The 144179-nt window shown below is 35.9% G+C and overlaps 5 protein-coding genes, 1 long non-coding RNA gene and 1 other non-coding gene across 12 annotated transcripts; 4 read left to right on the forward strand and 3 right to left on the reverse strand.

Moving 5' to 3' along the window:
• Window positions 1-12847: 12847 nt before the first annotated feature.
• On the forward strand, window positions 12848-14236 carry LOC140179361 (uncharacterized). Its single transcript, XM_072218218.1, has 2 exons — window positions 12848-13620; window positions 13747-14236. Exons 1-2 carry the CDS (start codon window positions 12848-12850, stop codon window positions 14234-14236), a joined length of 1263 nt encoding a protein of 420 aa, XP_072074319.1.
• Window positions 14237-42325: 28089 nt separating this feature from the next.
• LOC112750867 (putative 3,4-dihydroxy-2-butanone kinase) lies at window positions 42326-51033 on the reverse strand. 3 transcript variants are annotated; one of them, XM_025799764.3, is made up of 10 exons: window positions 50488-51033; window positions 45022-47193; window positions 44814-44878; window positions 43918-44061; window positions 43794-43834; window positions 43582-43665; window positions 43424-43497; window positions 43219-43331; window positions 43040-43135; window positions 42326-42703 (listed from the first exon to the last, which is right to left on the reverse strand). In XM_025799764.3, the coding sequence occupies exons 2-10, from the start codon at window positions 45134-45136 to the stop codon at window positions 42581-42583; spliced, it is 855 nt and encodes a 284-aa protein (XP_025655549.1). In that variant the 5' UTR covers window positions 45137-47193; window positions 50488-51033; the 3' UTR covers window positions 42326-42580. The 3 variants fall into 3 exon arrangements, with proteins under 3 accessions (XP_025655549.1, XP_025655550.1, XP_072073015.1); XM_025799765.3 differs by having other exon boundaries at window positions 43918-44055; window positions 50488-50959; XM_072216914.1 differs by lacking the exons at window positions 42326-42703; window positions 43040-43135; window positions 43219-43331; ... (3 more) ...; window positions 43918-44061; window positions 44814-44878 and having other exon boundaries at window positions 45123-47193; window positions 50488-50959.
• A 5623-nt stretch (window positions 51034-56656) lies between these two features.
• LOC112750869 (uncharacterized) lies at window positions 56657-58777 on the reverse strand. Its single transcript, XR_003176059.3, has 2 exons — window positions 58244-58777; window positions 56657-57276 (listed from the first exon to the last, which is right to left on the reverse strand). It is a non-coding gene; the product is annotated as an uncharacterized lncRNA (long non-coding RNA).
• A 10468-nt stretch (window positions 58778-69245) lies between these two features.
• On the forward strand, window positions 69246-69353 carry LOC112752552 (small nucleolar RNA R71). Its single transcript, XR_003176984.1, has one exon. It is a non-coding gene; the product is annotated as a small nucleolar RNA R71 (small nucleolar RNA).
• A 5153-nt stretch (window positions 69354-74506) lies between these two features.
• LOC112749025 (protein FAR1-RELATED SEQUENCE 5-like) lies at window positions 74507-75499 on the forward strand. Its single transcript, XM_025797283.1, has one exon. The coding sequence runs from the start codon at window positions 74507-74509 to the stop codon at window positions 75497-75499; it is 993 nt and encodes a 330-aa protein (XP_025653068.1).
• A 52879-nt stretch (window positions 75500-128378) lies between these two features.
• On the reverse strand, window positions 128379-135771 carry LOC112750870 (putative 3,4-dihydroxy-2-butanone kinase). 3 transcript variants are annotated; one of them, XM_025799769.3, is made up of 20 exons: window positions 135437-135771; window positions 134434-134507; window positions 134290-134353; window positions 133873-133985; window positions 133744-133791; window positions 133267-133338; window positions 133098-133187; window positions 132383-132556; window positions 132059-132142; window positions 131716-131771; window positions 131225-131355; window positions 131069-131161; window positions 130868-130932; window positions 129972-130115; window positions 129848-129888; window positions 129636-129719; window positions 129478-129551; window positions 129272-129384; window positions 129093-129188; window positions 128379-128756 (listed from the first exon to the last, which is right to left on the reverse strand). In XM_025799769.3, exons 1-20 carry the CDS (start codon window positions 135474-135476, stop codon window positions 128634-128636), a joined length of 1779 nt encoding a protein of 592 aa, XP_025655554.1. In that variant the 5' UTR covers window positions 135477-135771; the 3' UTR covers window positions 128379-128633. The 3 variants fall into 3 exon arrangements, with proteins under 3 accessions (XP_025655554.1, XP_025655556.1, XP_025655557.1); XM_025799771.3 differs by having other exon boundaries at window positions 129972-130109; window positions 135437-135757; XM_025799772.3 differs by having other exon boundaries at window positions 129259-129384; window positions 135437-135757.
• A 1204-nt stretch (window positions 135772-136975) lies between these two features.
• LOC112750871 (uncharacterized) lies at window positions 136976-141653 on the forward strand. Of its 2 annotated transcripts, none has more exons than XR_003814509.2 (9): window positions 136976-137551; window positions 137627-137729; window positions 138117-138196; window positions 139529-139858; window positions 140063-140139; window positions 140708-140738; window positions 140833-140901; window positions 141131-141221; window positions 141319-141653. XR_003814509.2 is itself a non-coding variant. In XM_025799773.3 (9 exons), exons 1-8 carry the CDS (start codon window positions 137462-137464, stop codon window positions 141178-141180), a joined length of 804 nt encoding a protein of 267 aa, XP_025655558.1. In that variant the 5' UTR covers window positions 136976-137461; the 3' UTR covers window positions 141181-141221; window positions 141319-141653. The 2 variants fall into 2 exon arrangements, 1 of the variants encoding a protein (XP_025655558.1); XM_025799773.3 differs by having other exon boundaries at window positions 141157-141221.
• The last annotated feature ends 2526 nt before the right edge of the window (window positions 141654-144179 follow it).

The raw sequence follows: 144179 nt of genomic DNA on the forward strand, positions 1-144179 counted from the left end.
TATATTTATCAGAATTTGTACACATAAATCAATACATTTTGTATCTATATTTATTAAAATTTATACATATAAATCAATAAAATTTATTTGTCGAAAATAATTTGATATTTATGTTGATTAATTGATGACCAAAATTGCTAAAATTTGCTGATTGCCAATATTTTCTATTTGGTTGGTAAGGTCGGATTGGATAGATATATTCGGGTAGAATTCAAATGTTGCATTTCTACACCTGCAGATAGAATAGGAACGAATTTAAAACCAATAAAATTATACGCATCAAGTTTAGATAGAGTTAAATCCTACTCATCTCTTTCCATTGATGACCATAACTTTCAAGGTTTTGTTAAACAATAAAACCAGAAATGAAGATAAAAAAGAACATTATTTTCGACACAAAATATTGAATACGAGAAATTATATCAAAAAATAAAAAACAAAAATCTAAACATTTGGTAGAGCACAATATTGGTGAAAGCGTACCTGACCTGGCATGTTGCTAGTGCTGACGTTTCTGCTCTTTCAATTTAGGACAAAGGTTACGAATGGACAAAGTACATGCATTTGAAATAATTGGCAACCAAATAATTGGTACATCACCACCTTTAATATTTATATATATATGCGCAACTTGCACTCACTTTGATCCGTATTCTCCATTAATTCATATATCCATAAGGTGATGGCTAGAAAAGAGTATCTAAATAGCATGTAGAGAAATATTGGGATCGGATCATTTTTAGTGAAGAAAAAATTAGATAGTGTTAATTGTTTAATCTTATTTTTTATTATTTTTTTTATATTTATTTTTAGTCTCACTTATAAAATTAATAGTAAAAGATTACACTTTATTTTTTCAAATGTAAAAAAAAATTGAAAGAATCTATTTTTAAAAATATTGGGTTAATGTTCAAATTAATAGTTAAAAGATTGATAGGTTTTTGAATTCGTCTTTAAAAAGATTTATTAATTAAGTTAATTTTTTAAAAATTATAAATTAATTATGTTTGTCATTGAGTCACTTTATTAACAGTTTCCACTAATGATTAATAATGTCAAATGCTAATTGAAAGTTAGCATATATGACACCTAATTGGACGTGTGCTAATTAGATGTATTTATAAAAATCTATTAATTTAGCTCTTAGGTTATAATGGAATCAGGGTTTATATAATTAAAAAAAAGACTAAATTGATAGATTTTCATAAATAATATATTTGATTGGCATTTAATTAATTAATAATTAAATTAATAACTACCAGCAGATTTAACCAATGATAAACTTAAATTTCAAATTTTTAAAAAACCCTAAATTAAAATAAAATTATTGAAACAAAATAAAAAATCAGAATTAAAAATCAAAATAATAAAGACAGAATTTGAAACACAATTATCAAAATAGAATTTAAAATCAGACTCAAACAAAATTTCAAACACAGAATCATCAAAATAGAATTAAAAAAAATCTTAAATCAAAACAAATTAAAAAAACCCTAAATTAAAACAGAATTAAAAAAAATCCTAATCAAACACTGTCTGTGCTTGCTGCTGCTATGCATAGAGGATGACGGCGACTGTTGGTGTGTGGAGGACGATGGCAGCTGCTAGTGTGTGGCGCCTTGGAGGAGGACGGAAAGATAAGCCCTTCAAGGATGGGGAGGGAAAGGAAAGAGTCGCACTGCCGCGGCACGCGAGTAGTCAGGATGTTGTAGAGTGGCGTCAACGACGGAGAAAGGGGAGGAGCTTCGTCGATGTGATAGGCTGAGAGAGTGAGAGGAGATTTAGTGCTGGGAGAGTGAGAGTGGGGAATTTTCGGTGTTGTGAAGAGTTAGACTAAAGAGGAGATTTTTTGGAGGCTGTTGGTGGTGCCAGTGCTGGGCAAAATTACCGTCAGATTTATCAGCAAAAAAATTCGACGTTAATATAATGCGCATGACCAAAACACAGCGTTAATGATTGTACCAACTAATCTTTTTTCCGTCCAAATATTACCAACGAATTTATCATCAGAAAATCAAATTTGACGATAAATTTTTTATCCGACAAATTTATTATCAAATTCTCTGATAAACCCAACACTAACATCTGACGCTAAATCCAATAATAGATTTAACAGTATTCAACATTTTTCTTTTAGTGATACTACAATAAATTTGTCTCAATGTCAATTTTTTTTGTTTAGTGATACTTTAAAATATGGCATGAGATTATTTATCACCTCACTTTTGTAATGATAGTATTTGTTCATAATTTTATTTACAACTTTGTGTTACATTTATAACAATATATAAATGGAATTAAGAAATTTGGTGTCCAATTCTTTTTTCTTATTTTATTCCTATGCACTATAATCTAAAATTCCGTGTAATTATTCCTATCATGGAGCAATTTCTATTATCACAGAGTCAGTTTGTATATATAATTATTGTTATTTCTATTATCCTATGTATATTGTTTGTACTCTCTTATATTATTATTATCATTTTTTTTTTGTATTTTTATTCTCACTCTTTTCTAATTTTTTTTTCTATTTATATTAAAATGAAAGTTCACTACAAAATTTTACATAAACATCAAATAGGATTGAGAAAATAAATAAATTTAATAATATTTATAAATAACTAATCTATAAATAATGTTAATAAATTTTTATCTTAATTTTGATACACATAACAACATAATTCTTTTTTTTAATCTTACTTTTTTAATTCAAATTTATTTATTTTATGCATTTTACCTGTTAAATAACTTAAAATATTTTATTTTTTATAATTTATTTTTTAATTATTAATATTAAATTTAAAATTTTAAAAATAAAAATATAAAATAATTTTTTAAATTTAATAGAAAAACGAATGAATAGATATGGTAGTGTCTGTTGAGCCGCGAATTTAAAATTAAAAAACGTGGCAATATAAAACAATGATGTATCGTCACGCTTTTTCTCTTTTTTTTTTTTTTCGGTTTTAAAAACGTGGCCAAAAAACATGGAAAACACAACACACAATCTATTCATGTAAAAATTAATACCGTTATTATTATTATTATATAAACTTTTGACTAAACTTGTAGTCGTCTAATATTTGTTTAGTTACAAATAATTAAATGAGTTTAGATTAGATGAATTAGGTTATGTATCCTCAGTAGCACGTGGTTGATTATATATAATATTTACATGTTAACTATCATTTTACCAATCACTAATAATGTGTTTAGAATCACATATATAAAATATATTCATAGAAGGAGTTGACTTGAGACAATGATACTTAAATAAGTATTTTTGTTTGGAAGGTTAAAAAGTAGATAAATTAAAAAAAAAAAACATACTACGAATGTAGATGTATTACTTTGTTAATTTTTATATAAATTTGTAATTAAATTTTTATATTTTTCATTTTTTAATTAGATTTTTACATATATTATTTTTAATTTTGTAATTAGATCGTTGCAAGTATAAAAATATTAGAGTTAACGAAATATTTTTTCCTAAATTAAAAGTATCCGCAATTAGAAATCTAATTAGATATGTGGCTATATATTTTATAGAGGAATATTCTGTTATTTTTAATGTTTTTGATATGGTGTAAAAATTCAATTAAGAAATAAATAAAAACCTATTTGTAAATGTGATAAAACTAGAAGAATCAACATAATAATTGTTCCTATCCTAGCCCAATACAATAACCAGGCCCAATCAAGTTAAAAAGGTCCAATCTAAAGGGTTGGCCTTCACTGATCATCCGAATTTTCCAAAAGAAGTCGGATTCAACATGAGTTGGCAGATGACATTTATTCAAATAAGTAACTGCCTCCTAAAATCTCTCATCCACTTCTAGAAAATATATATCAACAACTCTAAGATAAAGGGACGGTTATCCACCATCAGAAGTGGAACTACTCCAACGGTGGTTATTGGCTCACCATCTATAAATACACTGAAGCACTCAGGTAAAACTAGGTTCCAATACTCTAAACCTGCTTTCCCCCTTACTAACTTAGGCATCGGAGTGTCTTTGTAGGTACCACTCCCATCTCTTGGAACACACAACTACGGAGGCTCCCAGACATCAAACAAGTCGGAAACCACCCTCCTCTAGTGCTTGGGCCTTATAAACATGCCCAACCACCATTCGGTTCTAGGTAAGCCCGGGAACATTGGCGCCGTTGGCGAGGACCTGGAAGATCGACCAGTAATGGCAGACGACCAACAAGAAGATGGACACACCGCATTAGAGTCTGAGCAAGAGCATCAAGACGCGGTCAACAATGACAGAGCAATAATACCCCTACAAGGAATGGAGGGACAACATGGTGAAGGCCCCTCCAATACCCAGGGACCAAAAGGGATCTCCTCTAAAGTTCATCAGCTCGAAAAAGATGGACAGTCTTACTCTGCTGACCTAATGGGACTATTACATGGTCACTAAGGTCGATTAGAGCAGCTCGAACAAGAACTAGAACAACAGCGCGAAGCGGAACAAAGCTTAAGGAGAGAAATCGAGCGACGAAGAGAGCTTGAGAAAAATCTCTCAAGGCTGGAATCCAATCTCCGAAATAAGGATTCCTGCAGAGATCGAGAAGACACCCCGTTAGGGGAAGAGGACCCATTCATCGAAGATATCATGAGGGCTAAAGTTCCTAGAAACTTTAAGAGCCCCGACATTGACCTGTATGACAGGACGACTAACCCGAAGCACCACCTCAGTAATTTCAAGAATCGGATGTACTTAGCCGACGCATCGGACGCCACTCGCTGTAAGGCTTTTCCGACAACTCTAACAAAGGCGGCCATGAAGTGGTTTGATGGCCTCCCCCCAAGGTCGGTAACCAGCTTCGATAATCTCTTGCGCAAGTTCCTAGCACAATTTTCAATCCAAAAAGACAAGGTCAAGCACGCTTCTAGCCTGCTAAGAGTAAAACAGGAGGTCAGAGAACCCATAAGAGGCTACATGGAAAGGTTTAACAAAGTGTGCTTGGAAATCCAAGATTTTCCTACCAAAGCAGTAATAATGGGCCTTGTTAATGGACTCCGAGAAGGACCCTTCTCCCAGTCCATCTCAAAGAGACACCCGACTTCCTTAAGCGATGTGTAGGAACGAGTTGAAAAGTACATCAATATGGAAGAAAATGCCACGTTAAGAGAACCTAACTGGCGACTAGGGCATCCCAACCAACCAAAAGAAAAGGAGAGGGAGCCCAAGAAAAAGGAAGAAATCAGGTCCAAAAGGCCCAAAAGATATCATTCCTACACTCTCCTATGAGTTTCCCTGGTAGATGTTTACAGGGAAATCTATCATACTAAAAAGCTACCTCCTCCATGAACAATCAAGAACAAAAAGGGGGGAAGCCGCAATGAATACTGTGAGTATCATAAGTTGTATGGACACTCCACTAATGATTGCTACAACCTGAAAAATGTGATAGAAAAACTAGCCAAAGAAGGTCGGTTAGACAAATATCTCATGAAAAGGTCGGACAATCATGGGAAGAGAAAAAAAGAAGATGAAAGTCATGGACGAAGAAGTCTTCCCCCACAAACCCCCGAATGACATATACATATGATATCGGGAGGCTTTGCAGGAGGAGGGGTGACCAAATCATCTCGAAAAATGCACTTGAAAGAAGTTTACCAAGTCAGGAATAAAGGACTCGACCTTCCCACCATTTCCTTTACCAAAGAGGACGGACAGGGTATTGTACCTGGGCATGACGACCCAGTAGTAATCACCATGATTTTTGCCAACGCTCATCTACATAGAACTCTGGTGGACTAAGGGAGCTCGGCAGACATCCTGTTCAAACCAGCATTTGATAAGTTGGGATTGGACGAGAAAGAGTTAAGGGCCTACCCTGACACTCCCTGCACACCACTTTTGGAAAGGGACGAAGTCCAAAACTTTAAGCATCGACTTCATCATTGTCGATGTCGCTTCTACCTACAATGCTCTAATAGGAAGAACGACCCTAAATTGGCTTGGAGCAGTAGTTTCTACCCCCCCAATCTCCGCATGAAGTTCCCAACACTGGAATGGATCGCTATCATCAGAGGAGATCAAAAGTTGGCGAGAAAGTCTTACAATGTAAGCCTTAACCTGAGAGGTAAAGGCAAAGAAGTCAATACCATCGAGCTCGGAGGAGTCCAAGTTAAAGAAGAGCTACAACCACATCGGCAGGAAGGACTGAAGAGGCATAGATCGAGCAAGAGGTTGGAAAAAATACCAACATAGGAGCCAATTTAGCAATGGATCTGAAGCAGAAACTGGTACAATTCCTACAGGAAAATTCCGATCTTTTTGCCTCGAAAGCTTCCGACATGCCTGGAATAGATCCCGAGCTCATGTCACATAGACTGGCTGTTCATCTGGGATCCCGACCTGTTCAACAAAGAAGACGAAAGCTAGGACCTGAGCGGGCTCAAGTGGTCGAAGAGCAAGTACAAGCCCTATTGGAAGTAGGCTTTATTAGATAAGTCAAGTACCCAGCCTGGTTGGCAAACGTGGTGCTGGTCAAGAAACAAAATGGCAAATGGAGGACGTGTGTTGATTACACAGACCTTAACAAGGCATGTCCAAAAGACCCCTATCCTCCACCAAACATTGATACCCTAGTAGACTCCAGCTTGGGGTATCAATACTTGTCATTCATGGACGCTTACTCAGGGTATAACCAAATCTCGATGTATAAGCCAGACCAAGAAAAGACGTCATTCATTACGCCTAGAGCAAATTATTGCTACGTGGTCATGCCATTTGGATTAAAAAATACAAGAGCCACCTATCAAAGGCTGATGAATAAGGTGTTTGCACCCCACTTGGGAGAGTTAATGGAGGTGTATGTAGACGACATGCTGGTGAAAACTAAGGATGACAACAGCCTCCTGAACGACCTCTCAAAAGTCTTTGCCACCATAAGAGCACACGGGATGAGATTAAATCCCGATAAATGCACCTTCGTAGTGGAGGCTAAAAAATTTCTAGGATTTATGCTAATACAAAAGGGGATTGAAGCTAACCCCGATAAGTGTAGAGCGGTCCTAGAAATGAAGAGCCCAACCTACTTAAAGGAAGTCCAGCAATTGAATGGCCGACTTACAGCTTTATCCAGGTTCTTGGCAGGATCAGCATTAAGATCCTTGCCACTTTTTTCCCTACTAAGAAAAGGCTGCTAGTTTGAATGGACTCCTGAATGCGAAAAAGCATTCCTGGAGTTCAAAAGATACTTATGCCAACCTCCAATTCTTACCCGACCAAAAGCAGACGAAGAACTTGTATTATACTTAGCTGCCGCGAAGAAGACTGTGGCATCAGCTTTGATACGAGAAGATGAGGTCAGACAACATCCTGTCCATTTCACAACCAAGGTGCTACAAGGCCCCAAACTAAAATATCAAAATCTTGAAAATTTCGCATACGCCTTGATAGTAGCATCCAGAAGGCTTCAGCCTTATTTTCAATCTCATACCATAAAAGTTTGGATGAACCAGCCTATGAAGTAAATCTTTCAGAAAACAGATATGGTTTAATGGGCTATAGAGCTATCCGAGTTCGATTTGAGGTACGAAACGCGGACAACCATCAAAGCCCAATGCCTCACTGACTTCATGGCCGAATACACAGGAGATCAAGAGGAGATCCCCACAACCTGGGAATTGTACGTGGATGGTTCCTCCAACAAAGTCGGAAGTGGTGCAGGAGATCAAGAGGAGATCCCCACTCCTTCATTTTCACACAACCTAAACACTACTTCTCCCCCTTGGCCGAAACACAAAGCCCCCTCCATCTCCTCTATTTCTTCTTCTTCTATTCTCTTCTTTCTTCTTTTGCTCGAGGACGAGCAACCTTCTAAGTTTGGTATGGTAAAAGCTAAAGCTTTTTATTTTTCCATAACCATTTATGGCACCAAAGGCCGGAGAAACCTCTAGAAAGAGGAAAGGAAAGGCAAAAGCTTCCACCTCTGAGTCATGGGAAATGGAGAGATTCCTCTCAAAGGTGCATCAAGACCACTTCTATGAAGTTGTGGCCAAGAAGAAGGTGATCCCCGAGGTCCCTTTTAAGCTCAAAAAGGGCGAATATCCGAAGATCCGACATGAGATTCGAAGAAGAGGTTAGGAAGTTCTCACCAACCCCATTCAACAAGTCGGAATCTTAATGGTTCAAGAGTTCTATGCCAATGCATGGATCACCAAGAACCATGATCAAAGTGTGAACCCGGATCCTAAGAATTGGCTTACAATGGTCCGGGGGAAATACTTAGATTTTAGTCCAGAAAATGTAAGGTTGGCGTTCAACTTGCCAATGATGCAAGGAGATGCACACCCATACACTAGAAGGGTCAACTTTGATCAAAGGTTAGACCAAGTCCTCATGGACATATGTGAAGAGGGCGCTCAATGGAAGAGAGATTCAAGAGGGAAGCCGGTTCAACTAAGAAGGCATGACCTCAAGCCCGTGGCTAGGGGATGGTTGGAGTTCATCCAACGCTCAATCATTCCCACTAGCAACCGGTCTGAAGTTACTATAGACTGGGCTATCATGATTCATAGCATCATGATTAGAGAGGAAGTAGAAGTTCATGAGGTTATATCCCAAGAACTCTACAAGGTGGCGGACAAGTCCTCTACTATGGCAAGGTTAGCCTTCCCTCATCTCATTTGTCACCTCTGCAATTTAGCTGGAATTGACATAGAGGAAGACATCCTCATTGATGAGGACAAGCCCATCACTAAGAAAAGGATGGAGCAAGTGAGAGAACCTTACCAAGAGCATGAGGAAACTACTCATCATGAAATCCCTGAGATGCCTCAAGAGATGCATTTTCCTCCACAAAACTATTGGGAGCAAATCAACACCTCCCTAGGAGAATTAAGTTCCAACATGGGACAACTAAGGGTGGAGCACCAAGAGCATTCCATCCTCCTCCATGAAATTAGGGAAGACCAAAGAACCATGAGAGAGGAACAACAAAGGCAAGGAAGAGACATTGAGGAGCTCAAGCACTCCATAAGATCTTCAAGAGGAAGAACAAGCCGCCATCACTAAGGTGGACCCGTTCTTTAATTTCCTTGTTCTTTATTTTCTGTTTTTCGAAAATTATGCTTTATGTTTGTGTCTTTATTACATGATCATTAGTGTCTTAGTGTCTATGCCTTGAAGCTATAAAAATGAATCCATCACCTTTCTTAAATGAAAAATGTTTTTAATTGAAAAAAAAGAAGTGCATGAATTTCAAATTTTAAAACAGTTTAGTTATTTTGATGTGGTAGCAATACTATTGTTTTTCTGAATGAATGCTTGAACAGTGCATATTTTTGAATTTGTTGTTTAAAGAATGTTAAAATTGTTGGCTCTTGAAATAATTATGGGAAAAGGAGAAATGTTATCTGATGATCTGAAAAATCATAAAATTGATTATTGAAGCAAGAAAAAGCAGTGAAAAGCTTGCAGAAAAAAAAAAGAGAGAGAAAAAAAAAGCAAGCAGAAAAAGCCAATACCCCTTTAAACCAAAAGGCAAGGGTGATAAAAAGGGATCCAAGGCTTTGAGCATCAGTGGATAGGAGGGCCCACAGGAATAAAATCCTGGCCTAAGCGGCTAAACCAAGCCGTCCCTAACCATGTGCTTTTGGCGTGAAGGTGTCAAGTGAAAACTTGAGACTGAGCGGTTAAAGTCGTGGTCCAAAAGCAAAAAGAGTGTGCTTAAGAGCTCTGGACACCTCTAATTGGGGACTTTAGCAAAGCTGAGTCACAATCTGAAAAGGTTCACCCAGTTAGGTGTCTGTGGCATTTATGTATCCGGTGGTAATACTGGAAAACAAAATGCTTAGGGTCACGGCCAAGACTCATAAAGTAGCTGTGTTCAAGAATCAACATACTTAACTAGGAGAATCAATAACACTATCTGGATTCTGAGTTCCTATAGAAGCCAATCATTCTGAACTTCAAAGGATAAAGTGAGATGCCAAAACTGTTCAGAAGCAAAAAGCTAAAAGCCCCGCTCATCTAATTAATACTGATCTTCATAGATGTTTTTGGAGTTCATTGTATATTCTCTTCTTTTTATCCTATTTGATTTTCAGTTGCTTGGGGACAAGCAACAATTTAAGTTTGGTGTTGTGATGAGCGGATAATTTATACGCTTTTTGGCATTGTTTTTAGTATGTTTTTAGTATATTTTAGTTAGTTTTTATTATGTTTTTATTAGTTTTTAAATAAAAATCACTCTTCTGGACTTTACTATGAGTTTGTGTGTTTTTCTGTGATTTCAGGTATTTTCTGGCTGAAATTGAGGGACCTGAGCAAAAATCTAATTCAGAGGCTGAAAAAGGACTGCAGATGCTGTTGGATTCTGACCTCCCTGCACTCAAAGTGGATTTTCTGAAGTTACAGAAGCCCAATTGGCACGCTCTCAATTGCGTTGGAAAGTAGATATCCTGGGCTTTCCCGCAATATATAATAGTCCATACTTTGCCCAAGATTTGATGGCCCAAACAGGCGTTCCAAGTCAGCTCAAGAATTCTGGCGTTTAACTCCAAAACTGGCACAAAAGCTGGAGTTAAACGTCCAAACTGGCACAAAAACTGGCATTTAACTCCAAGAAAAGCCTCTACACATGGAAGCTTCAATGCTCAGCCCAAGCACACACCAAGTGGACCCGGAAGAAGATTTCTGCATTAATTACTCATTTCTGTAACCCTAGGCTACTAGTTTTCTATAAATAGGACCTTTTGCTATTGTATTTGCAGATCTTTGATAAGTCTTATGCTATCTTAGACACATTTGGAAGCTGGCCATTTGGCCATGCCTAGACCTTGTTCTTATGTATTTTCAACGGTGGAGTTTCTACACACCATAGATTAAGGTGTGGAGCTCTGCTGTTCTTCATGAATTAATACAAAGTACTATTGTTTTTCTATTCAACTCAAGTCTATTTCTTCTCCAAGATATTCATTCGCACCCAAGAACATGATGAATGTGATGATTATGTGACACTCATCACCATTCTCACCTATGAACGCGTGATTGACAACCACCTCCATTCTACATGCAAACAAGCTTGAATGCATATCTCTTGGATTTCTAATCTAAGATTGGAACCTTCGTGGTATAGGCTAGAATTATTGGTGATCATTCTTGAGATCCGAAAAGTCTAAACCTTGTCTGTGGTATTCCGAGTAGGATCTGGGAAGGGATGGCTGTGATGAGCTTCAAACTCGCTTCGGCGTGTGACAGACGCAAAAGGATCAATGGATCCTATTCCAACATGATCGAGAACCGACAGATGATTAGCCGTGCGGTGTCAGCGTGCGTAGAACATTTTCACTGAGAGGACGGGAAGTAGCCATTGACAACGGTGATGCCCAACATAAAGCTTGCCATGGAAAGGAGTATGAATGATTGGAAGAAGGCAATAGGAAAGCAGAGGTTCAGGAGGAACAAAGCATCTTCATACGCTTATCTGAAATTCCAACCAAAAAATTACATAAGTATCTCTATCTTTATTTTATGTTTTATTTATCTTTTAATTATTAATTCTCCATCACCATCTGAATTAGCCTGACTGAGATTTACAAGGTGACCATAGCTTGCTTCAAGCCGACAGTCTCCGTGGGATCGACCCTTACTCACGTAAGGTTTATTACTTGGACGACCCAGTGCACTTGCTGGTTAGTTGTGCGGAATTGTGACAAAGTGTGATTCACGTTTGAGAGCTCCAAGTCCTTTGTCGCCATTGTTGATGATCACAATTTCGTGCCCCACCCGGCAATCCGATGGTTCAACACCCTCCCACAAGGGTCCATCACAAATTTCGCAGACATAACCCAGAAGTTCCTAGCTCATTTCACGACACGCATAGCCAAAGCAAAGCACCCAATCAACCTATTAGGAGTTACCCAAAAACCCGGGGAGCCGACCAGGAAGTTCCTGGACAGATTTAACGACGAATTCCTGGAAATCGATGACCTCACGGACTCTGTTGCTAGCCTATGCCTAGCAAACGGCCTGCTGAATGAAGACTTTAGGAAACACCTCACAACAAAGCCTGTATGGACCATGCAGGAAATCCAAAGCATAGCCAAAGAATACATTAATGACGAAGAGGTTAGCCAGGTTGTGGCAGCCAACAAACGGCAGACTCCCAACTCGCCAATATGACAGACACATCAGGTCGAGAGGTACAAAGAAGCTCCCAGGGATGGCACCCCAAATAAACTGCCCAAGCAACCACGGGTAGGGAGATTCACGAACTACACGCCACTTACGGCGCCCATAGTGGAAGTATATCAGCAAATTACAGACAAAGGAATCATGTCCAGACCTAGACCCCTGAAGGAGAGAACGGGAGGCAACAAAAACCTTTACTGCGATTACCATAAGGGATTTGGTCACAAAACACAAGACTGCTTCGACCTCAAAGATGCCTTGGAATAGGCCATCAGAGAGGGGAAACTGAGCGAATTCTCCCGGCTCATCAGGGAGCCAAGGAGATGAGAAAGAGAACATTTCAAGGAAGACCAAAACTGAACTGTCAAGCCAAGACAAGAACCCCCAAGGGATGCCAATAACCCCCCGACCTTTGTGGTTAATATTGTAGTCGGACGAGATAGTCCCCCCAAATCTAAGTCGGCAGCAAGAAAGGACACCCGGGTGCTCTCCATCTCGACGGATGCCCCACCACCAGCAAAAGGCTCCCCACGATATCGTTTGGCCCAGAGGACAAATGGTTCAAAGACCTCCCCGAAAACCCTTCCATGGTAGTCACAGCAATGGTCGGGACAGGATTAGTTAAGCGCATCCTAGTCGACACGGGAGCCGACTCAAATATCCTATTCAGAAACGTGTTCGACGCCATGGGACTCAAGGAATCCGACCTCAAAAATCACCAACACGGAGTCATGGGACTTGGTGATAACTACATCAAGCCCGACGGGACGATCTCTCTCCCAATCAGCCTAGGAACTGGCGACGCCAGGAAATTGGTTATGGCAGATTTTGTAGTCCTTAGAGACTCCACTGCCTATAAACTCATCCTAGGGAGGAAAACTATCAATGAATTCTCAGCTGTAATATGCACCAAGTTCCTAACAATGAAGTTCATAACGGACAAGGGAACGGTTGGTTCCATAAGGGGGGACCTAGAAACGGCAGTCGCCTGCGACAGCGCCAGTCTCTCCTTAAGAAAAGAGTCTAGAAAAGCAGCTAGTGTGTTCCTAGCAGATCTGGACGTGAGGATGGAGGATAAACCAAGACCTGAACCAGAAGGGGACATGGAAAAATTCCAAATAGGTAAGTCGGCAGACCAATTCACCTTCATTAATAGGAACCTACCCCATGAACTCAAGGGCCCCCTCATAGAAATCGTCAGGGCGAACAGCGTCCTCTTTGCATGGACCCCATCGGACATGCCGGGGTTAGACCCCGAGGTCATGTCTCACCGGCTAGCCATAAAGCCAGAGGCCAAATCGGTAGCCCAGCGGCAAAGAAAGATGTCACAAGAAAGAGCTGAAAAAGTCGCCAAGCAAACAGCGAGGCTACTAGAAGCAGGGTTCATCAAGGAGCTCGAATATTCAACATGGCTATCCAATGTTGTCCTAGTCAAGAAGGCCAGTGGGAAATGGAGGATGTGCGTAGACTACTCTGACCTAAACAAAGCATGCCCAAAAGACTCCTTTTCCCTCCCCAACATTGACACCCTGGTGGACTCAGTAGCGGGATATCGTTTCCTCAGTTTCATGGATGCCTATTCCAGCTACAACCAAATCCCGATGCATCGACCTGATGAGGACAAGACAGCCTTCATAACACCAGGAGGCACCTATTGCTATAAGGTAATGCCCTTTGGACTAAAGAATGCAGGGGCCACCTACCAAAGATTGATGAGCAGAGTCTTCCATGACCTCATCGGCAAGACGGTAGAAGTATATGTCGATGATATCCTGGTAAAAACAGCAAAGCCAAGAAAGTTGATAGACGACCTCCAGACCGTCTTCGAGGCATTAAGAAAATTCAAAATGCGACTCAACCCACTTAAATGCGCATTCGCTATGGAAGCAGAAAAATTTCTAGGGTTCATGATAACACAAAAAGGGGTAGAAGCCAACCCGGACAAATGTGAAGCCGTTCTCAAAATGACAAGCCTTGGGTGCATCAAAGATGTACAACGGCTAACTGGAAGCTCACGGCTCTATCCCGGTTCCTCGGAGCTTCGGCTGAGAAGGCCATCCCATTCTTCAACCTAATGAAGAAAGGAATCACCTTTGAATGGACCCAGGAGTGTGAAGAAGCATTTAACCATTTTATGAGGATACTCTCGGAACCTCCTGTACTCAGCAAGCTCAAAGAAGGTGAGCCCATGTACTTATACTTAGCTGTGACCATGCAAGCAATGGGCAGTCCTAGTCAGGGAGGAGGACAAGACCCAGCACCCAATATACTTCATCAGCAAAATACTTCAAGGAGCAGAGACGAGGTACACCAAATTGGAAAAGCTAGCCTACGCCCTGCTAATTTCATCAAGAAGGCTAAAACAATACTTCCAAGGGCACACGATCATCCTAAGAACCGACTAAGCCATCTGAAAAGTCCTCCAAAAATCTGACCTGGCAGGAAGAATGATGGCATGGGCAGTAGAACTATCCCAATATGATTTGTAGTACGAGCCAAGGCAAGCAATCAAAGCCCAAGCAATGGCAGACTTCCTCGTAGAAGTCACAGGAGAAACTCCCGACATACCGAGCACACGGTGAAAGCTCCACGTTGACGGAACATCCAACCAAACATTCGGAGGAGCCGGAATTATCCTCGAAAACTCGGCAGGAGTAGCCTTCGAACAATCCATCAAGTTCGAATTCCCAGTTTCAAACAACCAAGTCGAGTATGAAGCCTTGATAGGAGGGCTAATGCTAGCCAAGGAAGTCGGAGCGTCAAGGGTGGAAGTTAGCAGTGACTCCCAAGTCGTCACCTCCCAAGTAAACAGCAGCTACCAAGCCAGGGACGCACTGTTACAAAAATACTTGGAAAAAGTAAGAGAGAAAAACAATAAAATGACACTAAACTTAAAAATTTTTAGATAAAAATGAAGAAAACAACTAAGAACAACTTGAAGGTCAAGATGAACACGAAGAACAACTTGAAGATCAAGATGAACACCAAGAACAATTTTTTTTTTGAAAAATTTTTAATAACAAAATAAAAACCAATAACCTCTTAATTTACGAAAAAGCAAAAATAAAAACAAAAATAAAAATAAATAAACAAGCAAAAAGCAAATATTTACAATAACCAATAATAAGGCACACGTTTGCAATTCTCCGGCAACGGCGCCATTTTGAAAAGAGCGGAAGATTGATGGTTTAGAGGTTATAGTAAACTCTCGTTGCAAGTATAGTTACTAAACCAAACAATCAACCTTTCTTACAAAAGTTGTGGTTGTCATAAGTAACAAACTCCTTTTTAAAATTGATTACCGAGTATTTAAACCTCGGGTCGTCTTCTCAAGGAATTGCAGGGAGGTATGTTCTTATTATTGGTTATGCAATGTATGTTTTGGGGTTTTGGATCAAGGTAAAAAGTTAGTTGAATGACAAGAAAGATAAAATAATAATAATAAAAATAAACTCTTAGCCAGGTATGAGAAATTGGAAGTCCAGTCTTAATTATCCTTATCAATGATGATGAAAATTGAATCTTAATTCCACTTTGTTAACCCTTACTTAAAGTAAAGAAAAGTCAAGTGACTAATTAGTCTGATCTTCAAATCCTATTTATTTCCTAAGAAAATATTGGGATTATTGAAGTTCAATTCAATTGGCAAGATAACAATTATCAATTATCCTGTTGAATTGGATAGCTCCTGAGTTACTGATTTCTTAACCAAAACCAAAAGGGAAAAATCCAAATTATTTATATAAATAAAAGAAAGCAATCATAAGTCTGAAATACCTCAAAATATATTAAATAGAAAATCAATCTACACATAGAGAGTCATAAACAAAATTGAGAAAAGAAATAAAAGAACATTGAACCTGGGATTGAGAGTCACTCCTAAAACTAAGAGAAGTCCTAAATCCTAATCCTAAGAGAGAGGAGAGAACCTCTCTCTCTAAAAACTATATCTACTCCTAAAATTGTGAATGTGAAAGCCTGATGATGAATGGATGCATTCTCCCACTTTATAGCCTCTAATATGTATTTTCTGGGCCGCAAACTGGGTCAGAAACAGCCCAGAATTCGCTGGTTGCGAATTCAAACACGCTGATTTTCGTCACTGCGACGTGGCCGCATGGAGTACGCGGTCGCGTCGCCTAGCGTCAAGGCAACTATGGCATATTATATATCAAATCGAAGCCCTGGACGTTAGCTTTCCAACGCAACTGGAACTGCGTCGTTTGGACTTCTTTAGCTAAAGTTATAGCCGTTTGAGTGCAGAGAGGTCAGGCTGGACAGCTTAGCAATTTCTCCAACTTCTTGTATTCCTTCCACTTTTGCATGCTTCCTTTCCATCCTCTGAGCCATTCCTGCCCTGTAATCTCTGAAAACACTTAACACACATATCAAGGTATCTAATGGTAATAAGGGAGGACTAATATTTGGTAATTTAAAGCCAAAGAAGCATGTTTTCAATCAAGGCACATAATTAGGAAGGCAAATGTAAAACCATGCAAATAGTATGAATAAGTGGGTAAAGAGTTGATAAAAACCACTCAAATGAGCACAAGATAAACCATGAAATAGATGTTTATCAGATTTCTAGAAGGGCTAAGGATCAAACAGAAGTTCTCCTCAGTTGAGCACCCCCAAACCAACGGCCAAGTCGAAGCAGCCAACAAGGTCATCCTAAAAGGGCTAAAAAACCGACTTGAAGGAAAGAAAGGTTCATGGGCAGACAAACTAGCCTCAGTCTTATGGTCATACAGAACTACCCCCCCAATCGTCTACCGGTGAAACTCCCTTCCGACTTACATACCGGGGTCGACGCAGTCATCCCAGTCGAAGTCGGGGAACCGAGCCCGAGATTACTCCTCGGAGGAGGGAGTGAAGCAATCGAGAAAGACCTGGCCGACGAGACGAGGCAAATGGCACACCTGGCAGAAGCAGCAATAAAGCAAAGAATAGCCCTCATATACAACGGCAAAGTGTTGAAAAGGAGCCTAGGAGAAGGAGACATGGTCTTACGACATAATGACATAGGCCCGCCAACCCCAGGGGAGGGCAAGCTAGCCGCAAATTGGGAAGGACCTTACAGAGTAAAAGAAGTCCTTGGCAAAGGAGGCTATAAGCTAGAGAAGCTAGATGGAACCGAGGTGACGAGAACATGGAACATGGAAAACCTCAGGAGGTTCTACTCATAAGAAGGGGTGACTACACGACCTCAACCCCCCCTAAGTCTCACCTTTACGTTCTCCTTTTTATGAGTCATGGAGTCGTATTCATTATCTTTTAATATTTGTATCTACTATCTCTCACTTGATTATATATGTTATATCATTTTCTCATCTAACAAAATGATAAGTCTACTTTTTGCAAGCATCATATCGAAATAAAAAGCGCGACAAAAAACGGTCGACCCAACGGGAACCCGGGACTGATCACCCCGGGAACCGTAAAGGGACCAAAAGAGAACAAATCGGCTCAGGCAATAAATACCACAATAAATGGTAAAATAAAAGGCCGCGACGGCCCGAACAGAGAAAAATTAGAACGAGGCCACGACGGCCCGAATAAAGTCAGCAATATCCAAAGCATAAGCAAAAAGTGTTCAATACAACCAAAGGGTGCCCCATAATAGGCCCCAGAATAAAAGACAATTTACAAAACAAAAAACAATAAAGGTCGGGAAATAACCAAGCGTTCAAAGAATATCAACAATCTTCCCACCCTCCACAGTCTTCATCACACCAATTTGGGAGAGGTCAAGATCGAGAGCCAGCACAGCCACCTGCAGCTTTATCCCCTCCTCAGTCAGCTTAACGGCCTTGCGAGCTCCCTTTGCAAGATCCTTGTTCCTTTTCTTCAAAGCAGCCATCTCCTGAGAAGTAGCCTCTGCTGAGCTCTCTGATAACTTCAGCTTCTCCTCTAACTCCTCGACTCTTTTCTTCATAGCAGCGGTCTCACCCCGGGAGGCATTCAAGTCCTTCATCAAAGCCATATCCCGATCTACCAACCTGTTAATCTCCTTGGCATCAGCCTCAGCCCTTTTCTCCTGCTCGGACAGCTTGGACTTCAAAGACTCCTCCTGAGATCGCGAATCCGTCAAATCCTTCTGGGAGTTCCGAAGCTTTACCTCCATGGCATGATAGTTGCCCAAGATCGGCTCTACCTTCTTGGCAATAGCAGCGGCACGAAGAAGACTGCGATAGATCCACCTGGCCTGCCCGGAAAGGTCGGCCTCATTAAAAAATTCCTCGGTACCAGGGAGCAGTTGAGACTCAATAAAATCCCAGCAACAAAATTTTTCTCCATAACGGAGAGGGCCTTCCCAGCATCCCACTTTCTTTTCTTAGGGTTACCCACAACCTTTAGCTCATCATCACCAAAATCCTCTTCAAAAATCTCCGACTCCACACCAGCAGACCCGACAACCTTCTCAGGAAAAACGACGCCTTCTGGATGAGCCTGGTCGGCCCCGTCCACCTAACCACTGGCCTCCCCGGCTTCCCCGGTTTCCCTTTGCTCCTGACTCGTTGTAGGAGTCGTTGGGGTGTCATCTTCACCCTCCTCGTTCCCTGATGAGCGGATAATTTATACGCTTTTTGGCATTGTTTTTAGTACGTTTTTAGTAGGATCTAGTTACTTTGAGGGATGTTTTCATTAGTTTTTATGTTAAATTCACATTTCTGGACTTTACTATGAGTTTGTGTGTTTTTCTGTGATTTCAGGTATTTTCTGGCTGAAATTGAGGGACTTGAGCAGAAATCAGATTCAGAGGTTGAAAAAGGACTGCTGATGCTGTTGGATTCTGACCTCCCTGCACTCAAAGTGGATTTTCTGGAGTTACAGAACTCAAAATGGCGCGCTCCCAATTGCGTTGGAAAGTAGACATCCAGGGCTTTCCAGAAATATATAATAGTCCATACTTTGGCCAAGAATTGACGACGTAAACTGGCGTTCAACGCCAGCCTTCTGCCCAAATCTGGCGTCCAGCGCCAGAAAAGGATCCAAAACCAGAGTTGAACGCCCAAACTGGCACAGAAACTGGCGTTCAACTCCACAAATGGCCTCTGCACGTACAACACTCAGGCTCAGCCCAAACACACACCAAGTGGGCCCCGGAAGTGGATTTATTCATCAATTACTTACTCATGTAAACCCTAGTGACTAGTTTATTATAAATAGGACCTTTTACTAGTCTTTTTGACAATCTTTGGTCTCAGTTTTATTCCATTGTTCATCTTAGGAGACTATTGATCACGCTTTAGGGGGCTGGCCATCTCGGCCATGCCTGGACCTTAACTTATGTATTTTCATACGGTAGAGTTTCTACACTCCATAGATTAAGGTGTGGAGCTCTACTGTTCCTCAAAGATTAATGCAAAGTACTTTTGTTTTCTATTCAATTCATCTTATTTCGCTTCTAAGATATCCATTCGCACCCAAGAACATGATGAAGGTGATGATTATGTGTGACGCTTATCATCCTTCTCCCTTATGAACGCGTGCCTGACAAACACTTCTGTTCTACATGAATTAAGCTAGAATGAGTATCTCTTAGATCTCCTAACCAGAATCTTCGTGGCGTAAGCTAGAATGATGGCGGCATTCAAGAGAATCCGGAAGGTCTAAACCTTGTCTGTGGTATTCTGAGTAGGATTCAATGATTGAATGACTGTGACGAGCTTCAAACTCGCGATTGTTGGGCGTTAGTGACAGACGCAAAAGGAGGGTGAATCCTATTCCAGCATGATCGAGAACCGACAGATGAATAGCCGTGCCGTGACAGGGTGCGTGAGCATATGATTCACTGAGAGGAGGGGATGTAGCCACTGACAACGGTGATGCCCTCGCATAAAGCCAGCCATGGAAAGGAGTAAGACTGATTGGATGAAGATAGCAGGAAAGCAGAGGTTCAGAGGAACGAAAAGCATCTCCATTCGCTTATCTGAAATTCCTACCAATGATTTACATAAGTATCTCTATCCCTATTCTATTATTAAATTTCGAAAACTCCATTATCACTTTATATCTGCCTGACTGAGATTTACAAGGTGACCATAGCTTGCTTCATACCAACAATCTCCGTGGGATTCGACCCTTACTCACGTAAGGTATTACTTGGACGACCCAGTGCACTTGCTGGTTAGTTGTATCGAAGTTGTGACAATTATGAATTAAGATCAGAGCACCAAGTTGCTCACGTTGCCGGGGATTGTTTGAGCCTGGACATCACAATTTCGTGCACCATTCCCCTTGATTAGATTCATTAAATCGGCCAAGGTTTTTTTCCCGCCAGCCATGGAAACTGCGAATAAAGGAAAAACGGAAGCATCAGTAATAGAAAATTAAGAAATGGAAAGAGCTCGAAGGAAAGAAAACCGGCCAACATATGCCCGACCGGCCTCCCGGTCTCCCATCAACAAACGAGGATTAAGGTTCTTCTCACCAAAAATAGCCAAAAGTATGTCAGCTATGTTACGATCCTCCGGGCGCAACCCATCATAGGATACCTTTATAAGATAATCGTACCCCGTACCAAAACTCCAGTAGGTCGGGATCCGCCTAGCACCTTCGACCGAAAGCCAAAAAGGCTGATGACCTTCGACCGGCCTAACCTTGAAAAAGGTAGACTTGAAACCATGAAAAGAATCTTCAAAGAGGCCAAAGATTATTCACCCATGTTGGGCCCGGAAAGACATGTAACCCTTCTTAGCCTTCCCCTGGCTGGAAGGGTTCGTAAGAAGAAAAAGATAAAGAAAGACACTCACTGAGATTGGCAGCTCCAGGTACTCGCAAACCATCTCAAAACATCGGACGGAAGCCCAACTATTTGGATGAAGCTGTGAAGGCGCAACATCACAGTGATTCAACAAACTCATAACAAAAGGAGAAAAAGGCAGACGAAGCCCCAAGGTCATGAACATGGGCTCGTAAACCCACAACCAGTCGGCAACCCGAGGAGAACACAGGTTCTTATGGCAGACGCGCTCCCGGCCAGCAGGGACATAGACTTGGTAGAGCGCCTCCTCGGGACCCCCCCACACAAAAGTCCCGACTGACGTAGCTTTTGGAGCCCCTCCCTGGTGATCCTAGAAGGAGTATCCTTCACGTCGGGGGATACCCAGGCATAATGATCAACAAAGTCGGCCAAAGGACACTGAGCCCGACTCGACGAAGCAAGACGATCGGCCATACCTACAGGGGAACCACTCAAATTAACACGGGAATCCGGGAACCCTCAAAGTAGGAAACATGAAAAGAAAACCATAAATCACCCTCTAACCCCCTCATACAAACCCAGAAACGCAAGAAAAACACAAAAACCCAGTGGGGAAGGACCATAGAAACTTACCAGAAGAAGCGGAATCTGCAAAGAGCAAATGGAAAGAAGATGAAGCAACCAGGAAGAACAGAAAAGCTTGAAACAGTAGCCAAGAGCAAAAGCAGGAGCAGAAGTAGCAGCAGTATAAGAGAGTAAAATAGCGAGGGAAAAGAAAAGTGAGAGGAAGAAGAGATAACGAAATAAAAGCAAGGAAGAAAAGCGTAACCGCCGAGGAAGAACGCCAAAAGGCAGGGGAACATTTGCCTTTTCACCCAAAAAATTTCAAATCAACGAAATGATGGGCATTTAATGCTCAGCGCCAAAACCAAGAAAATAGCGCGAAGGTCGAGGCGACCACGCGTGAGGGACACAAAACGCCAGCAACGGGTTCCCGAAAAAGAAGAAAAAAATGCGCCATCTCGGCAAGTGAAGCAAACGCGCCCAGCCACGAGTCCCAGATCTCAAGGCTGACGCGTTGAGGGCACTGTTACGGACTGCCATAGTCCGGTCCAAGAGGTCGTCGGGTCGGGGAACCACCCCACTCAGGCCCGAAACCTTCGACAAAGGATTCTTACGGGTCGATCACCTACACCCGACCCGGCGTCCAGCCAGCTTGCCACCTCTAGCACGTCATCCTACGGGTCAGTACCCTCTGGGTCGGGGCTGGGTCGGTGCCCGACACCCCAACCCGGAGTACAGACGACCCGCATGCATGGAAGGTGACAGCTCACTCTCCACCAATGGGCCTGACCATTAATGGGCCCACCCAACATAGTATATAAGGGAAGAGGACAGCTCTCCCCCTAAGGTACGTTATTCCCCTACCTAATTCTGCCACCTTCAGTACGGACTCTGACTTGATCGTTGGAGTGTCCTTGCAGGTGGGCACCCCCTGCTCCGTCCACCCTCCGACGTTGCCAGCACACGCCTCCTCTCGCTCCACGCCCGCTCGGGACCATCCCTCTCTCCTCTCATCACCTACCGACAACCCGAGAACCCCAGGTAACGAACATATGTCTAGGACGTAAATCAGTGGTGGCAAGGCACTACAACTTCTAAAACGAAATACGTAAATATATATATATGAAGAATAACTTAACTAGGAGTCCTGGAAGAAAAGTAAACGAAACACCAACAGACAAGCGCATCATTCTCGATCGAGTCAACATAGAAAGGTAAATAAGATTGAACAGAAAAGATTATATATATATATATATATATATATATATATATATATATATATATATAAAAGATCAGAGTTCCAAAAATATAAATAACAAGTTCCAGGGCTTGACCTACGAAGCTAAGGTCGGTCGAAGTATATAAATACATATATATACATCCCAAAAGTATCCTGAAACACAAGACAACAGCTGTTTTCTCCAAGTCAGCCTCTAAGAGGGATAAAGTAAAATATATACAAGGTAGAAAATCTATTTATAATATATAGAAACAAAATATAAACTATAAGTCCCAAAAAGAGTTATTCACTTCCAAAGAGTCTCCAGAATGTTCAATAAGGTGCCTCCTGATCTGCATTTGAAAATAGCAATATATGTATGAAATGAGAATCGGGGGTTCTCACCATGGTAAAAGTGCCCATATAGGTAATATATAAGGTCTCAAAAAAGCTAGAAGCATTCCTAGAATTCTGACACTCAGATTTAAACTTAAAGGAATAACTAAACCAAAAATTTGGTAACTGTCTAAGGTTCTCAAGTTCTGAATTTAATCCTAACTCTACAATTCACTTTTAGTCTCATTAAACTCTAGCCCTACAATTCACTTTCTGTCTCTTTCAACTCTCCGAAACACCGGTGGAACAACCCTCGTCGCACCTCCACCACACGAGGGATCTCTCAGTTGCAAACACATACAAAACAGACAAGGACAACACAAGTATAGATAGCAGTGATAGCAAGTAGAACAAGTAGCAGATAAGCAGAGATAAAGCAATTAAGCAAACCAAAATAATGCACACTCAAGTAAAACATATAAATGCACATGATGTATGCCTATCCTACTTGCCGTGAGCTCACGTATTGGTAACTTTGCCAGAACCCGACATACCTAGTAGCTAATCCGGATATCATCTCTTTAACATGCCTCCACACTCTTGGGATATAGTGTCGGTCACACTCTCGGGATATAGTGCCCGCCACACTCATGGGATATAGTGTCCGTCGTATTTTTTGAGATAAAATATTCCCACACTCTTGGGATATAGCGCCCGCCACACTCTTGGAATATAGTGCTCGATCGCCACAATCATGGGATATAGTTTCCGACACATTTTCCAGGATAAAGTGCTCCCACATTCTTGGGATATAGCACCCGCCATGCTCTTGGATATAGTGTCCGACACACTCATGGGGTATAGTGCCCGACACACTTTACAACAGAGAGAAAATGATGCAACAAAACAAAACAGTGCATACATTCGCACTTCACATTCATAATCATTGTCTTCATAATTGCTTTCAATCATTCTTCTTCCTCATTTCTTACTCGAAGCAAGTAGATAACACCACTACATCTTACCCGATCTCATATATCTCAATCAATCTCATCATATCTCATTCAAAGTTCATAGTTAACTCAGTTCTTCTTATTCTTCTTTCTCTTAACCAACCTCACCATCAAACACCTCTCGACTCAGCCATATTTTATTACTATTATCATTATCTTTATTATTTACTTCTTATTCAACATTACCAATGCCTCATTAATTCAATTAACACTTTACAAAACCCTCCCAAGTATCTCCTCAACTTATTTAACAGACTCATCCCCATTCTAAGACTTAAATACTCACTAACAGACCTTAAACAAGTGTAAAAGAGGTTTGAAAAGATAGAGGACTGACTTAACATTCAAAAATCTCATTTTTGGCCAAAACAGGGGGCTCGCGTATGCGAGACTATGTCCGCGTACGCAAAATTGCAAAACAGAAGGAAGTGCTCGCGTCGCGTGTGTACTCTCACGTACGCGAGTTTTCAAAATTGAGTTTCGCGTACGCAGGCCTTGCCCTGTGTACGCTAGATTACAAAACAGTGAGCATAGCTCGCGTCGTGCGTGAAAGTTGTGTACGCGACACTCCATTTTGCTCCAAAAGCTGTTAAGGCATTAAAAATCAGTTTTATACATCTAATTTTCGACGTTCATAACTTTCTCTACAAAACTTCAATTTTCACAAACTTTAAACTGTTTTGAAGCTCTTGAGATTATCTTTAATTTGAATCAAATTTCTTTCAAATTCAAAACTCGAGGCTCAAGTTATGATCTGTTGAAGTTCGTTAAAAATCTATTTTTATCAAAAGAGTTCAAAATCTCTATTTTCCAAACTTGCAATTTCAAAACCAAAGTTCACACCTTAAAACAACTTCAAATACACTCAAAACAATTCCCTTACCATTTTATTCCTTCCACAACTTTCCAAGCATCATCAAGACTCATGTCCAAGGTTGCGAGAACCGAACCGGTCTTTGAACTGTACAAGTGACTGGTTCAATGATTCAATGATCCAACCGGAGTCGAACCGTAGTTGAACTGGTTTAATTAAATATACATTGAAATTATATAAAATTCAATATATAATTTACCAAATTTTCCTTGTTCCCCCGGTCCTGTTCCTCCAAAGGCTTCCTTTTTACTAAATTAATTGGCTAAGCTACATGCACAACTAAAGTTTCATGTTTTATTTTAATTAAAGTTTTAAAATCAGATCAACAGATACTATGGTGAAAAGAAAACTACATATCTAATTGAAATAAAGTTCTCACGTTTCTACAGTAACTTGAAATCCAAAAAGAACAAGAATATATAACTGATAATACATTAGATCCAAATATGACATGCTTAATCAGAACTAGTTAAAATATCAACACTCTATAATAGCATGAGTTTGAGAAGTTTGAAAAAATTGCTGACTAAACTAATATAACAACCTTATTTATGATGTTTAAGTATTATGTTAATTTTCCAAAGATCCACTATGTGTTATGACATGTCTTTTTTATTTGTGAAATTTTAAACAGCATCTATGCTTTGTAGAAACATAACACCTATGATCCACCAATTTGATCTCTTCGATTTGAACAGTAACAACTATATCGCCATAATTAACCAAATAATTAATTAACCAAATAATCCAAAATTGAATTACATTAAGCAGCCATTACATACAGAACTCTGCATTAATCCATATAATTAACCAAATAAAGAACTTTGCATTAATTCTTATAGTTCATATCAATTCATATAATTAACCAAAAAAAAAAAAGAACTCTGCATCAATTCATATAGTTCATAATTTCATATCAATTCACATAATTCATATAATTAACAAAAAATATTAGTTAAAAACCCAGCAGGCCAGTACAACTCACCGCGGCAGAAAAGTAGAGAACAGAGAAGGCGTCTAGGTCACGGGGGTAGAAAAGATGCCCGGTGACATTGACAGAGACGCTTTCGACGACCAGACGAGCAGACGACGCCGACCACGAAAGCTCGGAGTTCAGACGACCAGACGAACGATGCCGCTGACAGCAGCTTCAATCCGCGACGGTGACTTCCTTCCGCCCGTTGGAGGTCCTTCTTCCCGGTGACAGCAGCTCTCATGCGGCGTCGATTGTAGTAGACTGGGAAGGACAATGGCCTTCGTTGGAGCTGGATGAAGATTGGAACGGAAGTGAAATTAAGGTTGAAGTGTGGTGGCTGGTGAGTGAGGGGAGTGAGGTCTCAGCATAACGGGTTGGGTTACAGGTTACCAGGTGCTTATTTGGGTTAGTGGGTATGGGTTCGTTTAGTTTTTTTTTTTTGCGTCAAAACGACATTGTTTTGGATCCAAAGTAAAAAAAACCGGCACTTCCAAAAACCCGTCTGGTTTACCGGTTAACCATCGGTTTGACCGATTTTTCACTGATTTTCACAAGGCAGTTTTAGGGTCAACTGAACTGATTAGGTGACCGATTTCCGGTTAATCCGGTTGAACCGGTCTGATTGTCAGAACCTTGCTCATGTCACATCATTATTATCAACAATTTTCCATTCAATTTGCACGCACGCACGCACACACACATGTATACACATTAACTCCATCATACATATCATGCATCAACTTTATACATGCACTTTACCCACACTACTCATCACACTCATAGGTACCTATAATCCATCAAGTTCAACAATTCAACACATTCAAGCTTAAAATATGATCATCTAACCTAAGTTTTCACGCAACATTATATATTATCTACCAAAAATTAAAACCATACCTTGACCGATTCCTTCCTAATGCTCGAGCACCCCAAAAGTCCTCAATTCATAAGCTCCAAGCCTCCACCGCAAGGATTCTCAGCACCCAATACCCAACTCAAGCTTCCAACTCCATCAATTTGGTTCTAATGCACATATATACAATCTATTTCCACACCAACATCTCTAAATCAATATAGGATTTACTAATTTAACAATTTCACAAAGGTTAGAGGTTTCTCACCTTACCGACGGACGTTTGGGACAAAATCCAGCAAGTCCACAAGGTTAATTTGATCCTAAACACTAAAATTACATAATCTCTCAAAATCACGAAACTGATAGGGAAAGAAATGGACACAAAATATCAAATTTCTTACCAAAATGTTTAGTGGGTTTTGTAGAGAATTCCAAGACGAACGCATGGTCACTCCGGATTGAAAGTTACAAGGGTTTGAATATTAGGAGAAAAGGGTTTCGTATGATTTTATTATGTCATCTTCTGCATGAATTTGAGTTTGAGGAAGGAAGAAGGCCGAATGCTCCATTTATATGTGGGCCTTGGGCCCGGTTCAGGCTTGGTTCAACTGGTTTGGTTCGACGGTCCAATTTTGAGCCAAAAATTTTAAAATTAGTGTTAAAATTTGTATTTTAATTATTTCTACTTTTTTAAACTATAAAATTTAATTTTATAATTTTTTAAATAATAATTAATTTATTAGTTAACTATTCATTAATTACTCTGGATTTACAAAACCTATTGAAGCAATACTAGAACTTGGTGATAAGATAGAACTTTTGGGTTAAAGTTAAACTATGATTAGCATCAAAGTCCATGAGGAACACACAAGTAGTGAACTTTATTCTTGATGTGGTACCACAATGTCGCAAGAAAAATTTTTTTTACAGAGTTAATAGTACACAGCAATCAAAAGTTTTCCATAAAATACTGTAACATACCTTGGATAATATTTGATTCAGAACATAAGAAACAACCACATTCACAAGCTGAAGATCAGCAACAGCTGCACCAGCTTCTCCATGTTGTAAAAGAAATATAAAGTAAATAAAAATGAAAAAGAAGGTGCTAGAAAGATTAAAACAGAGAGCGAGCTGTTCGCACTATTGCAAAGAAGGTGCCTAACTAAAGGAAATTCACAATACCAAGCCCCAGTTCTATCTTCCCTGAGTCCACAAAATCTGATGTAACTTGACCAAGAAATGTGCATACAGTTAAACCAACACCCATTGTCCTCACCAATTCAGTGGCATGTTTTGCTTCTGTAGCAACCCTAGCAAGAGGAAGGCCAGCAATAACTACTGCCCCTACAACCTGCCGCAATCAACAAAAAATCATTTAATGTGCAGGTAATAAATGATAAATTACCATCAATAATACACTAATATAATAGTACTCCAAAGGGTTCTAACTCATGTATACATGAGAAGAGCTGAGTTGGGCTGCAAGATTACCAAACCTTAGAGGACCACTGAATGTTCATAAAAAAAGGAAGCAAAAAATGAAATGCAGAATTGTGAATGAGTTGCTGATGAACAGGATACTTCACCAACTATAATATAAAATGTTGAGTAAGACATCATTGATCCATGTACCTGACTTTCCTTAGTTGGATAAGACTTGGTCATTGTTGATGCAGTATGCACAGGGAACTATTACAAAATGTAGAGAGATTCTTGGACGAATACAAGTCTAACAACTCACATTTAGACACAGCCACATTAAAAATGTGCCCTGCTAGCTCTTCAACATAAATTCATTTGCAATTTTTTTAGTGTCTCAAATGTGAGTTATTAGACTAGTACTCATCAAAGGAATTTTCTATGTCTGAGGTTGGTGTCAATTTCTGAAAAAATAGTCAACCATGTCGAATTGCAGCTAACCAGTGAACCAAATAAACTTGTATCAAACTGTATTGGACATAAATCTCCTTTACCTCCTCACTCTCTGCTGATGTAGATAGCGGGACTGGAATAGGAATCTTAGTATGGTGAGCACCTTTAAAAAAAAAAAAAAACAAAACTTCGAAAGTTTAATGAATCGGTAAATTAATGCTTCCATCAACATAACATTGAACAAACACCATTGAGAGGTAAAATCCATGTTACTAGAATAATCAAGATTATTAACAACTAGAGAAACTATTGACCATCAACTCCAACAAATCAGGAATAGGAAGATCGGTCCTCATGAATCATGATAGATCTCGAGAAACCTGCCATATCAAGAGATGTCATAAATGTCCCTGTATAAACTCTAACAACAGCCAGTCCATGTTGTAGCTGCAAGCTTAGAACTGATTTTCCTGCTGCAATCATTAGTTCCATCAAAGGGGTGCCACCAAGCCTACATGTGAAGAACTTGCATATGTAAAGAACAGCTTAAAAGTAGCACACACAAAAATATATTCTAAAATAAGAATGTAGATAAACAAAAGGAAAGACTATTATATTCTCAATAATTAAATATTGCTTTTCAATGTTATGTAATGAGAAGATCTATGAAGCCAACTTCAATCAAACTGGTAGATATATACCTATAGGAATGTCTTTTTGAAATGGTGCTCAAGTTCATAAAACAATATAAGAGAATTTAATACCTACAAAATTACCATAATTTAAGGCCATCATTATTCAATCATTAAAGAATATTAAAATTGCATGTCATCCATTTTCCAAGATATCATCCAAGATACGTGTTGGTCCATATGACCCAAGTTGTTAAAGAAACCTCGAATTAACACATCCCAAGTGGAAACATTGGAAAAGATTCCTTTACTCAACATCTTATTATGAAGATACACAATGACTTCTTCAGTGCCTAACCAATTGCAAATACCCCACAAGATATAAGTATGTGATATTATGTCTTGATACAATTCCTTTTCTTCAATATATTTATCCAAAATTTGCATGATAGTTCTAACCTTACCCAACTTACTATATGCATGAATAATTACATTGACTGTAATGGCATCGGGTTTTACTCCATTCACCAATATTTTTTCCAGAATTTGGAAAACCCGTTCTTGCATCCCAACAGAAGAAAATCCATGCATAATAATGTTGTAAGCGACGATATTTAGATCCACATTCCTTTCTTCAATATCCTTTATAATTCCACAAGCTTCTCTGAATCTGTTCACTCTAAAAAGACCATCTAACAACTCATTATATGTTCTAATATTAGGCAAACACTCATATTTCTCCATCTGATGAAGTACACTCATGGCCCCTTCTACTCTTCCGTTAGCACACAAGCCCTTGATCAATGTGTTGAATGTGACAACATTTGGTGGACAACCATCAACAACCATATTTTCAATAAGACAATGAGCTTAGTTAAACATAGACATTTGACAAAGAGCATCCACCATAGTGGTGTATACCACAACATTGGGATGGCAACCGCAATCTATCTTCTTGTTCCATATTGCAGAGGCACCTAGCAAGTCCCTAGCTTTTGTGAAATCGGATATTAGAGTGCTATATATGGTCATATTTGGACTACAAGACCTTTTTTCCATTTGATTATAAATAGATATTATTGAGTTTGAAGAACTAACAATATTTTATAGATGATGACTAAACATTATTAATTAGATTAAAAGTCAATTATGTGCTTGATTGTTTTGTTAAGTGTGTAGAAAATTTAGTTATCAAAAGAGGCCCAAGAAGCATCAACACAAGCTCAACCTTAGTTCAACTTGAATAAAGCATTCATATCATCACTCCCAATCTAAAAATTTTTTTTTTGAGTGGCTGAACTACAAGAAATAAGAAAAGAAAGAAAGTGAGCTCATATCCGTAGCAAAGCCCAAATTGTTAGTCCACATCGAAGTCCAACCATTCACTTAGTTGCTAATTAAGCAATGGAACTCAAATTTCATCAGAATCAAATAATACACCACTGTAACCAAAATTTCTCTTCTTTCTCTTTTCTCTTTCCTATCACCCATGTGAAATTCCAAAAGCAAAGCAAGAAAAGAAAGCTCTATCTAGGGATCACATCAAAGAAGAAAAAGGGTTTAGTTACAACTTACAAAGAAGAAAGAAGAAGAAATCAGAAGTTAGGCACAAAAGCACAAAATAAATCTTAGGCTGGATTAGAAAGATCTTTTTATTTTTGGTACATCCAAAGTAGCTTGTTGAAGCTTCCTTCATCCTCATACACACTTCTAGTAAGATGAAGAAAATAGAGGCTATGGAGCTCTATTGTGAATCAACGTTCAAAAATCAAACTTGGAGCCAAAGCGAGAATGCACTGTTCAGATTCAAGAAGCAATTTGAAAAAAGATGAAAAAGAAGATAGAAGGTATGGATGCATGTATGATTCAGTCACTGCCGCCTCTACTCTATCTCTCCTCTGTGACGCTGTTGCTGCTATTGATTTTTTGGGAGAAGATATCAATCGTGCTGAAGCAAAGTTTCAAACTTTGGAAGCTTCACTCCTCTATTAAAGGGGTGAATGGCCAAGGGTTGAACAAAGGAGAGAGAACCCAAAAAGAAAAGAGAGTAAAAACCTCACAAACAGAGTTTGAAGTCTTGGAAGCATTACACCTATACTAAAGAGAGCACTCCGCTAAGATGAAGAACAATGTTTGAGAGTTCAGAAGTTGAGTTCAGCATATAGGGTTAAGGCTGTGATTCATCATCTCCTTCATAGTTTACTGTTTATATTTTTGTTTCAGTGTTATATCTTTATTTGTATTCATTCAGAGGTAAAAAGTACGAAAGATAGGCATTGAAAAAAAGCCATTGAGAGAAAAGGCTGAGAGAAATACTTGGAGAGAAAAGTCAAGAGTGATTTTAGATTTTTTTGTTGTATTTTTATTTCGTGTCATGCACCTAAGAGGTATCCCTTGCTAAGTTGGATAAACACTTAGTGTGTTGAGTCTAGGTAGTTACATAGCCAAGTCAAGTTTATGTTGAAGCTTGATGTATCTCTGATAGGATTATGTTGAGTCCTTGGGATTGGTGTATGTAATACTTGAAAAGATAGCAAAAATTCCACCAATATTGTGGTGGAGACTGGATGTAAGTTGTATTGCACTAGGCAACTAAAACAGGATACATGGCTGTATCACTTTCTTCTTCCCTAGTCAGATTTTGTTTTTGGACAATTCATGAGACAAAACTAAATTGTCTCCTGCATAATCCAATACACATACCAAACGGAAGCTACGTTACAAGTTTTTGTTTGAGGCTTTATTAATCAAGTTTTAAAGAAGGTCATAGATTCAATCCTCTGTTATCTAGGCCATCAAGAACCTTCAATGGCCTCAGCCATATTCCTAATGGAGTACAAATCGTGTATGAGGGTGTTGTATGAAACAACATTCAGCTTAACTCCATCCATGGTCATAAGGTTCCACAATTCAAGAGCTTCACTAAGTTTTCTTCCCAATATATAACCTTTTATCAGCGAAGAATAAGTATGAATATTGGGGTTGCATCCTCTCTTAAGCACTTGTGCAAAAGCAACAAGAGACAAGTCAATATTTTCCATATCAAAAAGACAACTGATAATAGTAGAGTAACTGATAACATTCGGGTCAATGCCCTTAAACGCCATCTCATTCATCAAACAAAATGCCTCCTTTATTTTGTATTCTTTGCAAAAACCATTGATCAAAGCATTGTAGATAGGTACTATAGGAGCAAACCCCTTGGCTAGATCTTTTGCCTTCTCTACTTGACCAAGTTTACAAACAGAAGGCACTATAATAGTGTAACTCACAGCATCTAGAGGACAACCCTTATTCAACATTTCTTGAAGCAGCTTGTAGGCATCATCCACCTTCCCATTCTTACATAATGCCTTGAGAAGCATGTTAATTATGAACCCATTTGGTTCCAGCCCTTCACTTTTCATGTTGTTATACACAGGACGGATCATGTGAAACCTATTTTCACCATGTAATGCATCTAAAAGGTAATTGTATATCTTAACTATGTACTTGCACCCGAATTCCCTTATCCTATGAAACATCTTTAAAGCTTGATCAACAACCCCTGCTCACCTATATGAATTCATCACACATATGAACAAATCTTCAGAGCAAGCCACACTTTCAAGCTTTATCTGCTGCAACAGATACTGAACGCCATCCATTTCACAGTTTCTCCCATGCTTCTCAAATATGAGCTGATATGTAAATTGAGTATGCTTGAAAGCTCCAGAATTGGCCAAAGACTTGAAATATTCAAGCGCCAAACTAATATCTCTCATGTTTCAATCTCTTCAATACATGAAACTCTTCAACAAAAGAAGCATTAGTGGATTGAGGTTGGGAATTACTTTCAAGGTTGAAAATTTTGTTCAAGTTAAGCACTAAAGGATTGAAGGCTTACGCACTTTTAACAAGGAACACCCATCTTTCTAATACATGATTATAGTATCGGAAAAAATTGCTGTGGGATAAGAGAATTGAGTTAGCTTTAAGAAGCTGGAATATACATGAAAAAAATAAACATATTTAACTGTTCATGTTTTGCCTATGTATACGAAATTTAGAGTATGGTCTCTGCAAAATCTAATTTCCTTCTTTATTTTATATTCATGAATGGACCTATACCCAATAAGGATGATGTTTTGATCCTATTTAATTTTATTTCTAGACTTGTACTTATATATTTTCTATTAATCAACCCATATTAGTTAGAAAATTAGGAATCTTCCACCCAATAAAGAGCGAAACAAATGGTCAAATAAAATTGGTAAATTGCAAATAACAAAAACATAAAATAATATAGAAATAAAAAAATCTATATTCTCTGAACAAAACTTATATTTATAGTGTTTATTTGTTTGTTTATTTATTTATTATTATATATTTTTAATTATTTTGTAAAAATAAATTAATTTATATTTTTTAATTAGAATTTAATAAAATAAAATAAAATAATATATATTAAAAAAATCAATTTTTTTGTATTTAATTATTTTAAATAGATTAATAGCTAAAAAATTTATTACGTTATAAATTTCTTCAATTTTTGACCACTTTGCTCGTTCACAACTGGTTTTTACTCTGATCTAAAACAAGTCAAGATTCGAACAACCATGACCAGGCATGGAGTACGATCAAACTAGGATGATCGGACTAAACCAAGAATTGACACAGGTTTTCGATTAACCCGATGAAACTAGCTAGTTCAATCTCATTCTGTTTTCATAACTAAATTGCAATCATTCGAATAAAATTACATGGTTCTAACTTCTAAAAACAGAATAAAACTAGCCAATTTAGCTCGATAAAATCGAATCGAGCATCTAACTGGTCATACTGAAACAAAAAAATCGATATAAAAATTGGCACAAAAATTGGCAGAATGAGCGAATTTGTTGAACCAGATCGATTTTATTGAAAAAATTGGTTAAAAAAATTTTTTTTTTCTAAAATTACTTTTTTGAAAAATATATTATATAAAAAAAAAGAAATTTTAAATTTCTTTACATTCAAATTTCCAGAAACCTTGTGAAATTGTGAAATTGTTTTTTGTAATGAGTTAGGGTCAATTTATTAAAATTTGCATCTGATCTTTGTCATTCTTGGGAGAGTATTTAATCACTGGTTTAACCGTTTAACTAATAAATTAGTTGCTGAGATGTGAGTTTGAAACTGTTCCGTTTCTAATTTTGGATTCGATGCAAGCAACTAAACCATATTCTGTAGATTACAATGTAATTAGCTTTCATTTTATTTCCTTCAGATTAAGAGAATCATTAATTATAAAAAAAAATTGAAAAAGCCAGTTTATAAATATTTTTATTTTACAATATTATTTTAATATGATATTTTAATATTATAAAAATTTTATTGCATGATAATTGATCCAAATAAATAAAATATTTTTTGTATTTATATATTTTATATTTATTATCTAAAAATAAAAGATTATATTTTTATTTAAAATATTATATATTAAAAGATAATTATTTATTCATTTATATACTAGTGACGTCTAGTGTATTCTATATTTTTTATAGTCTATCTTCTTCTTTTATATTTTTTTATTTATATTTAATGAAATCTAATTATTTATAAAAATATAGCACATCTAATAAACACAAAATTATTGTGCTTATTTTAGACATACTTCTAATTTTACCCTATGTTTCTTATTTTTAAGTTCTAGCCCCAAAAAAATATAGAACTTTTTTGGTTGAAAAAAGTATTTTAATGACATTTAAGATCTATGATTTGCTTTTTTTTATTAACAAAATTGACAGGTCAATTTGTAAACTTTTACAATTATAAAAAAGATCTTATTTAGATTTTAAAAATAACGATAAACATTTTTAGTTTATGGTTATCATTGTTAATAATAATAATTATCATAATACTATAAAAGTAATTAAAACTATTAAAGTATCGTATTAGTGGATTAGATTAATGTAATTGAAGGTTAGTAAATAAGGTGTATAGTTGTTAGTGTAGTAGGTTAATATCAGTATAAATATGTGTATATCAGATTAAGTAATGTACAAAAATACATTTTCTTTAAATTTGTATTTGTAATTTGGTATTCAGAGCTTTTTTTTTTTCGGTTTGTGGCAACAACTTTTTTTTTCTTTTTTCAGCCACTTCCCGTTGTTGTATTAGATCATCAACTGTACCATTCAAAAAAATTTTCTACGTCATTTTTAGTTGAACGAATAAAACACCACCCAAATCCAATGTTATACGCGCGGCTGGAATCTCTGCTGCCGAAATTGCTGCACCATCATCATCATTCTCACCATAGCATTTTCTCACTCATTCTTGGTCATCTTCCTGATGTCTTTGAGCAACTTCAACCACTCTATCGTGTTTGCCTGTGCACATGCTAACATCGGCATAGGGCTGAGTCAGTTCGTTGACGTGGTTTCCTCGCTACTAAAAGTTTTTCCTGTGTCATCTTGTTGCTGACGTCGCAGATCCGCGTGGTTGCTGGCGTGGCACTTCGTGTGAATCCTTCCTAAGATTTTATGGTGTCTTCTTTTCGATTTTGTCCCTCGTTTTTGCTATTTTTACTTCAATCTTGCTACTTTTCACATCTTTTGAGGAATATTTAATCATTCTCATAGAGAAACTAGATATTTTTAAGCCAATCCCTGTCACTCTTAATGGCTCAAAGGCTCCAACTATAACCATTGAGTTGAAGTCATGAGAGGATTTCTAAAAGGCCATAAATTGTGGCATTATGTGATGGGCGATATTGTGTGCCCACCTAAAATTGAGACAAGCAAATCCAAAGAAGTGACTAAAAAAAAAACCAAAGAAGCTTCCTCTGAATCCTTTGATGCTGACTAGGATTTTGCCAAAAAATCAGAGGACTGGGATAGTAAGAATCATCATAGTATTACTTGGTTTTGCAACACATCTACCCCTGGCATCCATCTTCAATTTGGGCCTTACGAAACTACTAAAGAGGTATGGGATCATCTGAAAAATGCTACACCATTTTTGAACTTTCATACCAATATCAATTGCTTAAGGAACTTCTCAACCTTAAGCAAGAATGTTGTCAGACTCAGACTGTTTATGATTTTATAGCACAGATTGAATGCATTTGGGATCAATTAGCCTCTTGTGAACCTGTTCTAAAAGATGCTATTGATGGTAAAGCTTATGAGGATTATTGCAATCGAACACATCTAATTTAGTTTCTCATGGCACTTATGGATGATTATGAGCCGGTTAGAGCTTCTCTTCTTTATCAAAATCCTTTTCCTAGTCTTGAAGATGCTCTCCCGCATCTTAAGTCTGAAGAAACACGTCTAGGGTTGACTCGATCAAAAATTGATCCTATCTTTGTAGTTATCAACAAAAAGGATAAATTTTGTCGAAATTGTAGCGTTCTGACCTCCTTCTACCAAATTGTCCCTCTATTGAATGTCGTAAATGTAAGCAGAAATGTCATATTGCCTCAAATTGTTCCATTTTATATTGTCACTACTGCAAACAATTGGGTCACTTGATACCTACTTGTGCACCTCATCTAGATAAGAACACGTATCATTCTCACTCCAATTCTCCCAAGTAAACGCCTATCACTGCAGCTGCTGTCGCTGATGTCTCTACCTCATCTACTTCTGGTAGTCCATCTCCTATTTCTCCATCTGATGTTGAGTCTTTTTTCAAACAACTTTTTTCATTCTTTGGTAATACTTTTGCTGCTCTATCCACTCCTCGAGATAACTCTAAATGGTACTTTGTTTCTGGTAGTTTCAATCACGTGCACCTATGTGTCATGATTTTTCATCTTTGTCTACAATTACCAACACGTCGTCTATTCATACTGCTGATGGATCCCTTATGTATGTGAATCATAAAAGACCTGTGTCACAGTCTGATCTTCACCTACCTAATACCTATTTTATTCATAAATTGAATTTCAATCTTATCTCTGTGGGTTAATTAGTTGAACTTAGTTTTGATGTTAATTTTTTTTATTTTTGATTGTTGTGTGCAGGACCCTCAAACGGGACAAATCATCAGGATTGGATGTAAGGTCGGAAGATTATTTGAAGTTAGAAATCTTCATGTTCCTTTTACCAAAAATCTTTGTGTTGTTTCTCCACATCCATACTTCACTTATGACATCGTCGTCTTGCTCATAATTCAATAGGAAAATTGTGTCCTCTTGTGTCTAAGGGAGTATTAGGATCGACCAATAATGAGTCTTTTGATTGCATTTCTTGTCAAACTGCAAAGCAACCAGCTTTATCTTTTCATATAGTTCATCTCTTGCTTGTTTTTCTTTTGATCTTATATACTCTGATGTTTAGGGACCTGCTCCTATAGCTTCCATAGGGGCCTGAGGGGAACTCAATATTTTGTTATGTTTATTGATAATTATTCACATTTTATTTAGGTTTATTTAATGTCCAGCAAACATGAATTGCCTCAGATTTACATTAATTTTGTACTACGATTAAAATACGATTTTCCAAAGTCATTAAAGTTTTTCGACTTGATAATGCAATGGAGTATTGTGATCCCAAACTTTTGAACTTCCTTGCTGAACAGGGCACCTTGTCTAAATTCTCTTATCCTGGAACGTCTCAACAAAATGATAGAGCTAAACGCAAACATTGTCATATTCTTGACTCTGTTCGTGCAATATTTTTTTTCTTCTTCTTGTCCTAAACGTATTTGGGGTGAAGTTGTTCTCACCGTTGTCCATGCTATCAATCGTATTTCTTCCTTGGTTTTAGGTAACATCACTCTTTTTGAGTGTCTCTATAAAACTTCATCAAACTATAGTTCGCTTCGAATTTTTGGTTGTGTTTGTTTTGTTCTCCTTCAACCCCATGAACATAATAAACTTGAACCTCATGCTTGCATATGTTGTTTCCTTGGTTATGGAACTAAACATAAAGGTTATCGTTATTAGGTTCCTGTTTCTCGCTGAATCCACATATCTCGTCATATTGTATTATGGGAACATCACACGTTTTCAAGTTTTTCCTTCTTTTAGTCTGTTCCTTCTACCCATTCACCTTTCCTTACTAATCCTATTGTTGATCTTTTTCCTAATGATGATAATACAGGTATTGTGACAAATCCACCTCTTGAGCCTCCTATTCATGTACCTTCCACTATTCCTGATGATCCAAACTAGAACAATATTCTTGCTACTATGGTCCTTCTTCCTATGTCCACTCGCAGTATTAGGGTAAGAAATCCACCTCCATATCTTTGTGATTATCATTGTTTTGCTATTATCTTTCACATTTATGAACCTAGGTCATACAAAGAAGCTTCTAATTGGCAACAAGCGATGCAGGAAGAAATTCAAGCATTAGATAAAGCACACACTTAGAATTTGGTTGATCCTCCCTCTGATCAGAAAGTTGTGGGAAGCAGATGTGTATACAAAATCAAGACTCACTCATATGGCTCTATTAATAGATATAAAGTTCATTTAGTTGCTCAAGGATGCACTCACTCAAGAGTATGGTATTGATTATGAAGAGACTTTTCCTCCTATTATGTGACTCACATCTGTTCGAACTCTTCTTGCCATTACTGCAGTCCACAAATGGTCTCTATGTCAGATGGATATGAAAAATGCCCTTTTCAATGGTGACTTAATTAAAAAGAAAAGTCTACATGAAATCTCCTTCGGGATATTCTTGTTCTCCCAACAAAGTTTGTCTTCTTCGCAAGGCACTTTATGGTCTTAAGCAAGCTCCTCAAGAATGGTTTGAAAAATTTTGCAATAACATCTGCAACCTGAGTTTTACTTGCAATCCTCATGAGAATGCCATTTTCGTTTGCAAGAGTGACAAGGGTGTTGTTCTCCTACTATTCTCGGTTGATGACATGATAATTACCAGAGACGATGTTGTCATGTTGATGGCATCACTGATCTCAAAACAAGCCTTCACCACTATTTTGAGATGAAAGATCTTGGATCTCTTAATTATTTTCTTGGTCTAGAAGTTATATCATCCAAGGATGGCATCTATCTTTCTCAAGGAAAGTATGCATCTAATCTTTTTACTCTGGTTGGGATAACTAATAGTCACATAGAATCTACTCCTCTTGAGCCTAATGCACACTTTACTTCTATGGATGGAACTGCTTTGGATAATCCCACTCTCTATAGACAGCTGGTTGCTGGTCTTGTCTACTTCACTGTTACTCGACCAGATATTGCATATGCTGTTCATGTTGTTAGCCAGTTCTTATCAACACCTTGCACTACTCATTATGCCGCTATTCTTTAGATTCTTCGTTATATCAAGGATATTATGTTTCAGGATCTTCATTTTTCCACTCAATCTTCTTTAATCCTTCAAGCATATTTAGATGTTGATTGGGCTGGTGATCGCACTGATCGTTGTTCTACTACTAGTTATCATTTGTTCTTCGGTGACTCTCTAATCTCCTAGCGCGCCAAGAAACAAACTTTTACCGCTTGATCGAGCACAGAAGTAGAATATTGTGCTCTGGCTAAAATTCTGCTAAAATCGTTGCAATTCGTTGACTTCTTAAAAATTTGGGGTCAATTAATCTTCTCCTACTGATCTCTATTGTAATAATAATAATAATAATAATAATAATAATATGTTTCTTACAATAAATATAACACAAAGCAGACTTCTTCATTTTATTTTTATTTTCATAAGCCTCTCATTTAAATTGTCCTGAATTATATTTTAGTAATAAATGTTACATTTTCTTTAAGCATTTCTTTCATCCTATTTATTTTTTATTTTACGTCGTAACTGATAAATTGATTATGGTCATTTAACAGTTCTTAACATTTAATTTCATCTTCATATGGTCAATTTGTAAAAGTTTTGTCAGATTCAGTCACAGCCAAGTAAATGGAATATTTAAGGGTGGTTCTCCAAGCTCTAGTTTTTTCTTCAAGGATATAGTTGTCTGAATGATTGATACTTCATTTATACAATTATGGCTTTGTCTTAGGTGGGGAAAGTATATTCAGGTTCTTGGTGGTCTTAAAAGAAAAAATTATAAAATAAAATAACAAATTACATAAATGCCCTCATCTCCTTCTTCTTCTCACATTTTTTCTTCCGTAGCCACCGCCGCCACCACTGTTTCTATTGTATCCACCTTCATGACGGCCCCACCTCCGTATCCACCACCACTGCCGCCGCGGCTAAATCCGTCACCTCCACGGGATTGAGCCTCGTTGACAGTGATGTTACGGCCATCAAAGTTGGAGCCGTTCATGCGATCAATCGCATCCCTTATGGCTTGCTCAGAGATCAGAGAACAGATCAGAGATCAGAGAAATCACATATCACAGATCAGATGGATAGCGGTAACAAATCCAAATCCAAATCGGTGTTTAGATCCCGATCGATGATGCCTGCAATATACGGACCTTCGATTCAACGATTTTTCCGTAGGCAGAGAAGGCTTTCTCTAGAGCTTCATTATCGGTGGCCCATGCAACCCACCAACAAAGCACCGGAACTCAACATCTGCAACAGCCATTGAAATATCTAGATAACGACGACGGCGGCTCGGTGACGACAAGACGCGGATGAACGACGGCGAGGACGGCGCACGCAGAGGCAGTCCGAGAAGATGACGACGACGGTGGCTCCTCGAGGCGGCTCCTCGTGGCGGTGGTGCTCCTCCTTTCAATGACATCATCGGCAAAAGAGGGTGATGGAAAAAAGATGAAAAGAAAGGACAAAAATGTAATTTTAAAATAGAAATATTTATAAAAATATTTAAACATATATAATTATTATATTATTAATAAAAGTTTTAAATCTGAGCCATTGATTCAAAAATTTAATAGCCATTATATATAAAGAATCTTGGACCATAAAGATCTTGAAAATACTTTTCCCACTTAAGAAAGCTCCTACAATTATACCTGTGTTTCCATATCTAGGACATGTTTGCATGAGATTTTCCACACGACACTTTTCGAGTGTCATGCTCCCACTTCTATTTAATTTAGTTTTTAAGGATACCTTTTTCCTCTTTTCTAGACACTCACGGATACTCCAAAGTAAATGAAATGAGCTTCAGTTTATTTACTTTTATTACAAGTGGCTTTAAGAAGTTGCATTATACTTATTTAGCTCGTGTTTTTTAGTGTATTATTTTATACTTATCTTTCTCGTAATCAAGTTATTCTATACCACAAGTAAAAAACTCACTTTTAATTTACTTTAATCTTTTACATTTTTGCTAAGTTTAGCAAGAACAGAAAACATGGGATGAGTGAAGCAAAACGTAATGGGTGGTGGTGTGATGACACGTTTGTTTGTGGTGTAGCTGAGAGTGGGAGTGGAAGAGTGGCAGAAGCATTACTAAGCGGAAAGGGCGGGCATGTTTATAAGAATACAACATGTCGCCCATCCAAATCCAATGGAAGTCAGAAGTTCCATGTCGCGCATGTTTATAAGAAGAGACCATCATATCACTCGGTCGTCACAATAACCAAGTTCATTGCAGGTCCGAATGGAGAGATAAACTCCATGCATCAAAACTCATGACTCACCTTCACCAGAAAACGACGGATCCATCACGCCAATCACTTTCGGGGATTCTCTTCACGTCCTTTCATGCAAATATTGCCAACAAATATGACACTCATAATTATGATGCAAATATTAACATTAAATAAAAAGGAAAAAACTTATATGCAAATATGTATGTTCTTTTTGAGAGAGACCAGTGCACCACTAGCAAGTATTTTTAGGATGTTAGATTATCCATACTCGTATATTTGCTACATTTTTTTCCCTCATTATTTTAACACTAAATTGTCATTGCCAAACTGGAATAATGTTAACCCAGAAGATGCTACTTGTTCTATATCATTATCAAGAAACAAGAACCATAAGATATTTTCAACGTAGAAACGGTTCACGTAACCCGACTTTGTTTTCTATAAAGCAACAATACAAATCCTAATCTATACCACAGCTACAAAAACTGCACAGAAATATCATCCCAATAAAAACAATATTACTGATTACGAAGGGAAAATTGCAGAAGTTAAATTGCATTAGAAACACCGGTAGAAAAGACAGTAATGCCAAAACTGAGGAGGAGGACGCAAAGAGATGGTCATAGGATAAAAAAAATGAGCATAAAAGAATGAATAAACCAACGATGAATATTACAAGCACAGGGCTCACAATGAGATAGATGTATATCATTGTCCGACTGTAGTTATCAAGTTTTTGAAATTTACATCCACTGTAAAATTTGGCGTATATGCAATCGCTCTCTCAGCTTTATGCAAAAAAGACATAAGCGGAGAGCCCAATGGTTAAAAGGATACAAAATCCGGAACAAAACTTGGCTAAATCCGCATGAAGAGCTTAATTGCACGTAGCCTAACTCTTGTATTTTTGCTGGACAGCTAGAGCTGCAGCCCTGTACCACGTTGCCACAGCCATGGCACCAGGGTCAGGAACTGTTGAAAGCAACTCTGAAGACACGTAAGTAGAACGCCAAGCCTACATAACACTCCCTCATCAGATCCAACAATCCACTTAATAATAACAAATAAATGGATAAAAACAAGCCACTATGGTTGTGGCATTTTTCTCAATTTTAGAGGCGAACTGCTAAAAACTGCAATTCAAAATGAGCTTCCTAAAATTGGAACTCCATGTTTGTTTCATTAAAGAATAGCAAGCAAATCATAAGTAAAATGAAACCAAGTTTGCTTGAGCATCACTCATGAACTAAACATAATTGAAACAGAATGCCAGACGTTCTCTGCTATTACGTTAAAACTCAGTATTGCATCAAATTTGTACTCTTAACAAAGACGGGTCAAAAGGTATCACCTGTGCTTGCATTTTCTTGGTTAACTCAGCTCCAGTTAATGCAGCCTCAGAAGACAGAACAAAAGCAGTGATAGGATCCTCCCCAGCATTTAATTTCTGTTCAACCAAAAAGCACAGTAAGTTACTCCATAAAAGGGCATCCAAATAATGTAGGGGAAGTGAAAACCTATTGTCAGGACCTCTTGAAGAACAGATGATGCTGGAAGAAGGGCATCTAGCAGGGTTCTATAACCAGCACTGGCACCCCCATATTTACTAACAGCAGCAATGGAAGCCGCAAGTGCCTCAGCCCCTGAAAATCAAACAACTCATGAGGGATTGACAGAAAAAAGGGAAAAGGAAAAGTTAACTCTGAAATTAAGGTAGCCATATTGGAGTTCCCACATTGTTTTGGCGTGACAACAGAACCAGAGCTTGGTTTCAGCTGTGTATATGCTGCCTTGCAGAAAATTGTATATCTGAAAAGAGAAAGTTTCTTGAAAGCAATACTCAAACAGCATAATTAGTTAAACTTCAACAATGGCATAAGTATAGCATCATACATGATTCCACTTGTTCCTCCCATGGCTCTTCGAATTGTTGATCCAATTTCATTGACAGTTTCTGCAGCATCGTTCAGAGGATAGCTGTGAACAAAAAAACAGCAGTTCAGGTCAGAATGTGATTACAATTCAAATTGGCAATTGCTTTTGCAGTAACTTGTCCCCAAGAGTACAAACAAAGATATACCTAAACAAATAGGACATAGACTTACTTTTTGATGTCCTCCAGAATGGCTTTTGCGCCTCTATACATCTGCAGAAGTTGAACCATTTAAATCAAGTAATTCCCATGATACTTCAACAGCTATAATAGACAATTTTGAGGACAGGACTCACAGTTGATCCACAGTCACCATCACCAACTTTACTGTCCCAATCATTTAGGCTGTTCTTAAGATCTAGAATAACATTTGCAGCGGTTTCAATGGCAATCTCAAGGACTTGGCCTTGCTTACTTAGCTGTAGAGGTCGTCTCTGTGGCTTATGTAAAGTAAACATAGGAACCATATTTCAAAAATTATATCAGGATATAAGTACATATACAGTTGACTTGATTAACATAGATTTAATAAAACTCAACCAGCTTTCAAATGATATTGATAAGTCAATTCTATTTTTACCAGATTCACCAATAGCATGAACATGTGAGAGAGGAGAATAATCATAACTATCAGAAATATATTATGATCATGCCAAAGATATCACGAGAAAAATCAGTGGCCAGATGCTGGTTTTGGGCTTCCAGCAAGAAGTACAGAAATTGATGGTGGAACGAAGCATAAACATAAACATGAATTATGACAACTCAGTAAGGTATCATTTGATCCATATAGCTAACTTCACTTAGTTGGACAAGACTTGGTTGTTGTTGATGCAGTATGCACTAGGAAGTATTACAAAGCACAGAGATTCTTGGATGGAAAGGACACAAGTCTAACAATTCACTGGCTTTTCAAGGTAAATTCAATTGTTATTGTGTCACATCATTTTTTCCTGAGTGTCTCTATATGTAAGTTGTTAAACTAGTACTCGTCACAGAATTTTTCTATGTGGAAAGGGTGGTGTAAATTTCTAATAAAAATATTCAACCATGTCGAAATGCCACTAACCAGTGAGCCAAATAAACTTGTATCAAACATGTTTGAATATAATTTTCCTTTAACTACTTCTCAACCACAACTGCTAAATGTCATGGAAGAAATGATGTAATTCCCCGTGTATGAAGTATATACCTCATTGCCCTTTGCTGATGGAGATGGCGGGACTGGAATAGGAATCTTAGTAGGCGGGTGAACACCTTAAAAGAGAAGAAAGTTCAAAAGTTCAATGAACTAGTAGTTTAATGGTTCCATCAATATTACATTTGAACAAACATTATCCAGAGGTAAAAGCCAAGTTATTAGAATAATCCAGCTATTAACAACTAAAGAAATTACTGACCATCAACTCCAACAGGCCAAGACGGTGCTTTGGTACTGGCATCTGATCGCTCAAGTTCATAAACAATATAAGAGAATTTAAGTCCTACAAAATTACCATAATTTAAGGCCATCATTATTCAATCATTAAAGAATCTGAAATTGCTTGTCATCCATTTCCCAAGATATCATCCAAGATACGTGTTGGTCCCATATGACCCATGTTGTTAAAGAAACCTCGAATTAACACATCCCAAGTGGCAACATTGGGAAGGATTCCTTTACTCAACATCTTATTATGAAGATACACAACGGCTTCTTCAGTGCCTAACCAATTGCAAATACCCCACAAGATACAAGTATGTGATATTATGTCTGGATACAACTCCTTTTCTTCAGTATATTTATCCAAAATTTGCATGGCAGTTCTAACCTTACCCAACTTACTATATGCATGAATAATTACATTGACTGTAATGGCGTCGGGATTTACTCCATTCACCAACATTTTCCCCAGAATTTGGAAAACCCGTTCTTGCATCCCAACAGAAGAAAATCCATGCATAATAATGTTGTAAGTGATCGTATTTAGTTCCACATTCCTGTCTTCAATATCCTTTATAAGTCCACAAGCTTCTCTGAATCTGTTCACCCTAAAAAGACCATCCAACAACTCATTATATGTTCTAATATTAGGCAAACAATCATATTTCTCCATCTGATGAAGTACACTCATGGCCCCTTCTACTCTTCCGTTAGCACACAAGCCCTTGATCAATGTGTTGAATGTGACAACATTTGGTGGGCAACCATCAGCAACCATATTTTCAATAAGACTATGAACTTGGTTAAACATAGACATTTGACAAAGAACATCCACCATAGTGGTGTATACCACAACATTAGGATGGCAACCGCAATTTATCATCTTGTTCCATATTGCAGAGGCACCTAGCAAGTCCCCAGCTTTTGCGAAACCGGATATTAAAGTGCTATATGTGGTCACATTTGGACTGCAAGAGCTTTTCTCCATCTGATTACAAATAGATATGGCATCAGCCATATTCCCAATGCGGCACAAACCGTGTATGAGGGCATTGTATGAAACAACATTCGGCTTAATTCCCTCCATAATCATAAGGTTCCACAATTCAAGAGCTTCACCAAGTTTCCCTCCCAATAAATAGCCTTTTATGAGCGAAGAATAAGTATGAATATTAGGGCTGCATCCTCTCTCAAGCATTTGTGCAAAAGCAGCAAGAGACAAGTCAATATTTCCCATATCAGAAAGACAACTGATAATAGTAGAGTAACTGATAACATTTGGGTCAATGCCCTTAAACACCATCTCATTCAACAAACAAAATGCCTCCTTTATTTTGTATTCTTTGCAAAAGCCATTGATCAAAGCATTGTAGACAGGTACTACAGGAGCAAACCCCTTGGCTAGCTCCTTTGCCTTCTCTACTTGACCAAGTTTACAAACAGAAGACACTATAGTAGTGTAACTCACAGCATCTGGAGGACAACCCTTATTCGACATTTCTTCAAGCAGCTTGCAGGCACCATCCACCTTCCCATTCTTACATAATGCCTTGAGAAGCATGTTATATGTGAACCCATTTGGTTCCAACCCTTCACCCTTCATGTTGTTATACACAGGACTAATCATCTGAAACCTATTTTCACCAAGCAATGCATCTAAAAGGTGATTGTATATCTTAACTGTGGGCTTGCACCCAAATTCCCTTATCCTATAAAACATCTTTAAAGCTTGATCAGCCAACCCTGCTCTCCTATATGAATTCATCACACATATGAACAAATCTTCAGAGCAAGCCACACCTTCAAGCTTCATCTGCTGCAATAGATACTGAACACCATCCATTTCACAGTTTCTCCCAAGCTTCTCAATCATGAGCTGATATGTAAATTGAGTATGCTTGAAAGCTCCAGAATTGGCCAAAGACTTGAAATATTCAAGTGCCAAACCAATATCTCTCTCATGTTTCAATCTCTTCAATACATGGAACTCTTCAACAGAAGGAGCATTAGTGGGTTGAGGTTGGGAATTACTTTCAAGATTGAAAATTGGGTTCGTGTTAAGCACCAAGGGAATTGAAGGCTTGCGCACTTTTAACAACAAGGAACACCCATCTCTCAAATACATGATTATAGTATCGGAAAAAAATTGCTGTGAGATAAGAGAATTGAGTTAGCTTTAAGAAGCTGGAATATACTTGGAAAAAAAGTTAAAATAAACGTGTTTAACTGTTCATGCTTTGTCTGTGTCTACGAAATTTAGAGTATGGTCTCCGCAAAATCCAATTTTCTTCTTTATTTTATATTCATGAATGGATCTATGCCCAATAAGGATGATGTTTTGATCCTATTCAATTTTATTTCGAGGCTTTTGCTTATATATTTTCTGTTAACCAGCCCATATTAGTTAGGAAATTAGGAATCTTCCACCCAAAAAAGAGCGGAACAAAGGGTCAAATAAAATGGGTAAATTGCAAGGAACAAAAACATAAAATAATATAGAAATTAAAAAAAAAATCTATATTCTCTGTACACAACTTATATTCATAGTGTTTATCTGTTTGTTTATTTTTTTTATTATATATTTTGTAAAAATAAATTAATTTATATTTTTTAATTACAATTGAATCAAATAAAATAAAATAATATATTTAAAAATTAATTTTTTGTATTTAGTTATTTTAAATGGATTAACAGCTAAAAAATTTATTAATTTATAAATTTCTACAATTTTTGACCACTTCGCTTACAACTGATTTTTACCTTGATCCAAAACAAGCCAAGATTCGAACAACAATGACCAGGCAGGCACGGAGTACGATCAAACGAGGAGGATCGGACTAAACCAAGACCCAACACAGGTTTTCGGTTAACCCGATCAAACTAGCTAGTTCAATCTGATTTTATTCTCATAACTAAATTGCAATCATTCGGATGAAATTGCATGGTTCTAACTTCTAAAAACGGAATGGAACTGGCCAATTCAACTTGATAAAATGGAATCAAGCATCTAACCAGTCTTGTTGAAACAAAAAATTGATACAAAAAATTGGTACAAAAATTGGCAAAATGGGTGAATTTGTTGAACCAGATCATTTTTTATCGAAAAAATTGGTTAAAAAATTAATTTTTTCTAAAATTACTTTTTTGAAAAATATATTATATGAAAAAAAAAGAAACTTTTAAATCTCTTTATATTCAAATTTTCAGAAATCTTGTGAAATTGGCAAATTGCTTTTGTAATGAGTTAGGATCAATACCCTAATCTCTTAATATGAAGAAAACAAAATGAAAGCTAATTACATTGTAATCTACAGAATATGGTTTAGTTGCTTGCATCGAATCCAAAATTAGAAACTGAACAGTCTCAGACTCACATCTCAGCTACACACTATAAACAGTAAAATATTGCCGATCAAGACAGGAAAATCAAACTATAAACACAGCAGAACGAGATCTCATGCTAAAGCTGGTTCGATTCATCTGGTGAGACCGGAAACCTTGTTACCCGGTGCTATCCGGGCCGAGCCATTAATTGGTTGATTTAGTTAATGAGTTGTTTGGTTGATTTAGTTGTGTAAAGTTTAATTGTTACGAGAATTGATACTTGATTAATGTAAATTGTTGAAAACAAATTGCATTAATTATTTTAATTTTAATTATTTTTGTAATAATTTTATATATTTATGTAATTATAATCCTGTGATTCAGCAACTAATAATTTATTGGTTAAACCAGTGATCAAATACTCTCACAAGAATGACAAGATCAGATGCCAATTTTGATAAATAGATCCTAACTCATTACAAAAGCAATTTGCCAATTTCAAAAGATTTCTGGAAATTTGAATATAAAGAGATTTAAAAGTTTCTTCTTTTTCATACAATATATTTTTCAAAAAAGTAATTTTAGAAAAAATTATTTTTTTTTAACCGATTTTTTCAATAAAAAACGATCTGATTCAACAATTTCACCCATTTTGCTGATTTTTGTACCAATTTTTTTTATCAATTTTTTATTTCAATAAGACTTGTTTCAATAAGACTGGTTAGACGCTCGATTCCATTTTATCGAGTTAAATTGGCCAGTTTGATTTCGTTTTTAGAAGTTAGAACCATACAATTTCATCCGAATGATTGCAATTTAGTTATGAGAATAGAATCAGATTGAACTAGCTAGTTTGATCAGGTTAACCGAAAACCTGTGTCAGGTCTTGATTTAGTCCGATCCTCCTGGTTCGATTGTACTCAGTTGTGAGCGACGTGCTCAAAAATTGAAGAAATTTATAAATTAATAAAAAAAATTTAGCTGTTAATCCATTTAAAATAATCAAATACAAAAAATTGATTTTTTAAATATATATTATTTTATGTTATCTAATTCAATTCTAATTAAAAAATATAAATTAATTTATTTTTACAAAATAATTAAAAATATATAATAAAGAATAAATAAATAAATAAACAAACAAATAAACACTATGAATATAAGTTTTGTACAAAGAATATAGATTTATTTTTAATTTCTATATTATTTTTTGTTTTTGTTATTTGCAATTTACCAATTTTATTTGACCCTTTGTTTCGCTCATTTCAAGGTTGCGATAACCGGACCGACCAATGAACCGAAAAAGTGACTAATTCACTGGTTCAATGGTCCGATCGAAGTTTAACCGGAATTCAATCGGTTTAATTAAATATTAAATAAAATTATTAAAAATTCAACATATAATTCCAAACATTTAAATTCAATAGTCACCAAAAAAAAACATTTAAATTTAATAATTTTTAACCTAGTAAAATTTAAAATTTCACAATTTCACCTAATAAATTATCAATAATTTATCAATGAAAGCTCATAAACAACTTCAAATATCATAGTTTATAACTAAAGCAGGTCAAATCGCTGAGTAAATGACAAACATAATGTTTAACATACAGCCAAAAATATTTAACCATCAGAAAATCATTTTTGGTGACTAACCATCAGAAAATCAGCAACAACATCATTCATTTCCCATAATCAACAAAATTATTATTATTAACTCAGCAACTCAAACTTAAGCCCACCAACTCACAATTAAACCTAACTCAGGAACTCAGAATTAAACAAGACCATCAGAAAATCAACAACAACATCATTCATTTCCTATAATCCGCAACAAAATTTCAAAAAATCAGCAACTCAGGATAAACAAACATCAACAAAATCATTATTATTAACTCAAAACTCAAACTTAATCCCAGCAACTTACAATTAAACCTAACTCAGGAACTCGGAATTAAACAAGCCCATCAGAAAATCAGCAACTCAGAATAAACAAACATCAACAAAATCGTTATTATTTACTCAGCAGCTCAAACTTAAACCCAGCAACTCAGAATTAAACCTAACTCAGCAACTCAGAATTAAACAAGCAAAAAAAAATTGAAGATAGAGAGCTTACCGACGCGAGGAAGGAAGGGTAGTGACGGTGACGGAGGAATGGAAAGTGACAGCGACAGAAGAAAGGAAGTGATCTCGGACGGGGAGAGAGAGCTCAAAACAGGGCCGTTGAGCTCGGCGACGCCACGAGCTCGACCTTCGTGACGGTGACGGTCTGACGGAGGAATGGGAACTGCCGGCAAAGACAGAGAGAGAGAGAGCCCGGATGAGAGGAGAGGAGAGCTTCCTACGACGGCGACGACAGGAGGAACGAATCAAAGAGGGCCAAACCGCCGAACAGAGCTTCCACACGAGACGCAGCACCCACGGTCTGTCCCCGGAGGAGAAGAGTTCGGCGATGACCGAGGAGGGATGGTGGCTGCTGCGGCTGCGTTCAAAGGAGGTTTGGCACTAGGGTTCTCCAATTTGAATTTTTAGAGAGAAAGAGAGGGGTGGAGTGCCTTCATACCGGTAATAGGAAAATAGGAAGGGAGAGGGATGAGGGAGGCTTCGTGGGTTTTCTTCTTTTTTTTTTTTTTTTTTTTTTTACTGGCGTCAAAACGACGCCGTTTCTGGGGCAGGTTACAAAACCGGGGATTAAAAACCCGGCTGGTTTGACGGTTAACGGTTGGTTCAACTAATTTTTTAATAGTTTTTGCAGGATGGTTCTGAAGTCAATTGGACCGGCCAAATGACCAATTTTCGATTAATCCAGTCAGTCTAATTTTTAGAACCTTGCTCTTTTTTGGGTAGAAGATTCCTAATTTCCTAACAAATATGGACTGGTTAACAAAAAATATAAAATTGGTAGGATCAAAATATCATCTTTATTGGACATATATCAATTCATGAATATAAAATAAAGAAGAAAAATAGATTTTGCAGAGACTATACTCTAATATTAGTAGATACATAAAAAGCATGAACAGTTAAAAACGTTTATTTTTGGGCAATTTTCTTTATTAAAATGATTGTGAAGATTCTTTACTCAAATGCAACATTTCCAATTCGTTTACGTGAGTATCTTTTTGATTATTATGTAAATCGTAGTAGGTAATTACGGTTTTCAATTTGTGCATAAACCGTGGGAGGTTGACACGATTTACACTTAGGAAACGTTGAACATAAACCGCGGTTGTTTACCACCGATTATGAAAGAAAAATGCTAGTAGAAACCGTGCTTGGTCACCACGGTTTATGAAAAAAAAATGTGAGCATAAAACTCTGTTGACTACCACAGTTTATATTTAGAGTAGTATTAATACATAACGGTTGTTAATTTTTAACTAACAAATAAATACACTTATATTATTTTTAAAATAAATTTTTTTAAATAAATGTACTCTTATTATTTTAATTTTTTAATTTAAATAAACATATTTATATTATTTTAAATAAAATTTAAAATCAATATAAGTAAATTTATTTAAAATTTTAAATTTTAATATTTTAAATAAACATACTCTTATTATTTTAAAATTTTTTTAAATTTAAATAAACGTACTCATATTATTTTAAATAAGTATAGTCTTTTAATTTGAAAATAATATGAATGTATTTAAATAAAAAAAATTAACCATTGTTATTTTTTAAAAATCGAATAAATATAATTAATCATATGAGTACAATAATACGAATACATACAATTTTATAAATCATTAATTTAAATTATATCTATTTGAATTTTAAATTACAAACTAATATAAATTTTATAATTTAAAAATTTAATTATTTAAATAAAATTAAATTGATTAAAAATAAAAATATACTACTACAAGCACCAAGTGAAATACAACAAACCCTCTCTCAATTTCATTAGCCTCGACCGATTACGGTCACATCATTCGCCAAAACCCAACAACCATCTTCGCACCCATTTCCGTTACGGACATTTCTAACTTTGATTCAATTCTCAAATTCCCTTCCTATCCCTTTCGGGATCGCGGCCCGAGGCCAGGCACACTCCGTTCACGGGCAGTCCATGGCGCGGGACGAAGTAGTGGTGAACATGACGGTTCTGACGGAGAGGAGAGTGGTGGTTGTTGTACCGGATGGCGGTGCATCGGGTCCTTATGCGGATGTTGGTGGTGAAGAGATTTGGATTGATGTTATGCATGCAGCACTTAAACGTGGACTGACGCCGTTATCTTGGACTGATTATTTGTATTTATTTTTTTTAATCAATTTAATTTTATTTAAATAATTATATTTTTAAATTATAAAATTTGTATTAATTTGTAATTTAAAATTTAAATAGATATAATTTAAATTAATGATTTATAAAATTGTATGTATTCGTATTATTGTATTTATATGATTAATTATATTTATTCAATTTTTAAAAAATAACAGTGATTAATTTTTTTATTTAAATACATTCATATTATTTTTAAATTAAAAGACTATACTTATTTAAAATAATAAGAGTATGTTTATTTAAAATATTAAAATTTTAAATAAACTTACTTATATTAATTTTAAATTTTATTTAAAATAATACAAATATATTTATTTAAATTAAAAAATTAAAATAATAAGAGTACATTTATTTAAAAAGTTTAATTTTAAAAATAATATAAGCGTATTTATTTGTTAGTTAAAAATTAACAACCGTTATGTATTTATACTACTATAAGCATAAACCGTGATAACTAACATGGTTTTATACTCAACTTTTTTTCATTAACGGTAGTGACCAAGCACGGTTTCTACTAGCATTTTTTTTTTCATAATCCATGGTAAGCAGCCACGATTTATGTTCAACGTTTCCTAAGTGTAAATCGTGTCAACCTCTCACGGTTTATACACAAATTAAAAACTGTAGTTACCTACCACGGTTTACATAATAACCAAAAAAGACACTCACGTAAACGAATTGAAAATGTTGCATTTGAGTAAAAGATCTTCACAATCATTTTAATCAAGTAAATTGCCCTTTATTTTTTTTTCCAAATATATTCCAGCTTCTTAAAGCTAACTCAATTCTTTTATCTCAACAATTTTTTCGATATTAAAATCATGTATTTGAGAGATGGGTGTTCCTTGTTGTTAAAAGTGTGCATGCCTTCAATTCCTTTTGTGCTTAACACGAACCCAATTTTCAATCTTGAAATTAATTTCCAACCTCAACCCACTAATGCTTCTTCTGTTGAAGAGTTCCATGTACGAAGAGATTGAAACATAAGAGAGATATTGGTTTGGCGCTTGAATATTTTAAGTCTTTGGCCAATTCTGGAGCTTTCAAGCATACCGAATTTACATATCAGCTCATGATTGAGAAGCTTGGGGAAAATGGTGAAATGGATGGCATTCCGTATCTGTTACAACAGATGAAGCTTGAAGGTGTAGCTTGCTCTGAAGATTTCTTCATATGTGTAATGAATTCATATAGGAGGGCAGAGTTGATTGATCAAGCTTTAAAGATGTTTTATAGGATAAGGAAATTCGAGTGCAAGCCCACAATTAAGATATAAATCACCTTTTAGATGCATTGCTTGGTGAAACTAGGTTTCAGATGATTAGTCCTGTATATGAAGGGTGAAGGGTTGGAACCAAATGGGTTTACATATAACATGCTTCTCAAGGCATTATGTAAGAATGGGAAGATGGATGGTGCCTGCAAGCTGCTTGAAGAAATGTCGAATAAGGGTTGTCCCCTAAATGCTGTAAGTTACACTACTGTAGTATCTTCTGTTTGTAAACTTGGTCAAGTAGAGAAGGCAAAGGAGCAAGCCAATGGGTTTGCTCCTGTAGTACCTGTCTATAATGCTTTGATCAATGACTTTTGCAAAGAATACAAAATAAATGAGGTATTTTGTTTAATGAATGAGATGGTGTTATAGGGCATTGACCCAAATGTTATCAGTTACTCTACTATTATCAATTGTCTTTTTGATATGGAAAATATTGAATTGTCTCTTGTTTCTTTTGCACAAATGCTTAAGAAAGAATGCAACCCTAATATTCATACTTATTCTTCGCTGATAAAAGGCTGTTTATTGGGAGGAAAACTTGGTGAAGCTCTTGAATTGTGGAACCTTATGATCATGGAGGGAGTTAAGTCGAATGTTGTTTTATACAAGCCCTCGTACAAGGTTTTTGCACCATTGGGAATACGGTTGAGGCCATATCTATTTGTAATCAGATGGAGAAAAGCTCTTGCAGTCCAAATGTGACCACATATAGCACTCTAATATCCGGTTTTGTAAAAGCTGGGGACCTATTAGGTGCCTCTGCAATATGGAACAAGGTGATAAATTGCGGTTGCCATCCTAATGTTGTGGTATACACCACTATGGTAGATGTTCTTTGTCAAATGTCTATGTTTAACCAAGCTCATCGTCTTATTGAAAATATGGTTGCCCACCAAATGTTGTCACATTCAACACACTGATCAAAGGCTTGTGTTAACAGAAGAATAGAAAGGGCCATGAGTATATTTTCATCAGATGGAAAAATATGAGTGTTTGCTTAATATTAGAACATACAATAAGTTGTTGGATGGTCTTTTTAGAGTGAACAGATTCAGAGAAGCTTGTGGACTTATAAAGGATATCGAAGAAAGGAATGTAAAACTAAATACAATCATTTACAACATTATTATGCATGGATTTTCTTCTATTGGGATGCAAGAACGAGTTTTGCAAATTCTGTGAAAAATATTGGTGAATGGAGTAAAGCCCGATGCCATTACATTCAATGTAATTATTCATGCATATAGTAAGTTGGGTAAGGTTAGAACTGCCATGCAAATTTTGGATAAATATACTGAAGGCAATTCTGGAGGGAAAGAAAAAAGAGACAAATGTATTTTATAATTTTTGGGTTTGGGTGAGGTAATTGAAGGATCATGTGTGAATTATGACTTGTGAGTTAATACTTAATATTCATGAAGTTTTTTCTACTCCAATATTATGATAGATTCATTGACATAGAAATTTGCTTCAAGGGGTGATCATCATCACCATTAACATAAGATTTTGTAACGATGAATGCATACATGCCTAGTCATCACTCACCAATTACCATGATTTACATGCAAATTTTTCAAAAGAATGCAAACATTCTCATTTCTCTATAGCTTCATACTATGCTCTTAACCAATTCCTCTCTCTGAATATTTATATGCTTCCATTATTATATTGCTATCAAAGATGAAAGGTATGTCTCTGATCTCTCCCGTATCAAAGTTTGTTCATGTAAAAGAGTTAGTTAGAGTGTACTTGGTGGAACCCCTACCACGATTTCTAGCCAAATTCGTTATCAACGTAAAGACCCCATCAGCGGTTTATGTGTATTTTGAAATCATGGGATCCCTTCTGCGGTTTACATAGCTTTGTAGAAAGTTGCATTTTCGTATCCAAACTGCAAAAGTTGTATTTCCGTAATTTTGGAATCCAAATGTTTTATTTTAGTAATTTCCCCCTAATTTAATCCATTAGAATTACTTTTTAAAAAAATATTATTTATTGTATCAATTTACTAATTGGCTTTCAATCAAGTACTCTAATTTAAAAATATAAAATGATATAATTAATTTTCTTTATTCATAAAACTTAAGGTATTAAATTCCAAAATCTCAACTATTTACATCAAATTATATAAAATTCTTATGATTTTACAACTACTAAACTTTATAATTTAAATATAGAAAATTATTCAATAGTTATAAAATTAGATAAAAATTCTAATTTAAATAGTCAAAACCTCATTATTTTTAAATTTCTAAAATTTTAAATTGTAAATAGAAAAATACTCAATAATTATAAAATCAGATAAAAACCTTAATTTTTAAACTCAATTTATCAAAACTTGCCTTAATTATCTTTAATAAAATAATTTCTAAAATTAAAATCTTTATTAAATAAATAAATTGAAGTTGGCTCATAATAAGATTTTCCAAAAATTCTAAGTCTTACATATTGCGAAACCAAGTAATAATTTGATGATTCTTACTATCCCAGTCCTCCGATTTTTCGGCAAAATCCTTGTTAGCATCAAAAGATTCATAACAAGGTTCTGAGAATCGGACCGGTCATCAAACCGCTCTAGTCACTGGTTCACTGATTTATTGGTCCAACCGGTTCAACCGGTGGTTCAACCAAAAAAACCGTTTTAGAATAAAATAATAAACAAATTATAAATATGCAAGTATTAAGTTGAGGGTATAGGGTAGTATGAAATTTTTCCAATAGAGTGGTAAATTACTTTTTTAGGATTTCTTCTTTTTTTTTATAGTAAATACAAAATTGCCAGATGAAAGCATGATACCAAGCAAGTACAATTCCTCATCAGTACACAAAATGTTAAAAGAAATATCTCACAAGAATAGGGAGAATATCAAATGAATTATCCTAAATCCAACTGAAAAAAATAAACATAGTACTTGGATAAACAAATTTGATAACATTATTAATAACAAAGTTGGCAGTGGACTACTGCTAGAAAGACTTCACCAAATGAAAGAGCATGCAGGCTTTGAGAGACAATAGACTTGGATTTGTGCAGCAGCATTTTGGATGAGTTGCTTTGAGGACCATTTGGCGAAACTAAGCTTTCTTGGTGAAACTAAGTGCTCATAACAAACTAAGATTTCTTGGTGAAACTAAGTGCTCATAACAAACAGAAACAGTTTCTCAAGATACATAAATAAGTGCTCATCCTCTGAAAATAATCATCTGAATTGGTACAAGGCAGGAAAAAATGACCATAAATCTCTTTACCCAAGTCAAAATAAACAACTATATCTGAACTCAACAATCAGCCTTCAGCACCAAACATTACAAAACATTAACCAATAATCACACTAAACCTGCAACCAGCAATTACAAAACATCAACTACAAAACAACAACAAACATTGTACATTATAAAACATTCCAAATCAGTGATGACACTAAACCTGCACCCAGCAACCAGCAATTACAAAACAGCAACAAACATACAAAACATTACAAAATATTACAAGAAAATTTGAACAAAAATTTCAGAAATTAAAAGAAAGAAGAAGAACCGAGCATTCAGAAATTAAACAAATAAGTAACTATTTCAACAAATCAGTAACTATTTCAACAACAAATTAAATACCAACAGCAGCAATGCAGCATAACAAATCACTGATCGCAAATTTCAAATTCAAAACACTGATCACAAATTAATTAATTTCAGATTCAAAAATCACAAATCACTCATCAGACATTCAAAATCAAATTCATAACACTGAAACAGCTCAAAATAAAAAACAAATTTCTTGATTTTAGCTAAATAATTTTTGGTAGAAAGACTCGGTTTCTTCACACTTTTTATTCTTGAATTGTCTCAATTTTGTTTTGTTTGAACTTTGAAGCAATGAAGTGCTGCTACAACTTGAATATTGCTACAACTTGAATATTTGAATAGAGAGGAATGCTAGGAGGCCAGCAATTTTTGTAATTTGTAGCCATCAAATAGCCATCAATGATGATTTTAATAGTGTGAGATTGGTGTGAGATTTCATCCAATGGCTCACTTTGTTTTGCTGGCTACATGCTGGCTAGAATTTGACAAAGTTGCTGGCCCCTAGACTTTTTCTTGACTAAATGCTTAAAAGACTGAATACCAAAAGACTAATACACAAATTAAAAAAAAATGAAAAGCTGATTGAAACAGGGGAAAAAGAAATCCAAGGGTCACTTTCGCTCTCATCCAAGGCTGTGCTGGATTGGAAACAACCAAAAAACCTGAAGCAGCTTAGGGGTTTTTTGGGTTTGACAGCTCAAACTCAAAAACAAATTCACTAACCTTCCACCGACAGCAGGACGACGACGGCAACTCGACGGCGCAGCAGCTGGAAGCCTTGAACACCGAAGTCACCGACGAAGACAGGACGACGTGCCGAGCTAGAAAGCCTAGAAGAGAAGGTCTGGCCGCATGGATTTGGGACAGGGGAAGGAGGAGGATTGAGAAGTAGACAGCGGCGCAGCAGAGAAGTGGATGACGGCTTGACCGAGAGGAGGAGGAAACGGCGGCACTTGCGATGATTCTTCCTCTATGTGAGCGCGACGGCGGCGAAAGAGAGCACCTTCGAAGCTAGAAGCCTTGAACAGAACACGAAAGAAGGAGACACCGAGAGAAGGAGCACCTTCGAACGGGACAGTGGCTGCGGTGAAATAGAGCTAGCGCCGGCGGGACCGTGGCAGCGCGAAAGGGAGGGACTGAGCTCGCCGGCGTTGAGAGGAACGGCTAGCTCTACGGTGATGGGAGGGACGAGGGAGCGTGTGCTGCGCCGTTGGAGATTTGGAGTGGGTTAGGGTTGGTAACGCAAGAGTTGGGGAGGGGGTTACTGAAAGCTAAACGCGCGTGGCCAAGCAAAAAACCGGCCGGGTCCCAGTTCGGTTTGACTGACCGGTTACCAGCCGGTTTAGCGGTTCAACAACGGTTTCCATTTTTTTCGATTTTGGCATAAAACCGAATCGTAATTCTCACCGATTCACGGTTCGATCGGGCAATTCGAACCGGTTTTCAGAACATTGATTCAGAAGAAGCTTCTTTGGTTTTTTTAGTAGTTTCTTTGGATTTGCCAGTCTCAATTTTAGGTGGACATACAATATCGTCCGTCACATAATGCCAAATTTACGACTGTTTAAAAAGTGTGAAAATAGCAAGATTGTAGTAGAAATCGCAAAATAAAGGATAAAATCGAAAAGAGGACACCAAAAAATTTTAGGAGAGATTCATACAAAGTGCCACGTCAACAACCATGCGGATCTGCCATACCAGCAACAAGATGACACATGGCAGACTTTTACTGGCGAAGAAACCACCTCAACGAGTTGACTCAGCCCTATGCTGATGTCAACGTGTGCGCAGGCAAATGGATTGGGTTGGGTCAACCCGAGTCAACATGCGAGTTAAGAAAACCAGGTATGGGATGACAAGTGATACTGCGACACGTGGCAAAATCTGGACCATGATACAGCGAACGGTCAAGATTCAACCTGGAAACTGGTTGAAGAGTGATAAGGACCGCAACTTCAATCTGTGTGTGGCGGCGCGTCAAGACTCCTACGGCGATGATCTTGGTTCTTTCGGACTCGGGACAAAGAGTCAAATACGATGGAGTGGTTGAAGTTGCTCAAAGATGTCGAAAAGATGACCAAGAATGAATGAGAAAATGTTGTGCTGAGAATGATGATGATGGTGTAGCAACTTTGGCGGCAGAGATTCCAGCAGCACTTGTAACATTGGATTCGGGTGGTGTTGTGTTTGTTCAACTCAGAACTACGTAGAAAAGTTACTGGGAGGGTTGATGATCTAATACAACAACAGAGAGTGGCCGAAAAAAGAAGAAAAAGTTGCTGTCAGCACTCAGCAGTGATGGTTCAGAAAATTTTGTTAACGGTGGCAATGCATATATAATATGATAATAATTTTTATAATTATATTTTGTTATTGTAAAATATAATTAGTTTCCAATTATCTAACGAATAAATTTAATCACTAAAATAGTAAGTTTAATAGATTTTATATTTTCTTTCAATTGTCAATACAATTAAATATTTTTTTATATAAGTTAACAATTATTTAAAAATTTATCTCTCGTATAATTATGAAATTGACTTTTTATAATATTTATAACTGAAGAAGTTTCTTCAACTAATGTTGTTATTACTGACAAAACTAAAACTAATTTAAAAATATTACCAATAAAAAAATTTTTTTTTGAGTTTATATAATTTTTTTATTTTAGAAACTAAGCCATTTAATTTCAGACAATATTTTTTTGTTTTATTTTTAATTTATTCTTTTTTTGGTTTTTCTTCAACAATTGATTAGATTTTAAAATTTTACTACAAATTTTGATATAGGCAATTTATAAGAAAAATTCTTTGATAATATTTATTTACATAAACATACCAAAAATCTAAATTTATTTTTAACTATTCAAATAATTTAGATATTAATTTTTTATTAATATTAAGCGAACTAAATATATTTTTCATAGATAAATTTTTAATCTTTTATAATAAAAAAATATTAATGGAGTCAAATTTTGGCTCTTCATTATATTTATTTAATTTTTTTAATTTGTTAAGCACCAAATTAACAAATAAAAAATAATTTTATTTTAACATTATCTATAGTCTATCAACTTTTAATGATAATAGATTTATCTACTAAAATTGAATTGATGTGTTTTATATTGACGTTTTTATATATTCATTATTGATTAATGTTTATGTTTTGAGTTTTTTTTTTTACTTCTATACACTGAAAAGTGTGTGAACCAAGAAAAAAAATTTAGTGGGGTCAAATTTATTTTTTAAGTGAGGGCAAATATATTTTTTTATGTATTTTACATAAAATTTTATAAAAATTCAATGGGGGCACTTGCCCCTACATTGTTGAATGTAAATCCGTCCCTCGCTGCGAAAATAGATTCTCTCAAATTTTTTTAATAATTGAGAGAGTAAAGTGTGATCTCTCACCATTAATTTTATAAGTGGGACCAAGAATAAATATAAAAAAGAGAGAACAATGAAGAATTAGAGATCACACTTTACAATCTCAATTTTTTTAACAATTGAGAGGATCCATTCCCCACATTTATACTGATATTAACCTACTGTACTAACAACTATAGACCTCATTTACAAACCTTTAATTATATTAACCTAATCCAGTAATACGATACTCTAATAGTTTTAATTACTTTTATAGTATTATGATAATTATAATTATTAACAATGATAACAATAAACTAAAAATGTTTATCGTTATTTTTGAAACCTAAAATAAGATATTTTTTATAATTGTAAAAGTTTACAAATTGACCTGTCAATTTTGATAATAGAAAAAGCAAGGTCTGTCTTTAGTAAACTCAAGCCTTTTGAGCTTTTCTAATAGGCACAAAATATAAATTAGAAATATACCTCACATGGGGTTTAATGATAATAATAATTTTTTTATGTTTTAACTAACAAAACCCTTAATCCAAATTCAGCCCCACCCCCAAACTCACCATACGTTACCCTAATTCCCAATTCCTTTCCCCCTGTTTACTCACCAGTTGCCGCCACCTACTCTACTCTCCGCTGGTCTTAGCATTCACCGTTGCCGTCCAGCCAAGCCGTCGCCGTTGCCGTCCAATCCATCTTCCAGCGTCGTTCGTAGACTCTCCCTCCCCGTCTCCTCTTCTCTCTTCTCTCTTCTCTCTTCTCTCGTTGAGTGGTCGTAAGCCCTGTGGTGCTCTGTCTCCCCCTTCATCCTCCACTTCCAGAGTAACAATGGAGCCTCAGACTCAGGTATGAAGTTACTTCATTGATTTAATTTTCTTTTTGTTCCTTTTATCTTCTTGTTGTATTCCTCCACTTCCTTGTATGAATCTGTTGTATTTCTTTCTTTCATTGATTTCATTCAATTTTTTTGTTCTATTTATTTGTTCTGATTCAGGGGTTGTAGGGTATATTTGTTCTGTTTTGTGCTACAAACACGTTGGTGTAGCTAAGATTCATGCCAATTTGGTAATCATATGTAGCAATTGTAATTCTCCATTATTGTAATTCTAAAATAAAATGGTTTCATTAATTTTGCTTATTTGATTCTGGAGTTTAACTATGTGGAGTTCATCTCTTTGTTTTAACAAGTTTTGAGAATCTTTCATATAGGAGAAAAATAGAACCTATCAATTTGTTTATATGTTACACTCTGAATTTAGAAATATGTAATATTGAGTTCTCCGAGCAATCTTTTTCATTATTTCAAGCCAATGTAGACTTAACGTGAAATTTGTATAGACATCAAAAACATTTTTAATTTGAAGGCCTTGACTAATAGCTCATACTTCTAGGTGAAGTGATTCTCAAGAGTACAGGCATGAACTTGAAATGCAATTGATATGTGACACTCTTATGTATATACAGCATTTGGAAAAGCTTTATTTCTTTATACCTGAAAACTGCATATCTACCTAAAGGAATCAAAATTGCACTTTTTGAAATCTAATTAGTGGTGTGAGCACTGAGCAGTGTGTTCATGTTATGGTTGCTTTATATTTTAGGTTTATTTCAGACTTTGGAGTTCTTATTGGATTTGAAATTTGGGAATTTTGATAGTTTTAGTTGTACATGAATTATTCTTGAAAGGATATTACTATGAGGTATATCTTATATTGATTTTGGCTATGAATCTTGGTGCACGAAATTGTGTTGTCCAGGCTCGAACAATCCCTGGTAATGGCTCCAAAACTTGGTGCTTTGATCTTAATTCATAATTGTCACAACTTCGATACAACTAACCAGCAAGTGCACTGGGTCGTCCAAGTAATACCTTACGTGAGTAAGGGTCGAATCCCACGGAGATTGTTGGTATGAAGCAAGCTATGGTCACCTTGTAAACCTCAGTCAGGCAGATATAAAGTGATAATGGTGTTTTCGAATATTATATAATAAGATAGGGATAGAGGTACTTATGTAAATCATTGGTAGGAATTTCAGATAAGCGAATGGAGATGCTTTTCGTTCCTCTGAACCTCTGCTTTCCTGCTATCTTCATCCAATCAGTCTTACTCCTTTCCATGGCTGGCTTTATGCAAGGGCATCACCGTTGTCAGTGGCTACATCCCCTCCTCTCAGTGAATAATATGCTCACGCACCCTGTCACGGCACGGCTATTCATCTGTCGGTTCTCGATCATGCTGGAATAGGATTCACCCTCCTTTTGCGTCTGTCACTAACGCCCAACAATCGCGAGTTTGAAGCTCGTCACAGTCATTCAATCATTGAATCCTACTCAGAATACCACAGACAAGGTTTAGACCTTCCGGATTCTCTTGAATGCCGCTATCATTCTAGCTTACGCCACGAAGATTCTGGTTAGGAGATCTAAGAGATATTCATTCTAGCTTAATTCATGTAGAACAGAAGTGTTTGTCAGGCACGCGTTCATAAGGGAGAAGGATGATGAGCGTCACACATAATCATCACCTTCATCACGTTCTTGGGTGCGAATGGATATCTTAGAAGCGAAATAAGAAGAATTGAATGGAAAACAGTAGTACTTTGCATTAATCTTTGAGGAACAGCAGAGCTCCACACCTTAATCTATGGAGTGTAGAAACTCTACCGTATGAAAATACATAAGTGAAGGTCCAGGCATGGCCGAGATGGCCAGCCCCCTAAACGAGATCAATAGTCTCCTAAGATGAACAATGGAATAAAACTGAGACCAAAGATGGTCAAAAAGACGTCTAATACAATAGTAAGAGGTCCTATTTATAATAAACTAGTCACTAGGGTTTACATGAGTAAGTAATTGATGCATAAATCCACTTCCGGGGCCCACTTGGTGTGTGTTTGGGCTGAGCCTGAGTGTTCCACGTGCAGAGGCCATTTGTGGAGTTGAACGCCAGTTTCTGTGCCAGTTTGGGCGTTCAACTCTGGTTTTGGATCCTTTTCTGGCGCTGGACGCCAGATTTGGGCAGAAGGCTGGCGTTGAACGCCAGTTTACGTCGTCAATTCTTGGCCAAAGTATGGACTATTATATATTGCTGGAAATCCCTAGATGTCTACTTTCCAAAGCAATTGGAAGCGCGCCATTTCGAGTTCTGTAGCTCCAGAAAATCCACTTTGAGTGCAGGGAGGTCAGAATCCAACAGCATCAGCAGTCCTTCTTCAACCTCTGAATCTGATTTTTGCTCAAGTCCCTCAATTTCAGCCAAAAAATACCTGAAATCACAGAAAAACACACAAACTCATAGTAAAGTCCAGAAATGTGAATTTAACATAAAAACTAATGAAAGCATCCCTAAAAGTAGCTAGATTCTACTAAAAACATACTAAAAACAATGTCAAAAAGCGTATAAATTATCCGCTCATCACAACACCAAACTTAAATTGTTGCTTGTCCCCAAGCAACTGGAAATCAAATAGGATAAAAAAAAGAGAATATACTATAAATTCCAAACTATCAATGAAACAGAGCTTCAATCAAATGAGCGGGACTTATAGCTTTTTGCCTCTTGAATAGTTTTGGCATCTCACTTTATCCATTGAGGTTCAGAATGATTGGCATCTATAGGAACTTCAGATTTCGGATAGTGTTATTGACTCTCCTAGTTCAGTATGATGATTCTTGAACACAGCTTCTTCATGAGTCTTGGCCGTGGCCCTAAGCACTTTGTTTTCCAGTATTACCACCGGATACATAAATGCCACAGACACATAATTGGGTGAACCTTTTCAGATTGTGACTCAGCTTTGCTAAAGTCCCCAATTAGAGGTGTCCAGGGTTCTTAAGTACACTCTTTTTTTGCTTTGGACCTTGACTTTAACCGCTCAGTCTCAAGTTTTCACTTGACACCTACACGCCACAAGCACATGGTTAGGGACAGCTTGGTTTAGCCGCTTAGGCCAGGATTTTATTCCTTTAGGCCCTCCTATCCACTGATGCTCAAAGCCTTGGGATCCTTTTTATTTGCCCTTGCCTTTTGGTTTTAAGGGTTATTGGCTTTTTGCTCTTGCCTCTTGGTTTTAAGAGCTTTTGGCTTTTTCTGCTTGCTTTTTCTTTTTCTTTCTATTTTTTTCTCGCCTATTTTTTTTTTCTATTATTTTTTTTTCTGCAAGCTTTGTTCTTTGCTGCTTTTTCTTGCTTCAAGAATCATTTTTATGATTTTTCAGATTATCAAATAACATGTCTCCTAGTCATCATTCTTTCAAGAGCCAACATATTTAACATTCTTAAACAACAACTTCAAAAGACATATGCACTGTTCAAGCATACATTCAGAAAACAAGAAGCATTGTCACCACATCAATATAATTAAACTAAGTTCAAGGATAAATTCGAAACTCTTGTACTTCTTGTTCTTTTGAATTAAAACATTTTTCTTTTAAGAGAGGTGATGGATTCATAGGACATTCATATCTTTAAGACAAAGTTACTAACTACTAATGATCATGTAATGAAGACACAAACATAGATAAGCACATAACATAGAAAACGAAAAACAGAGAAAGCAAGAACAAGGAATGAATCCACCTTAGTGATGGTGGCGTTTCCTTCTTGAGGAACCAATGATGTCCTTGAGCTCTTCTATGTCTCTTCCTTGTCTTTGTTGCTCCTCCATCATTGCTTTTTGATCTTCTCTTATTTCATGAAGCATGATGGAGTGCTCTTGATGTTCCACCCTTAGTTGTTCCATATTGGAACTCAATTCTTCTAGGGAGGTGTTGATGTGCTCCCAATAGTTTTGTGGAGGAAAGTGCATTTGAGGCATTTCCGGAATCTCATGGTGATGAGCTTCTTGCGCCTCTTGAGCTCCATGACTGGGCTCTCTTGCTTGCTCCATCTTTTTCTTAGTGATGGGCTTTTCCTCTTTAATGAGGATATCTCCCTCTATGTCAATCCCAGCTGAATTGCATAGGTGGCAAATGAGGTGAGGAAAGGCTAACCTTGCCATGGTGGAGGACTTGTCAGCCACCTTGTAGAGTTCTTGAGGTATAATCTCATGAACTTCCACCTCTTCTCCAATCATGATGCTATGGATCATGATGGCCCGGTCTATAGTAACTTCAGACCGGTTGCTAGTGGGAATGATTGAGCATTGAATAAACTCCAATCATCCTCTAGCTATAGGCTTGAGATCCAATCTTCTTAGTTGAACCGGCTTGCCTTTGGAGTCAATCTTCCATTGAGCTCCTTCTACACATATGTCCATAAGGACTTGGTCCAACCTTTGATCAAAGTTGACTCTCCTTGTGTAGGGGCGTGCGTTCTCTTCCATGTATGGCAAGTTGAACGCCAACTTCACATTCTCCGGACTAAAATCTAAGTATTTCCCCCGAACCATTGTAACATAGTTCTTTGGATCCGGGTTCTTACTTTGATCATGGTTCTTGGTGATCCATGCATTGGCATAGAACTCTTGAACCATTAGGATGCCGACTTGTTGGATGGGATTTGTTAGAACTTCCCAACCTCTTCTTTGAATTTCATGTCGGATCTCCGGATACTCATTTCTTTTGAGTTTGAAAGGGACCTCAGGGATCACCTTCTTCTTGGCCACAACATCGTAGAAGTGGTCTTGATGGGCTTTGGAGATGAACCTTTCCATCTCCCATGACTCGGATGTGGAAGCTTTTATCTTCCCTTTCCCTCTTCTAGAGGATTCTCCGGTCTTAGGTGCCATCAATGGTAATGGAAAAACAAAAAAGCTATGCTTTTACCACACCAAACTTAGAATATTGCTCGCCCTCGAGCAATAAACAAAAGAATAGAAGGAGAAGAAGAAGAAATATGGAGAGGGAGAGGGAGATGTGTTTCGGCCAAGAAGGGTGTAGAGGGGTGTGTTGTGTGAATTTGATGAAGAATGGAGGGCTTTATATAGGGAAGGGAGGGGGGGTATTGGTTCGGCCATATGGGTGGGTTTGGGTGGGAAATTGGTTTTGAATTTTGAAGGTAGGTGGAGTTTATGAGGTAGGTTTATAGGGAAGAGTGGATGGATGTGAGTGGTGAAGAGGTGATGGGGAAGAGAGTTTGAGGTGATTGGTGAAGGGTTTTTGGGTAAGAGTGTTTATGGGGTTGTGTGAAAGAGAGTGGTGAGAAGAAGTGAGTGGAGGTAGGTGGGGATCCTGTGGGGTCCACAGATCCTGAGTGGATCCTGTGGGGTCCACAGATCCTGAGGTGTTCAAGGATTTACATCCCTACACCCATTAGGCATGTAAAAATGCCTTTGTATCCAACTCTGGGCGTTCAGCGCCAGGTTGGTGGCCATTTTGGGCGTTCAACGCCCATCTGTGTGCCATTTCTGGCGTTGAACGCCAGAACCATGCCTGTTCTGGCGTTCAGCGCCCAGAAGCTGCCCATTTTGGGCGTTCAGCGCCAGAACCATGCTCTGTTCTGGCGCTGAACGCCAGACAGATGCTCCTCCAGGGTGTGATTTTTCTTCTGCTGTTTTTGATTCCGTTTTCAATTTTTATATTTATTTTTGTGACTCCACATGATCATGAACCTAAGAAAACATGAAAAACAATAATAATAGAGTTAGATAAACATTGGGTTGCCTCCCAACAAGCGCTTCTTTAATGTCAATAGCTTGATAGTGGGCTCTCATGGAGCCTCACAGATGTGCAGAGCTTTGTTGAGACTCTCCAACACCAAACTTAGAGTTTGGATATGGGAGTTCAACACCAAACTTAGAGTTTGGTTGTGGCCTCCCAACACCAAATTTAGAGTTTGACTGTGGGGGCTCTGGTTGACTCTGCTTTGAGAGAAGCTTTCCATGCTTCCTCTCCATGGTTGCAGAGGGAGATCCTTGAGTTTTGAATACAAGGGAGTTCTCATTCCATTGAAGGACTATTTCACCTCTGTCAACATCAATCACAGCTCTTGCTGTGGCCAGGAAAGGTCTTCCTAGGATGATGGATTCATCCTCTTCCTTTCCAGTATCCAGGACTATGAAATCAGTAGGTATGTAAAGGCCCTCAACCTTTACTAATACATCTTCTACTTGTCCATAAGCCTGTCTTCTTGAGCTGTCTGCCATCTCTAGTGAGATTTTAGCAGCTTGTACCCCATAGATTCCCAGTTTCTCTATTACAGAGAGGGGCATGAGGTTTATACCTGAACCAAGGTCACACAGAGCTTTAAAGATCATGGTGCCTATGGTACAAGGTAATATGAACTTTCCAGGATCCTGTCTCTTCTGAGGCAATGTCAGTTGATCCAGATCACTTAGTTCATTGATGAACAAGGGAGGTTCAACTTCCCAAGTATCAATGCCAAATAGTTTGGCATTCAGCTTCATGATTGCACCAAGAAACTTGGCAGTTTGCTCTTCAGTAACATCCTCATTCTCTTCAGAAGAGGAATACTCATCAGAGCTCATGAAGGGCATAAGGAGGTTCAATGGAATCTCTATGGTCTCTAGATGAGCCTCAGAGTCCTTTGGTTCCTCAGAGGGAAGCTCCTTATTGATCACTGGACGTCCCAGGAGGTCTTCCTCCTTGGGATTCACGTCCTCTCCTCTCCTCACAGGTTCGGCCATGGCGCTTATGTCAATGGCCTTGCACTCTCCTTTTGGGTTCTCTTTTGTATTGCTTGGGAGAGTACTAGGAGGGATTTCAGTGATCCTTTTACTCAGCTGGCCCACTTGTGCTTCCAGATTTCTAATGGAAGACCTTGTTTCATTCATGAAACTTACAGTGGCCTTAGATAGATCAGAGACTAGATTTGCTAAATTAGAAGCATTTTGTTCAGAGTTCTCTGTCTGTTGCTGAGTGGATGATGGAAAAGGCTTGCTATTGCTAAACCTGTTTCTTCCACCATTATTAAAGCCTTGTTGGGGCTTTTGATCCTTCCATGAGAAATTTGGATGATTTCTCCATGTTGAGTTATAGGTGTTTCCATAAGGTTCACCTAAGTAATTTACCTCTGCTATTGCAGGGTTCTCAGGATCATAGGCTTCTTCTTCAGAAGATGCCTCTTGAGTACTGTTGGATGCAGCTTGCATTCCATGCAGACTCTGAGAGATCATATTGACTTGCTGAGTCAATATTTTATTCTGAGCCAATATGGCATTCAGAGTATCAACCTCAAGAACTCCCTTCTTCATAGGCGTCCCATTATTCACAGGATTCCTTTCAGAAGTGTACATGAACTGGTTATTAGCAACCATGTCAATGAGTTCTTGAGCTTCTGCAGGCGTTTTCTTCAGGTGAATGGATCCACCTGCAGAAGTGTCCAGTGACATCTTTGATAGCTCAGATAAACCATCATAGAATATATCCAGGATGGTCCATTCTGAAAGCATGTCAGAAGGACACTTTTTGGTCAACTGTTTGTATCTTTCCCAAGCTTCATAGAGGGATTCACCTTCTTTCTGTCTGAAGGTTTGAACATCAGCTCTAAGCTTGCTCAGCTTTTGAGGAGGAAAGTACTTGGCTAAGAAAGCCGTGACCAGCTTATCCCAAGAGTTCAGGCTGTCTTTGGGTTGAGAATCCAACCATAATCTAGCTCTGTCTCTTACAGCAAAAGGGAAAAGCATGAGCCTGTAGACTTCAGGATCTACTCCATTAGTCTTAACAGTATCACATATCTGCAAGAATTCAGTCAAGAACTGAAAAGGATCTTCAGATGGAAGTCCATGAAACTTGCAGTTCTGCTGCATCAGAGAAACTAATTGAGGTTTCAGCTCAAAGTTGTTTGCTCCAATGGCAGGAATGGAGATGCTTCTTCCATGTAAATTGGAATTAGGTGCAGTAAAGTCACCAAGCATCTTCCTTACATTATTATTATTTTCGGCTGCCATCTCCTCTGCCTGTTCGAAAATTTCTGAAAGGTTATCTCTGGATTGTTGTATTTTAGCTTCTCTTAATTTTCTCTTCAGAGTCCTTTCAGGTTCTGGATCTGCTTCCACAAGAATGTTCTTATCCTTGCTCCTGCTCATATGACAAAGAAGAAGACACAGAAAAATAATAATAATAATGGAGATCCTTTATACCACAGTATAGGGATTCCTGTGTTAGTGGAAGAAGAGGGGGAGATAAAGAATGTGATGTAAAGGAAGAAACACAACTGTACGAATGGAAGATATGTGAGATGAGATGTTAGGATATGAATGAATAAATAGAATAAGATGGGAGAGAGAGAATTTTCGAAAATATTTTTGAAAAAGAGTTAGTGATTTTCGAAAATGGTTTTTGAAAAATGTTAGTAATTTTTCGAAAATTTTTGAAATCAAAAATAGAAAATAAAAATAATTAGTTAATTAAAAAGAAATTTTTGAAAAAGAGGGAAGATATTTTCGAAAAATGAGAGAGAGAGAGTTAGTTAGGTGGTTTTGAAAAAGTTAAGAAACAAACAAAAAGTTAGTTAGTTAGTTGAAACAAATTTTGAAAACCAATTTTGGAAAGATAAGAAGTTAGGAAGTTAGAAAAGATATTTTGAAAAGATATTTTTGAAAAAGATAAGATAAGAAGATATTTTGAAAAGATATGATAGGAATTAGTTTTGAAAAAGATTTGATTTTTAAAATCTCAATTAATGACTTGATTCATAAGAAATCACAAGATATGATTCTAGAACTTAAAGTTTGAATCTTTCTTAACAAGCAAGTAACAAACTTCAAATTTTTGAATCAAAACATTAATTGTTATTGTTATTTTCGAAAATTTGGTATAAAAATAAGAAAAAGATTTTTGAAAAATATTTTTGAAATTTTTGAAAATAACTAAGAATTTTGAAAAAGATTTGATTTTTGAAAAAGATTTTGAAAAAGATAAGATTTTCAAATTGAAAATTTGATTTGACTCATGAGAAACAACTTGATTTTAAAATTTTTTGAAAAAGTCAACTCAAATTTTCGAATTTGATGAGAGAAAAAGGGAAAGATATTTTTTTTGATTTTTTGAATTTTTAAGAAAACATGAAAAATATGCAATGCATGAAATTTTTAGATCAAAACAATGAATGCATGCAAGAATGCTATGAATGTCATGATGAACATTAAGAACATATTTTTGAAAAATTTTTAATGCAAAGAAAACATGCAAGACACCAAACTTAGAATTCTTTAATGCTTAGACATTAAGAATTCAAGAATGCATATGATAAACATGAAAAGACACAAAACAAAAATTCATCAAGATCAAACAAGAAGACTTACCAAGAACAACTTGAAGATCATGAAGAACACTATGAATGCATGATATTTTCGAAAAAATGCAAGATGCATATGCAATTGACACCAAACTTATAACATGACTCAAGACTCAAACAAGAAACAGAAAAATATTTTTGATTTTTATGATTTTCTGATTTTTTTGGATTTTTATTTTATATTTTTCGAAAATTGAAAGAAAAATAAGGATTCCAAAATTTTTAATATGAATTCCAGGAATCTTGCCATGTTAGTCTAAAGCTTCAGTCCAGGAATTAGACATGGCTCACTAGCCAGCCAAGCTTTCAATGAAAGCTCCAGTCCAAAACACTAGACATGGCCAATGGCCAGCCAAGCTTCAGCAAGTATGGATACTTTTCATGTATAGAACAACTCAGTGTGTGAGAATCTCTTCATTTGTGATGGCAAGTTGAAACCCCAATCCAAAAAGTTAGACATGGCTTACAGCCAGCCAGGCTTCAACATGCTTCATGAAACACTAGAATTCATTCTTAAAAATTTTGAATAAAATTTTTGAAAAGAATTTTTTATTTTTTATTTTTTCGAAAACATATGAGAGATTTTTGAAATATTTTAGAAAAATTTTTGAAAATAAAATAAAAAGAAAATTACCTAATCTGAGCAACAAGATGAACCGTCAGTTGTCCAAACTCAAACAATCCCCGGCAACGGCGCCAAAAACTTGGTGCACGAAATTGTGTTGTCCAGGCTCGAACAATCCCTGGTAATGGCTCCAAAACTTGGTGCTTTGATCTTAATTCATAATTGTCACAACTTCGATACAACTAACCAGCAAGTGCACTGGGTCGTCCAAGTAATACCTTACGTGAGTAAGGGTCGAATCCCACGGAGATTGTTGGTATGAAGCAAGCTATGGTCACCTTGTAAACCTCAGTCAGGCAGATATAAAGTGATAATGGTGTTTTCGAATATTATATAATAAGATAGGGATAGAGGTACTTATGTAAATCATTGGTAGGAATTTCAGATAAGCGAATGGAGATGCTTTTCGTTCCTCTGAACCTCTGCTTTCCTGCTATCTTCATCCAATCAGTCTTACTCCTTTCCATGGCTGGCTTTATGCAAGGGCATCACCGTTGTCAGTGGCTACATCCCCTCCTCTCAGTGAATAATATGCTCACGCACCCTGTCACGGCACGGCTATTCATCTGTCGGTTCTCGATCATGCTGGAATAGGATTCACCCTCCTTTTGCGTCTGTCACTAACGCCCAACAATCGCGAGTTTGAAGCTCGTCACAGTCATTCAATCATTGAATCCTACTCAGAATACCACAGACAAGGTTTAGACCTTCCGGATTCTCTTGAATGCCACCATCATTCTAGCTTACGCCACGAAGATTCTGGTTAGGAGATCTAAGAGATATTCATTCTAGCTTAATTCATGTAGAACAGAAGTGTTTGTCAAGCACGCGTTCATAAGGGAGAAGGATGATGAGCGTCACACATAATCATCACCTTCATCACGTTCTTGGGTGCGAATGGACATCTTAGAAGCGAAATAAGAAGAATTGAATGGAAAACAGTAGTACTTTGCATTAATCTTTGAGGAACAGCAGAGCTCCACACCTTAATCTATGGAGTGTAGAAACTCTACCGTATGAAAATACATAAGTGAAGGTCCAGGCATGGCCGAGATGGCCAGCCCCCTAAACGAGATCAATAGTCTCCTAAGATGAACAATGGAATAAAACTGAGACCAAAGATGGTCAAAAAGACGTCTAATACAATAGTAAGAGGTCCTATTTATAATAAACTAGTCACTAGGGTTTACATGAGTAAGTAATTGATGCATAAATCCACTTCCGGGGCCCACTTGGTGTGTGTTTGGGCTGAGCCTGAGTGTTCCACGTGCAGAGGCCATTTGTGGAGTTGAACGCCAGCTTCTGTGCCAGTTTGGGCGTTCAACTCTGGTTTTGGATCCTTTTCTGGCGCTGGACGCCAGATTTGGGCAGAAGGCTGGCGTTGAACGCCAGTTTACGTCGTCAATTCTTGGCCAAAGTATGGACTATTATATATTGCTGGAAAGCCCTGGATGTCTACTTTCCAAAGCAATTGAAAGCACGCCATTTCGAGTTTTGTAGCTCCAGAAAATCTACTTTGAGTGCAGGGAGGTCAGAATCCAACAGCATCAGCAGTCCTTCTTCAACCTCTGAATCTGATTTTTGCTCAAGTCCCTCAATTTCAGCCAAAAAATACCTGAAATCACAGAAAAACACACAAACTCATAGTAAAGTCCAGAAATGTGAATTTAACATAAAAACTAATGAAAACATCCCTAAAAGTAGCTAGATTCTACTAAAAACATACTAAAAACAATGTCAAAAAGCGTATAAATTATCCGCTCATCAAATCTATATAATTGATCTTAATCACTAAAATATGAGACAAGATAGAATTTAAGCTGCCATAAGCAAATTCAGAAATTAGAATTGTGATTCTTTTTTAAAATTCAATGATTATTGGTTAGTTTTGCTTATTTGATTATAAATTGTACCTAATTTATGCTATTTTTTGGGTAATTAACGTTAGTCACTATAAATTACAGGAAGCATCAAATAGTCAAAGACACACAAGTGATCAAAATGTGCATAATGTTAGTGATCATGTGGATGAAGATGCAACTTCAGATGCGGTGGATATGGATCAATATCGCATAAACTCTTGGGAAGATATTGGTAAGATTGATTTCTCAAGTCTATGTATGGAAAATATTTGTCAATTGCACTTTGCTGATCTTGGCTTGGCATTCGAATTTTATAATTCATATGCCAAGACGAGGGGCTTTAGTGTGCGAAAGAGTAGAAGTAGAATAGTTGATGGAAAAGTTAGAGAAAAAACATATGTTTGTTCTTGTGAAGGGTATAGATTAGAAAAATGGAACCATATGAAAAATCGAGTTAGGGAGCCAAAACCAGAGACAAGATGTGGTTGTATGAGTAAACTTCATGTTATTTTCAATGCGGTAACTGAGAGTTAGGTAGTGAGAGATTTTTGTGATGAACACAACCATGAGCTTGTTGTTCCAAAGTTAGCAAGAATGTTAAGATCTCACAAGAAAATGACTGAGCCTGACATTAGTCAAATGAACCATATGAAAGAGGTGAGGATCAGCATGCCAAACATATTTGGGTCATTAGCTAGTTAGTGTGGTGGGTACGAGAACGTTAATTTTTCAATTAAGGATATGCACAATCAAGTTACGAAGTAAAGAAGACAATTACCTGATGATTTAACCTCTGCAATGGCTTACCTGGAAATGCTAGCAGCAAGGGATCAAAACTTGTTCTATAGTGTTGAGAAGGGCAGAGAATGAGTGTTTCGGCAAATTTTTTAGTGTGATGGCCGGTGCCAGTTGGACTACGATATGTTCGGGGATGTGCTAGCATTTGACGCCACATATAAGAAGAATAGATACAGATTGCCGGTGGTAATATTCTCGGGAGTTAACCACCATAATCAAACCGTTGTATTTGGTGCTGCGCTAGTTTCGAATGAGAGGAAAAGCACGTATGTTTGGTTACTAAAACAGCTTCTCATAGCAATGAAGGGAAAGACACCGACTTCAGTAATTACGGATGGTCATCCATCGATGGCTCTAGCTATTCAGGAAGTGTTTCCGAATGCACATCATAGATTATGTGCATGGCACTTGATGCATAATGCAACAAGCAATATTCACAAACCTCAGTTTACGAAAATGTTTACAAAGTTAATGCTAGGTGATTACGAAGTTGGTGTTTTCGAACAAAAGTGGGAGGAAATGGTTGGATTCTTTGGAGTGGAAGATCGAGAATGGATAGTAGATATGTATGGGAAAAGAAACATGTGGGCTACCGCTCATATCCGAGGAAAATTCTTTGTTGGGTTTAGAACGACTTCGAGGTGTGAAAGTCTACATGCTGTCCTCAAAAGATATGTTAAATCACGCCATAATTTGACAGAATTTGTTCAACACTTCCAGCGTTGTTTGAGCTACATGCGGCACAGAGAGGATTTGGCAGACTTTAAATCATCAACTGGACAACCTGTGATGCAGACACACTTTCAACAATTAGAAAGGTCAGCAGCTACCATTTATACCCAGCAAATTTTTATGTTGTTTCGTTTAATGCTCCACAAGGCCAGCACATTGAAGGTAATATATGAAAAGGAAACGAGTTCTTGCAAGATTTATCAGGTGTCAAAATTTTACAAGCCTAACATGATATGGCATGTGTCTTTTCACGGAGAGCAAGATGAATTTAAATGCTCATGCATGAGAATGGACTCCATAGGTATTCCATGTAGTCATATACTTGCTGTTTTGGGTTTTCTAGACATTGCAGAGCTGCCAAAATCATTAGTGCTGCGAAGATAGACTAGAAAAGCGAAGGAAGGCATTAGTGGGTATGATGACATGGGTGGCTTGATGGAGGATTCGTTGGATATCAGTCGGCGTGCATGTTTGGCACATTGGTGTAAACAAATTATGAACGAAGGGTGCCTAAAAGGGGATCTTTTTAATGAATCACAAGATGCATTGGTAAATATACTTTCATGTATTAGGGCTCATAGTGGGGACAATAACATGATGGAGGGGCATGCAGAATACATGTATGAAGACCTTGTAAAGAATGGAAGTACTGAGATAGAGACCACAAGGAAGCCTAAGCATTGCAGCTACTGTCGCAAAGGAGGTCATAACATTGTTACATGTTCCATGAGGAAAATGGATGAAAGGACTCCCCAATTTGATGATGACGCTGAGGAGAATATTGAGGGTGAAGACTACTCCTTCGTAGATGCTGAAAGTGATGAGTATGTTCACACTGAATGGTTTGAGGAGGAAGATGTAAGTACAATACATTTGTTGAGTATATTTTGTTACATATAATATTGTATGGCTAGCTCATAAGCCTTCCTATTTGCTGTTTTAATCTAGGAATATTAGATTCCTCAAGGTATTATGAACAGAGTGGTGGCGAGACTGACTCAATGGATTACGATTCTGGTGGTATAAAATGTTTTAAATTTTATTTTTTATTTTTTGTTATACTTATTTTACTCTTTTTAAACTTAAAAATATGTCGCTTAAATTTCAGGGGCAAACGATGATGATGAGGCAGAGTTGTGAACCATCCGTTACAATAATCAAAGACAAGTTTAAAAGCACTTTTTTTTTTCTGTTTCTATTAATTTTACTTTTGGAACTTGTTTACATCACTTTGAATCTTAAATACTTTATAAGAGGAGAATGAGTTATTCATTTTTTTTTGTGAATGCACTTATATTTGGATGATTATTGCTGCTTAGTGTTTGCAGCCAAGAATGCTTTTTATTGATGTTAAATTGCTTTACAGCTTGCTAGACTTCATAAACTGAATAATACATGGTTGATTGTGCAGCAATTTTAGTGATTTTTGGAATTTTGATTTATGTTATGGCTTAGTTTCAATATGAAACCATATTGGTGCCTGAGGTTTATCTGTTCAGTTTAAAAATATAATTTGAAGCCAGTTCTTTTCTTCTTTGAGTTTCATTATGTTATTTGATCAAAACAGTTTTTCTGAGGAATTGTTGGTATCCATAGCTAAAATAAATATACATGACAGTAGTTCATGAAGTTCTATCTTTGTAGGGGGGAAGCAAATCAAAGCAATTACTAGCAACCATAGTTTCTTTTTCTTTTCTATTTTTAATGTGTATCTTGCTGAGGAATTAGGGAGAATGAAGTGGAAAAATACAAATACTGCCTAGTTTGCCATTCTTAAAGAAGAAGTGGATCTGAAATTTTATGCTTCCAATACTATCAACTAAGTTTTGGTAATTACTGCATTATAGTAATGAGCGAATCTATTTTGTTTATTTTTTCAATTTTTTATTCTTGTTTAGAACTTTAGTGCTTTGCTATCCATGGTCACATAGCTTCCTGGTATTATAGTAGCACATATTTTACTGCTGATATTGTAGCACGATAGTTAGCTCATGATGCTTGTAACTATGGGAATCAAGCAGTTCAGAACAATACCAGAGTGTTAGTAGATTCAGTTCTTGGTTCCTTGCACTCAGGGGGCAGGTTGGAGTCCAAATGGAAGACAATTTTTGGTTCTAAACTCATGACCATTAGATACCAGTGATCATTATCTTTAATGGGAATATAAATCTGAACACAATGCATGGTTCAATAGAGGTGTCAAAAAATATACATAATTGTATGCTAACTGAAGAGATAAGGACAAGAGCTTACATATTCAAGTGAAGGGTATTTTCCCATATAATTTGCATATTTATCAATTTACTCTTCTATTTGGAGATGTTGAAATACATCAACTTGTTTTATATGTCATAAATTATGTAGATAAAAAGTATAGAATAAAAAATAACAATTCAAGCTTTCTTATTTGATAACTATAACAAAACGTACTGAAAAAGAGGGAGGAAGGCACCAAGTTGTCTTCAGAGTAATGCTTTTTTGCTCCCATGTACATCTCCTAGCCCAAAGCTCCATGATCTAATTCAAGCATAGATATGGTTAGGCATTTATCCAATTTTTGAGCATATAGATGACTACGTTAGATTGATAGATAATTACTTTTACCTTGGCAGTAATTATATGATCCTTGCTCAAGCAAAAAAGTTCTTGACGTATTGCGGACGAACCTCCTATCTTTACAATGTGCTCACTGATAACAAGTGAACATAGACTCAATGCGAAAATCAGCCGTGAATGAATATTGAGCTTATTTATGAACATGAAAAAATGTATACCTTGGTGATAAATCCGGATCAAAAACATATGCAAACATCTCTACTTGTCCCTTACTCAAGTTAATCTCGCCACCCATTTTAAAATAAATTGTTATTCCCTGTTCGAGTTCAAACAATTTTTGTTAAAGCATTATTTCTGCATAATTCAAAGTTGAAAATTCTAATTTATTAACCACAATAGTTAGAACAAAAAAAAAGTAGAAGAAAAAAGAACATTTGACTTTTGGTTTCTTCTGCACTACCAAATTTTGTTGTTTAAAAATAGATAGCGGTTTCGATTCTGCGCGTACACGTGCAGCAACTGGCGTGCTTGATGCTCGTACTGCTTCTCCACGGGATACTTGTGCATCCATTTCAGAAGTTGACATACGACGCGGTCGTTGTACACCTCTGAACGCCTACATACGAAATTTGGGCATTATAAACCTATCCCTTTAATAATAACATATAAATGCATATGGATGTGCAAAGATTTTACCTCAACCGTATTTTGGAACCTGGTTCTCCTTTCACTAGGTCCAGGGAACCATGGCTTTGATAGTGGTTTCGCCTTCCCTTTTCCATTTGGCTGGGGTGACAGTTTCTGGCGTTTGATAGAGGGAATGCTCTGTTGGACAGCAACTTTGCGTGGATCTTGGCGGGTTATGGTTGTTCGATCTAGTTCCATGACATCATCCTCATTATCTGACAGATCAAGACATATATTTGGGTGCACATCCATATTAAATATTGACTTGCTGTCACTTTTTTTTATATTTTTCGTAATTTTGCATGTCTTATGAGGGGTGGTGATAGGATTGGTTTTGCTGTTTTTCATAAGTCTTTCATTCTCCTTCAACTCAGGCTTGACATAAATGGAATTTATGCGTTCAATCATGGACTTCAATAGAATTTGTTCCTCTCGAATACTGTTGTTAGCTCTTTTGATGTCCTGTAGATAACAGATACAACATAGGTAATTTAAAACACAACAGCATTGAAACTTAAAAATAGGACACAATTATTTGTTGGTCTTACATACCTCTAAATCAGCCATAACTCTTCTCTCAAAGGAGTTCATCAGAACACTTGGTGGTGCACATGAGTCGGGTAAACTGAACCAATAATGATAATAATAAGATATAATTCAACCAATAGTAGTAGCAAAAATAACAATGAACGTAATGAATTGAGTGTAGCCTTTACCCATGGCTATTATTGGTGGCCATTGATCAGAGCAATTCTCCCTCTAGGTTTTTTCTTCTGAACAAACTCCTTTCTTGTAAGATCTCGTCACATACACTCCTTAAATCCATCGATATTATCTCTACGATTTTTTTTTCAATATCAGTAGAGATATGACATAATCAGTCCATTAATAGAAATTGATTTGATTTCTTTAATGCAGATTCTCTTTCTTATTTAATTTTCAAAATCTTCTCTAATTAAGGTAATCAATCAATAACAGAAGAATGTCAATGCGTGATTAAAGGAGATGAGAAGTTGTAATTACCTGACAGGGCATGCACCACATCGATGATGAGTTGCTGCATCGTCGTCGCCATCTCCCACACCGGCCTTCTCTATTGTTGCGCTGCTTCCCAAGTCTCCTTCTATTCTCACATCATCTATTTGGGCATCGTCTTCCCCTTTTGCGAAGTTTCTTCCGTGGGAGTGAGAAGCTCTATTTAGCTTCTCTTCTTTGTGGGATCCCTGACCCTAAAATAAAATGAAACAAGTAAATAAACCTGTTTTCTTATATTCAAAATTCAAAATTGAATACAAGTGTTATTACTAACTTAAAAACTATAACGTAATTTTATTTATTATCAATAAATTTGCATCATTTAATCCTTTGATTTTCTATATTTGTAATTATTATTATAGATTCATAATAAATAAAATTATATCAGTATTTTAAAGATTAAATGTTTTAAAAAAAATTATTAATAACTTTCTATTTTTAACTTCTTTCCTAAATATAAGTACTTCTGTATTTATTTTAACAATACTTATACTTAAAACTTCTTAATAAAATGGAAAAATAAAATATTTATACTACTGACCTAGTTAGATAAACTTTCAGTATTCTTTTATAGTACAAATTTTTTATTTTTTTTACACTAAGCGCCTATTTTTTATTTTAATAAGTAACTAATTAATTTAATATTATTATATTAGTGTATATTACATGTATTTATTCAGAAAATAATATTAATAAATATTGTATAGTCATAAAAAAATTTTACTAGAGTGTAACATAAATAAAATATTGATATTTATTATTTATACATGTTTAGTAATATTTATACTTACCTCCATCTTCATGATTCTTCAATTCCATCCTCACAACCATAACAATTATATAAAAAATCTACAAAAAAAAAAAACAAACACAACATAACTGCAAAGCAGAGGCAGGAATCTCATTGATGATACTAACTGCAAAGCACCATGATGGCTTCTGCCTATGGCCTTCAAAGTACACTGACCATTAACCGAACTTCTCTATTAATTGGAACTCCAAACATCTCTCAGTAAGTTTTTCTTTTAAGCTAAGCTAAATAGTCAATAACTTGTATGATATGATAAGGTATGAAAGGTGCAAAAAAAAAAAAACAAACACAACATAACTGCAAAGCAGAGACAGGAATCTCATTGATGATACTAACTGCAAAGCACCATGATGGCTTCTGCCTATGGCCTTCAAAGTACACTGACCATTAACCGAACTTCTCTATTAATTGGAACTCCAAACATCTCTCAGTAAGTTTTTCTTTTAAGCTAAGCTAAATAGTCAATAACTTGTATGATATGATAAGGTATGAAAGCCTCATTGATGATACTAACTGCAAAGCACCATGATGGCTTCTGCCTATGGCCTTCAAAGTACACTGACCATTAACCGAACTTCTCTATTAATTGGAACTCCAAACATCTCTCAGTAAGTTTTTCTTTTAAGCTAAGCTAAATAGTCAATAACTTGTATGATATGATAAGGTATGAAAGGTGCAGCATGAGTACTAGCTTTTCCGTAATAATGTGCACTTTCTCTCAAAAAAGGCAAAAACAATAATGGAGCTGCATTACTTGTGAGCCTTGCTCGTGTTTCTATCTCAATCAACAATAAATAGATGCCAATGCTTCCAAATTAGGCCAGGGTGGTTTTGGCACAAATCAGAATCACCAAAAAGGCTAAGCGAACTTCTTTAAATACCAACTGGCTTTGTATTCGATACTTGTAATTAAATGATCTCAATACTTGTAATAAGTAATCAAAACCTATGATATTGAATCATTCTTAGTGCATAATCATTAGTATGCAAATTTTGTCCTCTTTTTTGATCATTCATTCCTACTTTTTTAACAGATATCAAGGCAAATCCTCAAATGCATTAAAACAACAACAAAGTTCAAATTTTATTCATTTTATTGAAAATTATAAATTTGTAATTTGGAATTGATAAAAATAAAATAAAATAAAAATTGGTTTACATAATCCTTAAAATTATTCTTATGATGATAAAATAAAAATTGGTTTACATAATCCTTAAAATTATTCTTATGATGATAAAATAAAAATTGGTTTACATAATCCTTAAAATTATTCCTATGAGCATTGCTATTTTGATGTTATCAGGTTGACCAATTTTTACATTTTTTACTATTACAAAATATTTAATGAAAAATTAAAGGGTGGACTAATAGGACCCAACCTAAGTGGATGAAACAGAAAGGAATTTCAGGTGTTTTAAAAAATGGTCTCTGGATCTTTTAACAGTTATTTGCTAAATTAGTTTGCATATTGTTCACTAGTAGGAGGTAACAAGCATGCATAAGGGGAGTGCAGCCAAAAGATAAAAAGGACTATCCTCCGTCCCTCGAGTAAAAGAAAGTAGAAATAACTCAGAGCACTGTTACACCATCGCACATGATAAAGAGAAATATGAGGGGTATGAAAAACAAATTATGATTTTAAAAGTACAACGATACATCTACAACCATGATAGAAATATCAAAAGTTCATTTATTATGTTCCTCTTTCTCTTGGCACTCCCAAACAGCGTTTGCATGTTGTTAATTTAAAAATCTTCTAATGGAGAAAGTTTTATATGGACAATTTCCCTATAGATAGGGTGCATCCAACTTAGTTTATTGATTTCTGTGTAATGAATCTTACTTAATCTTTTAAAAATGAGTTTTATATTCTAAATAATTTAATTAATTCATATACTTTAAAGTATGTTCACATTAGCATCTTCTTAATGATGTATATGCTTTGTTCAAGTTCATAATGTGATCCTTTATTATATCTAATAAAATATATAAAAAAAAACAGATAGAGTATTTCAATATATAAGTTATCCGAATCTTGAGAGTATTGTAATGATAAAAGTAAAATCAAATAAAATTTTGTTTGAATCCTTAAAAAGTAGAAATAAGCTCTGTCGTGAAGGAACAACCTTGTGTTCCAACTTCAATATAAGTAACTTGAATAAGCTAGGAAAGATATCTGCTGATCTTGAATAGATTTGACTGTAATAAGAGAATATGTGATGTTTCCCCAAAAAGATTCTCATGTTCATTTCTAAGACAAAGATCTCTAACAACATAGCATCTTATTCACAAAATATAATACAAGATGCTACTATCCTTGCAAACACTACCACAAAAGAGACCAAAACTTTCTTAGTCTTATCAACAGCAACTATTTTAGGAGGTCATAGACAATGGACTTTCACTTTTTCCTCACTCTATGGCCAACACCTTCCTTGCGAGACGACGAAGAAGAGGAAGACATCGACGATGACAAGCCAGAATGGCGTTTGTTTTCGGCCATATCCATGTGAAACGCCTTCTGGACATCGTCTTTGAGCTCCATGAATCGCGCCTTCTTGATTCGCTGCTCTTCTTCTGAGCCCTTCTCTAGGAAGAAAACATCTGGTATGTGGTCCTCCAAGAAATTTTCAAGCACCTCGGAGCAATGGGGAAAGAAGCGCCTACCATTCTCAACTGGATACAAGTCCGATCCAAAGACAAAAACATACTCAAGCAACTTTAGCAATAGCATAACATTAAATTATGCTAAAGTGAAGTAACACCATTGTTTCTTATCATCTCAAATTGAAAATTGCATCAAATTCTCTTCTTATAGTTCAGTTACAAAGTACTACAAGTGATTACAAATGGTTCTTTCATACATAACATTATAACAATCAAACTATAAAGGACAAAAAGACACTCAAAAAGTAGTCTATTTTTCTTAATTATGAAATTTATCTAACTCCAGAATTTTAGAAAAAGTTTCAAAGTTGTGATGTAAATATCTTAGTTGCATTATCCAAGACAATGATTCAGGCTAGTTGGTCAAAATGGAGGAGTGTTTAGGGATTTTTAAGGGAGAAGAAAAACCATCACAAGGAAGCTACTTGAAACACTCTCTAGGACATACCTGTTTTTTTGAAGGGATTGCAATCTTAGTTGCAGCTTTTCGGTTTGAACAGCCGGAGTTTCATTCAGGTCTACTTCGCGATTAGCGCCTGCACGCTTCAAAGCCGATGATGTTGTATCCAACGAGGCTGAATCCACCACAGCATTCTCAATGGCAACTCTAGCCTCAGCAGGAAACAACAGCCTAGCAAATGCAACTACAACATAGAAAGAAAAATGAATATTATTTCTAAGGTAAAATGATAAGAAAACATGTCCAAACTGCCTAAGTTGTTGAAAGAATTCGCTACCTTGATTTTAAAAGTACAACGATACAGCTACAACCATGATAGAAATATCAAAAGTTCATTTATTATCCTACAATGGGCAAAGATAAAATACAGCGGCGGTAAGCAATAATTGTTTAGACAGCTACATAAGCCCATGTATCACTCATAGTCTCATACAAAATAGAGTCCTCAAAATTCTTGATAACTAAAGGGTTGCTACTTTCAGAGTCAACATCAGCAAATCCGTCATCATGCAGGGCTGCCAGAAGAGTGTCACGGAACTCCAATACCCTCAAGAATCCATGGAGACTCACCTACTGAAGGGAGGAATTACAACATCAATAATGGTTTTAAATTATCCTATAGATCTAAGAATGGTCGATATAAGATTTGGAAATAGTTTAGCCATATAAAAAGGTATTGTTTTGAACTCATAACCTCATGAATTAAGAACATACCTCATGAATTAAGTACCTGTTTACGTTCCCTGGACCTAGCAGCAGACTCTTGATCATGTGTCTCTGCTTCTGAAGAGTGGCCTTGTCCACTGGTTCCTCCACCGCCCTTCTCTTCCCTTTTGCAACCGTAGCTGCCCCTCCTGATTATTACTATTTTTTTTTCAAAATTAACACAGGTAGATCAGAGTACTCACAAGCTTAATCACAACCTCTTCATTTGTCTGAATATTGGTACAAACACAAAAATTATTAAAATAAATTAATCTGATAAAGCCTAAAAAGAGAAAGCTCACCGAGATAGATCTCTCTAAAGAATCTGCCACAGATTTTCTGACCGATACGAAACTTGTTCCCAACTGGAGGTTTGAGAAAATTGAGTAGAAAAACGAAATGGAGTCGTTGTTGAAGAAGGCAGAGGACAGTGAGTAGAGAAAGAAGCAGAGAGACATCGCGAAGAAGAAGAAGGCAGACCGAAAGGAAGAAACCATCGTTTCATCGTTTGAGGAAGAAGATGGAGGAAGTGGGTGGAGGGAAGAGGCAGGGGCACATAGCTGCAGCAAGTAAGGGTTTGGTTATGAACTTTTATATTGGGCCATTTTAAAATATCAAAAGAGTTGATATCTTTAAGTGTAATTTTTAATAAATTAATAATAATTTAAATATAAACCATTAGATCGTTTGTCAATCTAATCTAACGCTTCAAATTGAATAGTGTATCAGATAAGCTCATAAGAGGTGGGCTGATTTTAGACAGACCCGAAAAAGCAAGTCATAGATCTTAAATGTCATTAAAATACTCTTTCCACCCAAAAAAGCTCCATATTTATTGGGGCTAGAACTTAAAAATAAAAAACATAGGACAAAATAAGGGATATGTCTAAAATAAGCACAATAATTTTGTGCTTATTGAATGTGCCGTATTTTTATAAATCATTAGATTTTATTAAATATAAATCAAAAGCTAATATAAAATCAGAATATTGATAGACCATAAGAAATATAAAATACACTAGACATCATAAGGTTTTTAAAAATTTAAATAGAAAGAGATTGAAGAGTTTCTTCTTTTTCATATAATATATTTTTTTAAAAAATTTGTTAGAAAAAATTTGTTTTTGCCAATTTTTTCAATAAAAAACAATCTGCTTCAACAAATTCACCCATTTTGTATATTTTTGTACCGGTTTTTTGTATTGATTTTTTGTTTTAATAAGATCAGTTAGATGCTCGATTCTATTTTATTGAGTTGAATTGGTCAGTTTCTTTCCATTTTTAGAAGTTAGAACTATGCAATTTCATCCGAATGATTGCAATTTAGTTATGAGAACAGAATCAGATTGAACTAGCTAGTTTGATCAGGAAATGGATGATATCTTGAAAAATGGATGATACGTGTTGGTAAATATGACCCAAGTTATCCATTTTTCAAGATATCATCCAAGATACGTGTTGGTCCTATATGACCCCAATTGTCAAAGAAATCTTGAATTAACACATCCCAAGTGGCAACATTAGGAAAGATTTCTTTACTCAACATCTTATTATAAAGATACACAATGGCTTCTTAAGTGTCTAACCAATTGCAAATACCCCACAAGATATAAGTATGTGATATTATGTCGGGGGAAAATTACTAAAATAAAACATTTGGATTCCAAAATTATGAAAATACAACTTTTGCAGTTTGGATACAAAAATGTAACTTTCTACAAAACTATGTAAATCGCAGAAGGGGTCTCACGATTTTAAAATACACATAAACTGCTGATGGAGTCCTGCGATTTACGTTGATAACGAATTTGGTTAGAAACCGTGGTAAGGATTCCACGGTTTTTATGTGAATAAGTACACTCTAACTAACTCTTTTACATGAACAAACTTTGATGTGGGAGAGATCAGAGACATACCTTTCATCTTTGATGGCAATATAATAATGAAAGCATATAAATATACAGAGAGAGGAGTTAGTTAAGAGCATAGCATGAAGCTATAGAGAAATGAGAATGTTTGCATTCTTTTGAAAAGTTTGCATATAAATCATGGTGACTGGTGAGTGATGACATGGCATGTATGCATTCATCGTGACAAAATCTTATGACTATATAAACGTGAATTTGATTGATTAACTTCTCTATATCATGTTAATGGTGATGATGATCACCCCTTGAAGAAAATTTCTATATCAATGAATCTATCATAATATTGGAGTAGAAAAAACTTCATGAATATTAAGTGGTGAATTCTATGATGTAGAAAAAAGATTCTTCTACATGTGTATATTTGTGTTGTCAAAAAGATAGTGTGACAAGTGTTTAGAAAGAGAGTAATTGAAAAGACAAAATTTGACATGTTGCAAGTAAAATATAGTGTATTTTGTCTTATGTAATATATAAATGATGTATTGATTAAATAGACTAATTATATTTATGTTAATTAATTATTAAAAATAATATTAGACCTTGTATGATTTTTTTTTTATCTTTGGACTTTTTGAATGTACGCTCTCTCTCTCCAAAAATATTAACTTTACACACAAAAATTTATTAATATTTATTTATTTTAATATATACATACCTTTTTTTTATGACTTCGATATATTCAGTTTCACAAATATAAAAATGTATCTACATATTTTAACCAACAAAAAAACATATAACTTTACGTATTTACATACATTTAAATTAACGGTAATATTTATATATATTTAATTTAAATATTATATCAATATATTTGTCAATATTATTTTGGGTACATATAGATATTTATAAAAAAATATTATTCAAACACCACATATTCTTGACATCTTATAAAAATAGTTTGTTATTAATTATTTATATATTTAAATTTTTTTAAATTAATAAAACAAAAAAATTTATATTTAATTGTTTAAAAAATATTAATGTCAAAACAGCATTTGTAATACTGTCATTTTTATGGTGTAAAAAGAGAGAATATATATTTTGGGAGAGTTAATTTTTTTAAGAATGAAAATTGTAATAAAAAAACTTTTCTTTTTGTTATAAAGGAAAATTAAAAATAAATTTAATTTTAATGTAGTGTTAGTTTAAAATAATTTTATATTTATATCTAATGATGTAACACTATATTAATAAAAATAATTACTTTTTATAGACGGTGTGAATTGTCATTCAAAAGACCAAATATAATTTCACGTGTGTAAAACACATTTTATACTGTCAATACATCAAAATTAAACTCACTAAAAATATGTGCATCCAAATTTGTATAACACCAGACATATAGGAAAACATGGTTGACACAAAAAAATATATAAGAAAACATAGTTATTTTTCGGTATTATGTAGATGCTATCTTGTTATTTTGTTTGCATTAAAATATCTATTTATAGTTGTTCATAAAAAATAATTAAAAGAAAATTTCAAATACTAAAAAAAAATCTTTTAATAATTAATATTTAAAAAAATTTGTCTACAAAAAAATTAAATACTTCAAGTTATTATTGGAATATTTTAGATGCAACCTATTATTTATAATTAAGTTATTAATTTTTTACAATGAATAAACTATGTTATTGAGTGAATATTTAATATTTATTATTTTATTAAACGAAAAAAGTATGTCTAAACAGATTTATCAAAATTATATGATTAGTTTCTCTTTGAGACGATAGAAGTGTGTTGAAGAAAGATGATAATTTTTCTAATATATATTATACATTTATTAATTTAATTTAAAATAAATATTAATAAATTTTTGTGTGTAAAAATTAATTTTTCAGATGATATTTATTATGTAAATAAAAATAATTAATTAAATTTTTTTTCAAGTAACATGAGTTGGAAGAAAAATTATTAACTTAGATTTCTTTTTATATTAACTTTAGCTTAGATTTATTGGTTCAAAAATTTTCTTTTCAATTGTTACTGTGATCTGGGGAGAGAGAGTGGACATTCAAAAAGTCTAAAAATAAAAAAAATTCATATCAAGCCCAACATTACTTTAATAACTAATTAACATAAATATAATTAGCCTATTTAATCAATACATCATTCATATGTTACATAAGACAAAATGCATTACATTTCACCTGCAACATGTCAAATCTTGTCCTTTTAACTACTCTCTTTTTAAATACTTGTCACATTATCCTTTTGACAACACAAATATACACATGTAGAAGAATCTTTTTTTTCTACATCATAGAATTCACCATATTAAGTATTAACTCACTAGTCATAATTCACACATGACTCTTTAGTTACCTCATCCAAACCCAAAAACTATAAAATACATTTGTCTCTTTTTTTCCTCCAGAATTGCCTATCATGGCTTGATAACATTTTAGGTTCAAATGTGGAATAAATGTTTATATACTTATAAGAGGAAAAACTTTGATGCTACATTTGCTGATATTCACAAGAAGATAATTTGATCCTTTATATACAAAATACCTTACTTTAATTCCTCGAGAGCATCTAAATCTAAAATAATCCATCACAAGCTCTATATTTCAAATAGTATTAACATCATTATCATCATAGTCTCCAAGCATAGAAAGAGAAAAAGGAGCAATGGTCACTTTAAATGCTCTGTCAATATATATCAGCTCATAATCACCTTACTGCATTGTAATAAATACAATGAGATTAGAGTTCAACACCCAAATTCATGTTATTGAATGTTTATAAATCCATTAATACTTGATGAAAAAAGAATTGAAGCCAATCATAAACCTAAATAGATATTTGCAATACAACAAATAATATATCCAAATGATGGCGAATAACTTCTAAATTTGGGTTAATTATATATAGTGAAACTTGGTGCAAGCATAAACCACTGGATCCCTTCCACAGTTTATGCTTATTTCCCATTCACACAGAAATCGTGGAACCCCTACTATGATTTCTAGCCAAATTCGTTATCAACGTAAATCGTGGAACCCCATCAACAGTTTATGTGTATTTTGAAACCGTGGGACCCCTCCTACAGTTTACATAGTCTTGTAGAAAGTTGCATTTTCATATCTAAACTATAAAAGTTGTATTTCGGTAAATTTGGAACCCAAATATTTTATTTTGGTGATTTGCCCTTATGTCTAGATACAACTCCTTTTCTTCAGTATATTTATCCAAAATTTGCATGGCAGTTCTAACCTTACCCAACTTACTATATGCATGAGTAATTACATTGAATGTAATGGCATCGGGCTTTACTCCATTCACCAACATTTTTCACAGAATTTGCAAAACTCGTTCTTGCATCCCAATAGAAGAAAATCCATGCATAATAATGTTGTAAATGACCGTATTCAGTTTTACATTCCTTTCTTCGATATCCTTTATAAGTTCACAAGTTTCTCTGAATCTGTTCACTCTAAAAAGACCATCCAACAACTTATTATATGTTCTAACATTAGAATTTAGATCCGTTAGATCCGTTACTGTCGTTGTGTTCTGTCACCATTGCCATTGAGCTGTCTGCTGCCGTCATAGCCGCCGTTGCCTGAAACCGCCGTTAGAGTCACCATCTTCTTGGTAAGCTCTAGCCCTGTTCTGGTTTTTCTTCTTTGTCCTTCAAGATTCTTTTTATCATAAAAGTTGATACTGAGGTTGTCTGTGATAGGAAAAATAATTATTGTGAGTTACTCTGCCATATGTAAAGGTCTCCGGAGCTACTGCCGCTTTGTTGCCTCATTTCTCTTTAGCTGCAGTAAGTTATTCTAGCCTTGGAACCCTTGCCTCTATTATTCTTCTATAAATTATTGAGAATTTCATGATTTTAACATTCTAGGGTCAAGTTCCGAAAATTGCATGATTGAAATAAACGTTGCTGCAGTGTCATCCTTCTTTGTTTCTCGTGGTGAGACTATTTGGTTTCGTTCCTGTTTACCGTAATACTCTATTGTCAATTATGTTCTAATTTTGCTTAATATCCATTCTGAATTAATCATAATTTATGTCAAATAAGTCGTTGTCGTGATCCTTGATGTCGCTATTGATATTGCCTGGAAGTCAACGAGGTTGCTACCGCGAGTTAAGAATAAAAGGGACTCTTGATGCATTAACTTTTAAGGGTTTTGACTATTGAGGTAGGGGATTGTTTTAAAAAGGAAATATTTTGGGTTTTGAATACCTGACAAGTTTAGTAGGTTAATACAAATGGATAAATGTCAATGATGTAAATAATTTTCTATTGTGGTTGACATGTTGTGTTTATTAGTGACTGGTTGATTTCTGAATTTCTGGTGAAATTTATTGAATATGTTGATTTTGATTTTCTTTGATTGAAATTGATAATGATGGTTCTTGAATGATGAATTTGGAAATGTTAACTTGAAATGCTGATTTTGTTGGGTTGAGGTTGAATTGAACTGTGAAGGGGTGGTAAACTCCATTTTTTAGGGGAGGTTCTACCGGAATTTTTCTGAGAAGTTGAAGAGTTTTGGAAGTTTTGGTTAAGATTTTGAAAATGAGTTTGGTTTGATTGACTTTATCAAAAGAGATATGTCTTGAATACTTTTAAAGATTTAAAAAAAAATCAGATTCTTATGATTTTGTTAATTCATGATTTTAATCCACTTGATTTTTAATAACAATGAAAAGAGATTTGATTAACTAGTTAAAGATTTTAAAAAGTAAATTAAGTATAAATTCAAGGGTTTGGGAATAGGAGAGTGAGTTTGAGGTTTTAATGGAATTAAACATTTGAGTCGAGAGAAAGAGAGTTATTTTAAGGAATATGATGATAATTGTGTGATGTTTGATTTGGAGGTAAGTTCGGTAAGTTGTTTGAATGTTATGCCTAAAATTGAAATGTGAAGTTGATGATTTAGCGTTGCAATGTGTGGATTGAGCAGGTTTGAACTTGGTTGATTATAAATGAGTGAATTGGGAAGGTTTGGGGATTATTATATTGAGTAAAAACTGATAAGGCTTGTGAACCTTTGGAAAGATTGGTAAATTCTGCTTTTGGACGAAAAATGATTTTTGACCAACTTCGACGGGCCATAATTCGGTCCTCGGAGTTGAAAATTTAACGAAAATAGATTTTTATGAAAATTTATTTATCGATCTTTCCAATGGTTCAAGAATAGTTGAAAAATGAATTTATACAAAAATTTATAAAAGTTCAAAAATTGGGTTGAAAAACTGAATTCTGCAACATATCAGCTTTTTGAAAACCTGATATGCATGTGTACGCAAAAACACTCATGCGTACGCAAACATGTCTTTTGACACTCATGCATATACGAACATGTGCATGCGTACACGAATATTCGTTCTGCCCAATATTCCCGTGTGCGTAAAGGTGGTCCGTATACGCGAGATTTGTAAGTTTACACCCGTGCATACACGAACATGTGCATGTGTACCGACCACCCCTATTTTACTGAAAGGTGAATTTTTTAAGTTCTCAACCATTCTTTGAGCTTTCTAAACCTCTATAAACCCTGTTATGAGTCTAGAGTCGGTGTAATAGAGGGTAGAGGAGTTAGGAACGAAACCAAGTGAGCTGAGACAGTGAATTGAGGAAAGATGGGTTAAATGTAATAAGAGTTATAATGGGGATGAGTATGATAATGAGAAATGAGAATGATTGATTATGATATGATGAAGATGGTTATGATATTGAGAGATGATGATGATGAATGAATTTGATTAAGATATGATGAGAGCGATTATGATACTAAGAGGTGATGAATGATTAATTATGATTGAGATATGAAGAGAATGATTATGAAAATGGAAGCGAGTCTAATTGAAATGTACCTGCTTAGGAAATGCAGTGGAGTGATTCCACTTGCTGCAGTAGAATGATTCTACTTGCTCTTAAATATGATTGCAATGTAGTGGAGTGATTCCACTTGCCATAGTAGAGTGATTTCACTTGCCGCAGTAGAGTAATTCTACTTGCTTCGGATGTGATTGCAATGCATTGGAGTGATTCCACTTGCCAAATATACCCATCTAGGTAGATGCAGTGGAGTGATTTCACTTGCTCCGAACATGTCGGGTTTGGCTATATAACCGACAGAAGAGCTCATTAGCCATAGGACAAACATGCATCATTTACATTTATGTGTATTATTTGGGTGTGAATCTTGTTTTTGGTTTGTCTAATTGATTAATTGCATCTATTTGCTATTTGATCTAATTACTCTATATGTACTCTCTATTTGTATATGCTTTGCATTGTTTTGTTTGTGTTTGAAATTGAGAGATCCCTCATGCTGGCAGTGGTGACACTGAAGGTTGTTCCTAATGTGATTATGGAGGTGAGGTAGATTGGACTTGGTATTGAGCTAATACTCTAGTTATGTGTTTGTTGGATAGGAATGAGTGATCTAAGTTGGTTGGGTAGGAAGTCCTTAGGCACGCCTTTAGTCTTTTTCCTTTTTAAACGATTTATTTTACAGATTTGTAAACTAAAAAAGATTCTTTACGACCTTTCTGAAGTAAGATTTTGTTATAAAACTTTTCCAAAGTGTATTTTAAAAAGAAAATTGTTTTTATAATGGGATTCTCTCTATTTGCAAGTATTTCTTTGCTTTGATGGTATTTCCTTCCCTACTGAGAACCTGCGAGGACGATATTCTAACTTCCCTACATATTTTCTTTTTCAGTGGCAAGTTCAGGAATCTTTAGTGGGAAGTCGCGACCGAACCACAGATCTTTATGTGTGTGTATATATATATTTTCATTTTCTGCATTTGGTTTAGTTTTAGATTTTATTTTTCCCCCTCGTCGATTATTGTTTTGGTTTTTTGAGGGGTAAGAATTGTATTTGAGAAATTTTAAATAAGTCTATGTATTTAATGTTATGTAGATATGATTATATGATTAAGTGGTTTAAAATAAAGACTTTTTTATTTCTTAATTAAAAATCCAATTTGTATTCGCGAAGGCTCAATATTAAATAAATATAGTATGAAATTAAAGGAGTAGAGGTAAGTAACACCTGGACTTTTAGCGCTATCATGAGGTGCTAAAAGTTAGGGTGTTACATTATGGTATCAAAGCAGTTCATCCTGATTAGAGCCTTGGGAATGGACTGATTATGCTTCATTGCATACTCTGAGTGTCTGTCATGTTGTAGGTCTTTTCTGGATAACAAGAATTAGAGCTTTATGCACATGACCATCTATTGATTAACGCTGTTAGTTTACTATTGCATATCTACTGATGTTAAGTCTGGCCAACTTAATGTTGATGGTTTATGTGTACAGAAAAGTTAATGGGTTATCATAGATAAAGTAGAATTAATAAGTGATGCGATTCACGGGTTTTGGAAGCATTAGAAATTAATTTTCGGAGTTAGTTATGTTTCGGCGTATGATCCTTATTCATGCTTAGTGTTATCTCTTTCAGCGTATAATCACATGCTTAGTGTTATCTCTTTCTCTATTAATTGCATTGAAATTACTTACTTTAGATTTTCCCTTTTAGGATATGATTCGACTCTATTCCCAACCACACTTATTCGTTGCTATATATATATTTCTGCTTGATTATAATCCTGATTATTTCACTTGAAAATCATTTAGAACGTTCATCTTTGATATTGCTCATATTTCTCTTTTGAATCATGAGTTCTTTGATTTGGCTTTGAACTTGTTTTTGCATGACGATGATCCTTAATTCTTTGAAAAATGTCAGATGTTATTCTTTGATTAGTTTGCACCAAAAACAGGTTGTTTTAATCGTGCCATATGATGTGCGTACTGTTTATTCTTCTATTTTTCATCTTTTCTGCCCCTTGTTTCAATTCTTTTTTGAACTAGACTTGATTATCTATTCTTATCATTATTTATAAATTTCTTCATAAATCTTGTACCCTTTATTTTGATATTGAATCTGTTTTGGCGTAACATAAAATCCTTAATTCTTAAGTAATTTGAAACCTTGGAAGTTACAATTCGAACTAAGCTAACTATGTAATTTGATTCTTTTGCGTCATGTCCAAGGTATATCTTGATTTGACCATATTCTTGGTTATCTCTTAAATTCTTGACATCCTAGTTCCTGACCCTGAATTCCTCTACGTGACTTATGTAACTCCTTGACGTAATCTGAGCTTGTTTTTGTGTGATGTGTCATTCCTTACAGTCTATTTCTAGAGTTCTTGTTTTGGATTGAGAAAGTTTTGAATCGACTCTTTCCCTATCTAATTGTGTTTCCCAATCATCCTTCAGATTTTTTACGAGATCGCTTTATTAGCATATCCTTCCTTACATGAATTCTGAAATTTCTTTGTATGGTTTAAATCTGTTTATCTACAATGCTCAATCTATTCTTTTATAGACATGTGAAAACAATTTTTACCCTGAATTTCTTTCTTTGAATACAACTTGATTTTTCCAACCTTATCACAATTTTATACATTTTCCTAGGTGATTTTGCACCTGAGTATTTTTTAAGATTTTTTAGAGAATATTTTTGCTAATAGCCCAATTAAGTTTTATTTTACAAACCTTGCGTATTTTATTTTCATTTGGGTTGTTTTGATGCAATACCTTATTTAAACTTTTAGTATTTATTTTGAGAAAGTGATTCATTCCTTCTTGAGATTATCCACTCTTTGTAAATGCTACCATTGACTTTTAGTATTCTTTTTGACTCAGCTCGAATTCGGTTTAAATGAAGGAATCATTCTTCCTCTTGATTGTTCCTATCGAGTTTCCTTGATTCAGATCTCCTCGTAAAGATGTAAATTGACTCTCTTTCTGGAGCACTTTATTGTTTTGTACATCCTTGTTCACTTGTGATTTCAGCTATTCTTCCAAATTCTGGCGAACACTGTCCTTGTTGCTTGTCCTTCTTTTCTAAGATTTGGTATCCTTCCAAGTAAATCTGAGCTTGTTTCGATGTCACGTGCGACTCCCAGACATGGCTAGCGATACGTTTTCCGTTAGTACACAGCTTGTTGACGCGAGAGGTGAATTTTGTGAGTTTGAGAATGCCGCAGGTTAGGGTGTTTGATTTCAACGAAGGAGTATGATTGAGAAGATGTTTAATTTTTCAATAGCTCAATGCGTATAGGATAATGACTCGCAATAAGTAGTTAAGTGATCGAGTAACGTGAGATAGCGATATTGCACTAACGTGTTTGAGCGCATGTCAGATTACTAAGTTTTTGAAATAATAAGATCGATTGACTAGACTACTGCTTGACGACGAATAAGTTTCAAACCTTGAGTGAGTTAGCTGGAAGTCAACGATAACGGTTGGGCATGGATCGAGATGAGAATTTAAAAGGGATTGAAGTTAAGGAGCTTTTTCATATAAGATAAAGTATTGGGAATAATGTTGGATATTCGAGTGAACTTGAAACGGAGTGATAAGCAAGTTAGGAAACAGTGAAGTTCTTTATTTGTTAAATGAATGAGAGCGAGTGAACGCCACCCATATTATCTTAACGCGAACTCATCAAGCCTGTTTTGAGATTTTTATACCTTGTTATTTCCTCTTTCCCCTGTTTTACAAGTAGTTAAAACAATGAGACTTTGATTATCTAAGTAATTTTTAAAGACGAAAATTTTTATAAGGTAGGTAGAATGTAAGACCCAAAACTTTTGGAAAATTTTATTATGAGCCAACTTTAATTTATTTATTTATTAAAGGCTATAATTTCAGAAATTATTTTATTAAAAATAATTAAGGCAAGATTTGATAAATTGAATTTAAAATAAATCAAAGTTTTTATCTGATTTTACAATTATTGAGTATTTTCCTATTTACGATTTAAAGTTTTAGAAATTTGAAAATAATGAAGTTTTGACTATTTAAATTAGAATTTTTATCTAATTTTATAACTATTGAATAATTTTCTATATTTAAATTATAAAATTTAGTAGTTGTAAAATCATAAGAATTTTATATGATTTGATATAAATAATTGAGATTTTTGAATTTAATACCTTAAGTTTTATGCATAAAGAAAATTAATTATACCATCTTATATTTTTAAATTAGAGTACTTGATTGAAAGCCAATTAGTAAATTGATACAATAAATAATATTTTTTAAAAGTAATTCTAAGAAATTAAATTAGATTTCAAATTAATACTCTATGTCTCAATTTTATTAAAATTTTTCTACCCTAATTAACCCAAAAATCCCCAAACTGAAACCTTAGTCCTAACTTTAACCAAATCAAACCCTAACCTACCTTAACTCCCTCTAACCTAACAGCTGCCTGATAAATCACAATTTTATGATAAATTTTAGATTGAAATGAGTCAATTTTATCAACTTATCTTATATTTATTCATTGAAATAGCATAGTTTTGTGAATTTCTCTTAATTGTGCTTAATGATTAAAAACATGTTTTTTAGGTCCTGAAATTGCTAAATTTAATTCACTTTAATTCTATGCGATGCCTTGATGTGTTTGTTGAGTGATTTTAGGCTTACCGCAACCCCCTTCCCAAAAACACACACACGCACAGAAAAGGGAAAAAGAAGGAGGGAGAGACCGCTGCGACGGGGGAGAAGAAAAGGGAGGAGAAGAAGGAGACGGCAATGACGTCGGTGCGGCTGGGTGCTGATGCTTGCGGACTATGTCGGTATAGAATTTCGCAATAAAATCCCGTCGTAAGTATAGTTCTAACCAACAACAATCCGCAAGTCAAATTTAGAAGGAATTGGTTGTCACAAGTTCAACCCCAATAAAGTAACCGAAGTATTCAAACCTCGGGTCGTCTCACAAGGAATGGGCAAACATGTGCATCAACATTGGTTAGAATTCCGGAGTTACAACTCATGAGCAAGAAATTAAACTAGGAATCTTAATGAGCAAGTAATCTTGAAATGCAAGAAACTAATTCAAATAACTAAAGCAAGAAGTGAGCAATTCCAAAATAATAGGATAACATCCAATATAATTCTACTCTAAGACTAACCAAATAACTATGACTAAGACAAGCAATTAGGAATTTTGGGTTTTCAAATATGAATAATAAAAGTAACTCTTGGCTAGACATGGGAATTGGGGTCACTACCTTGTCTAATAACCATATCTTGACAATTATGAGGAACCAAACTCATTAAGTCTACTTCTATACTTGAAGTATGTCAAATGGTTTAGTCAACATCAACCCATAAGGTCCAACCTAACTACTAATTAACCTAATAGTAGGCTAGTGTCAATGGCTATCAAATTGACCACCAAGGGTTCCTAAATCATCAAATCCATTAGACCCAATGACTCAAGTTTACCCAATTCCCTTAGCCTAAGCCAAGAGTAAAAAGAACTACTCCATAATCAAAGGAAACATTTCATCAAACACATGGTAAGCATTAATAAAAGACATATTCAAATTGCAATTAAATTGGAACTAACAAGTACCCACTAACAATTATCAACATACAATCACTCAAACAACACAATTAATCATGGAAATCATCAATGTAACATTAGCAATTCAAGATTCACAAGATTCATAAAATGGGTATAAAATGACAATTGACTAGAAATCATAAAACTAACACAAGATCTAAACAAAATTATACTAAGGAATTCAAATTAAACAATCAAGACTAGTAATTAACAAGATCTAATTCAGAATTCAACAAGGGAAGATCAAATTAAAGCTAGATCTAGAGAGGAACAAGTGTTTCTCTCTCTAGAAGAACAAGAACCAAAAAAACTAGCTAAAAATTGTGTCTAAGTGTAAAATGAATGATCCCCCTTTCCCCCTAGAATCCTTGGGTCTTTTCTGTAAGACCCAGAACTTTTGAAAAGTCTTATTATGATCAAGTCTCAAATCATATAGCTATTTATAGCCTTAATTTCAGAGATTATTTTATTAAAGATAATTAAGGCAAGTTTTGATTTATTGAATTTGAGATAAGTTATGATTATTATCCAATTTTATAATTATCGGATTATTTTCTATATTTAGATTATAAGGTTGGCAGTTATGAAATAATAAGAAATTTATATGATTTGGATTAAATAATTAATATTTTGAATATTACTACTACTGTTTTATGAAAATAGAGAAAATAATTATATTATTCCTAATTTTTGGATTCAAGCATTTTATTGAAAATAATTTGTGACATTGATGAACAAATAGTATTTTCTATACATAATTAGTGTTGGATTTAATTTGGGTTTCAATTATTATATTATTCCCAATTTTATTCGAAACTACCAAATTACCCCTAATCCTAATTTTCAAAATAAGGAAACCCTAACCCAGTAACCCGTTACCCGACCCGGTTCCCTTTTTGCCCACACTCAGCTCCCTAGCCCTCAGCAGCCGAAACCCTTCCCCCCAAAGCAACAGCACACAAAGTTTCCTTTGTGTTCCCTGAAAGAAAGGAACAAAGAAAGAAAGAGAGATCTGAGAGGGAGTAGAGGTAATCGGAGGAGAAGGAGGGGAGAGGGCCCTTGCCGCCACCTCCATCGCGCGCTACTGCTGGCCTGGAACAACCACCGCCGACGCGTCCTGCCTCGCCACCGCCGAACTCGCGCGCAGGGAGAGAGAGGGAAGATGCGCGAAAGGGAGCCACCGCGGGGAAGCCATCACCGCCTGCCACCGTCACGGAGTGTGGGGCCTTTGCCGTCCTCCTTGTTGCCGACCAGTTCGTCGCGTCCCGCCGTACGCCGTCACCCTCGTGCAGTCGCCGCCGCGAAGTGGCCTTGCATCCGCCGCCGTCTTCGCGGGGCTTGTGGGGTCGCGGTCGCTCCCCGCCGTGGAGCTCGTGTTGTCGCCTTTCAGCCACCGCCGGAGCAGAAACGCACATGAGAGAGCTGCAGAGAGGATGAGGCGCGATGGTGGTGGGTGGTTCCACCACCCTTGCTGCCATGCCGTCAGAGTCTGCCGCTATGGCCGCCGGTCTCCTAGCTGCTGCTGTGGTTGGGGGTCTGCTGTGTATGGTCGCCGGAAAACCTTTTTGCCACCAGAGCTGCCCTGAAACACCATCGGAGTCTGACAGCACCGCTGCCGGAGTTCTGAGGCCACCGGAACCACCGCCAGAGGTTCTGGCTACTTCTGCCGTCGCCAGAAAGTTTGCCAGTAAGGGTTTCATTTGAGGTTTCTGCCTTTTTGGTTTTCGAGATGGTTTTGATGCTGTGCAGTTTTTCTAGTTGATCCACCGGAGTTTCTGGCCGCCGCCGGAGCTGTTGCTACCGCCGGTTCGAAATCGCAGCTGCTTCGTTTCGCTAGTTTAGTAAGTATTTATGTTTCGGAAAGCCTCGCGTTAGTATTCTGTGGTGTTTGGTTAATGAATATGAGTTTTGATAACGTGGGGTCGAGTCTTGATTATTGTATGTTGCGATTAGTGTTGCCATGGTTATTGCGCACGTGACTGGGAGCTGAGGTTTTGGTTGCCGTCAGTTCGGATTGAGGCGGAAAGGACTCTGTGAGGCGTTTGGGTTATGGAATTGCATTTTGAGGTAGGGGCGCTTTCCAAAAACTATATTCTTATATATTGGAATTATTACATATGGATACTGTTGTGAGATATTGTGTATTTGGTGATTGTATCTACCTTGTGTGTCATTTGATTGACTCGAGTGATTATGGATGTTGGTTTGGTTGAATTGTTGTGCGGCTTTGTGAAATGTAATGTTTTGAAGTGATTCTTTAAAGATTTGAAATCTGAGTTTAATCCATTGAGGATTGATTTGATTTGAGTCAATTATTTGATGATGTGAAAAGTCGAATGTACTTTCGAATTCAGCCTGGTTTACTTTAATTGACTTGATCTTGGACAAATGATTTGTTACTGAACCGTTTCTTTAAAGCTTTGGAAATGAGTTAAATCGGTTGATATTGAGTTGATTTTGAAATGGTTTTCTTGAGATATGCCACTGAGGCGACTGTTGGATTTAGCTTGCTTTGAATTGATTTCTGGTTTTGAGCTGTTGAAAAGGAATGAGAAATGGTTTAGTTGGGACCCGACCGGGTGGCAAAAGTCCAAGTTTTAGGGGAGGTGCTGCCGAAATTTCTACAAAATCCTAGTCTTGTTTGAAAAGTTATTTAGAAAGGATTGGATTTGAGAAGCTGTATCATTTGATTTATTAAGAGAATAATTATATTTTCAAGCTTAATTTATTTAGTGAACTTTATGCCTTGAGTTTGACTTATTTAGAAATGAACTATTCTTACCGTTTGAATTACTGAAGGAAAAAATGATGCTCTAATATTGATTTCAATATAAAAAGGAGCTTTTAGTGATTTCAAAGGAATCTAGACTTTTGATTGAGTAATTAAGTTTGAGGCATTTTGGAAGAGTTAGAAAAATGGGTTCCAAAAAGAAACCTGAAAATGGTTTGATTCAAATGATCCGGTTCCTTTTCAAATGAGTTGATTTTTGGACCGGGTTGGAACTTGTGATTTTGTATGCTCGGTTTCATAATAAATTCAATTTTATTTACTTGAACCGAGAATCCATGATTTTAAGAGTTTCAATGAATTTTAAGAAATTGATATAGGTTGACCTTCTCTAAGGACTTCGGACTCTGCCGAGAAACTTTTGTTACAAAAATCCCATTGTTGGATGGGTGATTTTGAATGTTTCAAAAGGAATCTTTAACTTTCCATGGTTTTGGAAGTTTTGGAAAGAGGAAGCCGAGAGTGGCATGTTTTAAAAAGGGAATTTTCCTTGAGTAAAAGTGGCTTATGAGCCTGAGATGATTTGAGAAACGAGATTTCTAAAGCAAAGGCTGAAAAGAGTTGAAACTTGATTTCAAAGTGATTTATGGCTTAAATGCCGATTTTATGAATTGATGATGTTGAATGTGGAAGTGCTGTTTTGTTGTGAGACGGAATGGCTGTGTATGATTATACATATTGGTTGGTTCTGGATTGAACCGTGAGCCAGAATGGCTGTGTATGATATGAATATTGGCTGGTTCTGGAATGAACCGTGAGCTGGATGGCTGAGATGGATATTGATCCATGGATGAGATTGAATGCATGTTTATGCTGAATCATTGATAAATGTGAATGTTGCACTTCCACTATCGGAGATAAGAGTTTCCCTGGGTGAAAGCAGTGGCTAGCCACCACGTGCTCCAGGTTGAGACTCGAAGCTCTTGTGACCCTATGTTGTAAGTGTGGCCGGGCACTGTGAAAGGCCCGGATGAGCTCGCCCCCGTAAATATTCACCAGTGAGGGTGATGGATATGGATCATGATTATGATCAAGTTTATGATGAGTATAACTCAAGTTGGGGATGCGCGACAGAGGGACAGTCCAATGGTTAGCTACCAGGACTTGTCGGGTTGGCTTTATAACCGACAGATGATATCATCAGCCACTAGGGACAAGCATGCATCATATGCATCTATGTGACATTGTTTGGGTGTGCATATTGTACTTGGTTTGCCTTTGTGACTTTTTGAGATTAACTGCTACTTGTTCTACTTGTAATAACTGTTTGTCTATGCTTGCATCTTCCTATTTGTGTTTGCTACTGGGACTCTGTTGGACTGTGGTGATTGGTTGATGGTTGAATTGTTTGGGCCTATGGCCGTGGTTGAAATGAGATGAATCGTTGGTTGATTTCGGTTTTGTATTTCTGGTTTGGAATAAAATATGAAAGGCTGTTTTGGTTCAGCATAGATAAACCGTTTTGAAGGGCTTTTGAGTTTTTGAGAATTTAATGGTTCTTTTTCCAGAAAAGATTTCCGACTTTACTTTTATTGTAAACTGTTGTTTTTGAAAAGAGGTATAAGACGGTTATTAATCACTAGTACGGTTTATCTTCATGTATCCTATTACAGTAATTCCCAAAAATCCTCTACTGAGAACCCTTTCGAGGATGATGTTCTCACCCCCCTACATTTTCCCCTTTCAGGATATGGCGCAGAAGTTATGAAGAGTTCATTTAGTTGTTGTTGAGACGCTCTGTATTGCTTTAGTATATTTTTGTTCCCTCGCCTTTATCTTGATACAATATGTAAGAGGGATAGGAATTGTATTGGATTATGTTTGTAATATTATATATATATATATATATATATATATATATATATATATATATATATATGGATGTACTCTTTATGAGTTGTTGTAAGTTGAATGGTATTTATGGATGTACGTTATCGAACAAAAGTATCTTTGGGAGCGGTATTGCGGTTTAAAGTTTTAAACAGGCTCATATTTTAGTATTAAATAGTATAAGAGTCGTCGTAATGTCCGAGCTATCAGAGTCGTGCAGCCGGAAGCGTGAGCTTTGGTAGTTAGGGTGTTACATTTTCCATGCAGAACCAGCATGAATTTGGGCATCTTGAGCCTCAGAAATCGCCAGGCACGATTTTCTTTAATGAGGTCACGTGCAGCTTGTCGCGCGTACGCGCCATGCGTGCGTGCGCGCCGATTGAAATTGTGATCCACGCATGCGCGCCATGTACGCGTGCGCGCCGGTGTGGATTTTCTAATCTGTGCGGATGCGTCCATCTTTGCGCGCCGCTTCCAGCTGTCCAGATCCACGCGTGCGCGAGAGGTGCGCGTGCGCGCCCATGCTGGAATTCTCAAAATCCAAATCTTCATGTTCCCTCCTCTTGTGCATGCTTTCTTTCTCTCTTCTAGGCCATCATTGCCCTATAAATTCTGAAATCACTCAACAAACACGTCATGGCATCGAATGGTAATAGAAGATGATCAAAATATAGCAATTTTAAGGCAAAAGAAGCATGTTTTTCATCATGAAGCAATATTAGGAAGAGAACACAAAACCATGCAATTCTTGTGAATAAGTGTGAGAAATATTGACAAAACCCCCCAAATTCTACACAATATAAACCACAAAATTGGGGTTTATCAGGTGCCGCCACCGCCACCACTGTTGTCCATACCACATGCGGGAAGGAACTGCCGTGCCTTTCATCCGAGCCGCCACCCTCATTGACTGAGGCTGTCCGCATCGCCATCGCCTTGAGCCAGCCGTTGTCGAGACCGTCCCTGTCACTGAGAGGGAGACGCGCGAAGGGAACCGCAATGGGAAGGAGAGGAAGAAGCTGCCTCTGTCGCCGCCGTGTGGAGTCACAAGCCTCGTCGCCGTTATCGTTGCGAGTGGCATCGCTGATGCAGATTTTTGAATACCCGCAAACTAACTGGTAAGTGCACCGGGTCGTATAAAGTAATACCTCAGGTGAGTGAGGGTCGATCCCATGAGAATTCATGGACTGAGCAACAATGGTCGAATGACTCACTTAGTCAGGCCAGCAGAAAGTTGTGTTTTGATGGTTGTAAACGCATTAAACAATAATTCAGAGAGTATAAAACGCAAACTATAGAATTGGTGTGAAATATATGATGGAAAGCAGTTAAGGCTTCGAAGTTGTTTATTCTTTCGGATTAAGTTTTCTTACCAACTATTTTAATCATGCAAGATTCGTTTCATAACAAACTGTAATTGACTAAACCCTAATGTCTTAGTGATTTAGTCTCCTCTAACCCAAATCAACTGCCAATGTCTTGGTCACTTAATTTAAATTAGAGGGTTAAGAGCAATTCTAGTTTATGACCGCAGAAACCCTAATTACCCAAAGCTAAACGAATTATATGTCATGTATCCAGATTATTTCAAGTAATTAACAATTTAGGAGGAATTTGCTTTCAAGTTGTTGTTCAAGCGAGATAGCTCTGTCGAGAATCACAAGAACACATGTAGAATAAGGGTTATACTGTCGTTTTACCCAGATTCATGAGATGAAGAACGAAAGCAATCCTTGAAACTGAATCAATACATTAATTAAAATAGAAAAATAATAATCTCAATCCATAGAAATAAACAAAGCTCCTAACCTTAATCGAGGAGGTTTAGTGGCTCATGACTTATAGAGAAAACAAGGGTTCCAAAAAATGTGAAAGTGCAAAAATGAGAAGAACCCCCTCCGGGAGAAGTGTATCCCAAGGGCTAAACCTTTTCCCTTTTATATCTAACCTAATTTTGATTTGAAACTAAAAAAATAATAAATTCTAAATCTAAAAGATTTTATTTCTAAATAAAGATAACAAAAATAAAAGATAAAATAATAATTAAAAGCTAAATCTATCTAAAGATGCTCCTTTGGGTGAGTTTGACCCACACTACTGGCGTTTAGTGCCAGAATTGACGTTCAGCACCAGAATTGGCAGCGGGTTTCCACTCGGTTCTGTCTTTCTAGGCGCTAAACGCGAGGCTCGGCGTTGAGCTCCCTTCATGGCAGTGATTTCAGAAGAAAAGTATAAACTATTATATATCGTTGGAAAGCTTTGAAAGTTGGTTTTCCAACGCCATTAGAACAACGTCAATTAGACCTCTGTAGCTCAAGTTATGCATGCTCGTTGGAATGCAAGAAGGTTAGAGTTGACAGCATCCACTTTCTTCCTCTTTTTTTGCACAAAACTCCAAATTGGCCCGAATTTCACCTGAAATCATAAAAATACCAAAACAACTCAAAGTAGCATCCAAAGAGGATTTTAACACTAAAATATAATTAAACTTACTAAATTTCAATTAAATTTGACTAGAAAATAAGCAGAAATGGGTATAAGATATTCACGTATCACAACACCAAATTTGAAATGTTGCTTGTCCTCAAGTAACTAAAAACAACGTGGAACTGAGAAGTACAAATTGCCCAAGACTTGAGTATTCATTTAAGCTCTTGCCTAATTACCGAGTGGGGTTGATGGCATTGTGATTCTGAATAGGTTTGACATCTCACTATCCTTTTGGAGCTCAGAAATATTGATATTCCTCAGAACTAGAACTCGGATGGTATTATGGATTCTCTTCCTACTTAAGCTCTGATTGGTCCTTGAACACAGCTTTTTCTTTTCTTTTCTTTGGTGTTTTGCACCTTGACCCTAGCCGTGACTCTTAGTATTTTGTCTGCAAGCTTAACTTGGCACAAAAAACACTACAAGCACTTAACAGGGAAACTCTTTGAGTTCTAATTTTTCTTTTAATTTCTCCTAGTTAGTGGTGCTTAAAGCCTTTCGTATACTCTGTAATTGCACTTGGTCTCGACTCTTAGTGCTCTATCTCAAGGGTTACTTGACACATTCACACCACAAGCATATGGTTAGGAAAACAACTCTTTGAGCTTTTAATCATATTTGACCTTCCTAACCATTGATGCTCAGAGCCTTAGACCTTGCCTTTTTATTTTTCTTTTTCTCTTTTCTTTTTGCTGTTTGTTTTGCTTTAAGGGTCAATTTCTCACTGAGTTTTGGAGAATCCATAATATTTTTCTAAGTTCATGTCCCTCAGGAATCAACATTCTCAACCCCAATATCAAATATGCACTATTCAATTTATACATTCAGAATCATAAATAATACCACCACATTAAAGTAACCAGAACAACTCATGATATATAACTCAAGACTCATGCATTTTACTACTTCTTTTCTTTTCCTTTTTTTTTTCAAGCTCAGTGAGCAATACATGAGATCTCTTTTCAAAACAAGCAGAAAATTTTTAAAGATAATTAAAACTACTAATTATCAATAGAACTACTGACTCTAAACAGGATCATGCAAAAGAAACACTAATAAGCACTAGAAAACAAGAGATAAAGAAAATAAGAACTGAAATAAGTAAATAGCATGAAAGGAACTCAACCACCTCAGTTATCCTGGTGGCTGTATTACTCCTTAGGTTGTGCTCCTCCATGAAAATGATTCACCTCTCTTTGGTGCCATTGATGATGACCTAAATAGAGAGTTCGCTCTGCAACACCAAACTTAAAAGTTTTCTTGTCCCCAAGAAAAGAAAAACTAAAAAAGGGGAAGACCATAAAAAGCGCACAGATGAGTAAAAATAAAAAACATTGCAAAAAAAAGAAGGTGGTGATATAAGGGTAAGAAGAAGTAATTTTTTATTTTTTATTTTATTTTTATTTTTTTGAAGGATGAGGGCTGGCGCTAAATGCCCAGGTCCGCGTTTAGCGCTGGCCAGACAGAAAGCTTTCACCAATTTGTGCCATCTTAGCACTGAACGCCGCTTTTGGCATTTAGCACCAAGCAAACAGAAGCAACTCCACTTTTCATGCCATTTCTGGCGCTAAACACGCAGCCTGGCGTTTAGCGCCAGAGCACCGGAGTCACTTCCTCTCTAGGGTGTTTTGTTTTTCCTTCAGATTTCTCCTGTTCTTGTTTCAAACACTTTGCATGACCACAAACATAAATAAACCAAGGAAAACTATGAATAAGAATCATAAATAAATAAAAATCAAAATGAACATAAAATCAAAGGATACTAAGGGTTGTGTTGCCTCCCAATAAGCGCTTCTTTAACATCATTAGCTTGACACTTGATTGTCGAATTTTCTTCCTCTTCTTCCAGTTGGTTGAAAGAAATGACCCCAAGGGAGGAGAGGAGAAAATTAGTGCCCTCGGATTGGAATTCCTCCTAATAAGCTTTCTTTTATTGTTATTAGCTTGATTCACCTTGCTTGTTGGGGTAAGGGTTGGATTGATTTTTGTTGACCTTCTCTTTTTCATGAATATTGTCTTTTGTTTCTTGGTCACAGTCCCCTTGTTAGTGCTTTTCTTGATGGCCTTCACCTCTCTGATTTCAGGACTTGGGTGTTGTGTGATGGGTGGAGTGTACCCTTCATCAAGAACTTCTTCAATTGGTAGTTCAATGAACTCACCCTCTATGCAACTCTCTGCTTCATTGGAGTGTAGATTTCCATAATTGTTTTCCTCCCTCACAACCTCCTTCTTCATTGGGTTTCATTTGGTACAGGGGTCTCTTGGTCTTGCTCTTGCACTTCTAACTCTTCTTCTTTTTCGGGACTTGAGTGTGGTGTAGTGTTTGGAAAGACCCCTTTATCAAGAACTTCTTGGATTGGTGGTTTAATTAAATCAACCACCATGCACTTCCTTGATTCATTGGAGTATGGACTCCCTTGGTTACTCTCCTCCCTTTTTGTATGAGTTTGCAATGATTCTTTTAAGAGGGACTTTGCATGTTCTTTTGCCACCTCTTGTAGCCTCTGCGGATATGGAATCCTAGGCTTATAGGCCTCCACTACCTCCTTCTTCATTGGAATTTCACTTGGTACAGGGACCTCTTAATCTTGCACTTGCACTTCTAACTCCTCCTTTGTCGCCTGAAGTTGACCTTCATTGTTCTTGCTAAGCACTATTCCAATCTTCAAGCTCATGGCCTTTCCCTCAGCAAGAGATTGTGTCATTTGGGCCATTTGCACTTTTAGATTTTTCCTTGAGGCCCTAGACTCTTGAACGTAGATGTTGACATCTTGAGAGAGTTGTTTTACAGCCAGCTCCAGAGATGAAGGTTTGAAAGGATTTTGTGGATATGTGGGTTCTGTGTTGAGGGTGTATTGGGGTATGAAAGGAGTTTTGTAGATTGTAAAATGAATTTTGTGTATTTTAAAAGGGGCTTTGTGGAGTGTGGAATGGATTTTATGGATTTTGAGAGAGTTGTGCTAAAGCAAGCTCACGTGGTGAACGTTTTTTATATGAGTAAGTAGGGGGCGAGGTTGGAAACTTTTGCAAAATTTTATCTATTGTTTGCTGCAGTTCTTGGCCGACAAGATCAAAAGACGATGGTTCTTGGTACGAATAAGGAGGTGATGGTTCTTGATATGAACAAGAAGATGATGGTTCTTGATATGAGTGAGGAGATGATGGTTCTTGATAGATGGAATATGGAGCACTGAAGTTTCTTTGGTGTTGACTTTGCCAACCAAAATCCAGTTCCTCTATCCACAATAATATGAATCACTCCTTGGGTGTGAGTAGTAACCCATGTGATCTCTCTCCATTATTTTTCTTATCACAAAACATCAAACAGAATTAAACACACCATGTGGTAAACAGAAAAGCAAAGAGGAAAGAACAGAAAGAATTTTATTTTTATTTATTAAATTTTATTTTAAAAGATATATATATTTTTCAAAAGAAATAAAATAAAAAAGAAAAGACAATAAAAATAGAAGAAAAATAAAATAAATAAATAAACTGAATAATTAAGAAAATAAAACAACTAAGAAGCAAAAAGGAGTATGAAATTCAAACTCAATAAGTAAAATAACTAGCAAGAATAAAACAATTAAGGGGACACCAAACTTAATTTTAGAAATTAAGAGAAAAAAACTTTAAATAAAACAGATCAAAAAAATTTTTTTTTTCGAAAATTTAAAGATATAAATTAAATTAAATTAAAGTAAAAACGCCTAATCTAAGAAATCAAACAACCAGTAGTTGTCAATCACAGTCAATCTCCAACAACGGCACCAAAAACTTGATGCAGATTTTTGAATACCCATAAACTAACCAGCAAGTGCACCGGGTCGTATGAAGTAATACCTCAGATGAGTGAGGGTCGATCGCAGAAGAATTGATGGATTGAGCAACAATGGTCGCATGACTCACTTAGTCAGGCCAGCAGAAATTTGTGTTTTAATGGTTGTAAACGCATTAAACAGAAATTCAGAGAGTATAAAATGCAAACTATAGAATTGGTGTGAAATATATGATGGAAAGCAGTTAAGGCTTCGAAGTTGTTTATTCTTCCAGATTAAGTTTTCCTACCAGCTATTTTAATCATGCAAGATTCATTTCAAAGTAAACTGTAATTGACTAAACCCTAATGTCTTAGTGATTTAGTCTCCTCTAACCCAAATCAACTGCCAATGTCTTGGTCACTTAATTTAAATTAGAGGGTTAAGAGCAATTCTAGTTTATGACTGCAGAAACCCTAATTACCCAAAGCTAAACGAATTATATGTCATGTATCCAGATTATTTCAAGTAATTAACAATTTAGGAGGAATTTGCTTTCAAGTTGTTGTTCAAGCGAGATAGCTCTGTCGAGAATCACAAGAACACATGTAGAATAAGGGTTATACTGTCGTTCTACCCAGATTCATGAGATGAAGAACGAAAGCAATCCTTGAAACTGAATCAATACATTAATTAAAATAGAAAAATAATAATCTCAATCCATAGAAATAAACAAAGCTCCTAACCTTAATCGAGGAGGTTTAGTGGCTCATGACTTATAGAGAAAACAAGGGTTCCAAAAAATGTGAAAGTGCAAAAATGAGAAGAACCCCCTCCGGGAGAAGTGTATCCCAAGGGCTAAACCTTTTCCCTTTTATATCTAACCTAATTTTGATTTGAAACAAAAAAAATTCTAAATCTAAAATATTTTGTTTATAAATAAAGATAACAAAAATAAAAGATAAAATAATAATTAAAAGCTAAATCTAGCTAAAGATGCTTCTTTGGGTGAGTTTGACCCGCACTACTGGCGTTTAGTGCTAGAATTGACATTCAATGCCAGAATTGGCAGTAAGTTTCCATTCGGTTCTGTCTTCCTAGGCGCTAAACGCTAAACTCGGCATTTAGCGCCCTTTATCGCAGTAATTTCAGAAGAAAAGTATAGACTATTATATATTGTTGAAAAGCTCTGAAAGTTAGCTTTCCAAAGTCGTTGAAACAGCGTCAATTGGATCTCTATGACTCAAGTTATATGCGTTGGAATGTAAGGAGTTCAAGGTTGATAGCATTCACTTTCTTTCTCTTTTTTTGCACAAAACTCTGCCAAATTGGTCTGAATTTCACCTGAAATCATAAAAATACCAAAACAACTCAAAGTAGCATCCAAAGAGGATTTTAATACTAAAATATAATTAAACTTACTAAATTCCAACTAAATTTAACAAGAAAATAAGCAGAAAAAGGGTATAAGATATTCACGTATCAGTCGCCGTCGTCCAGTGTCGTCGTCGTCATCAAGCCCGCGTTGGAGAAGAGAAGCCAACGCGTTCTGGCGCTGCCGAGGGACCAGTCGCTGTTAGATTTGTTACTACTGTTGTGTTTTGTCACCGTTGTCGTTGAGCTACCCGCTACCGCCATAGCTGCAGTTGCCGGAAACCGCCGTTGGAGCCGCCATCTTCTTGGTAAGCTCTAGCTCTGTTCTGGTTTTCCTTCTTTGTCTGTCAAGATCCTTGTTATCGTGAGAGTTGTTGCTGAGGTTGTCTATGATAGGAAAAATAATTATTGCAAGTTACTCTGCCATCAGTAAAGGTCTCCGGAGCTACTACTACTCTGTTGCCTCATTTCTATTTAGTTGTAGTAAGTTATTCTAACATTGAAACTCTTACCACTATTATTCTGCTATAAATTATTGAGAATTTCACGATGTTAACATTCTAGGGTCAAGTTCTGGAAATTGCATGATTGAAATAAAAGCTGCTGCAGTGTCATCCTGCTTCGTTTCTCGTGGTAGCTATAGGACAGACATGCAACATTTATATTTGTGTGTATTATTTGGGTGTGAATCTTGTTTTTGGTTTGGCTAGTTGATTAATTACATCTATCTGCTATTTGATCTAATTGCTCTATTACTCTCTATTTGTGTATGTTTTGCATTATTTTGTCTGTGTTTGAAACTGAGAGATCTCTCATGCTGGGGTGGTGACGCTGAATGTTATTTCTGATGTGGTAATGGAGGTTGAGGTAGATTGGACTTGGTATTGAGCTAATACTCTAGTTATGTGTTGGATGGATAGGAATGAGTGATGTAAGTTGGTTGGGTAGGAAACCCTGAGAGACGCCTTTGGTATTTTCCCTTTTTAAACGATTTACTTTACAGATTTGTAAACTAAAGAATATTCTTTATGACCTTTCTGAAGTAAGATTTCCTATAAATCTTTTCCAAAGTATATTTTAAAAAAGAAACTATTTTTATAATGGGATTCTCTCTATTTGCAAGTATTTCCTACTTTGATAGTATTTCCTTCCTTACTGAGAACCTGCGAGGACGATGTTCTCATCCCCTACATATTTTCTTTTTCAGTGGCAGGTTCAGGAATCTTTGGCGTGAAGCCGCGACCGAACCACAGAGCTTTATGTATATGTGTGTGTGTGTTTATATATATATATATATATTCATTTTCTGCATTTGGTTTAGTTTTAGATTTTATGTTCCCACTCGTCGATTATTGTTTTGGTTTTTAGAGGGGTAGGAATTGTATTTGAGAAATTTTGAATAAGTCTATGTATTTAATATTATGTGGATATAATTATGTGATAAAGTTTATTAAAGTAAAAATTTTTCGATTTCTTAATTAAAAATCCGATTTGTATTCGCGAAGGCTCAATATTAAATAAATATAGTATGAAATTAAAGGAGTAGAGGTAGGTAATGCCTGAACTTTTAGCGCGATAATGAGTTGCTAAAAGTTAGGGTGTTACACAACCTACTATCCCTGGAATCCATCTTCAATTTGGGTGTTATAAAACTACTAAAGTGGTATGGGATCATCTAGAAAAATGCTACACCATTTTTTATCTTTTACACCAATATCAATTGCTTAATGAACTTTTCAACCTTAAGTAAGAATGTGGTCAGGCTGTTTATGATTTTATAACACAAATTGAACGCATTTGGGATCAATTGGCCTCTTGTGAACCTGTTCTTAAAGATGCCATTGATGCTAAAGCTTATGAGGATTATCGTAATCGGACACATCTAATTCAGTTTCTCATGGCATTTATGGATGATTATGAGCCGATTAGAGCTTCTCTTCTTTATCAAAATCCTTTGCCAAGTCTTGAAGATGCTCTCCCACATTTTAAGTATGAAGAAACACGTTTAGGGTTGACTCGATAAAAAACTAATCCTATCTTTACGGTTACCAACAAAAAAAATTGCCGAAATTTTAGCGTTCTGACATCCTTTTACCAGATTGTCCCTCCATCAATAAAACATTTAGAAGTCTAAAAAGGTTCTGGAAATCGATGTCTGGGAAAATAAAACTCTAGTTATATGCTTGTGGTGCGACTGTGTCAAGGAGAGGCTTAGGTAATTAGATCCAAGGGGTGCCTTATCAGCCGGTAACTTGGGCCAACTGCCTCGGGATTATCGATTGAAATCCCACATCAAGAGCTGCCTTGTGACAAAGCACTTTGAGTTAACATTTGAAAAATCTCTCTCGGTTGAAAGTGTGAAGTAAGCAATTCAAGGATCAATCAAAATGTAAAATAGGGATCTCGTATATCATCCGAATTTGAGTTTTTGAGAATTCTTGACTCCCAAGATTTCAAGATTCATTAAGACAAAAAAAATCCATTTGTGATCAAAGAGTTTATTGGAAAACCCCATTGTTGAGATGGACAAAAACACTCAAAGAGATTCAATTTTTCTTCACTAAAGCCAACTTTTTTCTTTTCTTTTTGCTTGAGGACAAACAAAGTTTTAAGTTTGGCATTGTGATACGTCCGAATCATGATTAGTTTTTCTTATATTATTTTCATGTTTTTCATAGAATTAATTATAATTTCTTTATCTAAACCAATCGCTTTAAGTATCATTTGCTACTAATAGGTTTTGTAAATGTTTTTCAAGGAAATACAAGATAAAGAGAAGAAAACTGACGAGTCCATATTTGATGATAATTCTTGGCTTGAATTGGACGGATTTCATCACATAAACTCACACTTATTTACTAAAATAGCATACTTTTGTGTTCTATCCCTAAATGGAACCTAAATATGAAAACATGCGTTTTTATGCTTAAATTGATCATTTTAATTCCATTTTTATTCCATTAAATACCGTGATATGTTTTGTGAGTGATTTCAGGTCCAATAGGCAAGAATGGCTAGGAAAAAGTGGAATGAAGCATGCAAGAAGGGAGAACACATGAAGAAAACAAAGGAGAAGCACACATTGCATGGAGTTGCTGAAGCCTTTTGAGATGCTATTGATAAACCACTATTTTACGGTTTATTTTGTATTGAATTGAGTGGATTTTATCAACTATTCTCCCACTTATTCATATAAATTGCATGTTTTTAAATTTTCCTTCCTAATTTTGTGCTATGATTGAAAACATGCTTCTTTGGCCTTAAATTTGCTAATTTTTAATCCTTTTTTATTACCATCGATGCCGTGATATGTGCGTTTAGTGATTTCAAGTTTTATAGGGAAGGAATGGCTTAAAGGATGGAAAAAAAGCATGCAAAAGTGGAAGGAACACAAGAAATTAAGGATTTCAGAAATTGGTAGCGACGCGCACACATAACTGGTGCAGCATACAAATGACGCACACGTGTGGCTGACGCGTACGCGTCGACTCCTCATTCTGCTATCCACGCGTACGCGTGGACGACGCTTATGCGTCGCTTCTTCTTTTCCCTTTCTCCTTATTTCCTCTCTCCTTTCTTCTTCCTTTTCTTCTTCCTTTCTTACTTTATTCTTCTTACTTTTCAAAATTTCACGTCTCATTTTTCTTATCTTTCTTTTCTTTTACTTATTACATTTGCATACTTGCAATCATTGCATTTTAATTTTGTTGTTTGTTCCTCTTTTCTTTTCTATATTTGTTGTTTTAACATTGGTGTTAAATTTTCTTACTCAAGCGTTGAATACTTCTTGCAGGGTTTTGGTGCCTCGTGATGTGTTTCATATTGATTAGGTAATGAAATTTTTAGGTCAATGCTTAATCTCTATTGCTACTTGCATTCTTTGTGCATTGATATGAACTTATATTGTCTTTCATGACCCACTATCTCTCCCTCATTGTTGTAATTCTTGCACTATTGATATGCCATTCGCCTATATTGTTTTCTCACTTGCATGTTGTAACTACCATGTAGTTGAGAACCTCACTATTATTTGGCATTAGCCCACGCATATTTTATTTGTTTGCATATCTTTGTTTGTGGGTTCTTCTTCTTCCTTTTTCTCTTTTTTTAGGATGGCTACCAAGAAGGGAAACGAAAAACTTCTAAATGGGGCGCCAAACAAGTCCCGCCGCACAATCTTTGGAGAAAGCGCACCAGTTGTAGCAACCCGCCCACTTGCACATCTTTGCATGCACCGAGGACGGTGCAATCTTTAAGTGTGGAGAGGTTGATACCGACTTCCGTGGGTAACAATTCCTTTTCTCAACACCAATATTTTAATTTTTGTTTGTTAGATAGGATAACTTGCATGAGTAGTTAGTTGCTTGCATTTAGGCACTACTTGGTTGAAGTGATAATTTCTTTTATAAGACACTGCTTCACTAATTTGAATTAAAATTTTTTGTTGAACTTACTTAAAGAATTTATTTTGGAACATGGTTTAGAGCTAGAACACACAAACCTAGTGAGCTTTTGAACCTATTTGATTGGTTGCATCTATCAACCAATGTTTTTTTTTTTGTATGTGTTGTTCTCTCTATGATTGTGATCTTTGTCTTGCTTGATTTTATATTTTCATTGTTTGATGTATGCATGCACTTATGTAATTGAGGCCTTTGTTCACTATAGCTCACATACCGATATGGCCTTAACCTTTCATTATCCTTTGCAAACTAATGTTGAGCCTATTTTATCCCATTTGTTCTTTACTTTAGCTCATCACTAACTCTAAGCGGAAAAACAATAAATATCCCTAATTTGAATCCTTGGTTAGCTTAGACTAGTGAGAGTGTTCATGATTTAAGTGTGGGGAAGTTGGGTATAGTAACATTTGATTTGAGAATTGGATATGTTATACTTTTTGTAAAAATGTAAAAAGAATGTTGAGGACATGTTCATGCATTCAATACCTTAATCGTATGCAGTGGGAAAAATAGAAGAAAAAGAAAAACCAAAAATAAAAGGAAGATAAAAAGAAAAAAAAGGAGAAAAAAATAAAAAGGGGACAAAATACCCCAAAGTAAATGGTGGTAGCAATGCACATGAGTTGTACTCAAATTTGGATGCATGAATATGTGAAAAACATAGTTAATGGGTAGTTAGATTTTATATTCTGATTACATGGATTGTCTTAAGTTAGGTGCGAAGTTTAGGTTAATCAAGGATTCAGATTTTAGTCCATTTGACCAAATACAATCCTACCTTGACCCTAACCCCATTACAACCCTTGAAAAGACCTCTTGATATGTATAGTCATGCATTAAATTTTTGTTGATTGGTAGAAGAAGAGCAAGCTTTAGAAAGCAAGATTAGTAGAGAACCGAGAGAATCGACCCTCAAACACTAGAGTGATTAGAGTGTATACACTTCCAGTGAGAGTTCGATACTCGATTCTTTGTTCCCGGCTTTCATGAGCTTTCTTCTTGCAAGTCTATTTGTACTTCCTTTTTGAGATTTGAGTTGATGGAATCCAGTGCATATTTGTTCTTGGAAGATTTATTTACTTTTAACCAAGTAGGTAGAAACATTTTGCATTTAGTTGCATTCATATAGATAGGTTGCATTTAATAAATCCTACCATCCATCTTCACCCCTTTATAGTTTCTCTTGAGCTTAACATGAGGATATGCTAATGTTTAAGTGTGGGGAGATTGATAAACCACTATTTTACGATTTATTTTGTATTGAATTGAGTGGATTTTATCAACTATTCTCCCACTTATTCATGTAAATTGCATATTTTTAAATTTCCTTCCTAATTTTGTGCTATGATTAAAAACTTGCTTCTTTGGCCTTAAATTTGCTAATTTTTAATCCTCTTTTATTACCATTGATGTCGTGATATATGAGTTAAGTGATTTCAGGTTTTATAAGGCATGAATGGCTTAGAGGATGGAAAAGAAGCATGCAAAAGTGGTAGGAACACAAGAAATTAAGGATTTCAGAATTTGGTAGCGACGTGCACGCATGGACGATGCGTACGCGTAACTGGTGCAGCATACAAATGACGCGCACGCGTGGCTGACACCTACCCGTGGCCAGTGAAAAGTCCAGCGACGCGTATGCGTGGCTGACGCGTACACGTGACGAGCGTCACGTGCTGTAATTAACAGAATTTGTTGGGGGCAATTTCTGGGCTGCTTTTGGCCCAGTTTCAAGCCCGAAAATGAAGATTAGAGGCTGCAAAGTGGGACGAATGGGGGATTATTCAATCACTTTTCATTCATTCACACTTTAGATTCTAGATGTAGGTTTCTAGAGAGAGAGGCTCTCTTCTCTCTCTAGGTTTTAGGGTTTTTAGTCTTATTTCTTCTTAGATTCAGATTTTCACCTTGCTTTAATTTAGTTTTCCTTTACTCTTGTTTGTTCTAGCATCTTACTTCTTTTAGTTTATTTGTTATTGCTTCCGTTTGTTTACTTCATTGTTGATGCACTCTTGCTCCCTTTGATTTAGATTAATGCAATTTATATTTTTATGTTATTGTTCTTTCTTTAATTATTGGTTATTGTTGTCTTGCAATTGGGTATCTTAGATTTTATTATCTCTTATTAATTTTCTATGCTTTTATTTTGTGCATTCCAAGTATTTGATAAAATGCTTGGGTGGATTTTAAATTAGATTTTTATGTTATTGACTTGGATTGATTAATTAGAGACTCTTAAATTGTCAAAGTTTCTTGTTGAATGGTAATTGAAGATTGCTGGTTAGCTTGAACTTCACTAAATCTAGTCTCTCACTATGAGTTGACTAGGACTTGTAAACTCAAGTTGATTGTATGCACTTGACCTTCCTCCATTGGTTAGATGTTAACAAAGTGAAGGCAATTCACATTTACCATCACAATTAACGATGATAATGAGGATAGGACTTCTAATTCTCAATCCTTGCTAAGAGCTTTCTTAGTTATTAGTTTATTTTTCTTGCAATCTATATTTTCTTGTTCTTTATTTCAAAAATCCCAAAAAATATACTTTCCCATAACCAATAATAAACTACACGTCCCTGCAATTCCTTGAGAGACGACCCGAGATTTAAATACTCCAGTTAATTTTATTGGGTTTGCTTAAGTGACAACAATCTAAAGGTTGATTGAGGTTGAATTGTCGGTTTAGAACTTGACGATCGGATTCCTACTAGTAAAGAAATTTTTATAAAATTATAGTCGCATTGCAAGTATAGTTTCTAAACCAACAAGAATCTTTTCGTACAAAGATTTGGTTGTCACAAGTAACAAAACCCAATAAAATTTATAACCGAAGTATTTAAACCTCGGGTCGTCTTCTCAAGGAATTGCAGGGCAGTATGATTTATTATTGGTTATGGAAAAAGTATATTTTGTTCTTGGGTTTTTGAAATAGGGAACAAGCAATTTAAAGGGCAAGAAAAATAAATTAATAATTAGAAAATCTCTTGGCAAGGTATGATAATTGGAATTTCTATCCTAGTTATCCTTATCAGGTGTGATGAGAATTGGGTTTTAATCCCACTTAGTTAACCCTTACTCAAGCAAAGGAAAGTCAAGTGGACTAATTAATTTAATCCTCTAGTCCTAGCCAACTCATATGGGAAGACTAGCTTTTAGAGCGATCCAAATCAATCAGCGATTCCAATTTCAATTAACAGCTGAGTTTGATAACTCAAGTGTTACCAATCACTTAACCAAAACCAAAAGGAAAGAAAATCTACTGAATGAAAATAATTTGGATAAATCAAAAACATCAATAACATAATTAGAATAAAACGATCTTGTATCTGAAATACCTCAATTTATATTAATTAAGAAAATCCTAACATGAATGGTTCATAAGCCAAATTGAAAAAATAAATAACAATTAAAGTAATAGAATAAATAAAAGTAGAAAATAAATTAAAGGAACATTGAACCTGTGATTGAAAAGAAGTAGCCTAAATATAATAGAAATCCTAAATCCTAATCCTAAGAGAGAGGAGAGAACCTCTCTCTCTCTCTAAAAACTACATCTGATCCTAAAATTATGAATTATGCCAGTTGTAATTTGTCTCTCTCTATTGTTATTTGATTCCCCCATTCTCTGGTTTATATTCTGTGTTTCTGGATTTGGAATTGGGCTGAAAAAGGGTCCAGAAATCACTGGGGGCGTTTTCTGCAGATTCTTGTATGTGGCGTCTGTCACGCATTCGCGTGGGTCACGCGTTCGTGTGGTTTGGGAGTTTTCCTTGTCACGCGTAAGCGTCGGTCACACGTACGCGTCATTTGCGTTCTGCTCAAGGCACGCGTCCGCGTCAGTCACGCGTTTGCGTCGATGCCATTTTGCGCTAGGCACGCGTTCGCGTCGTCCATGCGTTCGCGTCGCTGCCTTTTCTTCAAAACTCCATTTTCGTGCTTTTCTTCCATTTTTGTATGTTTCTTTTTCGTCCTCTAAGTTATTCCTGCCCTATGAGATCTGAAAATACTCAACACACAAATCACGGCATCGAATGGTAATAAAGGATAATTAAAATTAATATTTTTAAAGCATAGGAAACATGTTTTTCACATATATCATAAAATAAGGAAGGGAAAGTAAAACCATGCAATTCATATGAATAAGTGGGTGAAGAATTGATAAAAACACTCAAATTGAGTACAAGATGAATCATAAAATATGGGTTTATCAGAACTATACTTATAATGCGATATTTTTGTGAAAATCTTTACCGACATTTTTCCTCCATCAGCTATATCAAAGGGAAATGAACATACATCAAGGAGACACACTTTAGAGCTCACTTTTAGATAGAAAAACATATTAGGAGTAGGAGTAGTATAGTTAGAAATTCTCTCTTAGGGTTTACTTGATTTCCATTGTAGCATTTTATAGTTTTAAGTTTTGATTTTGGATTTTGCTCATCTTTATTGTAAGTACTCTTTAATTTCATCTTTAATTTCACTACTCTTGCTACATTTTCCTCTTGTTCAAGTTACTTTGTTAATATATATTATTTTGGTTTCTTGGATTTTTTGTTTATGAATTTGATGTTTTATGATTTCTCTATGCTTGATTGAGTTTCTATTGTTGATATTGTGAATAGTTTGGTGATAGTTTTCATTTTCCTTTGCAAATTTTCATGTTTTGTTTTTATGCCTACCAAGCGTTTGTGAAAATGCCACTTGGTAATTTTGAGTAGATTTTTATACCTTGGCTTGGGAAATGAGTTCCTAGGATACTAGAGTCATAATGTCCAACATTTAGTGGTAATTCTTGGGTAGTTAGTTGGCTCTTGTTTCTATTGACACTAGCTTTTTACCAAGTTAATTGGTAAGTTAGCTAGGACTTATGGATTAAGGTCAATTATGCTTGCTTGACTTACTCCTCGATGTTAGGGTTGACGAAGCGAGATTGACTCATCATAGTTGCCGTAGTTGTGGTTATGACGATGATAGGATTCCTTAATTCTCATTCCCAAGTCAAGGCTCTTTTATGCATTTATAGCATTTTCACTAAGTTTTGATATTGTTTCCTTTTAATTTGCTTTAATTTCCTTTTTTATCATTTCTTAGTTCTTTTATTTCTTAGTTCTTTTAATCTTTCGTTCTATACCTCAAAACCTCCTTATTTCACAATCAAGAATGTGCACCTTAATTGCATTGTCCGAGGGAAGACGACCTGGGATTTAAAACTCCCAGTTTTTATTGGTTGTGTTGTGACAAACGAAATTAAACTTTGATTGGGAGTTAATTATTGGTTTAGACTATGCTTGCAACGAGATTCTATTTTGTGAAATTCTAGATCAACATTAACTCTCACAACAAAAACCAAAGAGCAAAGGAGGCATATTCAAAGGGCAAGTGATGCGTCCGCATCATTAGTAGTTTTTCTTGCATTATTTTCATGTTTTCATAGAATTAAGTATCATTTGCTACTAATAGGTTTCTTAAGTTTCAAGAAAATATAGGATAAAGAGAAGGAAACCAATCATATTCAAAGGGCAAGCAATTGGAGTAGCATACAAAGCCATGCACGTAGTATTCAAAGCCATGCAAGCTATGCAAGAAAAGTGGTGTTTATGGGCGTGTAATGCCCCCAACTCAGGAGCAGTGGCGTGTAACACCACTCCAGCTTAGAAGCACTAGCGTGCAATGCCAATGGAGGACAACAAGCAATGGTTTGCAATGCCACAATAAGGGCGTGCAACGCCTTGAAATTCAAGAAGCCCCTGGAAGCCAAGAAGACATGGCGTGTAACGCCATTGAATGGGCGTGCAATGCCCCTGGAAGACTTTGAAGGTGGCGTGCAACGCATCTACAATCACAAAGGAATGGCGTGTCATGCTATTAAGGACGTGTAACACCCTGGTCCAAGATACAAAGTGGCATGTAACGCCATTAAAGGCATGTAATGGCATTAAGGGTGTGTAATATCCAAGCTCAATTCCAAGCCCACATTACATGCCACTAAGCCTAAGTGTCACGCCAACAAGTATCTCAGCAACCACTACCAGCACGTTGTCTATTCACACTGCTGATGGATCCCTTATGTATGTGAATCATAAAGGACCTGTGCACAATCTAACCTTCACATACCTAATACCTATTTTATTCCTAAATTGAATTTAAATCTTATCTTTGTGGGTTAATTAGTTAAACTTGCTTTTGATGTTAATTTTTCTATTTCTGATTGTCGTGTGTAGGATCCTCGAACGAGACATATCATTAGGACTGGATGTAAGATCGAAAGACGGTTTGAAATTAGAAATCTTCATGTTCCTTCTACCACAAACCTTTGTGCTTTTTCTCCACCATCCACACTTCACTTATGACATCGTTGTCTTGCTAACAATTCAATAGGAAAATTGTGTCCTCTCGTGTCTATGGGAGTATTAGGATCGACCAATAATGAGTCTTTTGATTGCATTTCTTGTCAAACTGCAAAGCAACCAACTTTATCCTTTCATATATTTCATCTCTTGCTTGTTTTTCTTTTGATCTTATACACTCTGATGCTTAGGGACCTGCTTCTATAGCTTTTATAGGGGCCTGGGGAGAACTCGATACTTTGTTATATTTATTGATGATTATTCATGTTTTACTTGGGTTTATTTAATGTCTAGCAGACATGAATTGCCTCAGATTTACATTAATTTTGCTACTATGATTAAAACACGATTTTTCAAAGTTATTAAAATTTTCGACGTGACGATGCAGTGGAGTACTATGACTCCAAACTTTTGAACTTCCTTACTGAACAGGGCACCTTGTCTGAATTCTCTTATCCTGGAATATCTTAACAAAATGATAGAGCTGAACGCAAATATCGTCATATTCTTGACTTTGTTCGTGCAATGCCTTTTTCCTCTTCTTATCCTAAACGTATATGGGGTGAAGTTGTTCTCACTGTTGTCCATGCTATCAATCGTCTTCCTTTCTCTGTTCTAGGTAACATCACTCCTTTTGAGTGTCTCTATAATACTTCATCAAATTATAGTTCACTTAGAGTTTTTGGTTGTGTTTTTTTGTTCTCCTTCAACCCCGTGAACATAATAAACTTGAACCTCGTGCTTGCATATGTTGTTTCCATGGTTATGGAACTAAACATAAAGGTTATCGTTATTGAGATCCTGTCTCTCGCTGAATCCACATATCTCGTCATATTGTATTCTGGGAACATCATATGTTTTTGATTTTTTCCTTCTTTTAGTCTGTTCCTTCTACCCATTCACCTTTCTTTACTAATCCTACTGTTGATCATTTTCCTAATGATCATAATAGAGGTATTGTGAAAAATTCACCTCTTGAGCCTCCTATTCATGTACTTTTCACTATTCCCGATGATCCAAACTAGAATGATGATCTTGCTCTTATGGTTCTTCCTCCTACATCCACTCGCAGTACTAGGGTAAGAAATCCACCTCCATATCTTCATGATTATCATTGTTTGCTACTATTCTTCACATTTATGAACCTAGCTCATACAAAGAAGCTTCCAAATTGGCAACAAGCAATGCAGGAAGAAATTCAAGCATTAGATAAACCACACACTTGGAATTTGGATGATCCTCCTTCTGATAAGGAAGTTGTGAGAAGCAGATGTATATACAAAATCAAGACTCAGTCAGATGGCTCTATTGATAGATATAAGTTCATTTGGTTGCTCAAGGATGCACTCAAGAGTATGGTATTAATTATGAAGAGATTTTTGCTCCTGTTGCGTGACTCACATCTGTTCAAGCTCTTCTTGCAATTACTATAGTCTACAAATGGTCTCTATGTCAGATGGATGTGAAAAATTCTTTCCTCAACAGTGACTTAAAAAGAAAAGTCTACATGAAACCTCCTCCGGGATATTCTTATTCTCCCAACAAAGTTTGTCTTCTTCGCAAGGCACTTTATGATCTTAAGCAAGCTCCTCGAGAATGGTTTGAAAAGTTTTTCAATACCATCTGCAATCTCAGTTTCACTTGCAATCCTCATGAGAATGCCCTTTTCGTTCGCAAGAGTGACAAGGGTGTTGTTCTCCTACTATTATAGGTTGATGACATGATAATCACTAGAGACGATGTTGATGGCATCACTGATCTCAAAACAAGCCTTCACCACTATTTTGAGATGAAAGATCTTGAATCTCTTAGTTATTTTTTTGGTCTAGAAGTTATCTCATCCAATGATGGCATCTATCTTTCTTAAGCAAAGTCTGCATCTGATCTTTTTACTCGAGTTGGGATAACTGATAATCGCATAGAATCTACTCCTTTTGAGCCTAATGCTCACTTTACTTCTATGGATGAAACTGTTTTGGATAATTCCACTCTCTATAGACAGTTGGTTAGTGGTCTTGTCTACTTCATTGTTACTCAACCAGATATTGCATATGTTGTTCATGTTGTTAGCCAGTTCTTTTCAGCACCATGAACTACTCATTATGCCACTATTCTTTAGATTCTTCGTTATATCAAGGATACTATGTTTCAGGATCTTCATTTTTCCACTCAATCTTCTTTAATACTTCAAGCATATTTAAATATTGATTAGGCTGGTGATCCCACTAATCGTTGTTCTACTATTATTTATCGTTTGTTTTTCGGTGACTCTCTACTCTCCTAGCATGTCAAGAAATAAAGTTTTACCGCTTGATCGAGCACAAAAATAGAATATTCTGCTCTGGCTAAAACTTTTGCTAAAATCGTTGCAATTCATTAGCTTTTTGAAGATTTGGGAACTACTTAGTCTTCTCCTACTGATCTCTATTGTCGTAGTAATAATAATAATAATAATAATAATAATAATAATAATAATAATAATATGTTTCTTACAACAAATATAACACAAAGCAGACTTCTTCATTTTATTTTTATTTTCATAAGCCTCTCATTTAAATTGCCCTGAATTATATTTTAGTAATAAATATCACATTTTCTTTAAGCATTCCTTTCATCCAATTTATTTTTTATTTTACCTCGTAACTGATAAATTGATTATGGCCATTTAACAGTTCTTAAAATTTAATTTCATCTTCATATGGATAATTTGTAAAAGTCTTGTCAGATTCAATCATAGCCAAAGTAAATGGAATATTCAAGGGTGGTTCTCCAAGCTCTAGTTTTTTCTTCAAGGATATAGTTGTCTGAACTATTGATACTTCATTTATACAATTATACATGTATTTCCATATCTAGGACATGTTTGCATGAGATATCCACACGACACTTTTCGAGTGTCTTGTTCCCACTTCTATTTAATTTATTTTTTAAGGATACCTTTTTCCTTTTTTCTAGACACGGATACTCCAAAGTAAATGAAATGAGTTTCAGTTTATCTACTTTTAGAGAAAAGGACAAATAGGTCCCTAACTTTTTTTTTTGTGAACATTTTCGTCCCCGAAGAATGGAAAATACATTCATGTCCCTGACCCCTCCAAAATATGAATAAATTTACCCCTCCGTTAAAGTCACTCCATTAGACCCAACAGAAAATGCGGACGTAACTCCCGTGGAGCTGACCTGGCCGTTATGGGATGACACGTGGACTATAGCTTCTGAAAAGAGGACGTATTAGTCCCTACGCTCCAAAACGATGTCGTTTCTCCCCCACCCCTCCAAACACACTTTAATTCCCATATGCAATACCCATAACACACATGTTTGATTTTCTGAATTACTGGTAAACCTAAGAAGACAAACGATCAAACTCCCTCCTCCCTGTTTCTCCCTCAAAAAATTACACTACGTAGAAGAGCAATCAGTGCAGGGTGAAGTTGCTGTCAAAGGCTAAGAAGAAGGTTTTTGTTGAGGTCGTAGATGCTGTCTTCGTGAAAAGGTAAGATCGCCTTGCTTAGCGTTGAAGTTTTAGTTATTGTTGTGTGAACTAAGGATGAAGGCATTATGTGTGCATGTTGACAGTGTGGGTAACAGCGGTGTAATGAAGTGAAAAAACAATTTTTAAAATGTGTTTAGGATTAGAAGGAGGGACTGTGTTAGGGCAAAGGGATTTCATTCATAATTTTTTTAACTATTTTTGGACTGACACATAGTTGTTCATGGGTTAATTTCATATGGTTGATGTTTTTGTGGTGCCGATTTTTCACCATGGAGGTAACTTTGTCAGAGGAAGTGATAGATCCCTAGTTTATCAAAATGGAAAGGAAGAGAGTACTGGACAACCACCCTGTGTAAAGAAATCAGGTGTTACCTGATGAGGAGGATGGTGAATCACAAGCGAGTACTGGACAACCACCCTGAAAAGCTAGCACCAGTCTAGCAAAAGAGGATGGAGAGGTTAATCAACATTAGCACTAAGTGAACGGCAGAATAGGTTGGTGACAACGAACAGAAAAGGTTTGAGATGAGCCGTAAAGCAAGCAAGGTGGATGTAGACCTCATAAAGTACACTTGCTCATGCAACCGATGGCAACTAACTGGTAAAAACTGTAATCACTCTAATTCATTCATTATGGTGTTTAATTGTTATTAGCACTAATTATTTTGTCACTTTTAAAACTGTTTCCCTCATTACCTCAGGCATGCCTTGCATACATGCACTTGCTGCCATTAGGAAGAGACGTGACATGCTACAAGACTATGTGCACCCCTGGCTATGTATGGAGTCAATCAAGAGGACATATGCACACTGCATTAAACCAGTACCAAGTGCAAAATTTTGGCCCAAAACTGAATTCTCACAGCCAAACCCACCCATCATCAAAAGAGGGATTGGCCGGCCAAAGGTTCATAATAGGCAGAAAGATCCTGCTGAGCCATTGATGCAAGGGGGGAAATTGAAGAAGTCATTCTCTGTGTCTTGTAGCAAGTGTGGTGAAAAGGGCCACAATTACAAAACTTGCAAGGGAGCTCCTTCGAACCCCAATTGGAAGCCGAAGACAAAGCAGCCTAAGAAGAAGGAAGGTAGCACCTCCCAAGCACTAGTTGTGCTTCCTTGTCACAATTAGGTCCCCCACCAGAGGTAAGATCACTTTATGGATAATAGAGTTTTTGATTATACACTCCAGCAATAATTCTGTCTTATCATTAAATAGGTCAGGATTAAACTATCTTAGTACTAGAAAGCTTAGGGATTAGTATGTCTTAGTACCATAATCTTCAAGGACTAATCTGTCTTAGTATGTTATTCCTGAGAGACTAATATGTCTTAGTATTAAACTGTTTATTATTTTCACTACTATGTCCAGGATGCTTCAAATAGCTAACTAGGCAGTTCAACACCCCAGCAGCAACACCCTACTGTAATGATGCAATTGTTTGTCATTATAACCTGTTTGATATATGCATTGGCTAAATATGGCCTAATGTGCTTTACGTTGTCATGTTTTGGTGCCCTCCTTCCTACAGGTTCTGAGTGTAGCTGGCCCAAGTCCTCCAAATGTTGCACCAGCTCCAATCAAAGTTACAAGATCCACACTTGTGATAGCACCATTAGGGCCAACAGTTACTCAAGGTAGACCACCGGCCCCAACTTCAAGCCATCCATTTAAGCCTCCAGGAAAAGCTCCATCCATGGTCAATGACACAAGTCGCCCGAAACCATCAAAGTTCAAACCAAAGTAGAAGATTTTCAGGCCACCAGCTCCACTTGATCAAGGACCAACACCATCTAACATACAGCAGGCAACACCAGTTCAAGAAGTCTCCCAAAGACTAACTCCATCTAACACACAAACTGCTTAACAGAATCAGGAGGCTCCACTACCAACTATACCAAGTGTGTCAACATCTAAGGATCCCCATGAATGAATAGTCATGCCATTAGGTTATTTTAGGATAAATGTGTGCTGTTATAATTCTTAATGGCAAATTCCACATACAACTTCCCTTTTTTTGTTAGCTGTTCTTTGGTTAGCCGTTATTGGTCAAGTAAAAACTTGTTAATGGTAGCATGCCATACATGTGTAGACATTACTAGTAAACTGGTTTTCTTTTTATATTTAGTGTCAGTTCTAATCATGAATGTTTACTTACACAGCTTTAATGTGTGTTCTTGAATGTTTGATTACCTGTGATTTTGCCAGCCTTCATTTCAAATATACATTGCAACATACAGGCTAAATACTGATACATTTATAAAAAGGACATGTTGAATTTTTCTAGCAAGAAATTACCACATTTATCATTTTCAACCATTGATCAATTCTTACAACTTAAAACAGCAACAATCAGGACAATTAAATTCACACATATACACCACCCTGTTGGATTTTTTTTCATCTCTAAAGCTACTATTCTCTTCTAAAAAAATCTGATCCTGTTTTTCACATCTTCCTTCCAGTGATGCTCTTCAACATCACCAATTTTTTTTTCTCTTCCAGATACCTTGTATCCCTCATCCTAAGTCTTGCAATATGCTCATTCAACCACAAAAAGAACTTACAATAGGGTTGTCTTACCTACATAAGATCAATCCATAAAACTCAGAAAAAAAATATGATTTTGGAGATAAACCCTAATACAAACAGAGTTTCACAGAGTTGCTTTACATACCTTATAAAATGGACATCCCAGAAATAATCTGTTGGGATTGCTACTCGTCTTCGACATGAACAGGATTGCATTTTCTCCACAAAAGCACTTTGGTAAGATGTCATCTTTGCCATCCTTCCCGTTAGGAACCGAGCCTTCAGCGAACTGATCTTGTCTTCCTCCACCTCCACTTCTTCTCGAGCTACATGATACTCCATCGGACACCATGGGATGAAAAGCACCCTTTCTTCGTTCACCCACTTCACCCTATCTATGCATTCGAAGGATTAGGACTCAAGAATTTTAAAGATTGGGGGTCGGACAAAAACGGCATCGTTTTAGAGCATGGGGACTAATACGTCCTCTTTTCAGAACCTATAGTCCACGTGTCACCCTGTAACGGCCAGGTCAGCACCATGGGAGCCACGTTAGCGTTTTCCGTTGGGTTTAACGAAGTGACTTTAACGGAGAGGTAAATTTGTCCACATTTTGGAGGGGTCAGTGACATGAATGTATTTTCCATTTTTCGGGGACGAAAATGTCCGCAAAAAAAAATCAGGGACCTATTTGTCATTTTCTCTTATTTTTATTACAAGTGGCTTTAAGAAGTTGCATTATACTTATTGGATTTGGATTCTCTAAAGTTTGAATTTCACTTTAGAGTCACCGTTGATTTCATAGGTGGGACCAATAATAAATATGAAAGAGAAACTATTCAAGAATAGAAGATCACACTTTATTCTCTAAAGTGAAATTCAAACTTTAGAGGATCCAAATCCATACTTATTTAGCTCGTGTTTTTTAGTGTATTATTTTATACTTATCTTCCTCGTAATCAAGTTATTCTATACCACAAGTAAAAAACTCACTTTTAATTTACTTTAATCTTTTACATTTTTGCTAAGTTTAGCAAGAACAGAAAACATGGGATGAGTGAAGCAAAACGTAATGGGTGGTGGTGTGATGACACGTTTGTTTGTGGTGTAGCTGAGAGTGGGAGTGGAAGAGTGGCAGAAGCATTACTAAGCGGAAAGGGCGGGCATGTTTATAAGAATACAACATGTCGCCCATCCAAATCCAATGGAAGTCTGAAGTTCCATGTCGCGCATGTTTATAAGAAGAGACCATCATATCACTCGGTCGTCACAATAACCAAGTTCATTGCAGGTCCGAATGGAGAGATAAACTCCATGCATCAAAACTCATGACTCACCTTCACCAGAAAACGACGGATCCATCACGCCAATCACTTTCGGGGATTCTCTTCACGTCCTTTCATGCAAATATTGCCAACAAATATGACACTCATAATTATGATGCAAATATTAACATTAAATAAAAAGGAAAAAACTTATATGCAAATATGTATGTTCTTTTTGAGAGAGACCAGTGCACCACTAGTAAGTATTTTTAGGATGTTAGATTATCCATACTCGTATATTTGCTACATTTTTTTTCCCTCATTATTTTAACACTAGATTGTCATTGCCAAACTGGAATAATGTTAACCCAGAAGATGCTACTTGTTCTATATCATTATCAAGAAACAAGAACCATAAGATATTTTCAACGTAGAAACGGTTCACGTAACCCGACTTTGTTTTCTATAAAGCAACAATACATATCCTAATCTATACCACAGCTACAAAAACTGCACAGAAATATCATCCCAATAAAAACAATATTACTGATTACGAAGGGAAAATTGCAGAAGTTAAATTGCATTAGAAACACCGGTAGAAAAGACAGTAATGCCAAAACTGAGGAGGAGGACGCAAAGAGATGGTCATAGGATAAAAAAAATGAGCATAAAAGAATGAATAAACCAACGATGAATATTACAAGCACAGGGCTCACAATGAGATAGATGTATATCATTGTCCGACTGTAGTTATCAAGTTTTTGAAATTTACATCCACTGTAAAATTTGGCGTATATGCAATCGCTCTCTCAGCTTTATGCAAAAAAGACATAAGCGGAGAGCCCAATGGTTAAAAGGATACAAAATCCGGAACAAAACTTGGCTAAATCCGCATGAAGAGCTTAATTGCACGTAGCCTAACTCTTGTATTTTTGCTGGACAGCTAGAGCTGCAGCCCTGTACCACGTTGCCACAGCCATGGCACCAGGGTCAGGAACTGTTGAAAGCAACTCTGAAGACACGTAAGTAGAACGCCCAGCCTACATAACACTCCCTCATCAGATCCAACAATCCACTTAATAATAACAAATAAATGGATAAAAACAAGCCACTATGGTTGTGGCATTTTTCTCAATTTTAGAGGCGAACTGCTAAAAACTGCAATTCAAAATGAGCTTCCTAAAATTGGAACTCCATGTTTGTTTCATTAAAGAATAGCAAGCAAATCATAAGTAAAATGAAACCAAGTTTGCTTGAGCATCACTCATGAACTAAACATAATTGAAACAGAATGCCAGACGTTCTCTGCTATTACGTTAAAACTCAGTATTGCATCAAATTTGTACTCTTAACAAAGACGGGTCAAAAGGTATCACCTGTGCTTGCATTTTCTTGGTTAACTCAGCTCCAGTTAATGCAGCCTCAGAAGACAGAACAAAAGCAGTGATAGGATCCTCCCCAGCATTTAATTTCTGTTCAACCAAAAAGCACAGTAAGTTACTCCATAAAAGGGCATCCAAATAATGTAGGGGAAGTGAAAACCTATTGTCAGGACCTCTTGAAGAACAGATGATGCTGGAAGAAGGGCATCTAGCAGGGTTCTATAACCAGCACTGGCACCCCCATATTTACTAACAGCAGCAATGGAAGCCGCAAGTGCCTCAGCCCCTGAAAATCAAACAACTCATGAGGGATTGACAGTAAAAAAGGGAAAAGGAAAAGTTAACTCTGAAATTAAGGTAGCCATATTGGAGTTCCCACATTGTTTTGGCGTGACAACAGAACCAGAGCTTGGTTTCAGCTGTGTATATGCTGCCTTGCAGAAAATTGTATATCTGAAAAGAGAAAGTTTCTTGAAAGCAATACTCAAACAGCATAATTAGTTAAACTTCAACAATGGCGTAAGTATAGCATCATACATGATTCCACTTGTTCCTCCCATGGCTCTTCGAATTGTTGATCCAATTTCATTGACAGTTTCTGCAGCATCGTTCAGAGGATAGCTGTGAACAAAAAAACAGCAGTTCAGGTCAGAATGTGATTACAATTCAAATTGGCAATTGCTTTTGCAGTAACTTGTCCCCAAGAGTACAAACAAAGATATACCTAAACAAATAGGACATAGACTTACTTTTTGATGTCCTCCAGAATGGCTTTTGCGCCTCTATACATCTGCAGAAGTTGAACCATATAAATCAAGTAATTCCCATGATACTTCAACAGCTATAATAGACAATTTTGAGGACAGGACTCACAGTTGATCCACAGTCACCATCACCAACTTTACTGTCCCAATCATTTAGGCTGTCCTTAAGATCTAGAATAACATTTGCAGCGGTTTCAATGGCAATCTCAAGGACTTGGCCTTGCTCACTTAGCTGCAGAGGTCGTCTCTGTGGCTTATGTAAAGTAAACATAGGAACCATATTTCAAAAATTATATCAGGATATAAGTACATATACAGTTGACTTGATTAACATAGATTTAATAAAACTCAACCAGCTTTCAAATGATATTGACAAGTCAATTCTATTTTTACCAGATTCACCAATAGCATGAACATGTGAGAAAGGAGAATAATCATAACTATGAGAAATATATTATGATCATGCCAAAGATATCACGAGAAAAATCAGTGGCCAGATGCTGGTTTTGGGCTTCCAGCAAGAAGTACAGAAATTGATGGTGGACTGAAGCATAAACATAAACATGAATTACGACAACTCAGTAAGGTATCATTTGATCCATATAGCTAACTTCACTTAGTTGGACAAGACTTGGTTGTTGTTGATGCAGTATGCACTAGGAAGTATTACAAAGCACAGAGATTCTTGGATGGAAAGGACACAAGTCTAACAATTCACTGGCTTTTCAAGGTAAATTTAATTGTTATTGTGTCACATCATTTTTTCCTGAGTGTCTCTATATGTAAGTTGTTATACTAGTACTCATCACAGAATTTTTCTATGTGGAAAGGGTGGTGTAAATTTCTAATAAAAATATTCAACCATGTCAAAATGCCACTAACCAATGAGCCAAATAAACTTGTAACAAACATGTTTGAATATAATTTTCCTTTAACTACTTCTCAACCACAACTGCTAAATGTCATGGAAGAAATGACGTAATTCCCTGTGTATGAAGTATATACCTCATCGCCCTTTGCTGATGGAGATGGCGGGACTGGAATAGGAATCTTAGTAGGCGGGTGAACACCTTAAAAGAGAAGAAAGTTCAAAAGTTCAATGAACTAGTAGTTTAATGGTTCCATCAATATTACATTTGAACAAACATTATCCAGAGGCAAGTTATTAGAATAATCCAGTTATTAACAACTAAAGAAATTACTGACCATCAACTCCAACAGGCCAAGACGGTGCTTTGGTACTGGCATCTAATCGCTCAAGAATAGGTGGATCAGCCCTCATGATAGATATCGAGAAACCTGAAATAAATACTAGTTAGAACTGCTTGATGAATCACAACGAGAATTAATGATGTGACAAACCTGCCATATCAAGGGATGTCATGAATGTCCCTGTGTAAACTCTGTCAACAGCCAGCCCATGCTCTAGCTGCAATCTTGGAACTGCCTTTCCTGCTGCAATCATTAGCTCCATCAAAGGGGTGCCACCAAGCCTGCAAGTGAAGAACTTGCATAAGGTCAATAAAACTTGAGAAGGCATTAAATTATGGTGTCCAGGGTTCGAATCAAAACAGATAAAATTTAGCGCACACAAAAAAGAAACATTCTAAAAAGAATGCACATAAATAAAAGAGAAGACCAGTATATTTTCAATAATAGGTGTAGATAGCATAAACATTGCTTTTCAACGTTGTGTGATGAGAATATCTATGAAGCTAAGTTCAATCACAGATATATACGTATAGGAATGTCTTCATAAAATGGTGCTCAAGTCCCAAGAACAATATAAGAGAATTTAAGAGCTACAAAATCTTAATTTCAGTTTTTAAACATATATGATACCGTAAACATACCCATTGACCATGAGGATCACTCTACCACCTCGAGTTATTGGAACGTAGTTCGTTTCCTGGTAACATTACCAAAAGAAAGCATTGTAACTTCATTCATAGGAATGATAACTCCAAAAAGGGACACAAACATATATACTTACGGCCAAACCTATTCAAGCAATACTAGAACTTTGTGATAAGATAGAACTTTTGGGTTAAACTATGATTAGCATCAAAGTCCATGACGAACACACAAGTAGTGAACTTTATTCTTGATGTGGTACCACAATGTCGCAAGAACATTTCTTTAGAGAGTTAACGGTACACAACAATCAAAAGTTTTCCATAAAATATTGCAACATACCGTGGACAATATTTGATTCAGAACATGAGAAACCACCACATCCACTGGCTGAAGATCAGCAACAGCTGCACCAGGTTCTCCATGCTGTAAAATAAATAAATAAATAAAATGAAAAGGAAAGAAAGAAAGCAAAAAAAGTAGCATTGATATTCATCATTATTTGTAAATTAATGAGAAATGGCACTAGTAGAGAATAAAGACAAACTTCAGTGACTAGGGAGATCAAAAAAGAAAAAGTAAACAGAGAACTCATCCCAGAACATAAAACATAGAGCGAGCTGTTCACGCTACTGCAAAGAAGGTGCCTAACTAAAGGAAACTCACAATTCCAAGCCCCAGTTCTATCTTCCCTGGGCCCAAACGATCTGATGTAACTTGACCAGGAAGTGTGCACACAGTTAAACCAACACCCATTGTCCCCACCAATTCAGAGGCATGTTTTGCTTCTGCAGCAACCTTAGCAAGAGGAAGGCCAGCAGCAGCTGCTGCCCCTGCAACCTGCCGCAATCAACAAAATGTGCAGGTAAATGATAAATTACCAATGATAATACATGAGAAGAGCTGAGTTGTTCTGCAAGATTACCAACCATTGGAGGACCACTGAATGTTCATGAAAAAAGGAAGCAAAAAATGAAATGCGGAATTATGAATGAGCTGAAGATGGAAAAGGTGAATTATGTTAAGAATTAAAAGAAGGGTCTAATCTAAATAAACGAACGTCCACCCATGACAAGGGATTAGTATGGATGGTAATGGAAACATGGAGGGGTATGTGAAAAATAGAGGAAGCAGCAGATAGTGTGGAAGGCATTTTGTCGTCCAGGCTCATTCCAAAGATCATTCACTATCTTGCATTAATACCATAATTATCTATCATATTTAAAACAATGCTAAGTTCAACAAGAAAATAAAATAAACATTGACAAACAGGCCAGAAAGTCCAATATATGCAAGCATAAAATAGTGCTGTTCAAAGTGGATGTGTGAACAGGGCAAATAAAAGAATGCTGAAAAATCAGAAGTGGATTTCTGAGAGAACCTTATGAACCAAAATAGTCCCTGCCAAGCCCCTTCTCCCAGCAATCCCTCGAGGCGGTGGTAGTGCACAATCATCACCAACAATTACAGTCTGCATTCGCAAAATTCAGTCATACTTTATCTACATAACAAAACTAAGTACTAGATGAGATAATTCTGGCTAGCAGTACCTCAACTTTATAACCTTCAACTTTTGCTTGCTCAGCAGCCAAACCAAAGTTCAATCGATCACCAGTGTAATTCTGTCAACACCCAAATTTGGAATACTATGAATCAAAAAACAAGAGCAAATCCTAATGACTGCTCATAAACAGACCACGTATGTGCAGAAATGAGAAATCACTTATTCATAGCTCAAAGTTGATTTGAAAATGTTTTGATTTTCGTTCTTTCTTTCTTTCTTTTCTTCTCTCTCTATCTCTCTTTTTTTTTTTTTTTTTGTTGAAATGATCCCAATTAGTTTAACGTAAGAATCTTACAATTAATCTTTCACACTATATTTTTCCAATTTAACAGCTTACAATAACTTTGGGTATAGCTTATCCAACATACATGATGATCCAAAAGACCACTCTAAAGACTGTAATTTAACAAGTCAATGAGCTAAAGTATTACCCAAACACGAAGGGAACAAAAAAAAAGGATACCTTCACAATCAGAAGACATCCCATAGGTCCAGTTACAGCTCGTATCCCCTAAATTTCAATAATAAGAGATGCTTCAGAATAACTGATGTGTGATATATACATGCCATCCATAATAAAAGGAAAGCATACAGCTAGAATTGAATCAACTGGTGGGGAAGCAAAGACATCTCCACAGATAGCTGCTGTCAGCATTCCTTCTCCTACATATCCAGCATGAGCAGGCTCATGGCCACTTCCTCCCCCTGTGGAATGTAGGATTGGATAAAAATTTTCATGATAACACTTTGGGTATGAAAACATAGTTACAAAAGCACCATATAATATTTCGTTTTACTGATCTTAGATATGTTTCATAGGGCTAAATAGCATAGATCTATGTCCCATTCTTCCCACTTGCAACCTTTCTACCTTTTTACAATAGGTGGACCAAATCCTGTACGACAATTCATGAACCATTTGTCTATTCCTATATGCATCGATAAGTATCCTATGCTACAATTCACAGAAATTAAAACAAAAAGGAACATCGGATGGATAGTCACAGACCTGATATGACTGCAACTTTATCATTTGTTGCACTTGAAACATCTGCACGTAATACAACCTTCACCTGCATTCAAGCCAACAAAAATAAATGGACACCTCTCATATATTTAACACAGCCATACATGTTTCTGTATGTGTAATCACCTGAGGAAATCCATCTAAGTACTGTAAACCAGGGTACGTCTCCACAAGGCCTTCAATGAATTCAGTCACAACATCTACAATAAATTATATTAACAAAGAATCAAGATTAATTTTGTTCCAAAAGATCTAGAGTTCAAGATAAAGTATAATCTTCCTTTCTATCACATATTCACATTATATAGCAGTTTGAGAACACAATCTTGGAACTACGGTGCTAAGTGAGAAATTGAGAATCTGCAAAACAGGAACCTAGCTAATAATACCGCCATCAACTTTCCACTTTGAATCGACATGTTGGAACTAAAGTAGGTAAAATGAAAATCATCAATTCAGAGCAATTCCACAAAGTCGTCATTGACCGATCTGAAAACAAGCACTATCTTCCTAGTTTTCAATTTCATATACCACAGTACTAGTGAGAATATGCTAATACTGGTGTACTACCGCTATCATCTTTCCTCATTGAATCAACATCTTCGAATTAAAACAAATAAAAGCAATGTCCTCATTGACCGATCTAAAAACAAGAACCTATTTGCCGCTAAAGAATAGAGTCGTGAAACTGCCGCGCCAGTGTAAAAATGCAACTCCAAGGTAGGAACCTAACTAACAACACCGCTATTATATCTTCTCATAGTAAAACACTACGTCGCTAAGATTAAAAGCAAAGCATCAAATCAGAGCCGCTATACGAAGTTCTCATTGACCGATACCAAAAACAAGAATCGATTTCAACTCATTTTAAGCTCAGTCCCTTTCAGTCAAAGATAAATGCTACTAAAGTCAACACAACGCAAGAACCTCTAACAGTCAAAATGACGCAAACAAGAAACGCGATTTCACCTCATGAAACAAGAAAGAGTGAAGAAATTAGCGAAAGAGCACCGAATAGTTGAAAGAAACGAACAAAACAAAATCGCAACCGACTTTCACCTACACAGGCGAGAAATTGAACGGAGCAAAGCGAACAAGAAAGAAAGATAAAGTGAGAGAAAGAGCGCACCATCGGGATTGTTGATGAGCTTCTTGGCTTGGAATGCCATAGCGACGAAGTACCTTTGCAGCGATTACGGAATTGAAAGAGTGAATGGCGAGAACTGGAAAAAAAACCCTAGAAATGGCTTTGCATGAAACAGTTGGAAAAAGAGAGGGAATGAGAGAGAAAGAGAAAGAGAGAGAAAGGGAAGAAGAGTTGTTGTTGTTGTTGCCTCGTTGGTTTGGTGGTGTGGCTCTTTATACACACAAGAGAAGGAAAGCGAGGGAGTTGATAGTTGGCTTGTTGCAGCAAGTAAGAGGGGAAAAAATATTAATGGAATTTCAAAAATAAAATATTACAATAAACTAATACTTTTATCCTGAAGACTCATAAATCATTCATAAACCAATGAAAGTAATTTTTTATCTATAAAATATAGTCTGTGTATGATAAAAGAATTTAAATGATAATTTTATTTATTGGTAGATTTGGTCGCATTTTAACTTTTATGGATAAACATTATAATTTACTTCTTCAGATATAAAATTAATTTTATTTATCTATCAAAAAATTTATTTATATTCTAAACTTACTTTTATGAAAAAAATAATAGATTATTAAAAAAATAAAAAATAGCTCTTGCTTTATCAAAACTAATCATAACTTTATGGAAGTCACTCATTGAAAGAAAAAATTGCATAACTATTTGCTGCGAGTTAAGAGTAAAAACGAAAAAAAAAAATGGACACTATTTTTTCCAATTTTCATTATATAAGAAGATTAGTGGATCAATATGCATGTATTCATTTTTTTTTATTTATTAAATATATGTAAAATAACAAAAAAAATTAATTGAAATGATAAAATATTTATAATTTAATTAAAAGATTTTGGGTATAAATCTTTAGTATGACAACTTTTTTTTATAAATTTATATAATATAGATATAGAGAAGATAGCAAATAGATAAATAATAGATTATTGATTATATAATAGGTGTTAATTATCTTTATTTATACATTATATACTTAAGAAATGGTGTAAAAAAATTTATTAAAATTGACAAAATAAACGAAAAAAGAAATGAGAAAAGAGATTCTCACTCTATAGAGACTCATTAAATTCATATGATGTAAAATTACAATATAAATTTTTATTTTATTTATATAAAAATTTAATTAAAATTATAATTCTAATTATTATTGGTTTTGTTAATATAAGATTTAGACAATATTATTATTGAAGTGTGATAATTAGTTCATGAAAATCTTAAATGTTTGAAATAGTTTGACCTTTAAATAATATAAATAGAATTCTCTGTTGTATTTTACCAATTGTGTGTTTTAACAAATGAATTATGAATATTTATATTTTAAACTAAATTATGTTAAATTATATTATGTTATTTTATTATTTTGTATTATATCTTTAAAAAAATTTATTACAAAATTGTTTAATTAATATTTTAATTAAAAATTTAATTTTCATATACAATCAAATTAGGTAAAAGAGTTTTACACAGGAAAATTATCATATAAAATATAACTAATCTTTTAATTTATTTCTTAAAAATCATGTGTAACGCATGAACGATGAATCTAATTAGATTAGATGTCCAGTCAATGAAAATTGGACTCTTTAATTAATAAAAAGAATAAAATAGAACAACGGTTTTTGCTGTACTGTACTACTGTGGTTGCTGTGCTGGCTCTGTAATGAGGCTATGCTTTTTGGTAATTTTTGTATCTATCCTTTGGAAGCTATGCTATGAGATAGGTGGTTCTTATGCTTCTGCCGATTCTTTTGGGGATGAGCTTTGAATATTGGCTTCTGGCCTTCTGCCATGGATTCGGGTGTCTCTGTCCATTGCAACTCTGCTTCTGCAGTAGATCCTAATTGTCCTTATTCGTAATTTACATACACGGAAAGCAACGTTATTCTTTTCCTCTCGCTATTTTTTTTTTTTTTTGTGTGAAGCCAAGGCCCAAGGAAGCAAAAAAAAAAAAATAAAGGGGTTAGCTAAGTCGTCTTCTCTAGCAGAGCGCACCAGCTATGGATTCAAAGACGCCGCAACGGCGTCGTCGAAGCAGTGTCATCCAAAATGGCACCATTACCAGAGAGAAGAAGCCCAAACGTAGCGAGGTGAGTCTCCAAACGCCGTCGTTTCACCCTTTTTGTGCTGGTATCATTGTTTCAGGTTCAGCCATTGTTTCGCAGGTCCTCGCAAAGAAGAAAGCCGTTGAGCAATCCATCAAATCAGCACGTGCCGAAAAGGATCACCTTGCTTCCTTCCCTGAGTTCCGCCACTTTGTCAATAACGGTAACTGTTTCTGAAATAGAAAACTGTGCAGTGTAGTTAGATTAGTTACAGGATCAGTTACCTTTATTTTGCTGACTCAGCAGTTAGTTAGTTGCAAAGTGTGTTTATGGTTTTACACAATATAAAAGTCAGAAGTAAACTTTGTAACTAACTACTGACTCAACAAACAAACGCAACGGATTTTATAACTACTGTAACTGTATTAGCAATAATGCAATATTGAATTCTCATATAATACAATTATAATATTCCCATAAGTTTTGAGATGTTAGTGTAAGTAAATTGTTGAATGTGTTAGCAATACCGTGCTTTTATTCATTTTTGGTTCATCTTTTTTGTTTCTTCTAAGTCCTAAATCTGAGGTGCCTATTTCAATCTGAATTTTAGGTCTATCTATGTGTTTGAAGTCAGGATGCGGTGATACACTATCCTCTCCTGTTAAGCACTATGTTCAGAGCCTCCTTAAGGTACACATTACTATAATTTGTTGAATGAAATATTTTGATGTAGACATTACTATAATATATTGAATGAAATATTTCCCTTCTTTATACTTTATGCTATAATAAGAGAAAATCTGCTATTATGTTTTTGTTTTGTAAAGTGATAGGAAACTTAGTTGGCAAAGTCTTCAATGAGGTTGTGTGAGGAAACCTCATTGATGAGGTTTTCAAAAAATGCTCATAGGGCCTCTGCATCTGGTCAAAGATTTGTTAACTGCAAATTGGTGGCTGCTCTTGATTAATGATCACAATTATGTTATGTTATTAGCTAAACAAAGCACAGGATTAGTGAGAAAGATAATCCTGTGCTTTGTTTATTAGTGAGAAAGATAATCGTTTTTGTGAGTCCTGCTTCTCTAATCTCGATCTCTTCTCTTTGGTGAGCCCTTCCTCTCTTCTTTTCCCTTGCCTTCCTCCGTTTCTCTGTTTTCAGCTTCCGTTTCTTCTAAAAAACTTGGCTTTTGACCTATCTTACATTCTCTTATAAGTTTTTCATTTTTATCCTTTTTGTGTGTTTTTTTATTTCATTTTAAAGTTTGTTCCTTTTACTTGATCTCCATGTCTAAAGGCATTACTGTGTTATAGAACTGATTTCTTTGTGGGAAAACTCCCCACCCCCCCACCCCCCATCTTTTTTCCCTGGATCTTATGTGAGCTATGATAGCTCTGTTCAGAAGGGTATTTCAAAAGTTGAGAAGGAAGGCAAGGTAGTATTGATAATGACAAGAGATCACTAGAAACTTACCTGCAATCTTCAGTTAAGAAGTTGAAAGTCTCAATTTTAGGTGTATGAAACAAGACTGAGCTAGTTTTTAAGGAGCCCATTGTCTCTGCTGAACAGGAATAGAGAAAGAATCTGTGTTGGTTCAATATTCTATTAAGGAATGTCAAACAAAGAGAAGGAGTTGCACTCCCCGGAGAGAGATATTGAGAGCTATTCAAAGAAAAATGATTAAATTAAGAACTAGCTTTGTCTCAAATTGGTTTAATGAAAATGTTAACAAATTATAAGTAAAACTGACCAGCCATCAAATTGTAAATTGATAAAGTTTGAAGTAAGGGCTTTTCAGTAATTTACAAGTTAACCTCATAATTGAGGCGTCTTAGCACCACCAAGGCGAATACTTTGCCAACTTAGTTTATTGAAATTCGATTGTTTTTAGGTTTTTTTATACTACAATATCTAGGAATATCAATATGTATCATTTCTCCTTTTGTTCATGGTTGGTTTTTTCATTAGCTTATTCATTGAGAAGAGACCCGAAAGCATATGACTTGTCAACTCAAAAACTGCAGCTAAATATGGAAGGACCCTATGGATCTGAGTGGTTGGATGAAGAAAAGGTGAAGCGCAGAGAAATGGTTGCTCCAGAAGCACACTATATATTTGTGCACGAGGATGCCAATTCAGTTGGTGATGAGACAAGAATGATGTTGAGTGCAGAAGAGGCTTCAACTAGTTGTGTGGAAGATAGTGGCCCCTTAGTTGGATTTCTACATTACCGTTTTGTTCTGGAAGAAGATGTACCGGTCCTTTATGTGTATGAGTTGCAGATTGAGCCTCGTGTCCAAGGAAAAGGGTTAGGGAAGTTTCTAATGCAACTAATTGAGCTTATTGCCCAAAAGGTGATGAATTGTTCTTATGGAAGAAATGAAGTCTATTTATTTGATTAATGTATAGTCTTACTAATGTCCATTTTGTTGAAGTTCTTATGCACCTCATTGGGATACCTTGTGATTCTTTTGCAAAATTTTCTGAGTTTTGTGTGCATAACATTCTACATTGACTATTGTCTCTGATCTATGTTTTTTGTTTTAACTCTCTTGTAGAAGTGCATGGGTGCTGTCATGCTAACTGTTCAAAAAGCAAATTTACTAGCTCTGAATTTCTATCTAAGTAAGCTGAGGTAAAATCTTCACTTGTGTGTGCAATCTTTGAATCAATTTCCTTTACCAAGTCATTGCATGTTGATTTTTAGTAGAATAAAAGAGAAAAAGAATCACATTTGTGTAGCCATAGGGAAAGATATTTCTTTTTTCTTTACAAACATATTTGGTGGCCAAAAGAATTACACATGCAAACAAATCTTGATAAAAGGTGTAAGTAATAATGCATGAACATGTATTGAAAAATTGAGAGCGAGTCATGAATTGTCATCATGAGAAATCCAAATAAGACCATATTCTGACTGGTAGGCTGCTATATAAGTGTATGTTTGCTTGTGAAATCATGTCAAAGTTAAACATAAGTAAGCACAACTTGATCATCACAATGTTATGGACCTTTGGGGGGTCATGCAACTGTTTTTTTTTTCTTTACTTCCATGAACTTTTCTATGGACGACGCAGTCTGCTTTTATCACAATTTAATAGCCTAACCATTTCCTTCAAGATTTTCCTATCATACTACCATTTCCATTCCTGTTTTTAATTTGCTTTGTTATTGCTGATTGATGAAATAATTATGTGTTGCAGATACATCATATCAACCATTTCGCCTTCAAAGGTGTAATCTAGTGTTATTTACATGATTTTCTGTTATAACAGGAAAATTTTTTCCTACCGTTTGTTTATTGTTTTGGTTTTATTCCTGAATGCAGATGGGGATTGAGAAGAGTTACGAAATTCTTTGCAAAACATTTAATGACGAAGCGAAAACTATTTTGGAGGTACAGCTCCTATCCGCACCATTAGATTGATTTTATCAGATAGTCTATCACTGATTTCACAAAACACACTAATTTACAGCCATCTGGATCACTCAGGTTTAAGGTTAAATCACTATATGACATTTTCCTTTTTGGTTCTCAAATCACAATTCACATTATATGATTTAAACGATTATTCTCATAAGAACTATGCCTATTTTTAACATATACTTCTCTCATGTCTTGCAAGACAATATATTAATTTTTCCTTTTCAGACGATGGAAAACAGAGGCTTTTGATATATGGTCCATTAACATATACTGATCAGTTCTTGCGAATGGTACAATGAAAATTTTTCAATACATAGTATATTGTTTTTCCTCTCCCTCCTCTAAGAAAGACTAATTTGAGCCGTGTCGTCCGTTTGTCATTTTCAGCATTACCACACAAGAATGGAGTTTCTGCCTGATTCTGCTGTTGAGTTTTGTTAAGGGACATGCTGATCTTCCAATTTTGGGGGGAATCAAAGATAATGTAGTGAACTTTTAGCCAACGGAAGTTCCTTTTAGTAATATATCATGCATGTTTTTCTCCTTCTTCCCCTCTCTATACAGATTTTTTCAGCAGTTTAGTGTACATGTTGGACCAACCCCAGTCTAATAGGAAAAGATAGTGGTTGATGATGGTGTATTCTTGGGGAAAGACAGCTCAACATAGCTTCAATTTTTTATTTGGTTCTCCAATAAATAATTCATTGGAAAGTTTTTAAGTATACCATACACCAGTGTTTCAATTAATTTTAACTATTAATCTTAATTATATATATTATATATATTTTTTATAATTAAGATCAACGGTTAAAAATAACGGAAACACTAGAAAGTTTTCCTAATTCATATGCCCCTGTTTCTCTCATATTCTGCTTCTTTTTTTAGTTTGGAAAAAATACCTAGTCTCTATGGTTTTGACAATCTAACCATCCAAAAGAAAGAAACGCGTTTGTGACGCTTTTATAGATAATGTTTGACAAAATCTACAAAAAGGTAGGTAGAAAAAGGAAATTTGGATATTTTGTCAAATATTATTCATGTATGCATTTCTTATTTCTTAACGAAAGAAATACTTCTTAATAGTTTGTGTTGCTGTTCAACTAATTAATAAATGAATCTTTTGTTAGGAATTAAGTTATCCAATTCTGCGCTCTTTTTTTTTGTATATAGAAGTAAAAGTGGTGATATACCTTAACATTGTAATTTTTGGTGTTTTTTAGAAGTGTGAAAGATACGCAAATCGGAGGGTCCGATTTCTATAATTCAAATTTTTTTTTTTTAACAGAAATTTCTTGGTCCGATTTTTGTTCTCTCACAAATCCCTCGGTCCGATTTCACAAATCCCTTAGTCTGATTTCTGTATCATCATAAATCAGACGGTCCAATTTCTGTACTTCTCACAAATCGAACGGTCCGATTTTTGTTTATCTAATTAAACGGTTTCACATTTGAGAATAACACCCCATCAACCCACATTTTGAAAAAACACGGTTGCTACTCCAATATCAAAAACAAAATCTGCCAATTCTGTAAAGAGAACATATTATATCCCAAAAAAATATAAATGCACCATTTATGTTGAGAATGATAATAGACCATTTATAAAGTTTAAATTATGCTATAAAATAGAGTGAATACCCCATCCGGCCCCTGACAATTATCTCGAAAGGACAACGAGGCCCCCAAGAAAAAAAATACCCAATCCGGCCCCTGATAATTTTTTTTTGAGACTGATTAGCCCTATGCCAAAAAAAATAACATTGATTTTTTTTGGCACAGATGCCTCGTTGTCCTTTCGATGTAATTGTCAGGGGCCAGGTTGGGTTTTTTTTTGTCAGGGGCCGGGTTGGGGTTTTTTTTTTTGTCAGGGACCTCGTTGTCTTTCGAGATAATTGTCAGGGGCTGATTTGGGTTTTTCTCTATAAAATAAAATTCGGGGTGTGTGTTTGGGGGGTGTGTTGTGTTGTTTTGTTTTGAGGAGTACAATTAAGATGAAGGTTCGGAAAACCAAATTGATTACCGAACTAGTAGAATTAAAAGTTTATTGGTTCAAAACTTAACTGAAGTTTAAACGGAATTAAATTGGATATAATAAAATAATACAATAAAACTCTATATCCAAATCATTTAATCAATCAAGTTTAATTAAGTTGTTATAACTTAATTCTCCTTCACGCGCTACTATCTCTAACAAACTTTTGACTTAACGCGCAAATATATATAACTACCTTTTTTATGCGGATTTCGTTTTCTTTTTCGAATTTTCTCAGTATTTTCTACGTTCTTTTCATTTTCTACATTCTTTTCCTTCTCTGTGTTCTCTTCGTTTTCTATGTTCTCTTCATTCAAGACCAATGCTCTTTTATCTGATTTAAAGATTTGGATCAAATATTTTGAAATCAAGCAACGAAATCAGGTTTAAACACGTATTTTGTTTTCGAAGACAATAAATAATTCAAGCCCAGACTACCAATTGAACCAGGACGAATTGGATTATTGTTTTGAATCGAATCAAGTGGCTGAGGTATGGTTCGGATCTAGTTAATGTAGTTCATTAGTAGTTTATGATTTTGTAGCTGAATAATTTTGTTTTTGTTTGTGAAAATTGTTGTTCATTGTTAACGGTTTAAATTTGAATGTAATGTAGGAGTTCGGAATCTGAATTATTATTTTGATGAATTTGTTTTATTCCCAGTTTCGTTGCATTTGGAGTTATGATTTGGTTTATTATGGAAATGCTTTTGATGTTTTTTCAGTTTTTGTGTGATGTTAATGAGCAGCATATGCCAAAGGTTGAAATGACTTTTAACATCCTTAAAGAAGCTGGACAATTCTACAAAGATTATTCTAAACTTGTAAGTTTTTTTTTACTAAAATTCGGAATGTAAATAAGAAAGTAAATGAAATTAAGAACCAATTGATGTGCTTTAAATAGGGGAAATTGAATTTGTGCATGTTAATCGCTAATATATGATTTGATTTTTGCAGTTGAACCTTTTAGATGGTGGATAAATAGTGCAATCAATTTTTAGACATTATCATGGACAAATAATAAATTATCAGTTCATAGATTCAAGAAAATAAGATAGACTTCTCGGTGTTTATCTGAAGGCATTTCGGGGTTTTGCAATACAGTTTTGGTGCAATCTGTGTAATGTTTTTATTTTTTAATGGAAATGAGGTTTACTTTTTATATTTTCTTGTTTTTTGTTTTGAAATTAGTTTTCTCAATTTTTTCAAAGAATTTG

The sequence above is a fragment of the Arachis hypogaea genome, chromosome 15 (genome assembly GCF_003086295.3).
Source record: "Arachis hypogaea cultivar Tifrunner chromosome 15, arahy.Tifrunner.gnm2.J5K5, whole genome shotgun sequence".
NCBI lineage: Eukaryota > Viridiplantae > Streptophyta > Magnoliopsida > Fabales > Fabaceae > Arachis > Arachis hypogaea.

Excerpts from the sequence above, each read along its gene's own strand:
- LOC112750870 (XM_025799769.3), bottom strand. The coding sequence starts at position 135,476 with ATGGCATTCCAAGCCAAGAAGCTCATCAACAATCCCGATG. Across the intron at positions 130,116-130,867 it reads CATCAGCAAAGGGCGATGAG|CCACAGAGACGACCTCTGCA; the intron begins GTATATACTTCA and ends ACTTTACATAAG. Across the intron at positions 128,757-129,092 it reads CCAAGAAAATGCAAGCACAG|GCTGGGCGTTCTACTTACGT; the intron begins GTGATACCTTTT and ends AGTGTTATGTAG.
- LOC112750871 (XM_025799773.3), top strand. The coding sequence starts at position 137,462 with ATGGATTCAAAGACGCCGCAACGGCGTCGTCGAAGCAGTGTCATCCAA. Across the intron at positions 139,859-140,062 it reads TTGAGCTTATTGCCCAAAAG|AAGTGCATGGGTGCTGTCAT; the intron begins GTGATGAATTGT and ends ACTCTCTTGTAG. Across the intron at positions 140,140-140,707 it reads TTCTATCTAAGTAAGCTGAG|ATACATCATATCAACCATTT; the intron begins GTAAAATCTTCA and ends TATGTGTTGCAG.
- LOC140179361 (XM_072218218.1), top strand. The coding sequence starts at position 12,848 with ATGGGACTCAAGGAATCCGACCTCAAAAATCACCAACACGGAGTCATG. Across the intron at positions 13,621-13,746 it reads GCCAGTGGGAAATGGAGGAT|CTACAACCAAATCCCGATGC; the intron begins GTGCGTAGACTA and ends TGCCTATTCCAG.
- LOC112749025 (XM_025797283.1), top strand. The coding sequence starts at position 74,507 with ATGTTCGGGGATGTGCTAGCATTTGACGCCACATATAAGAAGAATAGA.
- LOC112750867 (XM_072216914.1), bottom strand. The coding sequence starts at position 47,169 with ATGTATTTGAGAGATGGGTGTTCCTTGTTGTTAAAAGTGCGCAAGCCT.